The sequence below is a fragment of the Cyprinus carpio genome, chromosome A20 (genome assembly GCF_018340385.1).
Source record: "Cyprinus carpio isolate SPL01 chromosome A20, ASM1834038v1, whole genome shotgun sequence".
NCBI lineage: Eukaryota > Metazoa > Chordata > Actinopteri > Cypriniformes > Cyprinidae > Cyprinus > Cyprinus carpio.
Genome location: NC_056591.1, coordinates 26185895 through 26318487, shown reverse-complemented (window position 1 = coordinate 26318487; position 132593 = coordinate 26185895). Strand labels below are relative to the sequence as shown.

At 35.0% G+C, this 132593-nt stretch overlaps 4 protein-coding genes, 1 long non-coding RNA gene and 2 pseudogenes across 8 annotated transcripts; 3 read left to right on the top strand and 4 right to left on the bottom strand.

Moving 5' to 3' along the window:
• Positions 1-1916: 1916 nt before the first annotated feature.
• LOC109112814 lies at positions 1917-13350 on the top strand (annotated as a pseudogene).
• A 193-nt stretch (positions 13351-13543) lies between these two features.
• On the bottom strand, positions 13544-41018 carry LOC109108382 (annotated as a pseudogene).
• A 4098-nt stretch (positions 41019-45116) lies between these two features.
• LOC122134301 lies at positions 45117-47481 on the bottom strand. The gene is made up of 4 exons (XR_006162823.1): positions 47337-47481; positions 47119-47248; positions 46638-46751; positions 45117-45211 (listed from the first exon to the last, which is right to left on the bottom strand). It is a non-coding gene; the product is annotated as an uncharacterized LOC122134301 (long non-coding RNA).
• Positions 47482-60557: 13076 nt separating this feature from the next.
• LOC109112811 (exostosin-like 3) lies at positions 60558-89567 on the bottom strand. Its single transcript, XM_042778383.1, has 6 exons — positions 89390-89567; positions 67512-70100; positions 66650-66777; positions 64788-64932; positions 64365-64493; positions 60558-62931 (listed from the first exon to the last, which is right to left on the bottom strand). Exons 2-6 carry the CDS (start codon positions 69852-69854, stop codon positions 62722-62724), a joined length of 2955 nt encoding a protein of 984 aa, XP_042634317.1. The 5' UTR covers positions 69855-70100; positions 89390-89567; the 3' UTR covers positions 60558-62721.
• A 247-nt stretch (positions 89568-89814) lies between these two features.
• Positions 89815-96391, top strand: LOC109068503 (ribosomal oxygenase 1). Of its 3 annotated transcripts, none has more exons than XM_042778400.1 (15): positions 89815-89966; positions 90591-90731; positions 90806-90960; positions 91933-92032; positions 92115-92228; positions 92646-92752; positions 92838-92945; positions 93453-93487; positions 93585-93763; positions 93964-94068; positions 94153-94294; positions 95485-95605; positions 95789-95888; positions 95969-96055; positions 96174-96391. In XM_042778400.1, the coding sequence occupies exons 1-15, from the start codon at positions 89901-89903 to the stop codon at positions 96240-96242; spliced, it is 1629 nt and encodes a 542-aa protein (XP_042634334.1). In that variant the 5' UTR covers positions 89815-89900; the 3' UTR covers positions 96243-96391. The 3 variants fall into 3 exon arrangements, with proteins under 3 accessions (XP_042634334.1, XP_042634333.1, XP_042634332.1); XM_042778399.1 differs by having other exon boundaries at positions 89820-89972; positions 90809-90960; XM_042778398.1 differs by having other exon boundaries at positions 89823-89972.
• A 1704-nt stretch (positions 96392-98095) lies between these two features.
• Positions 98096-99113, bottom strand: LOC109068505 (NADH dehydrogenase [ubiquinone] 1 beta subcomplex subunit 1-like). Its single transcript, XM_042778414.1, has 3 exons — positions 99029-99113; positions 98309-98453; positions 98096-98220 (listed from the first exon to the last, which is right to left on the bottom strand). Exons 2-3 carry the CDS (start codon positions 98446-98448, stop codon positions 98184-98186), a joined length of 177 nt encoding a protein of 58 aa, XP_042634348.1. The 5' UTR covers positions 98449-98453; positions 99029-99113; the 3' UTR covers positions 98096-98183.
• A 364-nt stretch (positions 99114-99477) lies between these two features.
• LOC109112819 (cleavage and polyadenylation specificity factor subunit 2-like) lies at positions 99478-115501 on the top strand. Of its 2 annotated transcripts, none has more exons than XM_042778391.1 (15): positions 99478-99648; positions 100082-100238; positions 100320-100479; positions 102896-103001; positions 103123-103252; positions 104222-104337; positions 104465-104652; positions 106326-106616; positions 107269-107369; positions 108071-108274; positions 108483-108635; positions 110608-110833; positions 111855-112166; positions 114581-114715; positions 115164-115501. In XM_042778391.1, the coding sequence occupies exons 2-15, from the start codon at positions 100090-100092 to the stop codon at positions 115254-115256; spliced, it is 2364 nt and encodes a 787-aa protein (XP_042634325.1). In that variant the 5' UTR covers positions 99478-99648; positions 100082-100089; the 3' UTR covers positions 115257-115501. The 2 variants fall into 2 exon arrangements, with proteins under 2 accessions (XP_042634325.1, XP_042634326.1); XM_042778392.1 differs by having other exon boundaries at positions 99478-99649; positions 100078-100238.
• The last annotated feature ends 17092 nt before the right edge of the window (positions 115502-132593 follow it).

Sequence of the window (132593 nt, the reverse complement as noted above, 5' to 3'; positions counted from 1 at the left end):
CTGGACTGTTACTATAATAAAACCATGGTTACTGGACTGTTACTATAATAAAACCATGGTTACTGGACTGTTACTATGATGAAACCATGGTTACTGCACTGTTATTATAATAAAACCATGGTTACTGGACTGTTACTATAATAAAACCATTGTTACTGCACTGTTACTATGATAAAACCATGGTTACTGGACTGGAGTCGTGGCCTAATGGTTATTACTGGACTGTTACTATGATAAAACCATGGTTACTGGACTGTTACTATAATAAAACCATGGTTACTGGACTGTTACTATAATGAAACCATGGTTACTGGACTGTTACTATAATAAAACCATGGTTACTGGACTGTTACTATAATGAAACCATGGTTACTGCACTGTTACTATAATAAAACCATTGTTACTGGACTGTTACTATAATAAAACCATGGTTACTGGACTGTTACTATAATGAAACCATGGTTACTGGACTGTTACTATAATAAAACCATGGTTACTGGACTGTTACTATAATGAAACCATGGTTACTGGACTGTTACTTTGATGAAACCATGGTTACTGCACGGTTACTATGATGAAACCATTGTTACTGCACGGTCACTATGATGAAACCATGGTTACGAAACCATGACTATGATGAAACCATTGTTACTGCACGGTTACTATAATGAAACCATGGTTACTGCACTGTCACTATAATGAAACCATGGTTACTGCACTGTTACTGCACGGTTACTATAATGAAACCATGGTTACTGCATGGTTACTATAATGAAACCATGGTTACTGCACTGTCACTATAATGAAACCATGGTTACTGCACTGTTACTGCACGGTTACTATAATGAAACCATGGTTACAGCGCTGTCACTATAATGAAACCATGGTTACAGCGCTGTCACTATAATGAAACCATGATTACAGCGCTGTCCCTATGATGAAACCATGGTTACAGCGCTGTCACTATAATGAAACCATGGTTACTGCACGGTCACTATGATGAAACCATGGTTACTGCACGGTCACTATAATGAAACCATGGTTACTGCACTGTCACTATAATGAAACCATGGTTACTGCACGGACACTATAATGAAACCATGGTTACTGCACTGTTACTGCACTGTCACTATAATGAAACCATGGTTACTGCACTGTTACTATAATAAAACCATGGTGAATTTTCTTAACCACCATATTTGTATCCGTCTATACTTTCTTTCTTTTTGTCTTTGTTTTGTTTTTATAACTGTACTGCCTTAATGGTTTGATGTTTTTTACTGTTTAATAAAAAAACGAAAGAAAGAATAAGAAAAAAAGATCTGAATCAAATGATTCGCGGTACGCGATCCGATTGGAGCGCTTCTAAACAGTGAATCATTTGATTCGGAGTTTTGGAAAATCTCAGTTTCAATGAGCTACTGTTCTAACGTATTTACTTGAAATTCTCAGCTAATATCAATGGTATGACCTATTTTAGAGTCGGCCGAAATTACAACGGCAGTTGTTACATATGCATATATTTAATTGTTTGATCAAAATTATTGCTATAACTTATAGCAGTATAACTTATTGACATATTCCTAGCGTCCCTACTAAATTCTACGCCCTTAACTTTTTATAACACTCTTTCTTGTTTCTTTTCATGTAATGGAAGAAGAACCTGAAGTGTACCCGAAGATATTATGTCCATGTTATGTTTATCCTCCTGAGATGTCATCACCACCATATGTTTATATAAATAAACGAACTTTTAAGACACCTTTACGTATTATAAAGTATATTTAAGGAAACCTGAGTCTTTCACACTCTCTCACGTCTCCTCCGCTTCTTTTCTGTAGTCTGATTGGAATAAAAGAAGGAACACGTCCATCTGTCGAGGCGCGTTGGAACTACATTTCCCGAGTCGACCCCGGGCGTGCGTCATGACGTCAGCGCGGCTGCTGTCACTCAGACAAAGACAGCCAGTCAGTCAGGGCGAGTCTTCCTCACAACATCACATAAAATATCATCTTCATCGCCTGACAGAGCACATTAAATGATCTGCTGCGCTGAGATTTTGTGTATTTCCCTCATTCCAGGTAAGAAACGTGATTTTGTCCCTGAGAAGAGTCAGTTTTGTGCTGGCTCGCGCTAAGCTAACTAGCCGCTTGGATAATTCAGTTCGTTTTGTTTATCTAGTTAAAACACGCTTTGTGATTTAATTTTTAATCGACATATGCACCTAGTTTAAATCTATACATGTCTAGATAGTTTATACAGTAATACAATTGCCAGTTAATGAGTTATGTAGCCAGTTTTTCTAGTGTGAAAGTGCTGAACCCATGTATTTATTTGCGCATATTCGTCATATTTACTAATAAAAAGTCATGTGAATAACTCGTTCAGATTTATTTTTGCATGCGTGCTGTTAATTTAAAGCCCTTTTGGTGTTTGTTTGCAAAGGTCAGGACACAGATAAGTCATGCAAAACTTAGTTTTGTTTATATAGGTTAAAATACCTAATGTATCTCATTTGAATTGCTATTTAATAAGTGTTTATTTAATATATGTATGTTTATGTTTCGTGTGCACGCAGGCTTTCTTTTTCTAATGCTGGATATGCTGTTAGTTTTCATGCACAAAGATGATGGCCGTATTTCTGTTTTTATCACTATTATATGACATGCATTGGGAAAATATCCATATTTTAATTACAGTCTGGGTTTTGACTGAAGCCCCTTCACATGCAATGCAAATGAAGTTAAATGAAAGTGATTTGCTAAAAAAATCCTCATTGAGCACGAGTTTGCTGCATGGATTTGTTCTGATCTGCTTTCCTAACTTGAGTTTCCAGTGTCTGTCTGAGGATGTGAGGAGCGTTTAAATGCATTGAAAAATTATTTCTTTCCTCTCTGGATACATCTTTTTTGTATGCACGCTTCTATTTATAAAAGCTCCTGGTGAGGTCTGTTGCAAAACCTAAGAAAGTAAGATGTTAAAATGCATCTTGTCCCCCAACTGGTGTGGTGTTTTAGATGTTGCAGGGTTTAAAGGTTAAATGTACACATTCATGTCATAAAACCCGTGCCAGACCATAACTTTATAACCGTTAATGAAATTAATAACTATTTACACAAAGTTTGCTATAGCATGTACTACTATTTGTTGTTAATCTTAGAAACATGGAGAGCATTGTAAAAATGGCCAAGTACTGGAAATAATGCAAGAAACATCAGACATATTTTCCATCCTGCTTAATTCAGTCTAATTTTGTTTTCCACAATGACCACGTCTGCATAAACAGGTTATTAAATGAAAAGAAGCAGGGCGCAGGGATTCTCATGTGGATTATTATTTAAAGCTCGCAGTGAACTCAATAGATGTGTCTGGATGCAGTCAGATGAGCTGATGCACGTGTGCATGCGGTGCAGGACTGCACCCTTGACTTGCAGTCTCTGCAGCTGTGCCCTCTTAAAGAGCCCTGCAGTGAACGCCTGCAGTATTTAATGCCACATGATCACTAATGCAGCAGGGCTTATGGGTGATATCCTTTGTGCATGTGGAGAGATGTCAGAGGAGGATCGCATGCATGAAAAAAGGGCTTCTTCATGACGACGACGACAGCGTTTTATATCTTTCCTCGCACACACAATATCTGCCTCAGTCAAAGCCTCGCAGTGATATATTTTTAGACCCACAGCGGCCGCTATTCTCCTATCACAGACTTTTATAAGGATCATCTGAGATCTAAGTGGAAGCAATTATGCTGTACAAGAGCCCACTGAGCCCTTTTCTAGCAGCGAGTGCTTTGGCTCCAGCGGTGTAAGGTTAATGGTTAACTTGTGTAAATATAGTAGGTCTGGTTTAATAGAAAACTCCAAACCAGTGAGGGATTTCACCAGCTGTGTTACTGGGATGGTTAAGTTAGAAGATTAGTTGCCACAAGGTCGCTGGGTTGCCAGTCTTTCCCATTAATTTTTGCTGCGACATAAAGATGAAATAAAGATTCTGAGTTGTCAAGCATCACTGATATTATTGCTCATATTATCCAGCTGCAGTTCAAGTGAGAAGAACATGGTTAAAATGTAACCTGTAACCTGGTAGGCTAGTCATCTATTACCGCCTGGTATTAATATGACTAGCTTAATATAAAACCATGTGCTCTAGATTAGAAGGTTAAACAAAGCATGCTCCGTATTTGCATTCTGCGCTTTAATCTGGAGTTACATAAACTCCATCCGTCATTGGGTGGTATGGTTTCCTTGACAACAGCGACAGTAATTGCTCATGATTTTTGATGAAAGTCGTCTTGGATAAACAGAATTTTAAGTAGGTCAGATGAATCCTGCTTTTATCATCATAACTCGACTGTCATGAGATAAAGGAGCACTTGAAATTATGATAATTCATTCGTTTTCTTAAAGTCTTGACATGTTGGAGTGAATTCTGGGGATATTTCTTTCCTTCTATTCTATGTGTTAGAAAGCTGTGCACAGTAAGGAAATGTAAACCTGTATCCCACAATGCAATGCACTCAACCTTCGGTTTACAATGTGACACACAGTTCCAGACTAAAAACAAATGACTATTAAACTGAGCTGTTAACTTAGTATAAGCTCTGAACAGTTCAGTGAGCAAGTCACTGGATTGAGTCAAACCATAGAAACATTAACTAATGCATTTGAGAGTCATTTCTGAATCCGTTTTTATGAAAGAGAACAGGTCTTAAAAGTAATGTAAGTGTTTGTTGTTGCATTGTGCAAGGATGCTGATTGCAGTGCACTGACTTAAACTCTAAAGATTTAATTGAAGAATGACTCAATCATGGCTATTACATGTTAAATAATATACTAAAATATGCTTATATTTACCATAAAGTTGCACATTTTATACAACAACAACAAACCCTGAGATGAATAAATCAAAAGCAACATCATCCATTATTATTATTAACATCTTGATTTACTGTTTGTTGGGAATTCTTAGGATTTTGTTATACTAGTGTTTTTTTGGCACTAACAAACTTTATTACATATTTTAGAATATTAATTCATATAATATTATTGTAAAGTTAAAAATCTTATAACAACATTTTATTTTGTTGTATTTTACTTTTTTATATTTTATTTTATGAACAAACTAGAAGCAACGTCTTCCATTATTTATACCTTCCTGACTATGCTTAAAAATTGCACAATACGAGGCATGAGTTATTTCATGGCAATTTAATACATCAAGTGTAAACCCGAGTTAAAATGTTGCATAATGTTTGAAATATTTATTGGTGCATATTGTTGTTGTACTTTCTTTTTTAAATAGTAGAGAGAACACAGTACTGCACAGTATCTTTTTGTTTCTTTCTTTCTTTTACTAGTGATTGACAAATATGACACACATTTTTACATTTATTATTTATTATAAAGTTTCAAATTGTATAATAGTAATTATTATTTTATATGTATTTTTTTTTTTTTTATAAGTTTGTGACCATTTTAGTTACATTCTGGAGCCTAATATCAGCCATTATTTTAAACTTTTTGACTAACTATTTGTTCAGAATGCTTTAAGTTTTTAGGATTTATTTAACTACTGGATGACCAATTTTTGTGTATTTATTTTTTAATTGAATAATTTATCAAGAAGCTAACTGAGATGATAATCATTCAGTGTTTTGAGGTAACGTGTCAAAAATGTTGCATGTTAATGTTCAAAATATTTGTTGCATCATTTTTTTGTTAATAGGCAGGATTCAGGATATGTAGGCCTATGGCACGGTATGCAACCTTTCAGTTCTGAATGAAGCATCTGTTTATTTCTTCTGTCAGCATTCATGAACGCTCTCCTATAACAGCCATTGATGCACATGTGATTGATGTACATTGTGTTTTTGTGTCCCGTCAGAATGTCTCACTACACAGATGAGCCACGCTTCACCATCGAACAGATCGACCTGCTCCAGAGACTGCGGCGTACAGGTATGACCAAACCTGAGATCGTGCACGCGCTGGACACCCTGGAGCGACTCGACCGCGAGCACGGGGACAAATACGGCCGGCGCGGCCTGTCAGACTCCAACGCCACCAACAGCACCACCTCAAGCACTACACCCACCTCAAATAGCACTAGCAACGCCACCATGGCGACCTCCTCCACCACCTCCACAGCAACGCAAACGCAGTTCCACGGTAATTTATCGCCGTCGCCTAACAGTTACGCCACGTCTCCACCCGCGGTCTTACCCTCGCCGGTCTCTCTGGTCGCCATGGCGCAGAACGGGCGGGACGCTTTGGCGGCGACACCCAATGGGAAACTGTCGCCGAACCATTACCCGGTGAACAGTGCGGCAGCAGTGAGGTCGTACGGGCTGGAGGGGTCAGAGGAGGACCTGGATATAGATGACAAGGTGGAGGAGCTCATGAGGTCAGTCAGTCAGGGTTGTTATAGTTAACTAAAACTAAAATAATTAAAACCATAAGAAACTGTTCATTACTTGAAATATAAATACTGAAATAAAAAATATTAAATAAAATACAACATTAAATAAGTGTTTAATAAAATTTAAAATCTACAAAAATATATAAAAAAAAAAAAATATTATACATATACAAAAAAAAATACAAAACACAAATATACAAAATTTCAGCTGGTTGTAAAAGCAGCATTTATCTTTTTCTTTTAGTATAACTTGTCACTTTATTTACAAAAAAAAAAACTAAAAATGAAAAATGATTTAAAAACTGTATAGATATTAAAAGAAAACAATAACTAAGATAATAATTGGATGCCACTCAGTCTTGCAAAAATATGTACTGTGTCAATGTAGTATACTACTAACATTAAAAAAAAAAAAAGTTGAACACTGTTGTACTTCCTTTTTAATAACGATTTTTTTTTGTTTTGTTTTACTAGTGGTTGACCAATATTCATTTTAAATAGCAGTTAGATTTTAAATAATGTTACATATTTTTAGTATTTTTTATTTTTAAAAAGCTTTTAGAATAATATTTTTGTATGTATTTTTTGGTTAAAATACATTTACAATCTGTTCAGTTTAGCAGTCTGGAGCCTTGAGATGAATTAACAGACCCACAAACAAAATAATAATAATAATAATAATAAAAAAAAAAGTCAAAACACTTCTCATCTTTCTGTATTTTAACTTGATGTAATAACTAAAACTACAACCGAAAATAAAAAGGAATAAACAACTATACAGACATAAAAAAAGAAAGAAACACAAAGCCGATTCAAACTCACTCTAAACCTGTCCTGAATTTAGTAAGCAGGGTCATTTTGCTCTGAGACATTCTGCGATGTGTTTGAATCTTCACAGACGTCATGTTGTGGTGTTGAATTGCAGCTGTCATGTTTGCGTGCTGTGATGTGTGCAGGCGAGACAGCACCCTGGTGAAGGAGGAAATCAAAGCCTTTCTGGGCAACAGACGCATCTCACAGGCCGTGGTGGCTCAGGTCACAGGTCAGTCCCTCATCACCCCATTACCCCAGTTCGTAAAACATCTATCATGTTCAATCAATCATCAGCAATCATTTCAGAAATGTACTTCCAATACAAGTCTATGGGGCAAGATGTTGTACTGTAATAAAGTACACATAGTGCGTAAAAGATGCTTGGTACAGATGTGACACCATTACTGCATCATCAAGTTTCACATTTACACGTGTTTTTAAGTCTTGCCAATTAGTGGTTGACAGACTGATCAGTTATGCAGATTAATCGGGACCGATAACCGATTGCTGGAATAATCGGTTATCAACATAAATACATACTTAGAGCTTTTCAGGGTTGTGTCTGTTGGTAGTGCGGCAGAGAAGGTTATTTTCAACATGTACTAATACAAGTTTTATCTGTTAACATGAGTTAATGAACTAACATGAATGATCAAGTTGTAATTAATGTAATCATATTTAGATATTTATTTCATTTAAAAATGTATGGTACATTTTCATGGCTCAGTACTGTATCCATTAATTTGCATACATTTCCAGAACAGAAATCTAAACATTAGATAAAGCCAGGTTCAAAATAGTTTCTTCTTCTTTTTTGTATATATTACAGTAAAAGGTTTTTACAGAGGGGATGTTTTTATCAGTACATAAATCAGATAACACAACAGCCATAAAAAAAAAAAAATAATAATAATAATTTCACGATGTTTTTGGACTAGAATATTTTTTATATATATATATATATATATATTAAATATATATATATATATATATATATATATATATATATATACAAATAAAAAACAAATGATATATTAACAAACCCTCTGTAAAAAAAAAAAACCTTCAGAATATAGTTATGAATAAAATGGTAAAATTTGGTGTAAGTGCTACTGAAGTGAAGATTTCTGACTCAGTGCAGGGGGAAAAAATCATTTTGAGAAAACGTATTGTTGAGAATGTATTGTAATTGAAAATTACAGACTCAAATACGTAATGTGTAATAAAATACATGTGTGTTTTTGTATGTTTTCTTTCCTCTAGTCTGAAAGACGACATGTTATGTAAGCAAAATAAATCAAAATCTAAAAAATTTACCAGTGTCTCAAAAAATATAAAATATTGCATATAGTTTCTTGCCTTAAGTGAACGTAAACAGAAAATTGGATGCATGTCAAATATGTTGGATCTGTGCGTTAGGTCTTAAAGTGACAGCAGCCTGATATACCTGCTGCTATCGGTGTTGTTAATGTCAATCAAACAACAAAAGACAGAGAAAACTGCTCGACTCAATATCTTTTATAGCTTCAGTAAGTATTAATCTACAGTGAAGACTGCAGTGTTATTTGTCCTGTCTTTAATAATGTCCTGTAGTGTGATAGAATCATTTACTGAACTTGTCTTTGCAAACCACAGGTAGTTCATCGGTCAAGAATAGTAGGGTTTAGACTTCACAGCTTAAATAACACTCCTGTACTGAAGCTTTTACACAAGAGTCAAAATGACTCGACAGCATGTCACAGATGCTTTGAAACTGGAATATTCATAACCAGGTGCGATGAGACAAGTGATAAATCTCTTCCAATTTCCATCAGAATTGTTGTTCATAACCGCAACAAGTTTATAGATTATTTTATTGGCTGTTTGGTTTCCAATTTTGCCACTCGCCACTAAAAACAGTTAATTATTCACAATTCACATAGATTTTTATTAAACAATATGTTCCTATTAACTAAGATTTTATCACCTTACAGTATTTCACTCTAAGTGCAATAGATTAAACCGTAATTACTAAACCAAAATAGAATTCTGAATGTAAGATGGGTTTTCATTCCGTTATTGTTCTGTCTGTCAATCTGACTCGGACTTGTGCATTCGTTTGTTGTTGATTTTTCTCTTTCTGTGTGTCAGGCATCAGTCAGAGCAGAATCTCTCACTGGCTCCTCCAGCAGGGCTCAGATCTCAGTGAACAGAAGAAACGAGCTTTCTATCGCTGGTACCAGCTGGAGAAGACGACGCCAGGTTAACGAACTTTGCTTGTTTTACTGTAGGTTGATAAATGTACAAAGATAAAGTTGAACCCAATTACCAATCAAGATGTTTAAATACACTGTCGATCAAAAGTTTTATAATGTCACATTTCTAGTTCTTTCCAACTTTGTATTCATCCTGAAAAACAATGCATCACTTTTCTACACAAAATATGATGCAGCACAACTGTAATAAGAAATCAGAACTATTTCTTGAGCAGCTCAGCATATTGGAATGATTTTTGAAGGATCATGTGACACTGAAGACCGGAGTAATGATGCTGAAAATTCAGCTTTGATCACAGAAATAAATTACAGTTTACAATACAATCCCATAAAAAACAGCTATTTTAAATTGTAATAATATTTCACAATATTACAGTTTTTACTGCATTTTTGATCAAATAAATGCAGCCTCAGTGAGCATAAGAGACTAAAACCATGAAAAAAAAAAAATGTACCGACCCCAAACTTTTGAATGGTAGTATATATATTTTTTATATATATTTTCAGGTGCCACATTAAATATGCGTCCCACCCCTGTATCTCTGGATGAGATGGAGTGGCGTCAGACTCCGCCCCCCATAAGCTCCGCCCCTGGAAGCTTCCGTTTGCGCAGAGGCAGTCGATTCACCTGGAGGAAGGAATGTCTTGCTGTGATGGAGAGGTGAGACAGAGATTACACCCCTTTTGAAAAAACTGAAATGTCTGAAACTCTTTGTCAGTGTTACATCTCAATAACATATTTCAAATCAGGAATAAAACGTTCTCATAAAATGCACTTTAGCTCAAATCATGCCAGAAGCACGCTAGTCCTGCTAATTGGCCAGTGTTTACGCTTTGTTCTCTCCTCAGCTATTTCAGTGATAATCAATATCCAGATGAAGCCAAACGAGAGGAGATCGCAAACGCCTGCAACGCTGTTATTCAGAAACCAGGTAGAAATGCTGGTGTGTCTGAATCTGCACAGTGAGATTTATCTATTGCACTACAATTGACATATTGCATTTGCATTTTTGCAATCGTCTTTGACCTTTTAATCCTGTTTTTTCTGCCTAGGAAAGAAGTTGTCTGATTTGGAAAGAGTCACGTCATTGAAAGTCTACAATTGGTTTGCCAACCGACGCAAAGAGATCAAGAGGAGGGCCAATATTGGTACTGTATTTTAGTTGATTTATACCAGTGTTATTTTAGTATAATTGAGATACTATTGTAGTTTTTGATAATTTTTAAGCTGTTTTTATTTTTGTATTTTCGGTTTTCATTTTTATATTTTTTTAAATATATATGTTAATTATTTTTCATTTTAATTTTATAGTTTTTTTTTTTTTTTTATAGTTTTTTTTATAAATTTTTATTTCAGTATTTTTTTTCATGAAAAAAAAATTTATTATAAAAAATATTAACTAAATATATATTTTGTTTCATTGTTATGGTTTTAGTTTAAGTTAATTTTAATCCCCCTGATTTAAATATAGCAATGACTTTGTCTTGATGAAGAAGCATGTTCAAAGTCAGTCAGGATTTACTGGTTCGGTTTCTAGCAGTAAATCGTTTGCTTTTGTTCGTTTGTTGTGGTAGTGGTTTTTAAAGAGTTTCAGATGTTTCATGACAGGGTCTTTTTTCCAGAGCCACAATCTTGGAGAGTCACGGGATCGATGTGCAGAGTCCTGGAGGACACTCCAACAGTGACGACGTTGACGCTAACGACTACAACGAGCAACCTCCTATGGTGAGAGAGGCGTGAAAACTAAAGGATGTTTGTTTAGTTAGTAGTGTTTGTTTAACACTATTGCTAGAGCTGATCTCAGTGATTTCTTTACAGGGTTGTGATGTTTCCTATTTTGAAAAGAGAGGCGTGAACACTTTTTTCTGAGTATTTTTCGAATTCAAAGTTTTTGGGGAAGATATTAGTCCAAGATCTTGAATTAGCTTTGCTTGGATGACCCTACAGACCTTTTGGTTACTACCGAAAGGGGTCTTTTGGAGGAAGTCCCACCTCCCACCAACACAGGTATCACATGAAAACAAAGATAAATAAATAGCACGCACACTATATACATGCAGATAATCAAAAATCAAGATGAAGTTACATGAAAGGGGTCATGAACTGAGAAATCAAAGTCCTCTTGATCTTTAGACATATAAGAGGTCATTGTACAATAAAACATAAGTTTCAGAACTCAAAACTTTCTCGTTAGTCTAAAAACAGATTATATTGAAGCCGATTTGCCAAAACGACAGCTTGTGGAATGAGCCACTTTATGACGTAATAGTGTGACTAAACCCCGCCTCCGCAGATGATGATCAATGCCTGCTTCTACATCACTGCCTGTTTAGCTCCGCCCACCGATTCTTCATCACTGCCTGTTAAGCTCCGCCCACCGATTCTTCATCACCTCCTTAGCTCCGCCCACCGATTCTTCATCACTGCCTGTTTAGCTCCGCCCACTGATTCTACATCACTGCCTGTTTAGCTCCGCCCACCGATTCTTCATCACTGCCTGTTTAGCTCCGCCCACTGATTCTACATCACTGCCTGTTTAGCTCCGCCCACTGATTCACGCATGTAGCGTAAATAAGGAGAGCAGCGAACTCAGGTCTACGCAGAAATCAAACAATAAAGATGCTCAGAAGTTAACAAGATGCTGTTCAGTGCCAAGTTGTGGAAAAATGTTACAACACACTTTGTGTGTTAACATTAGGAAAGAATGGATGAAATTTATTTTTAATGAAGATCCAGATCGCGTCAGTTAGAACTCGGTTCTGTTCACTTCATTTGACTGTAGATTCGTTTACAAACAAAACACAATTCAACACAGGATTTTCAGAAAGATTGAAACTAAAAGATGATGGTATGCTAAATATATTGGATCTGACTGTAATGTCGCACCACACAAGTGTGAGTTTGATGAGTATTTATGTGTTTTTAACTTAAATCACATCAGCGTCTCAATCCTTCACGTCTATTCAAACAGAGCGTTCTGATGAGGGGGTCAAAACAGGACAGAAAATAGCCTATAACTTCTCAATTATTATGTTTTTTTTAATGTAAAAATCTTGACAATATTAGTGGCCCTCGGAGAACAGTACAAAATAATAAAGAAGGCAGTTCATGACCCCTTTTTGTGACTTGATATCAGATGTTTCACTGACGTCCACGTCTCTTTAAGGATGACGCCGGCAATCACGCAGACCACCAAGACCCCATCTCTCTCGCTGTGGAGATGGCAGCTGTCAATCACAGCATCCTCGCCCTGTCCTGCCCGGGAGGCGTGGCCAGTGAAATCAAGACAGAGTCACTGGATGACGACTGAGGAAGACCGTGGGATGAAGATGATCAATGGGTGTGTGTGTGGATGTCTCCAGACGTGTTCATGGAGCAATGACCAAATCAACGCTCTGTCTCAAGCTTTTAGAATCTAATATCATCTGCTACCGACACTACTAAACAATCCCAGAGTCAACGACACACTCTCGACAGGAACTGACAAGTGTGAGCTCGTTCCACGATGTTCAGCCATCACCTACAGCTCTTATTTAAGCCTCCCGGACCCTGGCTGGCCCAAACCTCGTACCTCATTCCAGTTCCAGTAACTTGTATAATGTAAGGTGTGCTTCCTGTCTGTGTGCTCCAGTGACCCTCATTCTCACAGATAAGCTAAAGGCAGATAGTTGAAGACTGAAGTGAGTCTGATAGCAAATTTCTGCTTTGAATCTATCGTCTCCTCCATTAACACTACAGATGCTCTCAGTCAACAGGTTTAATGTCTCTACTTTTGTACGGTATTTCATCAAACAGCAGTTGGGTGAATCACATGAAAATGGTCAAAAATGTGTCTCAACACAAAATGAAAGTGAAATAAATAAATATATATATATATATATATATATATATATATATATATATATATAATTTTTTTTTTTTTTTTTTTTTTGCATAAAACATTTTCCTCAAAAAATGCTGAAAATAAAACATTTACATTGTAAAGCATTTGACATACCGTATGCCTGACTTGAAAAATAATCATTAAAAAATACATTTTTTTTTTTTTTTTTTTTAGGGAAAAATGTGCATTATTGCCATAATGCCATTAAAAATATCTTCAAAATGCAAATTATAATTTCTTATTATTTTCCTTTTGGTTTGCGGGAGACATTAAACCAGGATATTTATATATATATATATATATATATATATAAATATAAATGTTTTTTTTTTGAGATTCATCCAATTGCATTACACTGTACTTTGATTTGAATTACGTTCAAATGGGGCGGGGGGGGGGGGGGGGGTGAAATATAATTGTAGTGAAACTTGAAAGATGTGATTACATAACCGCCAAAGCGCAAGTTAATCTGCGTTAAAGCTCAAGTCTCCTGGACTCTAAATGAACCTGCAAAGAGAGGCTTCAGTGGGCAGACAGCTAGCTTTCTTTATTTTAAACCATTAAAGGTGGAGTAAGTGATTTCTGGTAGCCAATGTTGACATTTGAAATCACCAAAACAAACACACCCCTACCCCAAAAGAGTCTTGCCCCTATTTTGATAGCTCCGCACCCCACATATGTACGCAACCCAGACAACGATTAGTTCTGTGAAACAAAGCAAAACCAATGTTACACTGTGTCTACACCAGACGCGAGCGGCGCGGTGCTATCCCCGACAGAAAACTGCTGCTGCGTTTTATTTATGACGTTTTGACACAAATTATTAAATGATTTTCAACGGTCGCTTTGTCGCGTCCAGTCAAAGTCCTTTTAAGACAAGTCATGTCACTCGTTGGCCAACTCTCTATGTCCGTCCTGTTCACTGAGCGCTCTCTCCTCCACATCATGAGTAGACACGCCCCTTTCTGCTGATTGGCTACAACTTTGTTTTGCTACTCGGCCCGAATCAGTTTTCTAAAGCATTTTTGAAAAATCGCTTACCCCACCTTTAAGTGTCCAGCATTACCCAAAGTGAATATGCATTAAAGCGCTATTTTTATGTTTGTATTTATTTAGCTTTTACGTTTTTATTCACGTCCAAAGATTTCACACAGAGTCAAGGCCGAAGCATCTGCTCTTATGATGTTTAGAACTAAATACGTCAATGTGAAATATTGGCTCAAGTTGACAGCAGTCAGAATTATAACATGTGCGAACTCCCAAGAAGCGTTATTAATATTATTATTATTATTATTGTTGTGAAATGCCATCAGAATTTCACTGTGTTAATCGTTCACAAGAGACTGACTGACAAATGTTTGTTCTGCTGCCACACAGCTCTGAGAGTCTAACTCTCATCTAACATAAGCTTGGTTCCAAAATGTAGCTTATTTTATTCAAAAAGGTTCTAAAATAACCATTCACTCGCTGGGCTTCATTCATTGAAACGAGCTGAACGATTTATTCGTAGAGCCGTTCTTACATAAATGATCACAAACTCAATGCAACACTTGCATAAAGCGACAAATTACATAAGAATGGTTTTACAAACAGCTAACAGAAATTGGTTTAGGTCTGTGTCATGAATAATGAAGCCCAATTTTTAATGTATCCTTTCTCTATTCTAACGGTGTACAATTGAAATTTATAAAATGACAATTTTTTTTTAATAATAATTCAAGGTTCTTTTTTTATTTGATTGTTTTACACATTTTTTTTAATGTTTTATGTTCAGAGCAGTCTCCTGAAGCGTGTCTGATTCAGATCAAGCACCCCAAGAAACACTACTTTATTTGCCACATTTTTTGTACTGTAGGTTTGTTACAGGTCATTTTCTAATGCTGTAATGTTCAAATGTGCTTTTACAGTCGTGTTCCAAACTAAGGAAACGACTTGTCCACGTCTGTGTGTCATTAGAGCCTCTTTGTACACATGACAGAATGTGCCAAACTGCAGTATGACGTCAAGTATTGACATTTACATAATCTCACAGTGACAGACAGATACTACGAATGACTCGTTCTGTTGCCTTAAGTGTTTTATTCCAGAGCAACGAACGGTAACCCTGCGGGTTTAAATGGGTGCTTTCCATTTAGTTCCCCAGAGTGCATTTTCATATGTCTATAAACAAAAAATCTATAGGTCTATAAAAGCAACTGTATAAATAAACAGAAGATAGTAACTATGAATTTAAAGATTGTTTGAATCAAATAATTATATGATTTCAAAGCATTCTGTTGTGAATCATCTGTATCTCCCATTTAAGAATTTAGTGCCTTTTTTGGACAGTAGACTGTTCTGTAAGTATACTATAGTATATATAACTTTTTGTACAGTTTCTTTGTTTAAAATGAATTTTTTTAAAACTTGTGTTTATTTTAGTACTTTATCTTATGGAAAATAAAGGTATATTGATGATCAGCCTTGTGATTTTATTCTTCAAAGAGTTTGAAGATTGTATATAAGATCTACAATTTCATGCAGACATTTAAAGGCAAGATAATAAAATAAAGTTTATTACTCTCACCATTGCAATATAAAATCTTCAGCATTATTTTTTGTCATTACTTTGATCTGCAAAATAAATAAAATAACAATTTGATCATAAATTACTTGTTCAAGAAGAAAAAAAAAACAATACAAAGGTACCAAACCAAGAGAAAATACAGAATTAACTCACCATAATAAAACCAAAAACAATCATTTATGAATAAAACAGTCTGGAGCTTTTAATCTCCACGAGTAAAACCCATCTTGCCTTCCTACTGTATATAAAATCATGAAATGAATCCATCAGTGTCCTGATTTTTCTAGGTAACAACCACATGCACATACTCCCTGACACTGGGTTCAGATAAACAGGGCACTTTGTGATATTAAAAACATAAAAAGAAAAAGAATAATACCAAAAATACTGCTTACCGAGGCTGAAAATACACCTCTAACATGGGCTTTTCGAACACTAGGCAGGCACTATGTAGTGTACTGTAGATATGCGTAAATCGGGTGGCAGTTACATCCCTGCAAGTATCAGTGTAATGTTTCAGTGCCATACCAATACTGTCCTCCGTGCACGTCCATCAACAATGATGCAATTTCATCAGCTAACCCAAGACTTCCTGTTTTCACCCTTGCGTGCTCCAGCTTCTCCTTTGGCCATCGCTGTAAGGGCTGCCAGGTTGGGGCTAGATCCCGAGAGGTTCTGCTTGCGTTTCTGCCTCGACCGTTTAGCGGTACCCGATGCTTTCATGACCCGATTTGGTCTCACAAGAACACCGTAACCAGGGTTGCAGTGGAAGTAATGGCGACCACCAACCGAACCATCGTTTTTACCTGGACATGAAGAAAAGCATAATTATTTGGTGCATACAAGAGAAGAACATTTGCAAGTTAACGCTCCAATGATCATGCGATTAGAAATCATTTCTAACAATTGGAACAGTTGGTTAGTGGACCACTGTGTAGTTTATGCAAGTGTAAATTTCTTAAAAAGGCACTAGTGAGCACCATTTTGAATCATACACAATTACGAGTCCAAACCATCATTTTCATTTAGAAATGTTTGGTGGTGGATACAAGAAGAGAACCATGCAAATCACTGGTCCATTGATCATACGATTAGAAGTTATTTCTAATAACTGGAATAGTTGGTTAGTTGACCGCTGTCTATAGGGCCTTTCGCACCGCTTTAGTTCCAGAACTAAATGTATAGTACTAAAGTACTGGGACGATTTTGCACGAACTATTTCCCAGTACCATTTAAATGGTTCCATTCGCACCGAAAGTGTGTACTAGGAAGTGCCAGTCGACAGCGACACTATTTGTGTGCAGCGTTCAACAATGGAAACAAAGAAGAACAACTTTAACAACAGCAGGATGGAGGACGCTGTGACTGGAGCTGTGTTTTTGTTGTGTCTCGCGGGTTTCACAATAATGGATGTGGAATATCGATGTATACGTAAAGCGATTGAAAGAACAGAAAGGAGGGCTAAGAATCTCCAACGACAACTGGCAGTGCTACATTTGCTACAAGTGCCTGCACTTCAGCGTCCGTCCATCTATCGCTGTTCATCATACTTGCGAAATAAGTTGACCCAATGTTAGTACAGTATGTTTACACAGTGTTTTAAATCATGGCACGTGAGGGCATTTTCGTCCCCATCCAATCAAATCATAGTAAAGTCACGTCTAGTACCAGTTGTGCTGGTTAGACCCCCCTCCTCAGGAGGTAGGAGCTAATTTGGTTCTCGAAAAAGGCAGTCTGGTACAAAAATCACACCCAGTTCCAGCGGTGCGAAAACGCCAAAAAGTGGGTAGTTCCACAATTAGTTCTGGTACTATGAAAAGGTTCCTGCGGTGCGAAAGGCCCTTATGCAAGTGTAAACTAGGCACTAGTGAGCACCATTTTGGATCCTACAAAACCCCAAGTCCACAACATGTAATACCTGGGACCAGAGCTGCATTTCCTAAAACCATCATAAGCTTAAGCAGATCGTAGATGCCATTAGCTGCAATGGAAACATGTCAATTTTGCAAAAACTTGCATATATCGCAAAAAACCTTTTACGCTCACATGATTTTTCAGGCAATTCGAAAAAGTAATATTTCAAAAAACTGCAATGGAAACCGTTTATTTTTTTATTTACAGGTCACCCAGCGTATGTTAAAATCACATAATCATTCTTTAATGTACTATAACCTCCAAGAAACACTTCATATGTGGCCACTCCCAGATATAAGGGGCTTTCCTTGCCATTAATGCTTGGATAATATTTATAAAATATTGCACATCTGTAATGGAAACGCAGCTATTGGCACCAATGATGCTTTTGGGAAATGCAGCCCTGGCAAGTACTGCAAGGAGGTGGTACTGCACACACTATTCTCTAGATCTACTCAAGTTATGCATGCAAATGCTCCTTACAAACAATATTTGCAAATCCATTATCCAGGAAACACTGGTGAGGGGGTTGCAAGTCCTTTCCAATGACTGGAATCTGATATGCATGCCGGTAGTATTGCAGACTCTACTGATACTGTATATTGATCTACTGAAGTAAAAAAGCATTACGAACCTGCTGGAACATCAAGTTCCACTCCAACCCAAACACCCTTTTCAAAGTCCGTTGGTCCTACGTAACGGACTGTTCCAGTTTTATTGGTGCCCACAGTGACGTATTCCCCCTCCTTCAGCCAGTCGGGAATCTCAAAGCTTTCCTCTGAATCAGAAATGATCTCCAGTCTTTCTTGAGACTCGCTCAGTGCAGATGAAAAGTTAATGTGTTTAGTTTTACCCTCTTCTTCTTCTTCTTCATTCAGGATCCCTTTGAAAGACTTTAGGCCAGAGGTCTTGACTCTGTGGATTTGGAAAGGGTTGGTGGTGGAGCAGAAGTGGGTTTGACGTTTTGCTCAGGTCTTGATTGCTGGGTAGGCGCTAATGGCTTAGCTGTCTTCACTGGTACAGATGGATCAGATGTTTTAGAGGCAACTGATGGTGCTAATGGCGTAGATAGTACTGATGGGGCTGAACAAGATGTTTGGCCAGACGAAGAGACGTTGACTTCAGAGGCTTCTTGAGGTAAGGAATCAGAAACACTGAGGAGTTTTTCAGGAGATGCATCTAGAGGAGACACTTGACCATGTTCTTCTGATGTCTGGGATTCTGTAGCTGTCTGTTCTCCAAGTTCTAGGTCAGCTGGTTCAAGTTTTGACTGATGCTCTGGGGATATGCTGCTTGTTGGCACAAACTCTGTTTTCGGTTCAGTCTTTTTGGAAGTAGAGTCTATTTTGGCCTCTGTGCTGTCGAAGAGAGGAGGATCAACATTCAAGGCCACACACTCTGAAAGAGTCACTATGGAGATACTTGTGGAGATGTATCCACTTGAGACATCGCTGATGGAGCTGTTTGTTGAATCACCAACTGGACTTTGCTTGGGGTCCTGAACCTCTACAGGAGCAGGAGGTAAAACCTCCTTAATCTCCAATGGAACAGTAGGAGATAGAGACTCTTTGAGTTCTGGAGAAACAGAAAGAGGTGGAGCCTCTCTGACCTCTGCAGAAACAGATGGAGATAGAACTTCCTCAGCCTCTGGAGAAACAGATGACGGTAGAACCTCCTTAACCTCTGAAGAAAGTTTAGGAGCTGGAACTTCCTCAACTACTGGAGGAACAGATGGAGGAAGAACCTCCTCAGCCTCTGAAGAATAATTAGGAGGTGAAACCTCAAACTCTGGAGAAAGATTTGGAGCTGGAACTTCCTCATCTACTGGAGGAACAGATAGAGGTAGAACCTCCTCGGCCTCTGAAGAATAATTAGGAGGTGAAACCTTAAATTCTGGAGAAAGATTAGGAGCTGGAACTTCCTCATCTACTGGAGGAACAGATAGAGGTAGAACCTCCTCGGCCTCTGAAGGAGAATTAGGAGGTGGAACCTCAACCTCTGGAGAAAGATTAGAAGGTAGAACTTCCTCAACCACTGGAGGAACAGAAAGAGGTGGAACTTCAACTTCTTGAGGAAGTAGAATCTCCTCAACATTCTCTGAAATTGGAGTTTCCATAGCATGGCTCTGAGGAGATCAATAAGATCAAGCTAATTAACAGTATACGCAGTAATAAAAGCAACTTCCCACTATACCACATCACCACATACTGCTCACCATACTAATAAGGAGCTGCCTTGAATACATGTAGACTTACTATCTGGATGTCAGACGTGGTTTCTGAGGATATGGTGGATGCTTTAGTGGCGTCTACTTTATCAGGAATAACCGGAAATATGGGCACAAAGGAAGCAGATTCTGATTGGCTGTCTTGAGCAGTTTCTTTTGATGGACCCTGTGGAGTTCAAAATGAAATGGGTTTCACTTTATTTTACTGTACGTGTATTTTACAGTACCGTTCTGGGTAGTATAATATAACCACATGGGTTAAACCTTCCTATAGTAAGTACATAGTATGTACACGTGAAACAAGACTGTAAAATAAAGTGCTACCATAAAATGCATCTAAATGTTTTCAACTACACAAGTTCAGACACAAATTATTTTAAATAAATATAAAATACAAAAAATATTAGTACTATTTAAAAAAAAACAAATATCATACCAAACAAATATTATTTTTCAGGTTCTTACTGAACAGACTTACTAGTTCATAGCTGTTGATGTCTTCAAGACTGGCAGACTGCACAATAATATGTGGCACATTCTAGGTGAAATTAAAGGGGGAAAATATTATCAAGTGTTTTACCAGGAATATCTACCAGGAATTTTGCAATACAACTTGATGAATGTTTTTTCTTTCTAATTATTATTATTAAAAAGCTACATAATTTAAATACAAATGAAACATAACCTTGAACTCAAAATTTATAAATTAAAATCTTTTCAGGACATTGTATGGTAATCACAGCTTCTAAATCTAGAGATTTTTCATAAAGTACGAGCCACAGCAGGTGTTGCTACCTGCTTAAAAACAGCAGGAGGAGGCGTCTCTTTCTTCTCCTCTTTCTTGGATAACAGAGTCTTGAACATCTTGGGTACTGGAGACACTAGAGCTTTCACTGGGGAGAAATAAGATGCAGCAAATCCTGAGAGACCTGCAGGAACACGGGTTTGAGGAGTAGCGGAAGAGAGAAAGATGGAAGGACAGAAAAAAAAGCAAAGGAGAAATGAGCAGGGAACCCACGTGAGTAAAAAAAAGTGTGCAAAGCATGAATAAAGCAAAAACATAACTACATAAGCAGATCAGCACCGCACAGTGGCCAAATGAAGCACAAACACTTTTTACTGACCCGTTTTACTTAAGAGCATTTTGATGACATGCACCAAACAACTGTTGCAAACACAAACCTTTAATAAGCGCCATGCAGTGCTAGTTAATGCACAGGCCAGCAGGTCAAATGTACTAGTGTCAGTAACAGAAACTTTCAACAACTTATCTGAAGTTATCTGAAGTAAAGTGCCGCTTGCTGACAAGGTGCTAGAGAGCTTAGGCTGGTTGCTAGGGTGTTGCTAAGGTGTTCTGAGAATTTTAATTATGTTACTTTTCAATTTCAGTGGTATTATGAGTAGTTGCTAGGGTGTTGCAAAGGTATTCTGAGAGACTGTCGTATTTGTATGCAGTTGCTATGGCATGATGAGTGGTTTCTAGGGCATTGCTCTCAATGCTGTTATGTTGCAATGGTATTCTGCATGGTTGCTAAGGTGTTTTGAGTATTTTATAATGAGTTTTCTGTATGGTTGATAAGGTGTTGCTAAGTTGTTCTATGTGCTTTATTATGTTGCTATAATGAGTGTTCTGTATGGTTGCTAGGGTGTTGCTAAGGTGTTTTGAGTATTTTTGTCATGTTGTTAAAATGCGTGTTCTGTATGGTTGCTAAGGTGTTGCTAAGTTGTTCTGAGTGCTTTATTATTTTGCTATAATGAGTGTTCTGTATGGTTGCTAGGGTGTTCCTAAGGTGTTTTGAGTATTTTTGTCATGTTGTTATAATGAGTGTTCTGTATGGTTGCTAAGGTGTTGCTAAGTTGTTCTGAGTGCTTTATTATGTTGCTATAATGAGTATTCTGTATGGTTGCTAGGGTGTTGCTAAGGTGTTTTGAGTATTTTTGTCATGTTGTTAAAATGAGTGTTCTGTATGGTTGCTAAGGTGTTGTGAAGTTGTTCTAAGTGCTTGATCATGTGTTCTGTATGGTTGCAAAGGTGTTCTGTTGTTTTTGCTGGTTTGTTGCTGTTGGCATGTTAGACAGCCAAACTCTGGAGTAAAGTCAAACAGGTAATGCAAGCTCCGTCTCACCTGTGAAGGGAAACGTGGACAGCAGAAGAGGATGAGGACAGTTACCTGGCTCTGATTTTTGATTTTCTACTGACGCTGAGTGAGATGGACTCTTTGTGGCTGATGTTAGTGTAGAAATCTCCTGCCGACTGTCCAAACCACTCTACAGAATGTCAAAGCACGGACACAAACCATCAGTAAATAAATGGATGGACAGTAAATAAGTAATAAAATGAACCTGAAAATGAAACAAAGACGCAAATACTGTACAAATCGGAGTATCCTGGATGTTACTGAGTCAAGGATTGTATCACAGCAATAAATCACTGCTTGCCATTAGTAGTTTCCCAAAACAGTGACATACTAAGTACTGTATGTACTGAACTGTGACACAAACCAAACTATTGGAAATCTGAGCTGTTATGCCACTAATTAATGTTTTTTCTCACTTTACTGTCTTCTGAGTCTTGGCTGCTGGACAGATCTTTCCTACTGCCAGAGAGCTGAAAAATAAACAGCTTATATTTCATTTCTGGTTTAAGTTTAGGCTGATTTAGATTCTTTTTTGCTCAGAGATGTTGTTCATGTCTTACCCGGTGTACATTGGGTGAACTGAGGCAGTGTTTGGGAATCTTTCCTTTATCTGTCAGATGTTCCCTCACCGAAACCTCCTGAATTCACAAGAAAAAATTATCAAAAAACGAAGCATTTATATTCTTATTTGGCACATATGAAGTAGATACAATACTGCATATGTACAGGAGATCATGAAGTGTGTCAGACCTGTCTGAGACGGTCTAGAGTGAGGATGTTGTCCACCGCTAACACACTCCGCAGGTATTTCTGGATGGCGGCTTCACTGTCGGCTCCTGGGTTGTCGGTGCTGGCAGCCAGTTGGGCGAGCATCTCTCTGTCCTCAGAGCTCTGAATGTCCTGTCAACAAATGCACACACCTGTTTCTGTTACCTGCTTCTCATAGACTTATGTACAGTGCTGTTCAAAATGTAGGGTCTTTTTGGAAGAAATTAGTACTTTTATTCAGCAAGGATGCATTAAATTTATCAAAAGTGAAAGTAAAAAAATTTATAATGTTACAAAAGATTTCGATTTCAAACAAATGCTGTTCTTATGAACTTTCTATTCATCAAAGAACCAATACTGATAATAATCACAAATGTTTCTTGCGCAGCAAATCAGCATATTAGAATGATTTCTGAAGGATCATGTGATGCTGAAGACTGGAGTAATGATGCTGAAAATTCAGCTTTGCATCACAGGAATAAATTACATTTTAAGATCTATTCAAATAGAAAACAATTATTTTAAATTGTAATAATATTTCACAATTTTTTTTAATCACATTTTTGATCAAATAAATGCAGTACTGGTGTGCATTAGAGACTTGTTTCAAAAAACATTAAAAAAACCTTGCAAACCCCAAACTTCTGAACACTAGTGTATAGTATCCAACTCATTTGCAACTCAAGAACCGCATGCCTAAACAAGAATAGATCATGTTGCGCTTCACGTACCCCTGGGATATTTGAGACGATCTCAAACGTGACTCCACAGCTGTGAACTGAGCTGCGGTGAGACATTCTCCTCAGCAGACTTTGAGCAAAACCCTGCAGGAAGAGATCCGATCAATAAAAGAGCAGTCAATAAAACACACAGAAGTATCTTCATCAGTCACACCTGTCGTCCGGTGAGGTTCACGCAGATGCGCTTGCGTAGCACCAGCTGCATTTGTGCGGGATGACTGAGCAGAACGATGGCACGGACGGTGAGGTAAATCCTGTGATCCGGCCCCGTCGCTCGATTCAGCTCAGGACTGTCATGAACGGTGCAGTCCCATGATGCCTCTGTCTTCATCTGTGGGAAGAGAGACCACTTCATGTAATGTGGAATATCCTGGTTATTTTTATTTTTTTACCGATAGCAAAATACTGTCTCCTCACCTCATTCTCATAGTGTTTGACTATCTGTAAGTCCATGAAATCATCTTTATCTTCTCTGTCGAGCGCAGCATCCAGACCTCCAGCTAGAGGAGCGGACAGATGATCATGGAAATCATCAGCTGTAGACAGACAGAAGGGAGAAATGTTGATCAGAAATCATTCATACAACAGCTGGATTTTTTGTCAGCTGAACCCAATGTAAGATATTTATTCAAAGTCCCACTAAGATTTTAAGTTAATATTTCAATAATTTAGCAACACAAATATTTCAGATTTTAAAAAAGCTGTTTTATTTGGATTGTTTTTATTTTATGTATGTATTTTATATACTGTATATTAGACTGTTTTATCAATAAATCAGCTTTATCATAAAGCAGAAATAAAATAAAATACAAATAATACATAAAAAAAAAAACTGAACAAAAATGAGAAATGTTTCCTTGGCAAATAACTGAAAAACTAAAATTGGACTAAAAAAAAAAAAAAAAAAAAAAAAAAAAGTTATATTAATAAAACAAAAACTAATAAAAATTCCAAAAGCACATAATAAAATTACAAAAAAAGATAAGTAAAAATACAAAAATAAAAGTCAATTTAAAATATTAATAAAATATTATATAATACTAAAATAACACTGCATATCACGCATTTAAACTAATTAAATATTTTATTTATGTTTTATTTTCATTGTTTTTATTTTAACTTTACATTTATTATTAGCTTTTCAATTGGCAATAAAGACAGTTAAACTGAATTAAAATGGACAATTTTAAATTATATTTCTGTTCATGTTCCAAATTATTCACTCATGAGGTCTATTTCAGTTTTGATGTTCCCTTAGTAGGCAGCTGCCTTTGTAGGAAGAAAACGTCCAGGCAGCGCACCAGGATTTGGAACATGGTAAATATTTACCGTTGAGGTCCAGGAAGATGACTGGGATGTGGGTCTCCATTCCTGGCACAGGGACCCTGCAGAAACAGGAGTCAGACAGTGAAAGTAAGGATCATGTGTAACTGAATGAACCAAAGAGGACTAAAACAAGCAGATTGTGGGATTTCAGGAGTTGGTTATGGTTAGATAAAGCTAGTTCTGTTTGATAGGAATGACATATATGGTCACACACCACTCCGCCGGGGCTCCTGGGATACCACTGCCAGCAGAGGGCACCAGCACAGCGTTTCTCTCCTCTGTCAGCGTCAGACGACACTCCAGCAGCTGCGACTCGCTCTCCACATCCTCTTCTGACTTATCTGTGAATGCCAGAAGGTCAAACACTTTTCTCACTTTCACCAAAGATGTCAATCTATTCCACTTATAAACACATTTGATGTTTTCATCAGCCCATAATGAAGTTCATCTAAATCTCATCTTGCCTTGCTTGGCGACAAGTTTCTGGAGACGCTGGTCCAGATATTCCTGTCGCTCAGTTAGAGCCGTGAGCCACCGGGCCCTCAGTCTCTCCAGATCAACCTCCTACAGGCACAAACATGCAGAAGATCAAAAGAACAGCATTTATTTGAAATAGAACTCTTTCTATTAATTACATTATAAATGTCTTAACTGTCACTTTTGATGAAATTAATGCATTCTTGCTAAACAACAACAACAACAATTTTAACAGTGTCTATAAATAGAATCATTCTGAAATGGGTTCATTAACATATGACCATCCACATTTACATTTTTATATCTCAGTGTCTATTCAATATTCAGCATCTTAGTCCCGCCCTGATGAACGACAGTGACAACTATAGACGTATCATAAACATTTACATATTTAAAAAGGCTGAAAAGTCATTACCTGATAACTGTCCACATCTTTATCTCCCACTTCAGAAATAACAGGAAAACTTTGAGTTAAGACCTGTGCGTCTGAAAACTAATACAAGCCTAAATTAAAAAAATAAATACATTTTCAACTATTAAAAAAAAATAACAATAAACTAATTACAAGCAACAGGACAAAAAAATAACAGTAAAACAAATAAATAAGAAATGCGACCTACATTGTATAAAGTAATCAAATGTATAAAAACACTGCATATTCTTCAGTGTAAATGAAATATAGATTTATTTTTATTAAAGTTACAAAAGTGATTTAATCAAGAGCAGTGAGAGATTTTCTCTTTTGTTGTTTGATGAACACTGCTGTCACTTTAAGAGCTGCCCGGATCCAATATACTTTCTCAGCTGTTTGCTTTCACTTAAGACCAAAATTACTGTGTTTATGAGGATACTTGCAAAGACATTCTCAGTGTCAAAGGCATTCTGACACTTACAACTGTGTGTATTTAACCGTTCAAGGCTACTAAAGCAGCAAAATATCCCTCTGACAGCGCACATATAGTGAATAAATTCTCTTTCGCTGCTGATTGCATTTCAGTCACTTGTAACCGTGACGATTATCCATAATCTCTACCGGTTAATCATGTCTACGAGTATATACTTAACGAATTCAATGTTTTTGAGGTTACCCGTGATTTCAGTGTACATCTGGTTGTACAGAACAGATCATTTTCATCACCATATTAAATATTAAATTATTATATTAAATCATAAAATCAGATTTATAGTAGGGTCACTTAGTGTCACTCCATTTTAAATTCTAAAAAAAAAAAAAAAAATGCATAAAAGTTATTTTAGTTTAATGCATTCAATGTTTTTTGGGGGTTACCTGTGATTTTAGTGTTTGAGAGTTGGTTCAAAATGTTCTTAAAATTAGCAAACATTTTAATCAACATTTCTGCGTGAAATCGTTTAAAATGGTAATAATTTAAGATGAGTTTTTCACCCTCTGGGTCTCTGTGCTTTTGCCAGATCGAGCCTGATGGACCTCCACATTGCCGATGGAGACGTTGAGTGCAGACTCAATGATCAGAGGCATGGTGCCGGAGTCCTGGACCGAACGCACCTCCACCTGAACACGCCTGGACTGACCCTGTCACACAGACACACAATCAAGTCAGGAAAAAATGTGTTTTCCACCTCGTTACTATCATTAATGCCCACACAGACCTGTTTAAGCTGAAAGATTCCTCCTGTGCAGACGTCCTTAGCTGGCTGAACCTCCACCGGCACAAACTCTCCAGCATCATTCAGCTCCAGGATCTGAACCCAGAGCTCCAGCCTGCGGGTCACTTCACTCCATTAGAAAAAAGCTCGAGTTAACCCCGGTAACAACCAATAAGTCCTGGCACCCTAGTTTGAGCAGTCCTAAACCCAAACTTTTTTTTGTCAACCAAACGCTTTCCTTTCTACCATAGAACAGGACTTCTCTCATTAACTCACAGCCAAATGAAAAGACCATGCATATCCTCAGGTCACTGTATTATTACTATTCTTGTGTATTTCATTAGAAAACCACGAGTTAATGTAGCCTCACCATGTTTGGTATCTATGAATTCATATTTTGATGATCTAAATATTATATGCTGATACCTATGCAACATATCAGTGCTGTAAGAATCTTTAATAGTTTTGCATCAACACCCAATCCAGTTACATACGCAAAACACCATGTTCGAAGACAATAATTTAAGTTCCCACTGGCTCACTGATCTCCTGGAGGTGTGGCCTCCACAGAATTATTTTTTTTTAAACTCAATTACTTATTAGTAAAAGTATAGCATATTATATACAAGTATAACTATTAATTATGCATCCAATCATCTGAACACTGACAGTCTGAGAAATGCTGGTGTACCTCTCTCTGAGCGAGCGAGTCTTTGCCTGAATCACCCCCAGGTCCCAGAGAGCCAGATTCCTGCGCGGATTTGCCTGTTTGTGACCATAAACCTCAACAGCCACGGCGCCGTCCATCAGGAACTCCAGAAAGTCTTCAGTCACGGCCACTTCTAGAGTCTGCAGACGTAGAAAGAGACGTGTGATGACCGACAGGGTCTGTAAAAACTAGGAGAGAAACAGCCGGGGCACAAGCTGTTTTCACCTTGCATTTGTCAAACACCACCAGACTCTGCGGCTCTCTGCTGCTGGGGGCGGACAGACCCACTTCCGGGGCGATAAACACGGGCTCCTGCTGCTCCCAGAAATGATACTGACAGAAAACGAAGTTTGAGAGGTGCTGAGGCAATCCAGTCGCCTTCAACACCTTGATCTGGAAATAAAAAACACTCAACTACAGTTCATCAATATTGCATGTTTGTGCAGAGACGTCCTGTTATATCTGACCATGCAGGTGAGTTTGCGTTCCTGCGTCTCTCCGTCTGGACTGCTCTCAGAGCCCCCCGTCTCACGCTCTTCCAGTTCTCCACTCACACGCTCCACTTCTACGTGAAGACGACCCGCCACCTGAAGACACACAGAACCAACGGCAATCAGTCAGTGCCTCGCACTCTTTAATAAACTATTTAATTCTAATCGATCTGTGTGCGCACACCTCCCCCTTCTGGCTGATGATGGGCACGGTGTACTGCAGCTTGACGTCATACAGCAGACAGGACAGGAAGACGTTAGCCACACCGATCAGACTGTGATTCTCCTGCTCGTCGAAGAACGGATCGGCACGCTTGAAGTAGGAGCGCATGGCCTGAGCACAGACAGCCAGGATGAGATCAACACCTTTACGCATACTTCATTTATGAAGGTCGTAGAAAAACTAGTTGTACATTATGTTCCTTTAAAGGGATAGTTCACCCAAAAATGAAAATTCTGTCATCATTTATTCCCCCTCATGTCGGAAGGTGTTTTCACTTCATGCCATTGACATCCATAGTAGAGAAAAAATATACTATGGAAGCACCAACTGTTTGATTACCAGCAATCTTCAAAATATCTTATTTTATGTTCAACATAAGAAAGCATGATGACAGAATCTATCCCTTTAAGGGATTCCCAAACTTTTTTGTCAGCCAAATCTTTGGCCTAAAATATTTACTTGGAGTAAATCCCCCTGAGAATGCAAGTTAATATTTAAATAATTTAACTACACATTTACACTTTGACAGTTCTCTGATGTCACATGACATGCAGGTAAAATATAAATAAATAAAATAAATAAATAAATAAATAAATAAATACATACATGCATACACACACACACACACTGTATACTGTATACATATATATATATATATATATATATATATATATATATATATATATATATATATATATATATATATATATATATATATATATGTAGTTGAATATTAATAAAATATTTGTTTTCAAATTAAAGTTACTTTAAAAACTTACATTTATACATTTAAACGTACAAAATATTTTAGTGTGTTTTATTTTTATTTATTTATCTACAGTTTCTCAGAAAAAACACTAGTCGCAAGCCAGAACATATGAACATGAACCTATATTTCACCACCATACCCATTTTAGTGTTTTATTTTGATTGTTTTAAAATTAAAATCATTTTAAAACTACTTTTATTTACATATTTTATGTTTAGATTGTTATCTCTATTAAAACACAACATAACATTAACCAAAATGGATGGAAATTTATATATAAAGTTAATTTAGCACTGTTATGAATTACACTGGATAGTTGATTTTACGTATTCTTTTATAATACAAAGTATACTTTCAGCTTGTATAACCTCATATTAATTGAGAGACTTAAATCTTTGTATTTAAATATAATTTCTATATAATAAAATGAACACTTACAGCCACATATAAACTGAGAGACTTATATATTTGTACTTAAATATATATTTTTTATAATAACATTTATACTTAAAAGCCTAATATTAATTAAGAGACTTCTATATTTTTTCCTAAATATAAAATCATTTTATAATATAATTGATACTTTCAGTTTTTATAGCCTCAAGTTAATTGAGAGATACATTTCTAATTAAAAATAATGAAAACCATTTGAAATAAAATAATGAAGGTAAAAAATGTATTAAATAATCTAATATTAAAAATAATGTCATTAATAAATAATAAAAACAAATAATATTAAAATGACATAATAACAACAATAATAAATGCTACATTAATAGCTCCAAAATAGCATTGTCACTGCAGTTATTGTTGGTTATGGTAATTGTGATAAATGTGATTTGACGTACAGGATCGTCCTCGTCATAGTCTTTCCACTCCTGGTAGAGCTCTCTCATGTCCACCAGCCGGTTCTCCATCTTCTCCATGGACCAGATCTGCTTCCCCTTGCCCTTCCTCCTCACCTCCACCGCCGGCTCGCTCAGAACCGTGTCCCGCTGCGCTCCAGAAACATCAGTCAAACCCACACTTCAACAAGCTCCTCCTTTAGGATATACCTTAATGTTCAAAATCACTTCCTCTAAGCTACTTTCAATGTCTGAATTTCTCTGACTGCTCGTGTTTACAGACAAAACTCACAAAGAACCATTTCTGTCTGATGAAATACATTTTAGAATTAATGATAATAAAAAATAGACTATTGTTTAATGTTTGGGGTAAGTACGATTTTTTTTTATTTATTTATTTATTTTTGAAGTCTCTTCTGCTTACCAAAGCTGCATTTATTTAATAAAAATACAGTAAAAGCTGTAATATTGTGAAATATTATTACAATTTAAAATAGCTGTTTTCTATGTGAATATATTTTAAAATATAATTTATTCCTGTGATTTAAAGCTGAATTTTCAGCATCATTACTCCAGTCTTCAGTGTCACATGATCTTCAGAAATCATTCTAATATGCTGATTTGCTGCTCAACAAACATTTCTGCTTATTATCAATGTTGAAAACAGTTGTGCCGCTTCATATTTTTGTGAAAACTGAGATTTTTCCAGGATTCTCTGATGAATCTAAAATTCAGAAGAACAGCATTTATTTCACATTCATCACTGTAAAACAATAAAATTCATCACTGATGCTTTTGATCACTTTAATGCATCCTTGCTGAATAAAAGTATTCATTTCTTTAAAAAAAAAAAATGTGAACCCGGATGAACAGTTTGCAGATCAAATGAATATTATATTTAAACATTTAATCAAACATTGCTTTGTTTTTGAGTAAGTTATACAGATTGTGACAAACATGTCATCCAGTTCAGTTTCCTAAGAACGATTTACGAAGCCTTGCTTGTTGACTGAATCATTTAAACGAACCATTCGGTTTGAACAGTTCACTAATATGACGCCATACATCTACAACATTAATGTTAAAAATATAACTGGACAAATACGTCAACAATCAATCACACACACACACACACACACACACACAGAGGGTGTCTCTCCTGACCTTGCGGTTGGCGTTGAGGTTGGCAGCCGGGATCTGCAGTGTGACTTTATATTCTGTTTTCTTGTTGAGCTCTTCAGCGATGAACCCAGCCTCCTGAACCAGCAGATTGGCCTTCACGATCTGCTCTTTCAGCTTACGCAGACTTCGATTCATCAGAACTTCCCTGAAACCACAGAAACATGATGTTTATTACACACACAAAAGCGGAAGCTTGTGCGCTCGGCTCTCACCTCTCGTCACTGGACAGGCGCAGTGGGCTCTGAGAGGAGATCAGGCTGGCGCTGAGCTGCTGCTGCGGGAGAGAGCCCTGCGTCTGCAGCTCTGTGGACAGACGTCTGCGCAGCTGCTGCAGCTCCTGCTCGTACATCAGCCGCTGCCGCTCCAGAGCCGAGCGCTTCTCCTCCTCATGCCTGCGCTCCAGAGAGTGAAGCACCGACTGCAGCGGCTCTGAGACACACAGACACACACATCTCACTCATACAGAGCTAAATGGTCAGAATGAGCATGTGCTTTATGCTTAGCTTAATACTTTGTCTTCCTTTGTGTTTTAAGATCCCATCCAGTGCTGTTATTCTTTATATATTGCTTTTGTTGTTTTGGTTTTTATATTTACGAATTGGTAAAAAAAAAAAATCCTCTTCTTGTGCAGTAAAATAATATTTCCTGAACCATGTAGATGGTTTACATGAAAGAGTTGGATACTTAAAAATAAGTTGGTCAAAATGCAGATGAAGACACATTTAATTAAAATACTTTAAATATGTTTTATTTATTTAATAATAAAGCTTTTAGTGTCAACATGCTGTATCATGGAAAAACTGTCCATATAAAAAGATGGAAGATATTATTTTTTAAATATAATTTGATAACTTTTATTTTAGAGATTAATACAAATTACATAACACACACAAACACATATATCTATAAAGAAGTGTATGTTTAAATGCTGGAAAAAATTCAATTACACATGTAAATATTTTTGTTTACATGGACTCTCTCAAAAAGTCTTTCTAAAATAAATGTTAAAAATACTAGGATAAAGAAGAAAAACAATGCCATAAATAATTTCTCATTTTTGTTAAATCTGTTTAAAAGCCTGAATTCAAATTTTATGTGATGTTATTCATTTTAATGAAAAAATAAATAAAAAATCATGATATCTGAGAAATATTAGCAGATTTTTTTTGTTTACAAAAAAATGTAAATAAAATAAAAAAAAGCTTAAAATCATTGATACACATTTTAAGGTACATTTGATGTTATTTAGTTAAAAAATATATATTAATGGATATTTTTGTTTACACCTACTCTCTAAAAAGTCTTTCTAGACTTAAATCTAAAATAAAAGAAAAAAAAAAAATCTAATTTTTGTTATATCCAGTTAGAAGCCAGAAAACCTATATGTAATGTTATTTCTTACAACAAGACAAAAAGGAATACATTTTTCATTATATATGACAAATATTAATAGTTATTTTTGTTTACACATGGTCTCAAAAAAAGGCATGGTGATTAAAAATGTAATGCAACCATAAGATTACAGAAGAATACTGGCACAGCTGCCATTAAATTTAAATGTAGCACCATTCAATTTCACTTGGATCTCAAAGTGGTTTTTTATTTGTTTGTAATACTTAAAGCAGTCCAGAATCACCCTTTAAAACGGGTTCTATTGACAGTAACAGGTTGTCAGTTGTGTGCCGTGCCTCTTACCGTTGTTTCCCAGCGCTTTCATCATGACTTCCGTCTGTGCAGACTCAAAACTGAAGCTGTTGTCACTGGAGGCGTGACTGAGACGGTCTACATCCACATCCAGAGCCTTCGTCGTACACCCCTCCTCATCCTCAACACGATACGCGTTCGACACGCTGATCCTGAGAAACACAGAGAGAATAGCACAGTCAGTACACACACACACACACACACACACACACACGGCTTTGGGTCACTCTGACACTTCTTCAGGGGTCGTTTAAGAAGAGGACATACTAAATGGTGTCTTTAAGATTTTAATCAAGCACCATTTTAATGGACATCCAATCACTGAAACACAATTAAACCCAGCACTGACCTGAAGAAGTGGTTGTTTCCCCACAGGATTCGATCCCCATGATGCAGCTGGACGGGAGACGAGACCACAGCACCATTCACAAATGTGCTGCACACAGAGACAGACACATACACACAGATTCTTACATACTATCACTAGCTAGAGTAGAGACAGACTAAAACATAGTTATGAGTTATCAACATTTTGGGTTTAAGCTTTATATAACAGGATTTGTGCAGTTAATATAACGGTCTACTGTATATGCAATATATAGTTTATTCTAAATATTATATACTTTAATTGTTGTATTTAATTATTAGATTAGCAATTTACAATTTATTTACAATACAATTACTCTAAAATAATTATAAAATGTGTTTAATATAAATATATTTATATACATATATAAAATATAATATTAAGTTTGATTTATTAATATATAAACAAATATGAATGAATAAATGAATACCATTAAAATCGAATTTTCTTTCAATTGTTAATGTACTGAATATTTATGTGCACTAATGGTTTTGCACATAAATGGTGCACTGTTAGTGCAAATAGTGAATATAAACTGGGCTAAAAGTGCAACAAGTGCAAACAAATTGAATAAATAGTACATTATTAGAGCAAATAGTGCATATAAACTGAGTAGATAATGCAAATGAGGCACTATTAGTGCAACACGGTGCAAATAAATTTGTTACTAGAGCACATACATAGTGCATTATTAGTGCAAATATACTGAGTAAATAGTGCAAATAAATAAATCTTTTAATTTCAGCATAATTTACATGCAGTGTTACTTTGGTATAATTGAGACACTATTATAGTTTTTATTAACATTTAGAATTGTTTTGAATTTAACATTTATTTTTTATTATTATTATTTCATTTAGTAAAAGTTTGTGTAATTTTGTTGTGCGCTTTTGTCATTTTCATTAGTTTATAAATAAATTACCAAAATAATTTACGGTAAAAAATAAAAAAATAATTTTAAAATATCTACAGTTTTTATGCATTTTTTATTTCAGTTTTAGTTTTAGATATTTGAATAGTTATTTCAAGTTAAACTAAATGAAATAATTTCAGAAATAAACTAATTAAATAATTTTTTAGTGATACTTTTAGAAATCATTTATAATTTTAGATTGTTTTGTGTAAATTTCACAGTTTGGCATGTAATCCTCCGCTTGCCTCAGTCTCTCTGTGTGTGTGTGTGTGTGTGTGTGTGTGTGTGTGTGTGTGTGTGTGTGTGTGTGTGTGTGTGTGTGTGTGTGTGAGAGAGAGAGAGATTACCGAGCGTTTCTCTTCGGGGTGAGCGTGACTCCCGTCTCTAGTTTGATGTCTATAACACAATGCTCCGGTTGAATTGCCAAACCACACAACTGAATGTCCTGAGAGTCTGCAGAACCCACACGAGTGTGTTCCTGCACATAAACACACACGTCAATCAAAATACAACACCTCATCCACACCAAACTTCACCAAAACATGGCACTTTCAAATGAACAATATTACAGCTGACAGTCCATCAACCATTTATACATGCACACATATGAATAGATTTATAACATATTCAAGCGGAGACCGTAACACTGATCTTTATTAATCTGTGTCTGTACCTTTAAGTAATAGACGAGCAGCTCGTTGAGGGCGGGGTCTGCGTTCAGGTTGACCAGGAAGCATTTATCATCAATGACTCTGATCCCAGACGACTGCAGAGAAATCCCCAAACTCTCCAGCTGCTTCTGTCGCTCCTGAAGAGCCAAACACACTTCACTTCAGAGCAATGCCAACCACACTTCTGTGTGTTTTGCTGACTGTCCTGAGGGCTTTTAAAATGTCTTTAAATAAAGAAGATCCTGACAAAAACCTGTGTGTGGTGATATGCTGACAATTACAAAAAAAAAACAGATCAACAATTACACACTGAAATGGTATTTTCTTGTAAAACGCTCTCCACTATTTTTTTATTTTTTTTTTACTTATAGTTTCAAATAATAATTGACAGTCTTTCTTCTTAAAAATTTCAGATTTATTTCAATATGTTACTTTGTAATTATTTGTGAAATTTACTAGCAATTTCTGAGCAAAAAGTAAATCCTGCAACATTTTTTATTGTACAATTAAACAACTATACAAAAAATAACAATTAAGTAAAAAGGTGAAAAAATGGGCCTGAAAATGTCAAAATATCTTTTGATGGAAAGCATCATGTATTTTTAGGGTAAAAAATGTGAGACAAGTAGTTATTATGCTACTATTGCTATATATATATATATATTATATATATATATATATATATATATATATATATATGATATATATATATATATAGATATATATATATATATACTTAATTTAAAATAATTTCAATTAATTTTTTTTAATCTACCTAAAACACAATCAATGTAAAAATGGCCAAATATCAGACAATTAATCAAACTAAATAACCTTATATGAAAATATGTAAATATATGTAAATTTGAAGGGGTTAAAAATAATTATAAAAAGTATTAAATAAAAAAAATTAAAAAATAAATGAGAATAATCATGTCATTAAATAGTTAAATTTTTAATGATTTTTAATTAAAATTAATTAAAATGATTTAAATCCTTACATATTTACTCAATTCACAAAAAAAAAAGCAACTAAAAAAAATAAAAAGTAAAAATTCTGGCACATACATATGAGTGTGTGTGTTTAATACCTGTGCGATCTCCTCAGTCTTCCTGAGTTTCTCCTCCCAGCTCACGGTCATCTCCTGGATCAGCTTCTCTGACTCCTCCAGTCTATCTTTGAGCTCAGGAGCTTTCATTGATCACACACACACAGAAAGCACACTGATGAAGGTGCTAGAGGTGAAAGTTGAGCTCACACACAGCAGTCAGGTGTTCTTGTGCAGTACCTCAGCCTCGGTCAGCTGGCTGCGGAGTTTCTCCACCTCTTCTCTCAGCTCTCTGATGATTCTGGCGTTTGGATCTTCGTTAACCACGGCGTGATTAACGATGCTTTTGGCCCGGTCGGCGTACCTGAGTGTGGACAGAGTCTCGTCGTAGTTGTCGGCCGCTGGACTCACCGCTGCAACCATAGCGGTGCGGCTGTTTCCTCCTAAACTGTCCTGATGTGCAAAAAAACAGAGGAAATCACATCAGAGAGTTTTGAGGAAACACAGCCAAATCTGTGGCATCCTTTTCACAGATTTTTGGAATTTCATATGAAAATGTTTTAGAAGTCTTTTATGGTGTTTTTGGAATCTTGACAGCAACATGGACAATATGGAAGGTTTTTATGCATTTAAAAAAAGTTCTTTATGCAGATAAAGTAACAGCATTCAGCCACTGGATAACGTTAGAGTGAGAAATTAATAACAAAATGTTCATTTTGGGCTGAATTTTTTTTTCTTGAAAACAAATGATTAAATTCTTAAAGGTTTGTAGTAGTAAAATAAAGTTTATGGTCACCTTCAGTAACCATGTGAGCACTGAGTCTCTGTAAGGAACAAATTTACTCTTGTTTTTTCCTGCACCCTGCTCCGCCAAGGCCGAGATCACCAGTCCAAGAGTCGTGAGGGACCTGAACACAAAAACTACACCTGAATGTGTGCAAATGATGCTGTGTTTGTGTGAAACCAAATAAATCATTGAATAAAATAATAAATACATTGATTAAATTAAATGATTAAATGACTGATAAAATACATTTATTAGAAAAACAATTATAGACAAACGAATAAGGAAAAAAAAAATATTGAGAAAGCAATTAATTATCCCAATAATTAAAATAAAAAATAATAAAAAAAATAGTTTATTCACAAATAAGCATTATTAAAACAAATATTAAAAATTATAAATAAATAAGAGCAAGTCATGTAATTAAATAGTTAAAATAAATAAAAAATAATTTAAATAAATGCTTACTTTACAATTGACAAAAAAAAAAAAAAAAAAAAAAAAAAAAAACAGCCAGTGAGTGTCAAAATGACCAAATATCAGCCGATTAATCAAATTAAGTAATTTAGGAACAGCATAGTCAAAAATCCCTAACAAACGTGTGCATGTGTGTGTGTGATTTGACCTGTTAATATTGCTGCCTTCTTTGAGTCTTTCTCCTCCAGCTCCAGTTTTATCTGCTCTTTCGCTGCCGGCCAGATCCACCAGACTGAGTTTACTCACCTTCTCTCCACTCGTCTGAAATCAGCCCCGTCCACACAAACAATACATTTCAGTCCATGACAGCTATACAGGCGACAGACCTGCCTTTTCTATCAACTCAGCATGAAACGGAATTTACTTCTGTAGTGTGATGCATTTCCAAATGACAAGAAAAACAAAGGTAAGACAGGACTTTTTAATCATCATTTGTTAATTGGATTGTGCAAACGAGCACTGCATACTGGAATGGAGGCAGATCTGAATGTAACAGACTTACATCCGTCATAGACATCATGTGAACAATCACAGGAAGAGCAAGTAATCAGATTTTGATTCAAGATTACTTAAGGCATTTTTTTATTTTTTTTTCTTAAAAAAAAAAATGCAAGGAAGAATTGTTTACAATAAGACCAGTAACATGCAATAAACAGTAGATTTTGATTTCATGCCAACTTTAAAACAGTGTAATTTTGTTCACTGAGATACTATTACAGTATAGTTATTTTGAATTAGGTTTTTATTTGTATATTTTCTGTTTATTTTAAATTTAGTTAAGGTTTTAGTAATTTCTTCTAGTTTTATTTTAGTACTTTTTATTTATAGTCTCAGTTCAAAAAAATAAAAATATTATATATATATATATGTGTGTGTGTGTGTGTGTGTGTGTGTGTGTGTGTGTGTGTGTAAAGTAATAACGCTGAAGTGTGTAATTTCTACATTACTAGTTAAACCAAAATGAATTGCAAAAATAAATAATAAATATATATTTTTTTACATTTAATTTTTTTAAATATATTTTTCCATTTTCTGAATGAAGTGTAAGTGGTGCAAACATTTACATCATCTTCAGAAAATATAAATATCTAGTTATATGTTCGATTTCATTTAGTTAAAAAATGACACACTTCACCTTTGATTAAAAATGATTATTCAGAGGATAAGAGGTCGATCTGCATCTCACCCCAGTCTTCAGGTCTCGGAGCGTGTGCGTCAGAATGATGTTGAAGACGGCGTGCGAGCGGCTGCTCTCCTCGTTCATGTTCGTGGCCGCCACAGTGCGGGATTTATTCCCCTCCGACATCAGAGACTCGATGTCCTGAAAAACCAAACCAAAGATATTCCCGATCATCCTGCTTCAGCACTGAGAGCATCTGACATGAAGAGCTTCATGAAGGTGCTGGAAGAACCTTGTAGCTGGTCACAGCGAGGCGGGACAGACCGTCTACATACGGCCCCAACACCTTATGCTCCCGGACCCTCAACGCCTGCCGGCTCCTGAGAGGAGACATCAACCATATTTGCAGTGCACAAAGTTAAATCCAAGTAGGGTTTTCAGGATTGATAGAACACTGACAGCAGAAAAAGAACCAGAATATGGGCTTTCATTGGACAACAGGTATTAGTCTCTCTACAGACTCACCCTTTGGGATCTAGAAGGTCTCGCACCTTCTCGTTGTAGATCTCCATGTAGGACACCTCCACGGTGAAGCTCTCGCCCTCCCTCTGCTCCTGTACGGTGCGCTGGAACAGAGAACTGCACAGGCGTGGGATCAGACCCGGCTGCTCCGCCGTTCCCATCATCGTGTACGACTTTCCTGAGCCTGCAGCCCAAGGGTGTAGAATTTAGTACACAAGTGAATCACGTTCAAATGTATGTATCAAATATGATCAGACTTTTAAGAAACGTAAATACATCATCACTGTATTGCATTGCATTACATGTTTGGAAAATACAGAGCTTTGATCATAAAACTAAGCATTCAAAATCTAACCAAGACATATTATTGGGAGATAGAGAGTGACAACTGACATTTTATGTATACGCAAGTAGTCTGATATACTCTGATGAAACCTTCAGTGATTTACATTACAACAAGTAAAGCAGATATCCAAGAGCAGAAGTGAGTTAAGTACTATGAAACAGTAAGTAGTTCTGCTTAAACCTTTTATAGAGATTAAAATATTTTTTTTTGCATAGATAGCTTTCCAGCAAATTTAACTCCACCTGTTTGCCCGTATGCAAATATACAGGCATTGTATCCTTGGAAAGCGCTGTCCAAAAGACTCTCTCCAAGACACTGAAACACCACATCCTGACCTATGAGTCAGACATTACACAATATAAGCATTTATGCTGCAAATGAGAATAACTGGCAAGCATTACTAAATCAACTGAGAATAACACAAATAGTTCACTCAAAAATGAAAGTGAACTCACATTCAGGCCATCCAAGATGTAGATGAGTTTGTTTTTTTCATCAGATTTGGAGAAATGTAGCATTACATCACTTGTTCACCAATGGATGCTCTGCAGTGAATGGGTGCCGTCAGAATGAGACAAGTAATCCACATCACTCCAGTCCATCAGTTAATGTCTTGTGAAGAGAAAAGCTGTGTGTTTGTAAGAGACAAATCCATCTTCAAGATGTTTTTAACTTCAAACCGTTGCTTCTGGCTAAAATATGGTAATCATAATCCATTATAACACTTCCTCCTGTGCAACAGTCATCTCATCAGAATCAGGAGAGAAATCTGCACAGATCAAGCACCGTTTACAAGCCAAAACAACTCTATGAGGGTGGATTTTGATGTTAGAGACAACAGGAGATGGACTTTTAACTGGAAGAAGCGTTATTATGGATTATGGACTTATATTTTGGCCAAAAGGAATGGTTTTAAATTAAAAACATCTTAATGATGTATTTGTTTCTTACAAACACACAGCTTGTCACTTTACAAGACATTAACTGATGGACTGGAGTGCTGTGGATAACTTTAATTTTTTTTGGACTCTCATTCTGACGGCACCCATTCACTGCAGAGCATCCACTGCTGAGCAAGTGATGTGATGCTACATTTCTCTAAATCTGATGAAGAAACAACCTCATCTACATCTTTGATGGCCTGAATGTGAATACATTTTTATTTCTGGGTGAAGTATTCCTTTAAAGGGTTCAATTCAAGTTTATCAAATTCCTTGAAGTTCATTGTGTGTATGTTATTGTAATTGTGAATTTTTATTTTATTTTAATTTTTTAACTAAAAGACAAGTAAATACTAAGGTAATTAACATAAACACAGCAACTGCTAATAGAGCTCAGCTTGTCTTGAAGCTTTACAAATCTTCAGTGCTGATAAACCGCAGATGAACAGTAGATTTGGTAAAGCAGTTTTACAGGTTTGTCTTTTCTTCAGAAGAGTTTACAAGGAAACATAAGCAGAGGATAAAGAGTTTCAATTGCCATCATAAATGTTCCCTGATGATTCAGATCACTGCAGTATAAACACATTACAGAGGCTTAGTGATGGTTTCAACAAATGGGTTAGTCATTATAGCAAAATGAATGATTTTGAATATCAACAGACCTGCAAATTTGTCCGCCTCTGCCTCATCCATAGACCAGAAGCAATAATCATATGCGAAAACCTGAAACGAGACATCGCAAATGTCTAAAGACTGTGTAACAGATGCATGTCATAAGCTTGAAATGAGCTGTCTACATGTTCAACATGACTAATAACTTCATACAAATCCAGTTACGTTAAACACTTTTCTGTCAAGCATCATTATTCATGATAAAGTGATTGAAACACATTTTCACACAAAAATAAAACACAAAAAACACACAAAAAAACACACCCTCTTTTTTCCCCCACACACAAAAAACCACAAGAAGAAAAAAACAAAAAGCAAAAAAACACACATTAATATTACATCATATATATGAAATGAATGCTTTTATTCAACAATTACATTAAATTGATCCAAAGTGACAGTAAAATCATTTATAATCTCACAAATAAATGCTGTTCTTTTGAACTTTCATGCATTTATGCATCATGGTTTCCACAAAAATTCAACAAATGTTTCTTGAGCAGCAAATCATAATATTAGAATGATTTCTGAAGATCATGTGACACTGAAGACTGGAGTAATGATGCTGAAAATACAGCTGTGTATCACAGAAATAAATGACATTTTAAAAACAGTTATTTTAAATTCTAATAATATTTCACAGTATTACTGATTTTACTGTATTTTTGATCAAATAAAAGCAGCTTTGGTGATTGTAAGAGACTTATTTCAAAAACATCAACAAATCTTACAGACCCCAAACTTTTGAATGGTTATGCCCCTTTAATTTTTGTATTTATACATTTATTGTATATATTTTCACCCATTTTATCATCTACTTGAAAATCTGAACATCGTGCATCTGATGACCTTTCCTCAACAACAAGTGATTTAAGCACCAGCATTTAATAATTAGAGGCTTGTTCAAATCACACAATGATATTTCCTTCAGCAATCACTACTAATGTCATCAGTGTGTATTACGGCTGTGGAACTGAAATCTAGGTGAGCTACAGTTGTGTTGTTTTTTTCTAAAAACAATTATCAGGACAAACTTGATTTTCCTAAGCACACGCTGAGCATGACGGGAGGACGACACGCGGTCCTGAAGCATTTCAGGAACATTCCAGAAATGTTTGCCTTATTTCAGTCAATAACCCTGAGCGAGAATTACACAATGTAACCATCTGCTTTGAACCTCTTCATCTCATGTTTTACTTTAATTAAAACCCATCCCGATATCATTTAGATGACAAACAGAATCTGCATGAGTGTGCGGTCTCTACTTGCACTTCATAATGAAAACACAAACTTGCTGTGAGGGATTATTATGGAATTTGAGTAAACTTTCTTGCATAAGCCTGTAAAACCTGTTTGCACGCCAACACCGCAAACCACTGCAAGTTACAGCAGAGACGGCTCAGCGGTCTGAAACTGAGAAAAGCTGGATACGACTGAGCAGATTCCTGCATAAGGTCACCTGGAAAACGGCCAGATATCCGGGAAAGGCTTGTGGGGAAAACAGGCACACCCTTTGTACAGAGACCAGAAGAAGGAACGGAAGAGGAGACAAAGAGAAGGAATGAAGGAAAGAGAGATAAAAATGCTCCAGCACAGGCTGACAAGCGGCTGGTCTTTAATATATGGAACATGCATGTGCAGTTTAGTGCATGCTGACAGACCACCAACGCAAAACCGAGAGCTGATTTCAGACATCTGTGATATGAAACACTGCTGACTGATGAACGCTCTGCTGCAAAACCAACAAACCCTCTTTGTGTTAAAAGAGTAAAGAACTACAGCACGCAACATATGCATGGATCAAAACACCAGCCCATTGTACAGTAAATCAATGTCTCAAATTGACTTTGCTATAATGCTATAAACAAACAAACACTGGGAAAAGCTTTATTACACCCAATGAAAAAGCAGCACCATTATCAAAAATAACACAGTTTTTAATGTGTGACCAGTCTGAAGTATATGAAAGATGTCACATGGCACCTTACATTTATTATATTGGCTGGAATACTGCTTATCAAGCTCCAAGAAACCACAACACAACACCTTAGAAACTGCCCATAACAACCCATTACACCCATGACAACCACATTTCTTAAACCACCCAGAACATTAGCAATTGCTTAGCAACACCTTAGCAACCACCCAGACAACCGCATAATGCCTTAGAAACCAACAGAACATTGGCAATTGCTTAGCAACACCTTAGCAACCACCCAGACAACCGCATAATGCCTTAGAAACCAACAGAACATTGGCAATTGCTTAGCAACACCTTAGCAACCACCCAGACAACCGCATAATGCCTTAGAAAAAACCAACAGAACATTGGCAATTGCTTAGCAACACCCTTAGCAACCACCCAGACAACCGCATAATGCCTTAGAAACCAACAGAACATTGGCAATTGCTTAGCAACTCCTTAGCAACCACCCGGACAACCGCATAATTCCTTAGAAACCAACAGAACATTGGCAATTGCTTAGCAACACCTTAAACCACCCAGACAACCGCATAATTCCTTAGAAACCAACAGAACATTAACAATTGCTTAGCAACACCTTAGCAACCCCCCAGACAACCGCATAATGCCTTAGAAACCAACAGAACATTAACAATTGCTTAGCAACACCTTAGCAACCACCCAGAAAACAACAGAACATTGGCAATTACTTAGCAACACCTTAGCAACCACCCAGAAACCAACAGAACATTAACAATTGCTTAGCAACACCTTAGCAACCACCCAGACAACCGCATAATACCTTAGAAACCAACAGAACATTGGCAATTGCTTAGCAACACCTTAGGAACCACCCAGACCACCTCGACAACCACATGATGCCACAGAAACCACTCAGAAAATATTAAATATTAGCAACTGCTTAGCAACACAATAACAACCACCAGAACACTTGACAACCACATAATGCCTTAGAAACCACCCAGGACATTAGCAACTGCCTAACAGAATACAGTGACAACCACAAAATGCCCTAGAAATAACCCAGAATATGTTAGCAACTGCTTAGGAACACCACAGCAACCACCCAGAACGCTCTGACAACCATATAATGTCACATTAACCACGCAGAACACCTTATCAACTATCTAAAAAAAATATAAAAAATGCTTTAACAACCACACAATGCCCTGCAGGCCACCCAGATCATTAGCAGTTGCTTAGCAACACCCTAGCAACCACCTAGAACACCTTAACAATCAAACAATGCCCTAAAAACCACTCAACTGCATAGCCACATCCTAGCAACTGCCTGGAACATCTTAACAATCACATAATGTCCTAGAAAACATTCTGAAAATCTCAGCAACCGCCTAGCAACACTCTAGCAACCAACCACAACACTTTTACAACCACATAATGCCCTAGAATCCACTCAGAACACCTTAACATTTGCCTGGCAACACCCTAGCAACCAACCACAACACTTTTACAACCACATAAAAAAAAAACATATCAGAAACCACTCATAAAGTTTTAGCAGCTCCTATGGAATATGCAAGGCACATTTAACTTTCAAACTCCAAGATGTCTTTATTGTAAACTGTGAGTGTATCTCTCTTTTTTAAAATCCTACAGTAGTTGTATTCACAGGAAGTTAATCAGATATCTTTTGTAAAGCTATGCGGTGCTTGGCAAGAGGACAGCACCCATTTGTGCAGCTTTGTATTTTAAGTTGCCTGAAAAGACCCAATGAGACACGAGTAATTTAGTTTTTTGGGTTTTTAGCACGAGTATCCAGGGTTACCTTTGACCCACCAATGAACCTTCACTCGTTTCTATGGACACTGAAGGTCAAATGAGAAGAGGAATGTAGAGAAAGAAAGAAAATGTCAACTCGAGAGAGAGTCAAACTAAAACAGGCAGTCAGATGCAGATTCTGTTTCTTTCCTACTTTATTAAGTGATCAGACTCATTATGATTTCACCTAGTGAGCGATAAATATCAACTAGAAACTGCTCAGAACACCCCAGCACTGTGCTGCAAAGACAAACAGCACTAACATTCTTCAGATTATTACTCCAGCAGTTTGAGGCTTGTCAAGACAGCTATACAGATGTATTTTTTGCATTTTATTCGATGACTCTACATATTCAAATATCTCTGTACTGAGTGTTAGTCAAATACAATAACACACCCACATAACCCCCCAGTTTACCTGCTGTCGCCCTTTCCCAGGTTTCCATTGGCCGGGTACAGGATGGTCTGATTTCCTTCCATGTCCACAACACATTTTGTCTTTAAGTCTCGTTCTATAAAAAGCAATCAATCAAAAATTGGTCAAAATGTTGTTGGCATCATTGCTCACAGACAGCATTTTACATGCAATATTTCTGAAACTACTGACATCTTTTTTTATTATTAGATTATATATGTAATTAAACTTACATGTACTGTGTAAATATATATATATATATTAGTACAGACCAAAAGTTTGGAAACATTACTATTTTTAATGTTTTTGAAAGAAGTCTCTTCTGCTCATCAAGCCTGCATTTATTTGATCAAAAATACAGAAAAAAAAGAACAAAACAGTAATATTGTGAAATATTATTACAACTTAAAATAATAGTTTTCTATTTGAATATACTTTTAAAAAATAATTTATTCCTGTGATGCAAAAGCTGAATTTTCAGCATCATTACTCCAGCCTTCAGTGTCACATGTAACAGTAACATCCAGTCTATCACATGATCATTTAGAAATCATTCTAATATTCTGATTTATTATGAGTGTTGGGAAACAGTTCTGCCTGTCTAATATATTTGATGAATAAAAGGTTAAAAAGAACTGCATTTATTCAAAATAAAAAAAATAAAAATCTAATAATATATATTATAATAATTATATATTCTCTTTACTATCACTTTTTATCAATTTAACACATCCTTGCTGAATAAAAGTATTGTTTTTATTTAAAAAGAAAGAAAGAAAAAAAAATACCGACCCCAAATTACTGACCAGTAGTGTATATTGTTATTACAAAATATTTATATTTTAAATAAAAAAACATAGCTTTTTTTTTTTTTTTTTACTTTTTATTCATCAAAGTATCCTAAAAAAGTAGCACATGTTCTGAAAAAATATTAAGCAGCAGAACTGTTTCCAACCTTTGATAAGAATCATCATATTAGAATGATTTCTAAAGGATCATGTGATAATGATCCTAAAAATTCAGCTTTGCATCACAGAAATAAATGATAATTAAAGTATAATAAATTTAAAACAATTATTTTAAATTGTAATAATATATCCACAATATTACATTTATTTCTGTATTTTTTGATCAAATAAATGCAGGCTTGATCAGCAGAAGACACTTCTTTCAAAAACATTAAAAATAGTAAATGTTTCCAAACTTTTTGTCGTGTACTTTTAAAAAAAAACACTGTATGTGTGTGTGTGTGTGTGTGTTATACAGAATAAACATTTTCAAAAATAATGTAAATGCAGCATAAAGATAAAGTTTATGTATTTTAAACTAGATTTTGTCCCCCAGATATTTTTATTTTCATCATCCTGACACTCTCAGCAGTCACTGACCCACAGAAGGGGAAGGTCTGCTTTCATAAATGAGGATCATAAAAGAAATAAGTGCCGCAGATAAAGACCAGAATCGAACACACAGCTTCTAAACATTAAACACGTAATGTGACGGTGGCTGCGGTTCACACTCACCTCTCCTGTTCATGGGTCGCACCCGGACCGCCACTTTCACATTAGACTCATTCACTGCACTTTCCTCCATCATCAAGATCTTCTGCACCTGTCTCGCCAGTTCCTGTGTTACTACTTCATCCCAGTATGAGCAATAACGCCATGAAACAAACATGCAGCTTATTTATTACTAAAAATTACAACCTTCATTTTTTAAACAGCTCCGAATATTTCAAATGAATCTTTTAAATATATACAATTTTAAATAGATTCCATGTTTTTATTGCTCTTTTATGTAAAGTGTTAAACTGTTGCATCTCTTTTAATGCTATTTGCTCTTTCGTTGTATAAACATTTGCAATGAATGACAATAAAGACCTAACTGAATATTGTTAGAATCACTCTTTCAGTTGTTTGATCTGTAACAATGTTTCTCAATTTAAAGTTCCAAAAGACACATTTATGAATGCAACTCGAGAACTTTTAAGTTATAATGCAATACCTGTTCATGAAGAGTGTGGCTGCTCGTGTGTGTCATTCCAGCAGTGATCATGTGCAATTGCTACAGATTAAATGTCCAGAACAGACACACTGACTCATCCAGACGGGAATAAAACACTTGCAGACCGGCCCTACCGAACAAGCGTGAAATAAGAGTTCATTAAAGGGAAAACAGCGATAAATCAACCTATTTCATTTCCTGATCTCTCGCCATCTTACCGTGTTAAACTTCAGCGGATCTTCAGGAGCGTTCGAGCAGGTGAATCACGCACATACGGGACTGACGGAGCGTAAACAGCACGAGCGCTGGAGTGGGCGGGGCCTGTCGGCGCGGAGCTGATTCTGATTGGTCAGGTGCGGTGGGTCTAAATTATAATCCTCGGTTTTATTATATTTTCACTGTTAGAGGACAAGTGGGAATAGGTGACATTTTTAGCTCAATGTTTATTAAAATTTCTGAGTATCATTAAGTAAAATATTGTATTTTTCTGTCTTTATTTAAAAAAAACAACTTTATACCTATATATATATATATATATATTATATATATATATATATACACACACACACACACACACACACACACACACACAAAAAACAACTTAATTTTATATATATATTATATATATATATATATATATATTTATATATATATATATATATATAGATAGATAGATAGATAGATAGATAGATAGATAGATAGATAGATAGATACACACACACAGACACACATATTGTTATTATTATCCTTATTAATTAATTAATTAATTAATTAATTATTTTATTTTATCTTCTTAGTGCTGTTAGGAGTTTTATCCCTAAAAAGCAATCAATCAACAATTGGTCAAAATGTTGTTTGCATCATTGCTCACAGACAGCATTTTATGTGCAAAATTTCTGAAACTACTGACATTTTTTTTTATTAAATTATATATGTAACTGAACAAATAACTGACATGTACTGTGTGTATATATGTGTGTGTGTTATACACAAAAAAAACATTCAAAAAAAAAATAAAAAAATCAAAAATAAAGATAAAGTTTATGTATTTTAAACTAGATTTTGTCCCCCAGATTTATTTATTTTTTTTTGTTTAATTTTCATCATGCTGACACTGTTAGGAGTTTTATCCCTCTATATGATGATTTTCTGTTGGAAGTGCACTGTACATTGACAACAAAATACAAAAAAAAATACACAAAATAAAAATAAAATAAAATAAACTAATAAAACAAAAAATACTAAATTAAAAAATATAATAAAAATATATAATAATTATATAAAATAAAATAATTTAATGTATATGATATAATATAATAAATATAAACAAACTAAACAATAAATATGGCAGGAACAATGGTACTAGCATTGTTTTTTATTATTTTATTTATTTTTTGTTTTTTAAATGTTTTTTTTTTTTTAAATGTCGAGCAGGGGCCCTGCAGAGTTTAGCTTCAACCCTAATTAAACACACCTGTTCCAACTAATCAAGTCCTTCAGGCTTATTTGAAAACTACATGGTATGTGTGGGTTGGAATAAAACTGCAGTGCTGCGGTCCTCCAGGAATTTATTTCGACATCCCTGCTGTACGATTGCTGTAACATTCTTTTTAGATTTTAGAAACAAATGTATCCACTATTTCACACACAGTTGTAGTGCAGTGCCACGCCCGACCGCTGGGGGCAAACGCGCGTCTGTCACGAGCAGAATGACACGCACAGACACACAGCAGAAGAACAGTCATCAGTCCTGAATGTTAGCCGAGTCATGTTTTCCGTTAAATACTGATCAAAACAACTTTGTTCTGCTGATTTACAGTCCAAGATTATTCCAAAGACGGAGCTGTAAACCTGAAAAAGCGAGTGCTTGTTTGAGACCGGGATAAACACAGTGCTCGATTTACAAATATGAATGAATTAAAGTGTATTTCCATAATGACTGAAACAGGTTCCGTGTATGTGTTACGGGAGTTGAAGGAAGGCTCAGGACGTGTGTTTGTGGACTCACAGCACGAGTTTAGCCTCCCTGAAGTAAATATGTGCTCTTCACACACAAATAAAACTCTCCCTGCTCTTTCTGTCTTGTGTGCGCGTCATGGAGAGAGTAGCAAAGGCTCGTGCTGCCACCTGCTGGAACTACAAAGAAATACATCGGTGCCAAAACCTCCAACTTACACGACAACATATTATTTTTATGTGAATGAGACATTTCATGAAGTTGTTTGTGTATTTTAGATTGCTATTTTATTATTATTATTATTATTATTTAAATTTTTTTTGTAGTTCATCACCTCGATATTGTGGGGTTTGTCTTATTAAAGACATTTTTAATATAATAATATATTAATTCAATGTTAAATGAACTAAAAATAATATTGATTTTTTTTCTAGTTCATTTGCTAGATATTGTAGGTTTTGTCTTATTAAAGACGTCTGTAATATAATACACAGTAATATATAAAATTATATGTAATTTCATATGAAATATGAATGTTTAATACATAATAAAATACTATTAAAATTGTATATAAAATTATAATTTTCAAAATTATTGAATTGATTTATTTTTTTCTAGTTCATTGGCTAGATATTTTGGGTTTGTATTAAAGACATCTGTAATATAATAATGTTAACAATAAAATTATTGCTATATAGAAATATAAAATATAAAAAAGCTAAAACTAATAAAAATGATAAAAGCACATTACAACATTACTAAAACTTAAACAAAAAAAAAAATTAAATGAAAACTGGAAAAAATAAATAAATGCTATTTTTAAAAATATCAATAAGCACCATAATAATATATAAATAATACATAATATAAACAACACCGGTTGAGTTTTTTTCTGAAAAAAAAAAAATATATATATTGTAATATGATATAATGTTATATTATAATATAATTAATAATTGATTATAATTTCTGAAGGATCATGTGACACTGAAGACTGGAGTAATGATGCTGGAAATTCAGCTTTGATCACAGGAATAAATTACATTTTAAAATATGTTCAAACTGAAAACAGTTATTTTAAATAGTAATAATATATATATATATATAATATACTTATATATAGTATATATATATATATATATATATATATATATATATATATATATATATTACTGTATTTTTAATCAAATAAATCCAGCTTTGGTGAGCAGAAGAGACGTTTTTAAATCTCCCAAAAGCCCTTCACGAACACCATTCACCCCAAAGTCAAATAAATAAATAAACACTACATTTTTATATGATCTATTTTGACCTATTTTATGACTTATTTTTAGGATCATTAAGATTTTTTGCATCGATGCAAAATCCACTAGAATGTATCTCTAGGTCCTCAGTGTGTTCATTAAGACATGAGATGATGCTTGAGTCGGCCTCGATCGACTCGTTACGTGTTGTCTCATCAGCCTCTTCATGTGGTGTGTCCCTGATGCTGGAGCTGCAGCCTCCACCCATGACCTACAGCCACTGCTCCGTCCTGGAGCTTCCCTTCAGACGCAGCATAAGACTAAAATTAATCACAATAACACAAAGAAACAATAACGACGTCTGAACAGAACTCTGAACATCTGTCTAAGATTCATTTTAATCACACGAAGAGACTGACAGATTAACTGTATTTTTGTTGTTGTTTTGTTTTTTTAACCATGTTTTAATATCCAGTATTCATATAGATTGTATATTTTCTTATATCACTGTGAAATATAATAAAAATGAATTTTGAATTAGCTTTTATTTTCAGATTCTTAGTTTAGTTTATTCAGTTCAATTTTTTTATATTTATAAAGTTTATTCATTTCAGTTTTAGTTTTATTTCAGTTAGTATTTTAACTTGTTACATTTTGATGCCAAGGTATTTCAAAGTTTAACATCTAATATTTAGTTTTTAGTAATGTTCCTTTATTTTTATGATTTGTTTTAATATTATTAAATACTTTCATTTAATTTTAGTTTTAGTTAGTCAGTAATTTTAGCATATTAACTGATGTAACATTTCTAATTATTGTTTAGTTTAAATTTTTCATGTAACAATCTTTTTTATTCATCATTTTTTAAAAAAACAGTGCTGTTTTCATATTATTTATATATAGCTATAAAGTTTATTATCATCATTTTGAATTGGCTTTTATTTTTGTATTTTCAGTTGATTTTAATACAATTTTTAGTAGTGCTTTTGTCATTTTAGTAGTTTTTCTTACACATATTTCTAGATTAATTTATTTTTATTTCCATTTTATTTTTATTTTAGTATTTTAACTTAAACTTATTTAATTTAGATGCCAAAGCAACCTTTATGATTCTTGTTTAGTTGAAGGTTTTCATCTAATATTTCTATTTTATTTCAGTTTTAAAAATATTTAAATAGTTTTAGTTTTTGTTAATTATAACACTGCTCAAAAAGCTTTAAAAAATATTTATTTACCAGTTCTGTATATTGATTATTTGTACGCTTAAAAACAATAACATCAGAAATTTAAAAAACTGTATCAGTCAGTATCCCTGCTGCTGCTAGTTGGTCAGGCATGTGTTGTGTTTGTTCAGTGTCTCAGTGTCTGTTCTGCTGCTACACCTCCAGCTCGCCAGGTCTCTGGTGCTGTCAGAGAATAAAGCGGGTGTCTCTGTCTCTACAGTGTCTGCGCTTCTGCAGTCCAAGGACAACAAGCACGGTCTGCAGGTCAGTGAGTGTGTGAACACACAGCAACAGCCTGAGAAACCGTGAGCCTGCCTCCAAACACACAAACATTAGTTATCTTTCTGAACATTGTCTAAAGCCTACATTATAACCAACAGCATGCTTGTAAACTAGTTTATTCATCCAGCATGAACACTGGACGTTCTGACATTAAATATGCAAAACTCCTTTCCCAGTACACCCAGATTTTTTTTTTTGTTTGTTTTGGAAACTAAAACACATCTTGCTCATCAAGAAATCACAATTGGTTCAGGATAATATGTTACAATATGCACATTTCTAGAAAATTGATTCAAAAACAACACACACACACAAAAGATACTGCTGCTACTACTACTACTAATATAAATGAATAAACTACTAATATAATATAAAAATAAAATAAAAATATGAGTCTATTTCTAATTACTTATAAAAATTAAAATTATTGTAAAATTATAAGTCAGTAGTTGAATTGACTTTAATCACTTGTTTAATTATATTCAAAAATAATTTATGGTGCTATATATATATATATATATTAGAATAATTTACATTAACATAATTAACAATTAGGATACAATAAATAAAATACAATTTTATGGCACATAATCCAAACAAAAAACAAGACTTTTTTTTTCCAACCATGAAAGAAAGAACAAAAATTATAAGATAATAATTGATGATGATGATAATAATGTATTTTAAAAAATTATCAAAAATAATTAAAATACAATTTTATTAGAATAGTTTTATATTCCAAATAATTGATTTTTTTTTTATTAAAAAAAAGGCTTTTTTCACAACCATAATAGAAAATAAACGTTCATGCAAGAATTGTAAATAACAAATAACATTGTATAAAATAATAATTGATAATACTAATGTAAAAAGAATTATATAACTATTTAAAATTTTTAAAGCAACTAACAAAAATACTAATTTATCAATATATATATATATATATATATATTATATATATATATATATATATATATATATATATATATATTACATCCGAACAAAAAGCAAGTTTTTTTTGCTTGATTTCTGCTCACTGCTCTCAAGGCCAATTCAGCAGCTTCACCACTAACACAATAAGATAAAAATGCTTAATGTTGTACAGAATATAGCCCTTGAAGGACACAAACACTTCACACAAGTGTCTTCAGACATCTGTGTAACTAGATTTGCATTTACATCCTTGTGTGGTGTCTCAGGCCTCAGAATATTCCATTAAGCTCTTATTTACGTGTGTTTTGTAGCCGGTGCCCAAATTGCTCCAGTGCCACCCGATAAGAAGAGGAAGAGGGTGATGGAGGTCCTGAAGCCCAATCCTCTGCTGAGCGGGGCGGTTTCTCTGAAGCCTTTCCTTGCCGTGCTTCACAAGGTACGACACACACTCAAACTCGTTCTCTGAGCTCATGTGTGAAGAGTTCAAAGTGCTGGAGGTTAGAGTCAAGCCGGGACAAGAGTTTGACGAATGACTCTCAGAGTGTCTGAGAAAGAGAACCGCACACCTGACGGAGGTAATGCAACCCCAACCACCCACTCACACAGAGATCTGCGTCTGCAGAGCAACGGTTAGAACACATTGTTCATGAACTAAACGAGAGAAACCCAGCGTTCCTGCGAGAACGAGCGCCATTAACATGCAGGGAAACGGCAGATTCAGGCAGCACTCCTGCAGGCGTCCGGAACATGGATTAGAAGCAGAATGAATTTCTCTACTGATTGTACAGGAAGGTGACTTTGTGAGCTTCTCGAAGAAGTGCTGATGATGCAGGTGTGTGGAAGATACTTAGAAAAGAAAGCTGTTAGTTTTTTTTTTTAGTCAGCCATCCAATCACAGTGAAGGAGGGGCGGGACTAAAACCACTCCGACCAACACATTCTGTGACACGTTCTGCTCGTACTACGACTAAACAACAGCGCAGGACACATTAATGCTGCTCGTCTCTGAGTGTTCTTATCCGCACCGATGGGATTCCCAGACTACTACGAATATTGATATGAAAAATAAAGCTTGCAACATTTAATTCACGATGTGTCTGCCTCATTACTTCTATTCAGTATCATAGCAGCCAAAGTGTCTCTCAAATTCTCACAGCTGGCTAAAAATGCTATGCTGGACACACGGCCTAATACATAAAAATAAATACCAATTTAATTAACTGAGCTCATTATATTGTAAGTGTAAAACATAAAAAAAAATGCAAAAACATGAGTGCATAATATACTTTTTTTTATTTTAGTATTACTATTTTAGTATTGCTTATACACAATTATAGTATTTATGCATATTTGTTTTCATTTTCATTTTAGTTTAGGTTATTTATTTTTTGTGATTTGCTTTTTTGCTATTATTTCACTTTGATTTTATCTCAGTTTTAGATCTAATATTTCTGTGTATTATTTTTCTATCTAATATTTTATTTGAATTCAGCTGTAAATATAGATTTAGTTAATAAAAAAACTGATCTATATTTTAAATTATTTATTTATTGTGCAGTTTGTTATTTTGACAGCTTGTAAAATACTAGATTGGTACATTATATATATATATATATATATATATATATTTTTTAATTGTGTATCATTTTGTATTTCTTGTAATTATTATTTCAGTATTACTTGCATAGTATTGCAATATTTATTTATATTTACAATTATCTTTTATTGTCTGTTTTCATATTACATTTAGTTTGGTTTTTATTAATTTTGTTATTTGCTTTTATCATTTTTAATTGTTTTTCTTTATTAAATATCTATATTTTGCTTTTTTATTTCAGTTTTAATTTTAATAGTTCAGTTTAAATAATTTTAGTACTTCAGTTTATTTTATTTCAGCTAGTTGTCAAAACAACAAAACACCCTAGCAACAGGTGAAATGCCATAACAATGCATAGCAACGTAACAGAAACTCAGAACACTTAAGCAATGTCCTGGCAACCATCCTCAACACCCTAGCAACCCCATAACAACAAAACACAAAAGGAATTCTGATTTTACAGTAATAATGATTGGGGATGGAATGGAGAGCTCGTGTGTGATTATGATCTCATCCTCTCACACACATTTGAGCGTTCTGAAGCTCTCAGGAAGCACAGACTGATGATGCTGAATGTCCCGCCGAGAGTCTGTTGGTTTGACCGCAGCTGTTATCCCGCCGTAAAGCGTCCAAGATCTCCACCATTAACACGCCAGCCTGATGCTCTTCAACAAATAAACCGCTCGGATGAACAGGAATGAGCCAATCAAACCCAATCAAGCGTTGAGCGTTGTGCTAGAGTAATAGCATCACTGACAGCTCTCTGTAGTAATTCAACCGGCCAAGACCAAGTAAAGCCGAGTCAAAAACTGCAAAAAACTATTGATACTGAGAAAATTTTAATAATGAGAATTGTCAAAGATAATTGAGTTGCCAAGTTTAAAGCAGTGATATTTTAGTAATATTAATGTAGTAGTATAGTATTTGTTAATATTTTGAATGAGCTTTAATTTATATATATATATATATATATAGATATATATATATATTATATATATATATATATATATATATATATATATATATATATATATTAATGGTCATTTTTATTTGTGTGTGTGTATGTTGACAAACTAAAAAACAAAACCATGTTGTTGTCACTTGAAATAGACTTTAACTTGGGAAAAAAATTCACTCATTCATTTTCAGTTTACTCTGACGTTCTAAAATAACAAAAACTAAAACTGAAATAATTTATGAAAACTATATAGACATAAAATAAAAATCTAATAAAAATAACAAAAACAAAATTACTAAAACTTTAACTACAACTAAAATGAAAACAGAAAATATTAAAATAAAACTAATTCAGGATATGAATGAAACTATAATAGTATCTCAATTAGGTTGTATCATTACTATTATTATTTTATTATTATTGTTTTATTTATACTTATATTATTTAAAAAAAGCAAATAAAAATGACAAAAATGACTATAACTAAAATTAACATGAAAACAGAACACATAAAAATAAAAACTAATTCAAAATATTAATAAAACTATAATAGTATCCCAATAATATTGTATTGTATTATTGTATGTATATATATATAGCTATATGGAGAGAGATAGCTTTTTTTTTTTTTTTCAGTTTTAGTTTTTAGTCATTTTAGTACTTCAACTTATTTCTTTCTATTAGTTGCCAAGGCAACATTTAAAATTTTCAAGTTTATGTTGTTCATTGAATATTTATATAATATTTTATTTCACCTTTACAATGACAAAGATACCTTTGCAATGCTGTAATATTTAACAAATCGCAGAATAAAAGATAATAGCCACACACAGGGTTATTATAGTTTACTAAAACACAAATAAATAAATAAATAAATAAATAACCAAAAATAATGAATAAAAAATTTATATATTAAATGACATGCAATTAAAATGACTGAAAGTAAAAAAAAAGTGAAATAGGTAATCTTTAAAAATAAATAAATATGAACAAAAAATACAACAGTACAGCATATAAAAGATTCACAGGACTATTATAGTTAACCTGACCAAAAACACAATAAAAAAGAAAGAAAAAGAAAATGCAATTAAAAATGACAAAAACGTAAAAATTCAAAGGAAATCGAAAAATATTTAAATATGAGCAAAAATGACAATAGTACTGTATGTCATTTAAACTAAAACAGGCCACACATGAACCTTTTGCATAGTCGAAACATACTTGGATATAAGTTAGATTATCCACTCTCAGTCATGCTTTGATTAATGAGATTTCTCCCTTACTGTTTTAAATCATGTAATGATAAATAAGGATCTTATACTCTAGCGATGAACTTACTGCATTAGATAACAACAACATGAAGCTCCTGCATGTAAGATAATGAAGAGCGAGCCCAACAAATCTTTTAATTCACTAAAGTAAGAGTACAAGCTGCTGCTTACCTCTCTGTGTCAGCGGCCTCCACCTCCACACTTACTCCATATCATCTCTTATGCAACAGCTTGAAGATGATAGGAGAAAATCTCAAATCTCAGAAATAAAATAGAAATATTAGATGAAAAAAAAAAAACAGAAAGGTTGCCATGGCAACTGAAATAAGGTGTAGTAAGACACATACTAAAAATAAACTAAAATAAAATTACTACAAATCATTTTCATTAATCGAAATTAAGCTAAAACAAAATATAATTATTAGATGAAACACTTAAATGAACAAGAGAAATGTTGCCTCGGCAACTAGCTGAAATAAAACAAATTTAAGTTGAAACACTAAAATTAATCAAACTGAAGAAAAAAAATTAAACCAAAATAGAAATACATTTCTTAAAAAATATTCAAAATGACAAAAGCACATAAAAATAAAAGATAATCCATAATGTTATAAACTGCTATAACAGTATATAAATATTTTTAAAATATCACTGCTGAGTGAATTTGAGAACTCACTTCATAAATCCATAAAAAATTTGGGCCAATGGTTAGAGTGTCAGACAGTGTTCACAGTGTGTGTGTGTGTGTGTGTGTGTGTGTGTGTGTGTGCAATTGGATGGGTTAAATGCAGAGCACAAATTCCAAGTATGGGACGCCATACACGTTACACACACTTTCAAAACCAACAAAACATCAGACGAGACTTCAAACATGATGAAGGAAAGCTACTTTAGTGAAGAGAAAAGTAAGCAGACATTCAGTATCTAATGTAAAGAAATTCAGACATTTATAAGTGTCTGAATACATTTTGGGGCCACAGTCAAAAGTTCAAGACAATGAAAATGAACCTCAACCTAGTTTTATACATTCATAATGTAATCCAGCACTCGTGGTCTGGACTGAAACACACTGCAGCTGTAACACAATCTCTCTCTCTCTGTGCACTGATATCATGTGTGTCTCTCATGGGAGCTGTAAACACACACCTAACATATCATCCAGCTGCATGTGTTACTTTTACGAGTGCTGGGAAGCCCAACGTCTGGACACAGATCCTGTCATTACTCCGGTTTAAATCATTAGTGCATGTATTCCCCAGTCAGTGCTTGTGTGAGATGAATTATCAGTGGTTTTATGGTAAGGCAAGTGTCATTATTATTACTAGTGCTTCTATTAGGGTTATTGATTTTAACAAACCCCAAACCTAAATATTATTTCGTCTGGCAGACAACACTCTCATCGTGACACTATTATGGTTATTCAGAAACAACGGCATGTGTTTTTGGACATGTACCATGCTATTGTATTCTTATATGTCATTGTATTCTTTAAAGTATCTTGAAGTGCTATAAAAATACCTTTGCACACGAATATAGTAAACCTTTAGAACGATAGATAATCAATATATAGAACTAAAACACTGCAGCATCTTCACTGTCTCAGATATGAACCGATCCTAATTAAAGATCCAAAAGTGATTCAGTCAAGAGCAGTGAGTGATTTTCTCTGTCTTTGGTTGTTTGTTTAACATTAATGACACAGACAGCAGCAGGTACATTAGACTGCTGTCCCTTTAAGACTGACTGCACGGAACTAATATACTAAAAAGCCTCCGGTTTTCACACAACTGTTTACATTTATTTAACACATAACCGACTGTGTTAATGTGAATAATCCACTCAACGGACATCTTGATATAATTGTGTGCATATTTGACCATTCAAGCGCAATAAGATGCGAAAGAGATTTGAATTCGCTCATGCTTTTTTCACTGCTTATTGCGCTTAATAACTCTATTTAGCATCTAGCACGTCCCACTCTTTATTTTCTCATTCATGCATGTTTCTTTATCACTCTTAGGTCAAGTGTACTTAAGTAGTACTGTGCTATGGCGATATATTTGCATACCACAAAATAAACAATAGGGCAAAATCTAATGATATAGGCACTTTATACCATGTTATCAACATACATAGTGGTATCCTGTCCAGCCCTACATAGAATGAACAATAGAAAATGATAAATTTGAATGAATTTGAACAAAGAATGACAGACAGAATGAAAGACGCTATATAGAACAAGATATAAAAAACGATGGAGCGTTATAAAGAATGATAAATATAATGAACAGATAGAACGAGTTATAGAAAGAATGATCGAATTGATGACGATATATAGAGCAATATATACACTACAGAATGATACAAAGAAGACTAGATAGAGATGGAGTTAAATATGACGAACAGAAGCGCGTCTTACAGCATTCATCTTTAATCATGCTGCTGTGAAGGTTTGTGAGGTTGCAGCTCAAGATGTTTCTTCACAGGGAGGGGTCTAATTTCACGTTGGGCTGGTTTACAGCCGCGTTCAGCCTCTCATCATGTGTCTGAGAGCCGCTCAGCTGATGTCAGACAGAAAGATGCATGTCTGGGGTTTGATTACAGACTGCAGTGTTTCCTGAACTGCAGACCCCGCCAGAGCCCGAGGCCCGTCGAAGCAGCTGCGCTCACGGCCCCGAAGCCCACAGACCGGAGCACGTGATGGACAGTCAAAACACAACCAGTGCTAGCAGAGAACGTTATGAAGACGAGCACACACTAGTGATGTGTGAATCAGGAATGATGAAACATCACTTTGAACCATTTATTTGCACAAATGAATTCACTAAATCACTGTAATGTGTGATTATGGAGAAAATGATTCATTTTACCACTCCAAACAAATGATGAAATCAGCTGGAATTTGTTATTCGTGAGGTCAAGTAAATTAGAGTTGTGCAGATTTAATTTGTAATATCACATTTTTGAACACAGTATATTTCTCACACAAGTCTGGGTTTATATATATATATATATATATATATATATATATATATATATATATATATATATATATATATATATATAGAGAGAGAGAGAGAGAGAGAGAGAGAGAGAGAGAGAGAGAGAGAGAGATAGGTACACAGAGAGAGAGAGAGAGAGAGAGAGAGAGATAGAGATAGAGATAGAGATAGAGATAGAGATAGAGAGAGAGAGAGAGAGAGAGATTTCTATATAGATAGATATTTTCACACCACCTCTCATTTATTTTGTCTGTTGAATACCATAACTACAGATAGATTTCTATTTACGGATTTAGACACTCTTGCCAACTTTCTGGGCAAAATAAATAAAACAAAAGTACTGTCGGACATTACATCTGATCTAAAATATCAAATTTAAATGAATAAAAATAAAAATAATAATACCAAACAAATAATATAAAGAAGAATAATTCATATTTAGAATATTAAAAAAAGAAAAAAATTTAAATATAAATGAAAAGATAACTTATAATTTTAAAAGATAAATATAATAAAAGCACAAATCTAGAGAACCATTGCTATTTTAGTATCGAGATACTATTACAAATTTAATATTTTGTTTTCAATTTTATTTATAGTAATTTTGCTGTTTTTTATGTTTTATTTTTTTTTCTATTTGTACAAATACATTTTTTTTTTCTATTTTTAACATTTTTATAAAGTTTATTTTATTTCAGTTAAATGTTTATTTTAATAATAAAATAATAATAAAATAAACTTTATTTATATAGCGCCTTTAAAAGTAGCATCTCAAAGCACTTTTAAAAGCAAGTTAAAAGATAAACACAACAGTAACAGGCAGTAAAGAACTAACCAAACAATACAAAGCTAATATAATAAAAGACAAAGTAATCACATAAAAGCTACCCGAAAAAAAGTAACGATTTAAAACACTAAGAGATTCTGCATTCCTAATCTCAGAGCGCAGAAGATTCCACAATTTAAGAGCCATGTTTTAAATAATGAAAATGTTTTTTATTGGTTTGAATTGTAGTTCCAGTTTTAGTTACCTGTAATAACCCTGCAGTGCACATGACCTTCCACAACACTAAACAAAAACTACAGAGATCCCAATCCCGTCCCATTTTACTGTCAGAGTTGTTAAATTGAATCCAGTTTGTAATTTCCTGATCCTGTTCCTCAGTGAACACAAACACAATAAAACAAATTGCAAAATTCCATAAACTGTATAATGACAAATCATTCTGTAAATCATTCATTTCATTCAAAATGACCATAATGAAAGATGATGACACTGGCTGGTTTATTAGTGTGGTTGAAGAAGTTGTCAGTTATAACGTTTGCTGGCATTTAACACTTTACTACCAATAGTTTATACGGTCAGTTCCTGTCCAATCCCAAAGGCCATACGGTCTTCACAATAATAATATAAAAAAAAAAACATTAAAGCCTGTTCAATAGATTTAAACACAATACAAAACAAGGGCAAAAAAAAAAAAAAAAAAAATTTTTAATCAGTCATATTCCTATTCTAAGGGGAACAGAGCCACTTTTTTGTTTTTGTTTTTAAAAATAAAACTCATTAAATTTACAATTGCAGAGCCATTTTCCTAAATGTACCTGTCAAACATGTCAGGACAGACATCATGAATTAACCAACAGACAGAAGTAGTCAAGTTCAGCGTTCTCAAAAGCATCTCAGATTTGTCAACTGAAGGGTGAAATCAGCTCGGCAGAAGGAGCCCCAGGTAACATCCTGGCACAGAAGAGAGACACGTACCGTTTACAGAGGAAAGAGCAACTACTGCACGTCCCGTCACTGCTATCCAGTCACACGTGTTTCACAGATAATCAGCCAACACACAAACACATTCACACATGAAGCTGTCAAGAACATCTCCAGGTCACATTTCACCACCAAAAGGAAATAAGAAATAAGATTGTGCTTGAAGGAAAATTAAGACAAATTATTTCAGAACCAGATTTTTTGCATTGTGACATGACAAAAAAAAAAAAAAAAGCACATTTAACAATAAAAATCTCTCTCACAGAAAAAAAAAAAAAATAAATAATAATAATAATGTTTAGAATTTCTATATGTCATAAGTAATATTTGTTGCATTGAATTTAGCATATTATGTAAATAGAAAAATAATATAAAATGATGTGCATTATAGTAATGACTGATTTTTTTTTTTTTTTTTTTTAGATTATAAGAATGAGAACTGATAGTAATGTACTTAATTGTAATGCAATTTTTTTTTGAAAAACTATATTTTGCATTAGGAAACGATGTATTTTTGCATTATGAAATGAGAATTTGGGTGCTGTAATTCATGATATTTGTCACATTTGGAAAAAGAAAAAAAAAACCACAGGCTTTTTCCTCCTATAAAATATATATGATTAAATATGACCTGGATATTTCTTTTTTAAATTTTCACCTATGAAATCATTCAACCTTATTAAAACGACACACGACACACATGAGCCAGTTGCCACAAACAGACATGATTATCCAGCAAAAGGATCTGGTATTCCACAAGTGTACTGAACAGGTTACATACACACATTTTGTTTTCTGGTTTGATTGTGAGGGACATGAGAACGTGTAACAGCTTGATTTGGTGCTATTCCTATGCAGTTATGTTTGATATCTTGTGCTATTTTTACTGATGATCAACCTACAGAACAACACACAGCCATTCACACGTGCATAAAAGCACACACACAAGTAAAAAAACAAAAACATGACCATCAGTGCGTTTCAAACGAGTATATGCAAAGTAAAAATAACACGTTTCATTTAGACACTTCGACTCTCCCAAAATTCTCAGATATGTCATCCAAAACCGCCTCCATCGGTCCATAATTCTGTATATCCAGTCAGTATATTGTTTTGATTTCGCTGTCCCAGGCGTCCCATGAAAAGTGGTGCAAATAAAGCCTGTAGTGGTTGATGATGAATCACGCACAATGTTAAAAACGACTGACGGTAATCGCTCGCTCTCTAATTGTTCTCCCTTGATTTCAAGAAAGACTAGTTCAAAGTAAAATTCTCCGATATTTACAAGAAAGCTTTAGTTTCCTTCATGTTCCCAGAGAGAGACCGGCCCGCGTCCATACTCCGTCTGTGCTTTTCTGTCCCCTGCTCCGCTAAATGAATTTAAAACATTTCGTCTTGTCGTGGGGCAACCGTGTCTTGAAGAGTACCGAGTCCACTCTGAACTGAGTATATAACAGCGGCATGTAACCGTAGACTTTTACGAAGAAGTTGATGCACTTGTGACGCTCGTGGAAGTGTGAATCGTCGTGTGAAAGAGCCTGTGGACAGCCGGGACAGCGGAAGGTCCAACGTGATGTCACCTGAGAGGGGGAACGCCATGAAAAACAGATTTATGACTTCAATTTCAGTCAGTTCCTCACACAATCTATCATTCAACTTAAGAAAACCTGAAAGAATGTAGGGCAAAAGTTTGTATGAATGGTGCTTTTGTCCTTTTTTTAAGCTTCCTTCGGATTGTAATACAGGTTTGAGAATAAATAACTGACTTTCAGTTTTGAGTGAATTATTCCTTTAAATCAGTCCCTCAATATAAAGATGACAGACTTCTTAACTTCACACCACAATATCACCTTTTTCATTTGTGTAGCCTGTTTTCTCAATGCAATCTGGTTGGCTTCTTCGTGACAACAAAACAAATGTAATTGACGTGTTTAATCTGCCGAGACCGCATCAGACGGAGAGAGAAAATACATCAAACTTCATTACACCATTGATTCACGGCCGTCCCGAAGCTTCAGTCAATGGACTTCAAAACATCAAAGGCTTTTTAAAGCTAAAACTGAAATCCTACTGAATAATCAATTTATTCTTAGATACACGAGTAAAACTGGAAGTAGTGTGCCCTGTCTGGACACTTCCTAGGCATTTAATTTCTTTTATAGTGCACAATAGCCACAAAATTGTGGCTGCAAAATGATAACAGGAGAATCTCACCATTTCCAGGTCACATTTCACCCCCAAATAAAACAAAAAACAAAGAAATAAATTTTGGCATAAGAAAAAAAAGATTTTTGAAATACTTATTTTTTTATTATTTCTTTGTTTGTTGAAATTAAATTTTTATTTTAATCATTATTAATTCCATGCCTTTCTCGATGGTTGTTATTAGATTCCAATTCTTGTATTACAGCAATTTAGGAAACACAATATTATTGTGATGTATAAATACAATTTAATATAATTATTTTAGATTTAAATACAAATAAAAGGGGAAATTAAATGAATTAAAAAAAAAAGCCTAATACTGCTGAAAATAAACTTAATTGTCTTCAGTCACATTCTTTATATTACATTATATTATATATTTCCTTTAAATTTCTTTTTTTTTTTTTATATTCAATCTTACTGATATTTCCTTTTGATTTGGGGGTGAAATATGACATGAGTATATTATGATTTATCAATGGCAACATATGTAAATTTGAGCCAGATAATTCAAATGTAACACTGTGTAGTAACCAAGTTAAAAATAAACAGTTTTTTGTCCTGAATGGAAGTGCTGCACGGTGACAAAATAAAAGCCAATGAGGCCATATTCAGTTCAAAACACAGTAAGGTGGAGAAAATATTTGAACCAATTAGATTTCTCTGTGGGTGATGGAAACAGAATGTATTGCCTGATTAACATTATTCATATCCAAAAAATGGCATGTCTGAGCAAGAACCTGAAATCACAAATGACAAAATCCCCAAAAGGCTTGAAATAACGTGTTTCAAGTAACAGCCCACTGACCTTGATGGGGGGTTTGCGAGTGATATGAGACACGAGGAAGTTCATGGCGATATCCTCACAGTTGATGTACTCGTCCACCATGTCACGTATGGCTTGAGGCATGACGTACGAATAGAGGTACGCGTAATACTGAGGAGAGGAAGAAATTACGGATTTTAATAAAAAATGAATGCAAGAGAGCAAAAGCACTTCAAATGTACCAAGATGTTGCACAGCAATGCTCATAAATGAAACATGTTGTGCTGTTCGCTTATCCATCTGAAAAATGAAGCACTGCGTCTTGAAATACAATGTACTTGGTAGAAACATTGTTTTTAACAAACCAACCCATTTCCTGGTGTTCTCTGGGTAAAACTACACAAGCCTGGTGTCTATTTGTGGCATGATCCGGCTCTGGAAGTGTCAAAGCGGTCAAAGCTTCACCTTGTGGAAGAAGGCTGCACCCGTCAGCACCATGGAGAGCTCGCAGGAGTAGTTGGAATTGTAGAGCCAGGATTGGTGATTTACATCCCAGGCATGGAACCTTCCTGGGAATCCCACAATCCGGTCTCTGGCCTCCCGCCACACCCTGGGAGCGAAGGAAGAGAAAGAGATGGGAATGATCCAAACCGGACCAAGCATGGTGATTTTAATAATCACTGAACAGCACTTGGTAAGTTTCTTAGCAATATATGCTCTCAAAAAATTAATAATAATAATAATAATAATAAAGTAATTTAATATTTATATATTTAAAATACATAAAATTTTCATCCATTTGGATTACAGTTTTAACAAAAACAATACACAAACAAGTTTATATACTTGTCATTAATTACTTTTCAATTTATTTTAGCTAATTGAATATTGTTTATTTCTCAGCTAGCCATATTTTAACAAAATTCATGCTTTTTAACGGGACATTTAAATGTTTCTTTTTTTTACAACATTTATGCTGATTCTTAAAAATTTGAATAAATGCATTTCGAATATCGAATGTAATACATCGAATAAAATCTAATAGATTCAAATAGTTAATAATAAACTATGCCATATTCATGCAGAAACCTTTCCTGTTTCATTGACAGTATGACTGACACATATGCATCACATTAAGATTATAAGTTTGTTAAAATTATGTAATCCAAATAAAATGTAGGCCTAAATATTTTCAAAGACCTCACATAAAATAGACCTACAGATCAATCATAATAACGGTTTAGCAATGGTAGCATCTTTGATTATAATGCCAACCTAATAATAATAATAATAATAATAATAAGAACATCTAGTTGACCATCCTGACCAATTCCCTAATGTTAAGACACCAAAATATATCAGGAACATTATTAGTGTTCAGCGTGTAAAGATTCTTGACGTGACCATTTTTACCCCAAAACAAACAGACGAAGAAGAAAAATAAACCAGTGCAAGCAAAATCAAATACAAAGCTCCCGCTATCAGCTCATCTTCCCAATGACTAAACATGTGAATAAACATGGAAGTACACAGGAGGTAAGCACAGAGTTTTCTTCAACTGTCATGGACTTTATCAGATCAGATGCTTTAAATTCCTCAAATCAAGAACTGAATCTGCAGCTGTTGGCTTAAACTCTCAACATCACATGACTGAATGCAAAAACCCTGCAGGAACACACCACAACAGTTCTCTCTTTCTTCACAAATACATTTAAATGGGCATACAGATGTTCATGAGCATTTGAAAACACTTTTCACATCTTTGCATCACACTGTAATTTGATCTAAAATGGTAATTGCGTTCCTTGCTTCATAAAACTGAATTTATTTTTCCTAAACAAACTTAAGCCCAAAGCAGTGACAATGAGGATTTTCACACTCTTTTCTAATACTATAAATGATAAAAATGAACTTCACAAAATAAAATTACTTTAAAAGGTGCTAAATTAATGGAGCCACAGGGCACTGTCCTATACAAATAATCTCAAAATGCCCCTAAATTTATGTTTAAAAAGGGGGAAATCTCTTCAAGATTATCTGCAAAACTTTAGGAACTTCATTTTTAGGATGTTATGTTTTACCAACACAAAAACAAAGGTTTATCTCAATATATCTCAAAGCCTTTTGACAATATTCAGTATATACCTCGATACTGATGTATTTGCTTTGAAATGGTCAAAAGATGGATAAATTTGTGAACAGCCAAAGTAGATAATTAAATTAAGTATTTTGTTTAAATTAAGTGTTTACATTTTCATGCATTCTGTTTAATTGCTCAGCCTTATTAAACATAATATGGTATGAACCTGGCATCATAAAAACCTTACCTGAACCCAAACATAATTTCATCGTGTCGAAGATGGGCATCATCATCAATAGACAAAATTGCTTCAGTCTCAACTGCATCCCAGGGAAGAAAGCGATTGTTTAAGCTGTTCTTTTCTGTGTGTACCACCTGCAGAGAAAAAGCCCATCTGTTGAGTCAACATGCCACATTGTGAACGACTGCTGAGGTAGAACATGGCATTACTATGAGGTTTTACTGAGCCTGCCAGACACACAACCTTATGAAAACATCAAATGCCAATCAAAACAACTTAATACTTCTCTAAACCATTTTTGATTAATAAAGCAAATGCTTTGTGTGCAGGCATGGTTTAAAATTTAAATATTTGCTAGTTCTAATAAAAAATTGCAACCTTACATCCATAATTAAAGATGCTCAATTTCAAAGTTCCAAACTACTTGAAGATAGTAAGAAACTTGGGGTACTTCGGCATTCTGTTTGGGTTTTAATTTCAAAGTATAACCTTACTGTGGGCTTAATACAGCACTGTTTCCTTTAATATCACCAGAACTAATTTGGCTCGATGCCCTAGAAACATGAAAGCTATGTTTTAAAGACAGCAGAAAGAGCAGACCAAATCTACAGCAGAATGCAATGCTTGTGAGGTTCTATCACATTTGAGCCTTGGAGGATTCCAACTAATAACAAGCTTAACAAGATTTTTTTTCCTTTAGTGGTCCCTGCCTGTGCTAAACTTGCCACCATGATGTTAGGGTGTTATGCATTGGTAGGGTGTTCAGGAATCTTACTAGGGTGTTTCGGGAGGTTACTAGGAAGTTGCTTACTGGCCAGTAAAAAGATATGACTATAACAAATATGATCAAGAAATAATGTATTCTTACCACAATTGGTAGACCAATGTCTGGCCAGAGGAGATCATCGGAAGGTGGTTTGGGGGAATTCCACACTACCACCACTTTGTTAAGATAAGGAAGGCCATTTAGTCTCTCTAGTGAGTTCATAAGAACCTCCTCCCTTTCATAAGTAAGCATGACCACAGTAAACTGCTCCCGTGGGACGTTACCTCCTAGAGCGGCCTGAAACTCTTTACCAGATCCCCCAGAACCTCCGCCGATGGGGCGGAACCCAGTCCCTGACCCTAGAAACTTGGCTTCTGAGGGAAGTACGGGGTCCAGGGGAGTATGTGGAAATAAATGGAAAGGGCCAGGTGCACGATTCCAGGTGCGGTAGACATCAGCAGCTGTGTAGGTGAAGTTACGCAAGAAGCGGGGCGAAGCATAAGGGGGCTCTACTTCAACAGGCCCCAGATCTAGATCGCCATTGTCAGCCATGTTAGCATCAGTTCCTGCCAACTTTCCAGCTTTGTGGGGAATCTCCTGGGCAGGCTCCTCACGTATAGGTGCTGCTGGTATCTGGATGCTGGTTCGTACGCTAGCCAGGATGGTGCTGAAGATGCTCTCTGAGGTGGAGAAGTATGTCTCCCAAAGAAACCGACCCTGCCGTCGCATTGCCAGAAGGTCATTGTCTGAGATGCTACGCAACAGAAAGTGCAGCTCCGTTATGCGAGGCTTGGGTACCATAATGACTGCCTCACTCCAGCGTATAAGGTGATGGTAGGGCAACTTTGAGTGGTCGCCTAGCACCACCGGTATTGCCCCAACTTCCAAAGCCTCAAAAAGTCTCATGCTACAGCCAGCAGATGCCACCAACTGCACATCGCCTGGAGATATCACCAAGGCAAACGTAGAGACCTTCAGTACTTCTAATCGATCCTCACGCTCGCCACACAACGCCCACTCTGTTGGTAAACTCGGCTTGGGCTGATTCTTGCAAGTGAACTCCACAAGAACCTGGTCTAGGTGACTGTCCTGTACAGCCTTAAGTGTGCCAATAATGCGGTCATCATAGTCAGCTGGTGGATCCCCCTCCATTTCCTCCTCGAAGGACTGCGGTGGGGCTTCAAGCAAGCTGCTCCTCAAAGACTCCACCTTTTCTCCCTGAAAGGTGAAGAGGTACTTCCTCTTGACCGGGACTTGCGGAGGCACCTCAAGGAAGTTGGGCTCAGACAGAGCATGGACTAGCGGAGACACCACCATGTCGAAACCTTCCCTAAATTGATGTTCAAAAAAGGTAGACTGTGCCACTGCTGCTCGGCCTGTGCTCACATTGTACAGGAAGTTCTGTGTCAGAGACTTTCTTGAAAGGTGTACAAGTAGGTGGTTGTGGCCGTCTAATCTCCAATATGGCAAAGCCTTGAGCTGCTTTTCAAGGTCTAAAGGCGAGGCAGGAGGAGAGGAGGGTGATTCATGTATTTCCCCAACGAGCACTATGTACAGACAAGCAATGTTTGGATTATCTGTCACATATACGCTGCTTTTGATGGATGAGGCAAAGGCTTGTTTGACAAGAGGGTCCAACTTCTCACCCCAAGGATACGACCCTGTGTCATAAACATAGACAGGGAAGCCAGAAGTAAGCGGACATCTAGCATAATCAAAACAAGTATGCAAACGACAGTTCTGGACCGACTTCGGAGGAGGGTATCCAGGATCATCCTTGTCTGGTAAAAGTCTAACTGGCAATGACAATTTTGGCTGGTTTTGTGCCATAAGTTCCTTGTAAGAGTGCTCTGTCTGGCTGATGACATTTTTGAGTTGTAACAAGTCCTGTTTGGCACTATCAATACTACGTTTACAGGCCTCGATGCGTAGGTTAAGTCGAGCTATCTCGCCATTGAGTTCTTGTCGCTTTGCCTCAAGCTGAAGTAGCTCCTCGCTGACAGATTCCCGGATACGACACAGGTCTTGAACATGCTTTGCTTCACACAGCTCCCCTCCAGGTCTTGGCCCAAAAATGCGTTTATCTGGTCCCCCTGCTTCATCGATTGTGGTGAGGTAGTAATGTGCAATGAGGGGGAAAAAGACCAGGATGAAGAAGAGCATGAAACTAAGCCAGGTGAGCCGTACTCGCCGCAGTACCCATGGCTGGCTGCTGTTCCCGACGATGCCTCCACTTCGCTGCATCGTGCAACTATCACTCTCCTCCGAACCAGATACGTGAATGCAGCCGTTGAGGAGATTCAGCTGCCATAATGCAACCTCATCTGTACTGTACACACTTTCAGTTTTACCCCTTTTCTGGAGTTCGTAAATTGTGTGTCCTTGTTTTAATTGGGACTCCTGATAAAAGGAAATTTCATCTTTCTCGTGACAGAATGATATCATCCATAAACAATATGGTCTTGCGTGCTGTATGATGCATGTTGAAATTTAAACTATCCAAGAGAAGAGAGAGAGTCCCAGACAGCAGTAAAAATTGAGTGCCCTTGATGGGGATCAGCAATGGAGGCATGGCTAAACTGCATTTTTATTTGTGGCATCTGGTCACTCTTCCATTGTTGAGACTCCTGAACTGGCCACAGTTTGTCATGATCTCTTGGAGATACTGCATGCCATCCAACTGCACTCAATCTGCAAAACAGACAGCAAGTGTCAGTTATTTGCATAACAGATCAGGAAAACAAGAAGTCTTAAATACACCTGTGGGTTATTTTATATGATCAATGCTAAAGACAGGAAATATGAATCACTTTGCTTTAATCTGAAATGCATAGGACAGCCTCCATATATCATTATTGCAAGGACACATCAATCTTAATCAAGTCTAAGGCCCGAAACAGTACACAAGTACATTAGCACAGACACTTCTAACTACGCATTCCAAAATGAACTCTCAGAGATCTTTTTTTTTCGCCCCTTGAATACTGATATTGACACAATATAGCAAGTATGCATGTGAAATATCTAGTAGGGCCTTTATGACAGTACAATTGTAATGGGTTGGCCAAGCATTTATGCCTGTATTTGTTTCTGGCCTAAAAGACTCTCTGGCCAAATCACAGTTCTTATTAATGATTACAGTATGCAATTGGCAAAAAACAGTTAACACCCATTTGTTAGATTCGAAACCAACTGGCAGCGCTCAGAATGACCTCACAGACTTGTCCTATTCACTGAACACATTATCTGGTATGCTGGCAGCTAGCTCCAAGCATTAGCAGCTGTTCTTAAACAAACCCACAGAGCAAACACTCCATAAGGCATGCGTACAGGAAAAAAACATGTGAATCGCCTCAAGTGACTGTCTCTGCTAGAATTGCCCGTGCAGCCATCAGTAAAAGCCATGCAAGATTTCAGAGAGCTTCATTATCTCTGGATGAGAGGACATGAGGGATGATTTTCCTTTTAATGGAACTTCGGATTTTGGATTTTGACATGGCCATGATCCTGCAGCAGGGAAGATGTACTATCACACGCTTCTGTCAGACCACTGTCTGACTCATATACTAAGGGACAAATTTGGGCTTATAAAACACTCCCCCTCTTAACACCTGAAGTGGATAATAATTCTTTTTTACCTTTCCCTGATTAAGGTCCATTATTTAGCCTCCTTTCACTGCTGTAAGGGTTGTGTTGTGGCTGGTTCAATAATAAATCATGTTGATCTACTAAAAAATGAGCACCAGCATGAAAAACTCTGTGTTTATGTTATGCAATAGGCAGGACAGAGTTGATGTTTTGCTTTTTTACCTATTTTGAGAGTTCAGAATGAGTCTGCTTGATCACATAGATTCATTTACATTTTTTGCACTTTTACATTTACATTTAGCAGACGCTTTTATCCAAAGCGACTTACAGTGCATTCAGGTAATACATTTTTTTTATCAGTATGTGTGTTCCCTGGGAATTGAACCCACAACCTTTTGCGCTGCTAACACAATGCTCTACCACTGAGCCACAGGAACACTAATTTATTAATGCAATTCATAGCAATCAATATTTGTAAATATATAAACGTAACTTCTGACTAGAGGTCGACCAATGTATCGGTTTGCCGATTAAACGGCGCCGATAGTTGATTGCCGGAACTACTGGCAAAAATCCATGCCGATAGTTTTTCCGGGTTGCGTCTGTTGCTGGAGCGGCTGAAAGCTCTGCTCAGGGCTGGCCAAAGCCTTTATGGGGCCCTAAGCAGAATTTTATTTGGGGGCCCCTCTGTGTCGCCAATATGACTGATTATTGTCATTGGTTGATTATTCGCACGCTATAAATCTAACTAACCCATCATCAGTTTTATTTATTGTAGCTGTGTTGCTTAAATCACACCAATGTTTTTACCTTTCTATGATTTATTTTTAATTGTAACAGTAGCAAACCCACAAGAGTGGTCAGGTGTTAATTTGCACTTTAACATTCAGTCTTACAGTGTGTACTGTGTACTGAAAAGTAGCTAAATAAACCAGCAGACAATGTATTTACCGGTGTCATTATACAGTACGAGAGCGAGAGCAGCCTCTAGAGGCTAAATCACTGACAGCACGTGCTGTTTGTTTTGACACTCCAGATGCACGGATTTAAAACAGACAACTAAACGGTGTGTACACAGTACACTATTGTGCATGTTTTCATATCGTTACTAAATAATTAATTTGTTAACTGTATGCTGCTTTTGTGGAGAAAGGACAGCAGTATGTTTGCTCTCATGGCTGAGAGGACGCGAGCATTAGCAGCACCTCAAGCGGTTAAAACAATGTGACCAAAATGCACTGATGACCATTAAAAACTGGTGGTAATGAGAAAGTCACATGATGAACCAAAGCTCATCACAAACAGCTTTTCTACAAGCTGAGGAGGGCAATAATTATACATAGAAGGTGCACAGTGTCATTCACACAAACACTAAACACCATCATGGTAACACACGATACTGAAATAATGCATTAAACATTCATTTAACAATGTTAGATGTAAGATAAAACCCTAATGTACACAACTGATAAAAAAATAAATAAATAAAAAAAATAAGAAGAAACAGTTATTTCAACAAAAAAACATCAAATATGAAGTGTCATGCAGGGAATTCTTGGAGTGTCAATTTATGGTTTTCCACTGTAAATTAAACGATGACTTTTTCTATTTCACTTCCAAAAACCGTATTTTTAACAGTATTTTACTGTAAAATTACACTAAATGTAATTGTATTTATTCACCGAATATAGTATGGAAACAGAGTTAACCAATTAACAGGTTTTTAATGTAGCATTTTTAGTCTATTACTGTTAAAATCACAATAATTTTTTACAATGTAGGCTGTAAAACTGTGTATTGTGCATTTTTTCAGTGAAACGTTTGTCTTTCTGTGCCTCTAATAAAGTCTGTATGCTTCATATAGAGAGCTATAATACAGATCACGCTTTTTCTTTGTTTTGCTCAGCCTTTTTTTTTTTTTTTTACTCATCTATGCCGCTTTTTGATCATTCTTGAAGTAAAATTTTGCCCGGCTGGTGATTAAATTAACTGTTTTAGGCCGCTGGTTGAACTGAACGTGATGTGTCCTGTATGTGTGTGTGACTCCTGATACCTGTGAGTTCTCCTAGACGCGGCGCTGTGCTCAGTGTGTGACTGCCATATTTTATTATTTTGATCAGATAATCATCACGTGTTCTAGAACAGAAGCAATTAAAGTGTCAGATATACTTAAAATATCCATATGTTTGTAATTTCAATGCTATGGCCTTTGTGTAGATATTTAAAGATGGTTAGTTAGTGTTTGTTAATTTCAACATCTACTAATAAGGGATGGGTCACGATTTTCGAATATTCTATTAGTTGATTTAATTACAGAATATCGAATAGAGTCTTGACTGAAAAAACTTTAGAAGCTCTAAAGCTTAATCTAAATTTATTTATAGAAATAAATATGTCTGCTTGAAAGAATGAAGAATATGGTAAACAAGTTGCTATGAAGAATGCATAATTAGCCTATATAACCAATGGTATTTCATTAAAAAGAAGACCATGTTCTTGTTCTTTATGAGAAGTGGTTTTATTTGATTTTAACATAAAGGCATGTTTTGTGTCACCACAATTACATCGGTGTCAATCATGATAAAACCTTAATATCAAACCTATATAATGAGTTTGGAAATCTTGGAGAAATGCTTAATAAATGCATTACACTAACTAAACCCATTAGATTTTAGCAGACTAAATTTAAAACTAGACTAAAACTAAAAACAATGGATGATGGATGATGTCAAATTAGAGTTCTGTGCGGACAACAAACAGCCCCGACTGGGTTAGAGGTGTGGCTGAATCTGTGTTCAGAAAGGCGCGGAAAACACATAATGCGTTCTACGGAGCCACTAAACGGACACGGTTAGCCGCTTGCGAGTGGTAGCCTGTTGCATTACAGTACATAACATTTCACTTACCACATAAACAGAGTAAGTTGAGATGACTGATGGGATGTTGGCTAAAGATTTGCAGATCCTGAGCAGCACTGACAAACATCTAATCTTGTAAAATGTGTGGGAACTACTGTAATCGCGAATCTCGAAAGTGAAAGTAAAAAACAAGCACACGTTCAAAAGCGATTTCAATGCCCTGCATATTAATAACGGCTCCTTGATGCCCACAGTTTATATACAGTAGAATTGCCCAACGATATAATTGCGACAGAAGATACTGAAGTAACAGATCTATTCCCTTCAGGGGTTCCATTTTTTTAAATGGAAATATCTTAGCCTTATGAGCAGTTGATTTATGCTAATCAACGGATTAGATCTGTGCTTGGAATGCTCATCCTTACTACGAATACATTTTTAAATTTTGAAGTTTAATGATCAATACATAATGAATAATATTAATATTTTTATTCACTTACAAAGTATGGTTCAGCACTTTTTTAAATATAAATGCATAACTGTAATTTTTGTTGAGTACCCATTTTAAAAACTATCGGATGATTAATTGTTAACAACCAGCTGTCGATTTTGGTAAAATTCACTATCAGTCAACCTCTACTTCTGACCTTAATATGTACATTACTGTTCAAGGGTTTTGGGTCTTTTTTTTTTTTTTTGATCAAAAGTGACATTAAAAGACATTTATAATGTTATAAAAGATTTCTATTTCAAATAAATGCTGCATTTTCCATTCAACAAAGAATCCTCAAAAAAATGCATTATGGTCTCCACAAAAGATGTTAAGTAGCAAGACTGTTTTCAACATTGATAATAATCAGAAATGTTTCTTGAGCTGCAAATCAGCATATTAGAATGATTTCTGAAGGATCATGTGACACTGAAAACTGGAGTAATGATACATAAAAATAACATTTTAACAAAATAAAAAATTGAAAGGGCAAAATGAATATGGTCCCTTAAAGCAGAATAGTTCTTCTCATGTGAACAGGCAAGATTCAGCATGTCTGAGCTCCGTCTCCACTGTGAACCATCTGGCCATTAATAAGAAACTGAATGTGTTCTGAAGACTAAATTCACACTGACCTGTGAACTGGTCCGGAAAGTTTCCCTGGAATAACAACTCTCCGTCTAATCCTCACACTGCCTCTGGGTTGTGAAGGCAAAGCAAATTTACCACAAGCCAATATTTAACCAGTTTTGTAAATGGAAGGATTTTTCCCAGTCTGGCCGTGGCCGAGTAGCAGCAAATACGGATGAAAGCAGGAAATTATGGATCCCTTATTATCAGTGCAAGCATATTTTATGCAGCAATGACATTTCCCGACGACAGGGTAACCAATTTTCTCCTACTGAAATTCGCTTTGAAGGCAAGAGTCCAAAATGAACCAGTGTAAATAGAAAAAAAAGAAACATGTTCTGTATTTTTATCAAGTATAGTTCCCAATGGTTTCTGCATTGGAGAAAACTTTTTCCCCACTTCCTTTTCAACTGAACTGAAAGTTGCATTGGCAGAAATGGATATCAAAAGTGAAGTTAAAGAAGTCAAGCATAAATAATATTTTTTCTAAGTTAAGGGTTAGAGATTTCAACAAAACCTCAACATGATTAAATTTTAAAATATACTCATATCAACCACACACCAGCATGCTAAAAACACCTTAGCAACAAGACAGTAGCAGTAATTTTACATAATATCTATTATAAAATCAGTGTCTCCTATACATTAACTAAGATACATAAGAGAGAGGGGTCATTCAATGCACCAATCTGGATCAAATGTAGTACTATGTGTATTTTCCTTTTACGTGAACTTGAAACAGCTCTTAAAAAATCTAATAAAGCTAATGTTAATGTTTTCCTACATCTCAATGAATCTTTATCGAATGTTTCTGTCAGAGTTGTTGCTCTCCTTGACTTCTAAGTAACACCATTACTCCAATTCATCTTCATTTTTTACCATAATAAAGGCCAAATGAAATTCCAGGCCATATAAAATAACTCAGCTCAGCACAGACGCATTCGGCGCTCACAAGTTAACTAGGACAAGCTTTTAGCTGGATCGATGTTCTACATAAGGCAGTTTAAACATCAGACAGATGTCGAGCTGCACTTTGGGACATCTTCTCCGGGCAGGACTGATTTGGCAGTACTTTCTCTCAGATGATCTCCAGAACTCCATCAATGAGTCACTCTGTTCCTAATGCACTGCTGAAACAATATAGACCACTGGGGTAATACAGCCTGATTGAATTATCTTAGATGTATTTTGACGCATGATGTTAATATGATAGTGTCAAATGAAAAACATAAAAAAAAAAAAGTAAAAGTGAAGCTTTAAAGTGTTTTTTAAGCATTCCCTTACCTTTTTGATCTAAAAAGTTAAAAAGTAGGCTAACAACTTCTAAGTGTTTTATTACTGGTGAAAAACTTCTCTTATAGTCAATAGGTCTGCTTTCCTAGTCATCAATAAAAAGGAAAGCTGTGGCACTAACATACTGTATTGGCAGGGAGGGAAAAATAAACCAGTTGTATGCTATTGACCTCGTTCACACATTTTATCTGCTCTTCTACGGAGAACTTTTCCAGTGGAAATAAAACAGAGACAGCTGTGTTTAATTAACTTATGCATGATCTATCAGAACGTTCTGCACTGAATTTAACATTAAAAAATGCTAGACAAAGGTTTTGGAACAAGGGCCACATATTGGGCTTTAAATAGTGCACACATTCCCTCTGAGATGTTATGTGTCGACTGGTTCCACAAGAATACGCTCTCATCTTTAAATCTAGTTTTGCTCAGGCTGGATGCCTCAGGAAATTCATTTCGCCAGATGACCATGCATGCATAGTTTATTTTGACTAGCAAGAGCTAACAGGTCCCACCGCGAGACCTCCTACAGTGGCCTTGGTGCGCATTTGCATCCTGTTTGGCATGTCAAGAGTTAGCAAGAATTTCAACCTTAATTTCTATCCATTTCACCCTGATTTGGTGCACATGGCCAAGGTCTTCCTCCGGGCAACACGCAGTCCCAAAAGGCCGACCTGTATTTCAGCCTGAAAAAATAACATTGCTGAAATGAAATTGAGTCATCAGAGCGATTCATGGAAAATAAAACCCAGTCTGATGCTTTTTTAGTCTAAGAATGACGTTACAGCCCAGTTCACATTTGCAGTCTCTGAACAGAAAATATTCATTTAGAAATCTGTTTTATAAACAACTGTAAGAATATCTATTCGTAAGTACACTGAAAAAAAATGGTGTAGAACCAATTTCACATAGAAATTCATTGTAAATTTCACAAGCAATTACAGAGATGGCAAGTAACACATTTAATTAAAAGTGAAATTGTGAAGTAGTAAAACTGAAATAGTATTTTTTTGGTAAAATCATTTTTTACAATGTATATCAATATTAGATTACCTAAAAGTCAAAAACGCTTTTGAAAGTTAATCATCTGGGCAAATTTTGCAAATGAGAATTTGGAGGAAAGCGTACTGATATTCTAATGAATATAACGTTACAATGTAAAAAGGTTTAATGGCCCTAAAAATAGGTTGATTATCAAAATAGGCCACAGCTCTGAAGCTATTTACCAAAATCAAAGCAGCAAACGCCTCTTGAAATGATAACGCTTCTATACACAATTATCTATGCACAGCAACACATATACTTTTGTTTTTATTCAGATGAGATCCTCTGGGCAGTAGATTTACCTCTGAATGACACTACAAATGCAAGGACTGTATTTCTTTGTGGACATTCTATCAGTTTTAATGAAGCAAGGTGAGGCATATTCTACAATGAAGACTGCCTGCATACTTTGCATACTTCTGCTCTGCACTAAAGGTCTGTACTTTGCTGGGAATGTGAAGTACATACTTTTGAGTTCATAACATGACAGTACCAAGACATACTTCCACATCATAAAAATCTTGATACCAATTGGAATTTCATGCATAATAAGACTGGAATATGTATTGAGAAATTAGATAAGATGCCTACATTTTAGGTGCATAAATTTAAAATGTGCCAGTCATCAACTGAAAGGTGGAAAAAGAGCCAAATCACAATCACATTCTCTACCGTAGCTCAAGGGATTGTGGGTAATATTAGCCCAAAAGGCAAGCACACTTCAGAAATCTACCAGAAATAGTATATCTTCCAGTCAACCTTTGGCATTATATTTTCAAAATATTTTGATTTGAAATACACTAGTTTAATTCTTAATCAGTCTTGATATTATGCAAACTGGTTTGCAACTATTCCAGTTACCTAACGTAACCTTGGAAAGAAGTGAGATACGAACCAGGTGTTTATGCCCATTCCAGCTCATATTTCAGACTCAATCACTGAGGAAAACGGAGCTGTAGTCTAATTTTATTCAGGACGGAGAGGCTCTGAAAGCTAACAGCCAATTCTCATTGCCTACAGGCAGCTTCAAGAGAAGTCACAAGGAGAAGTCATCTCAATCCATTTCTTAGGAGACAAACATTAGAAATAAATATAATATAAAACAAAAAAATTAAGTATGCGCCGAATGTTCGGCCACCAAAATTATTCGGCCGAAAATAGCAACAAAAGTTATTTCGATGTTCGGCCGAATAAGCAAAAAGACTGTATAAATTGTACCGAACAATGACGTGACGTGATCAAATAGAGGCGCGCACTAATGCAACAAACATGACGGCAGTGTGGAAGCATTTAAAAGTGTCAGAGAAAGACGCAAAAATCATTACAAGCACCAACAGCGACAGATTTTAGTACTGCATCGCATGTCTTCGATGAGAAGTGGAAGGGGTGCTTGTTGCTGGTTACTGTATGATGACTGAAATCGTGAAATGCCCTTAAACAATTATATAAACTGCAGAATGTTAAGTTGTCTAATACAAGCACGAATTGCATGTATTCAAACAGTGCTGCATGAGCTGACGGCGCCAGGGTTCAATGTCCAAAGCGCGAGGAAAATCTGCGCTGAATTAGTGTTATTCGTCAGTTGCTTAGTAACGTTTATACAAGGCATGTGACAATGCGATACGTGCAACAAACATTTCCCAAAATTCATAATGAGAATCATTTATAAATCTACTGTTGTCAACAAAAAGAAGCACTGAGCCTGAGGTCTTCATGCTGGTTTCTGCCAAAATAAAAGCGGAGAAAAAGCAAGAACTCCATCAACATTAATAAATTATATTATTGTAATTTTACTGTTGTTCTGTAAAATAAAATAAAAAACACAACAATAAGGATAATAATAATTACAACAGCTATATTAATACATTTATTATAGCATTCACACATAGTGTTCAAACTTGGATCTGTAATATTTTCTAAAGTTTTAAAAGAAGTCTCTTCTGCTCAGGAAGGCTGCATTTATTTGTACAGTAACAAAATGCATGTCTGATTCAAGAAGGGGGTCTCAAAAAGGCAAAAAAAATATTATTTTACTAACTAAGTTAAATTGTGTTTTATTTGTATAATATCTGCTAGAATGTTAAAAACTTTCAGTGTATTCAGTATTCAGCCTTCGGCCCAGTGTATCATTTTGTTTGCCTTCAGCCAAGAATGTTTTTCAGTGCATCCCTAAAATAAATAATCTGATATAGATATGGAGCAAAGGTATGTGGGGAAAATATATCCACAGTAAGGTGCACCAACAAGAAGTACTGAAGCATCTTGTGCCTGATGATTGCTCAATCATATTCAGGCTGTTTATAGGAATTTGTCATTTGTTATCTAGTCTTGCATAACAACCCACATCTGGGGAAAAATGCATAGATAACTACTTCAATGCACATGCCAAAATGTGTTTTTCAAGATACTAGCCTACTACTTCATAGCAAATTCATCAAGATTGCAAATGTAAACCTTCATTAAAAGAAGACATTTCCTGAATAAATGTGAGCTGTGAGTGGCCAATGCATTGCTAAAGTGTTTGTTTTTATCAAGATACTATGTGAGTCTCTTCAATATTCTGTTAGACAGATATTGAATTGTGCTTATTTCAGTAAATACCTGATCAAAATCATAAGTTTGATCTATTAGAAAAGTAAAAGCACAACTCTTCTCAACAAACCACACAATTTGAGGTAACAGTCGTGTTCATGTTCAATCATGTCATCCATCATGATGTTAATTACATAAAGAATCTCAAAGGTCTTCACAACAAATGGTCAAAATAAAAAGTTTTGTTTAACTTGAAGAAAGGGTGTCAGAAATATATAAATTTATTACTGGCTGTTTAAGGGGATGAATAAAGTCCTCCTGTAGTGAATCGATGCTCATTTTGTTCTTCTAATTCATGACCAGTGTTTTGTTTTGCTCTCTCCTCTGCACTTTTGCATTCGTTACTTCTCACCGGAGCTTACGTCCTACGTCATCTATTGTGAACATGTGTATGACAGGTATGACAGGTAGCAGAAGCTAGAGATTACGGTTTATAAAGATTTAAAGAGCACCTATCATGGAATCTTGAAATTTACCTTTCATGTAGTGTGTAACATAGATCTAAGTGAACAAAAACATCCTGCAAAGTTTGAAATATGACAGTGCACCGTATATAAAGTTATTGTCTTTCAAAAGTAAGAGTCGACTCTGAGTCATTTTTATGAATCGTTAGAAGACCGAAGCTTTTTCTCTGACTAGATGACGTCAACTTGTCAAGTTATTTGAATACGATACGCCCACTTATTGCGCTCCAAGACGCCAGTGAAAACTAGAAAACATCATGGCGACGAGACGCTGTGTTCTGAAGTGCGACTCAAAAGCAAACTTTTTATCATCTGCACAAGGATGAGCATTTGAAGACTAAGTGGCTACAATTCATATATACAACTGTACCACAGAAGTATAGTCCGAGCCTTGTGCTTTGTTCACGCCATTTTGAAGACGATTGCTTTACCAACTTAAATGCAATCAAACTTGGATTCGCGAGCCGGCTGATATTGAAGGAAGGTTCAGTTCCAAGTGTATTTGCATCAGCTTCCTCCTCCGTATCACAACCTGTAAGTGTTATTAATAATTGTTGCTTTTACGTTTTATGTAGCATTCTTAATAATTTTTTGGTTTGGTGTGTAAGCACCGTTTAGCTTCTAGGTCTTCAATGACAACTGTATTGAGATATGTGAATTGTTTGTCGTTGTGTTGTCTGATCAGTATTTTAAAGTTGCAAATTGTTTCTGTGTAGTTGTAGCCCCAGTTAAATAACTATTACTATGTTAATTTTTTTTTATATATGCTTTCTATCTTTTCAAAGTACATATAATGTGTTTCCAGGTAAAGCACAATATTACTGTCTTACTGAAGTAGTTCTAAAAATTCGCAGTGAACCTAAGAATATGTCGATTATTGTAGACTGACGTCGTACTAATTACTTTGTTTAATAATAAAGAATGTAGTGTAGCACACAGACTTTATAATAATTGTGAAACTGCTGTTTATTGTGCTGCACTGGCAGTAACAGGGTTAATGCGGGAGAGATGAGTGATTTCGGCTGGTGCTCCTGTGAGCGTCTTTTGTCTGTCGTTCTTCAAACATTACAGTAGACATATTTTGGTTTACAAACTGTATTGTTTAATCAGTTAGTCACGTTAGCACTCGGCTAACGTAACCACCTAGTGTTCACAGTTTAGCAGCTAAACTTTAGCTGTGGGCACGATTCGCTTGCATAAGTGTTTTTGTATTTTATGTCATTATAAGAACGGATTGATTATATTATTGTTTTATGTAAAGGTGCTTTGTCAATGGTAGCGCTGGCTAACTGGCTCAAGGACTCATCTCTGTGCCAATCACAACAGGTTTGGCCAGCTGACCAATCAGAGCAGAGTAGGCTTGAGGAAGGGAGGGGCTTTCTCCGAACTTGCTTGAAAACGAATCATTTCCTAATCATTGGCAAATGACTCTAATATTAAATGTATATTCTGAGAAAATTACAATGTTTTCTGATCTTAGATGCATTTAAACCTGTTGTAGGGCACTCCAACACAATATTAGGACACTTTAAAATACCATATGACCTGCTCTTTAAACATGGATATTTTTCTTACAAATGCACTGATTCACTTCAGGAGGTCTTTATTCACCCACTGGAGCCGTGTGTGACACTTTTTATGATGGACGGATGCACTTTATTGGACTTCTTTTGGACTATTGAAAAATAACACCCATTCACTGCCATTATAAAGCTTGGAAGAGCCAGAAAGTTTTTTAATATAACTCGGATTGTTTTCTTCTGAAAGAAGAAAGTCATATACACCTAGGATGACTCAAGGGTGAGTAAATCACAGAGTAAAATTTATACTCCACCCCAAAATTAAAATTTTGTCAATAATGTCGTTCCAAACCCGTTATTTCCAAAACAATCACTTACCCCCATGTCGTTCCAAACCCATAAAAGCTTTGTTCATCTTCGGAACACAATTTAAGATATTTTGGATGAAAACCGGGAGGCTTGAGACTGTCCCATACACTGCCAAGTAAATTACACCAAGTGATTAGTGACAAAAATTTTATTTTGGGTTGGAGTATCCCTTTAAGCCTTCTCCAAGCTGTGAGAATTCAATGTACTTTATTTCTTCTGACACACTTTTAGAAAAAAGGAAGGGACGGGGTGAAAGCACAATGTGTGTGTGGCTGGACAGGAAAAACGCAACCTTTTCCCGGCCGTATCCCTCTGACATTTATGGGGTAGAAAAACAGTGATCACCTGATGTTGTGGTACTGATACCCACCCTGAATGATTCCATTATGGCCGAGCTGAGCTGCTAGTGAGATGTTATGCTTTTCATTTACACTTCCATTAGTTTTGAGCCAGACTGCAGCCGCAGATACAGAGCTGCGCGTTCTATAATTAGCCCTTTAATTCAACATGACTGCACACTCTGTGGTTTTTCTCTTTTCCATTTCCAAGAGAGTTGATGTATGGAAGAAAAAGTGAAAAAAAAAACCAGAAGCTACATGATTCAGCACCATCTGACACCTTTAATGCCAAACTTTATGAAGACCTGCCACTGGAATCAGACCCGCGGTGATCATACTGTAGCGTTTTTCTGCTTATTGCTGTCTGTGTGGGCAACCTGGGAGGCTTCTAACTTTAGCTCATAGACAATGAAATACAAATTAATCTATACAAGTATACAGAGAAAATTTGAATTTTTAGGCCAGTGAAACCCAATTTAAAGCAATCCTTTTAAGTCTCAGAATTAAGAGAAAAACAAATTGTGAGAAAAAAATATTGCAATTTCCCTTTTATTTTTTTATTCTGTGGCCCAAAACAAGCTTCCTTAAGTATTATACTCATGAACACTGTATTAATGATTTGAACAACCTAATCTTTTGGGAAGAAGTGGAATTTGTCATAATTGGGTAAACTTCAATAGTGGTGAACAGAACTACAACAAATAATTTTTGCATTAATATTTGCTCCAATAGGAAAATAAATAAATCCATGACAGCGTTTCCATTCCAATACTGAGAGATTGATTATGGTGGTCAGAAGAGAGAAAAAATTTGCGATCACTACCTGAGCTGTTGTGTTTTAAAGACTTATGAAGCAGCATTAACCAGTTTTCTGTAATTGAATGCCAAGGTAATATAAGAAAATATAGTGTTATAAATGTCTTTTCTTTTAAAATGGAAAATGTCAAGTCTTTTTAAAATTGAAATGTAAGTAGCACTGCTGGTATTGCAACACTAATAATGTGTCATCACAGTCTGTGAAAATGTCCATCAGACAGTTTGCCTGGCTGACAATAAAATGGGTGAAAAAAAAAACCTAGAGATTTACACCAAAGAACTCAAGCAAGAATATCATAGAGACTGCGTTGGCTCTTTTGACTTATTGGGCCAATAAGAAACTAGTGCTGAAAAATAAATAAATAAATCAAAAAAAAAAAAGAGCTCAGAACACCACCAGTGCAACCAACCCACAACAAGTATAGTAAGTGCTTTCTATTATACAAATCAGGCATGACATGCCTCCAGGACAAAAACATTCTGAAACCTTAAAAAGTTCTTTAATCATCTGCATAATGCATCAGGTCCACTTTCGGAGCTGTGTAAGGTGTACGCTCATCTTATGGCACTTTACCACTGCATGGTACAGTACGGCTCACTTTGGGGTGATTTTCCACTGGGTACAGTACCTGGTACTTTTTTTTTAGTATCACCTCGGTTGAGGTTCCAAGTGAACCGTACCATTACCAAAACGTGACGTGTAAACTCTTCTATAATAGGAATAATAGGAGTAGGCCATATGAGCTAAAATTCATATTACGATATTTTACACTGTCCAGGCGATATAGATATTACATTGCAATATGAGGAAAAAAAATTGACCAAATGAGGGATTGGACATAGACCAGAAAAGTATTTTTTTTTATTGTGCCATTGTTTTTCTCAAAAAGTGCAAACGTGCAACACGAGGTAGGCTTGTATGAATTAAATTAAATACTGTGTGCTTGAGTAGGCCAGTGGTTCCCAAACTTTTTCTACTGGGCCCCCCTTTTGTAGTGAAAAATATTTTCAAGACCCCCCCACCCCCTCTTTTTTTTTGGAGTCTCTTATGCTCACCAAGGCTACATTTATTTATGAAAAATACAGTAATCACTGTGATATTGCAAAATATTGTCAATTTAAATTATCTATTTGAATGTTTTAACATATAGGCTCCTGTATTGATGTGATAAAAGCTGAATACTAAACTGCTGTGGAAACGCAAACCGAGCAGAGTTGTGCCGTACTGAGCCGTGCCGAACCGAGTCGTACCATGCAGTGGAAAAGCGCCATTAATTAGGACAGAACCTGCCATCGATAGTTCACAACAATGACACGGCCAAATAAGAGAGCAGGAGAAACAGATGGGAAATTCTGCTCTACCTTCCTGGCATATGGCAAAAATAACTGTTAATAAAGCATTTCAAACACCCTGGAGCTGACATACTTTGGGATGTCAGAAAGAATATGGCTAAAAAACATCTCGTCCAGAAGTCTGTGCTGAGGAAATATGGCGTGATACATTAGCTTCTGCCAAACACCAAAACAGAGCAAAAAAGACTCACACTAAAGTAGAGAAGTATAGCACATCAGGTTCAAACAGAGAACGTCAGATTCAGGCAAATACCGAACAGATCAAACTAGAATAAATGAATTCAGATCAGACTGAATTAGTGAAGTGGCTGCTTTGTTCACAATTAGGGCAGTTTTCTAAGATGCAGTTTTTCAACACAGAAACAGCTTTGTCAAGCAGAACTCAGAATAGATCTGTGAAATTAGTCATGAGACTCATTCCCCCATTTATTAGTGATATATGCCAACATCAGGGTGTTTATTATGAGGGAAACGTGACTCTATTAAGTTAACAATTCAACTTCATTGCAGCAAAACAAACCAACAAATTCCCACATGGCATTTGCCACATTCAGCACCTGATCCAAATAAGTCAAATCCCAGCAGCGTTATCCATCCTGAGCAGCAGGCCCTTTCCCAGCCTTATGCCGGATCACAGATTTAACACTGGTAAAATCTTAAGACCCTAGTAACAGCTGCCAGACCTCTGCATACCCACACCGCTGGACAGTGACGGATAGCGAGAGAAGAGCCAGCGTGATTGTTCCTTTGCCTGCAGGGAGTTACTGCATTATGCTCAAACTACAGTAACAACAATGACCCAGGACAACAGAAAAGCAATGTCTATTTCCATAAAGTTTAGACTAGAATCCTACATAGACCGTAAGGGGCACACGTCCAAAATCCCTCCGAGCTTCATTGTGGCATGCAAAAGAGTTTCTGCAAGTTTTATGGAGGAAAAATTAAGACATTTTTAAAGAAATAGTTCATCCCAAAAGATTTTATAAAGAAACAAATCCATCCTCAAGGTGTTTAACTATAAGCCAATACTTCTGAACAAAACAAGAGTCAATAATGCATAATAACACTTCCTTCAGGAAAAAGTCAATCCATATTAAAATCCACCAAAAGTTTTGTTTAGAACTGTTTTAGCTTGTAAACAGTGCTTGATTTGTGCATATTTCGCTCCTGATTCAGACAAGACAACTTTTCCACTTTCAACTTTTTTACTTGGTAGTTGAACTGGTAATCCCAACTTCAAGAAGTTAGGAGCACCAATAAAATTTAGAGAGACAATAAAAATGAAAATGAACAAGACGTTTATTTGGTCTATTACAGTCTGTATCTGTATCCATTTATAATAAGAGACAACCACAGCATTTTAATCATGATCCAAACAAAGATTCTGCACACATGAGCAGTTTCAGATGCAAATTAGAATGTATTATTTGAAAATCTTAATCAAAAACAGGCCTGACTTTAATTTTGTGAAATTATGCAACATAAAACATCTGCACAAAACAAACAGCAGACCATCTGAATGAGATGCAGATTCACTCTCTAACAGCAGGTGGCGCTGATGGAACAGCAGATACAGTGTTTCCTTGGGTACAGCTTTGTTCTTTATATGCAATATACAGAGGCAAGATGAGAAGAAAATGTCATTTAAACTTTTCTCAAGACAATCGGTTACCCTCAGAAATACATTCATTTAACCCCCCACTACCAATTCAGTATTTAGGATTTTCTTTCTATATTTTGCACATAGTGATCAGTATTTTCTTTTCTTTGCGTCCGTCTTCAGCGTGTCTGGCCTCTGTTAACGGCTGTTTACAGACTTCGCAATTTCAGAAAAGAGTTCGTTGGGACAAAAAAAAAAAAAATCCAGTTTGTCCAAGTCCAGAACAAAGATTGGTTGAAATAAAACAAAAAACGGTCGGTTTCCGAGTTAGCCCCCTGTCACGTGACAACTGAGTGCAGCGAAAGGGAGTAAATGATGGCTAATATAACAAATCTAAAATACGCATTAAAAGTTAAGAATGTAATGATGAAGCTTATTTGATTAGCCTATGTAACATTGGATAAACTGGTGGAGCGGTCACTGTATCGTCTTACAGCAGGTCGCACCACAACAATTATGTGCACTTGCCCAAATGCTCCCAAACATATTTTGGGGTCGCACAGATTACATTTTTGGAGCATATGCAATCAAAATGGTCGTAATTTCGAGCCCTGCTATGGACAGAGGACTTGTATTTCATGTGGATTACTTGTGGATTATTGTGATGTTTTTATCAGCTGTTTGGACTCTCATTCTGACGGCACCCATTCACTGCAGAGCATCCATTGCTGAGCAAGTGATCTGATGCTACATTTCTCCAAATCTGTTCAGATGAAGAAACAAACTCATCTACATCTTGGATGGCCTGAGGGTGAAGAAATTTTCAGTAAATTTTCATTTTTGGGTGAACTATTCCTTTAAGACCAAGTAAAGAAGATATAGGGAATAAATTGAAGGGAAACAATACATCTATAAGTTCTCTAAATGTAAATGTCTAGAAGCTCACAAGTTATAATAGCAACACTTCAGAATTAGAACAACAGATCTCCATACTTTTTAATTCATTTCCAAAGAATATGCTCCCAAACACTAGATTATGTAAATAACTTTTACTGTAGCTTTTGATAGCACTGCAAAAAAAAGTACTTTTTCAACTGAAAATGTCTAAAGATTCTTAAATCAAGATGCATTTACATGAAAAGCAAAATTACCTAAGATAAGATGTCTTTCTGAGAAAATGATTCAAATTAAGTTGTTGTTTTTTCTGTGAATGGGCTCTGAAAAATCAACTTAATTCAAATTGAAAACATATTTTCATATCTCACTGACAGCTATTGCTCTTGTTTTAAGCATAAACTCATTTAATTTTGTGACGTAATATCTTCATTTTGCAACTCAAGTAAATGTATCTTGATTTAAGGAAATTTAGATAATTGTATTGGAAAACAAGACATAAATACTGAGAAAGATATTCCACAATGACGTGCTACTCTTACCTTTTTAAGGCCTTAATTTCTGGAAGGGCAAATTAAGATTTTAAGATCGGCAGAAACCCTTCTTTAGTATACAAATAAATGCAAAATTAAAGACTCCACACATCTAAAGCACATTACGCCTATAATGAGAGCTGTAAGACTAAAAACGGTTTGGTGATTTAGTATTTGTTTTAGTCACGCCTGAACTGGCAGTGCATCGCACAGATGGTCTCCCATTATCAGGGCAGAGAGACAAAATATCTTTATTTTCCTTCACAAATAAAACATGCAATGGGTTATAACCTTCACAGATGGGTTAGGAGGAAAACAGCTCATTTACACAAACACAGAACTGGTCAGCACGCTAAACAATCACTGACCACCTCAACACAACTCATCAGAGACGAACACATCTGTTCCTCCAAATTCGTCACACAGATGACCGGCTGGACAGGCTCTGAATACCAGATGTAGATCTCCTGATTGGATCTAATCAATATCACCATGGTGATCTGACAAAACGATCATTCACAGATATTTATAATGTCTTCTATTCAGAATATGTGAAAAGAATATAACACTCGGACACTCGTTACCAGATACAATATGTTCTAATCAACAATATCAGGTATGATTTAATATCTGAAGATATCTTATGTTAAAATTCAGAATCTGATCTTCATAATGTGCAGAGCTTATTGTAAGGGTTTGATCTCTGAGTCAAACTTTGATTAAGAACAAATCTGATATTGGGAGTCTGTCAAGTGAGATCAGATCATAGCAGCAGCATGCATGCATGTAATATTCAATATCAATGAAATCAATATCAATTCTAAATATGAAAAAAAAAACAAATCAGGTTATTAAGAGAGTCATTACATCCTCAGTGTGTCTGTATTACAATATATCTGTTCACTGTCTGTTATTATTGATCATCATTATTTCAAAATTAGACTGTATCTGATATTGCTGATCGATTAGGTGTTATAAATTAATTACTAGATTAAAGAGTGCCTGCTATTGCTAATCAGATGATGAAATGTTACATATGAATAATAGCTCATATCAGTGTCTGTCTAATATTATTGAACATATCAAACGTTATGAGCAGATAAGAGTGTGAACAATATTATTAATCGGAGCAGAAGTTAGAAATAACAACAGTGTCTGATATTGATAGATATTAGATAGCATGCTATATATTAATAAATCAGATCAGTGTGATTCTGATATTATTGATCAGGGAAGATGTTAGGAATTAATGTCAGGATCAGAAAGTGTCTGATATTGGTGATCAGATTAAATGTTCTTAATATTTATGAGATGAGTGTGTGTGATATTTGTTGTTTAGGGGAGTCTGATTTGTTCAACGCGGCGTTTAAATGACCAACTTAACGTTACACTGATTCCCTGCAGTACTTTACACACACAGAGATCTAAAAATCAAACACATCCCTGCTAAACACCGATGTTATTCATCTTAGAGCAATATCACAACTATAATACTACCAATTTGAGATCAGTAATGTTTTTCTGCAGCTGTATGTTTGATGTTAGCCGCTGCTAACCGACCCGCTTTCGAACGACACAACCGTTATTTTACAGTAAGTTACCTCAGGATAAATCCATCAGAAATGACGTCGGTCCTCAAGCACTTCAGCTCCTCGGCGTGTCCATGGCGTCGGTAACGGACAGAAACGGCCCGGTAAACGGCTGCCGAAGACGTTCCGTCTCTGATGTGCAGCAAAACGCGTACGCGCTCCAACAGCAGACAGACAGCGAGCGGCGTTATGCGCGTGCGCGACGGCGAACCAGGAGCGCGCGAGCGCGTGCGCGTGCTGCCATCTAGCGCTCAGAGCGGAGGGCGCGAGAGTATGTTCACAAATATGTTTTTGGTATTATATCGGCATAAAATGAATTTATAATAATTAACTTACTGATAATCGTGTGTTTGCGTGTTTGATGTATTATAAACGGGCGGATCTAGTGAGAGGAGATTGTTTGAAACATGTATTTGCAGCTCCAGACCTGTAGGTGGCAATGTGAGCGCTGGTAGTCAGTATTGACTCCAGCAGAAGAAATGCGCTCATGTGTCTGATGTCTGCTGCTCCTCACATCTGAGCCATGGAAAGAAAACACATGTCTGCATTATCTATTTATCAGTCATTATCAGGAGGAACAAAACCACAGGTGCGGGTAAAACGGATGCTTATGAGGAATTGCATTTAAAAAAAAAAAAAAAAACTTTTTTACGAGGGAACATAACCATCATTTCAAAGTTGTTCATTAAGCTAATCAGTACTGCATTCTAATATAATGAATACACGCTGACTATAGAATATACTGTACATACTTTGAAAAAAAAAACAAAAAAAAAACTTCTCTGTTCTCTCGCTAACAAAACAGCAGTCTTTAGCTACCATTTAAATGAAACTATATAAAAAATATAATAATCATTAAAAAAAAAAACTGGTATACACTCATTCAAATATTCTTACTCAGATATTATCAGGGTTTTCAAACTGGGTGTGTGTGAAAAAGGTTAGACAAACAGTGTAAAAATATAGAAAATTAAATTGATTGTAATAAATCTAACAGTACAATACAATACAGTAATTAACATAATAGAAAATAATGTGTATTTGTAATATTAGTTTTCCACTGTATAAATGTGGTCTTTATTCATGAAAATATATAGCTGCCCTTTAGCTTCCAGGGTGATGACATTTGGGGGTCTAAATAAAAGAGTACAATGGTATTACCACCATTTTTTGTGAGGGCTGTAAATGTAATTGCATGACTTCTGCCTTTCAGGCAAACGCTCCGCCAGCGAAGAAAATCAAAAAGAAGGAGAATGGCATCCAACCAAACAAGAAATCCAATAAAAAGAAAAGAACGAGACTTCTGAAGTCCAGTATGAAGCTCAGCAGCAGTGATGAGGAGAAATCTAAAGCTGTAAGTGTCTAACCGTACGATGACAGATACAGGAGCATCTGAGTTTTGAAGCTCATGATCTTGTGTTTTTCCAGCAGAATGACTGTGAGACACGTAACGGTGAAGGATTTGACAGTCCAGCTCTTGATGTGCTCCTGACGGATCTGGCGAAGGTCAACAACAGCAGAGAAAGAGCTAACAGACTGTTCCAGTGGATTATTCACCCCGTCCAAGACAAGAGCTTCTTCAGGTGTGAGAGAATGCATTTTGTAACATTGTCACCGTTATTGAACTAAATTGTATAGAAGCTTGTTTTCACCACTGGATAAAATAAAAATAAAAAGATAATTGTAACTTTTTAACTCACAGTCGCTTGTTTATATCTGACCTAATTCTGACTTCTGACTTTTCTTCTCAGATATAAACTGGAAAGTCTGAATTGTGAGTTATAAACTTGCAATTGGGAGAAAAAAAGTCAGAACTGTGAGGTAAAAAGTAGCAATTACTGTGGTAGAAACACAAAAACAGAACGGCGAGTTTTAAAATCAGAATTCTGAGAAAAAAGTCAGAATTCTGAGTTCATATCTCACAATTCAGACTCTTTTTCTCTGAATTTCAAGTTAATATCTTGCAGTTTCTGTGTTTATATCTTGCAGTTCTGAGGAAAAAAAGTCAAAAAGTCTAAATTGTGAGATAAAAAGTAAAAACTTTTTTAATTTTGTCATTCTGTGATGGAAAAAGAGCTTGCATAGAACTGAGTCAGCATTGAGCTGAGTATTGGTTATATGGTCTTCTGTAGAGCTGCTTTACAGCCAGAATTAAAGTTGATTAAAGGGTTAGTTCACCCAAATATTAAAATGATGTCATTAATGACTCACCCTCATGTCGTTCCAAACCCGTGAGACCTCCGTTCATCTTCGGAACACAGTTTAAGATATTTTAGATTTAGTGCGAGAGTTTTCTGACCCTCCATTGAGAATGTATGTACGGTATACTGTCCACGTCCAGAAAGGTAATAAAAACATCTTCAAAGTAGTCCATGTGACATCAGAGGGGCCGTTAGAATTTTTTGAAGTGTTGAAAATACATTTTGGTCCAAAAAGAACAAAAATTAAGACTTTATTCAGCATTGTCTTCTCTTCCGGGTCTTGTGAACGCGACTGCTGTGACTGTCGCTTTGGATCAAAGGTGATACACAGGTCTTGTTCTTTCCACATTACAGAGAGAATTGGGAAAAGAAACCGATTCTTATCCAACGACAGAATCCAGACTATTACAAAGGACTCTTTTCGACGGCTGAGTTTGACCGCATCTTGAGAAATGTAAGCAGTTTTATTCTATGATTTAGAAAGAATCAGTGTCTCTAATGTCACTGTCAGATGTAATGATCAGCGGTTTGTTCAGAATGATGTTCAGTATGGAGTGAACCTGGACGTGACGAGCTACACAAACGGAAAAAGAGAGACACACAATCCTCCAGGAAGAGCTCTGCCGTACACGGTGTGGGATTTTTATGAGGTACAGTTCCCTAACACAGAATGATTTCTGAAGATCATGTGACACTGAAGACTGGAGTAATGATGCTGAAAATTCAGCTGCGCATCACAGGAATAAATTACATTTTACAATATATTCACATAGAAAACAGTTATTTTAAATTTTAATAATATTTCACAATATTACTGTTTTTACTGCATTTATGATCAAACAAACGCAGCCTTGTTGAGCAGAAGAGACGTCATTCTAAAACATTTGAAAATCCTTTCAACATCAAACTACACAATACAGCAGCATAAAGCTCAAGATATGCTGTCATGCAAACATTTCAAATTAAAATGAGGAGAACTTTCATTGCAGTATAAATAACACTTCTGTAAAGCCTCAATGTTTAAGTGTGAAGTGTATTCACAGATGTGTTTTTTCTTCTGTTGTCAGAGCGGCTGTTCTCTCCGAATGCTCAATCCTCAAGCGTTTTCCTCCACTGTGTGGCAAGTGCTCTCTATTCTTCAGGAGAAGTTTGGCAGTATGGCGGGCGCAAATGTGTATGTGACGATTCAGAAACACTATTTTATTACATTCTTGTTAAAATCTCTGGCGGTTAGCTTTTAACTGTAACATGATTTCCAGATATCTGACACCAGCGAGGACGCAGGGTTTTGCTCCTCACTATGACGATATAGAGGCATTCATTTTGCAGTTGGAGGGCAAAAAGCACTGGAGAGTGTACAACCCTCGGTGAGTGATCAGTTATGCTTTAAAGTAATAGTTCAACCAATAATGAACATTTCCTGAAAATGTTTTCACCCTCAGGCTATTCAAGATTTAGATGAGTTTGTTTCTTCATCAGATTTGGAGAAATGTAGTATTGCATCACTTGCTCACTGCAAGTGAATGGGTGCCGTCAGAATGAGAGTCCAAACATCTGATAAAAACATCACAATAATCCACACCACTCCAGTCCATCAGTTAATGTCTTGTGAAGTGGAGTGGTGTGGATTATTGTGATGTTTTTATCAGATGTTTGGACTCTCATTCTGACGGCACCCATTCACTTGCAGTGAGCAAGTGATGCAATACTACATTTCTCCAAATCTGTTCCCATGAAGAAACAAACTCATCTACATCTTGGATGGCATGATGGTGAGTAAATTGCAAAATTAAATTTTTGGGTGAAGTAGTCCTCTAAACTTCAGCTGTCATGTCCATAAAAAAAAATATTTTTGTACATCTGTCGTCCCTCAGATCTGAAGATGAAGTGTTGCCACTGGTGTCCAGTCGTAAGTACAGTCTTTATATACATGGCTGGTCATATCAAGAAGTGTTGTATAAATTATAAAGGGGATAAACTCTCTCTCTGATGCATTTCTCCTCAAGCTAATTTCAGTCAGGACGAGATCGGGCAGCCCATCATGGACGTGGTTCTGGAAGCTGGCGATCTGCTGTATTTTCCTCGTGGCTTCATTCATCAGGGTGACTGTCTGCCTGACGCTCACTCGATGCACATCACCGTCTCCTCCTACCAGAGGAACAGCTGGGGAGACCTGCTCCTCAAAGTACGACCCTTCACTTCTGAGTCTGTGCTGTAAATGAATCCGAAAGAATCAGTGATGGATGTCGCGTGATAAGCGAATCTCACAAAATGAATCAAGCACACTTAACATCCCCCTTTCCTGTGAAATGTGAACTAGATATTTCTATGTAAGAGTCAGCCTGATTAGATATCATCACTCCAGTGGATGTATTTGATTTGCAGTTGAAGCCAGCGGCTCTGGAGATCGCGATGGAGGAAGACGTTGAGTTCAGGAAGGGACTGCCGCTCGATTACCTTCAGTTCATGGGAGTGCAGAACTCTGAGAAGGTACGCGTGTTTCTGCTTCATTAATACACAGGCAGTTCGTTCCTGAGCTGTAGCGACACACAGATCACTTGTGCGTGTGAGCAGGAAGACCCACGGAGAGACAAATTCATTGCACATATCGAGGGCCTGCTGAAGAAACTGGTCAAGTATGCGCCAGTCGATGCTGCTGTGGATCAGAAAGCCAGAGACTTCCTGCACGACTGCCTTCCGCCGGTGCTGAGCGCTGGTGAGTCTCACACTAACACCTCTACTCAAGGACAGCTGCGGTGCTTTTCTTTAAAATATCCCTTTTGAAAGGTCAGACATATAAACTTAAACCAGTTCTGTAAGTTTCAGTAAAGGTTTGTCTGATAAATGTCTAAATATATACCAGTTTTACAGAAATAAGAGTTCATCAGGTATTTGTGTTGTGTCAGATATTGCAGTGATACAATCTGTTTTATACTGTATGTTACTGTAAATCTCTCATCTCAGTATTTATCTCAGAATTGTGAGTTTATATCTCCAAATTGCATGTTTAAAATTTTGAGTTTACATCTCACTGTTCTGAAATTTTTCTTGGAATTTTGAGTTTACAATTCACAATTAAGACTTTTTTTATCAGAATTTTCACTTTACATCTCACAATTTTTCTCTAAATTTTGAGTTTATATCTTGCGATTCTGACTTTTTTCTTTTAATTTTCACTTTACATTTAGCAATTATGACTTCTTTTGCTCAGAATTTTGAGTTTAAATCCTACAATGCAAAATTTTTATTCAGAATTTTGAGTTTACATTCCCCAATTCTGACTTTTTTCTCTGAATTTTGAGCTTATATCTTGCGATTCTGACTTTTTTTCTTTACATTTTCAGTTTACATCTCACAGTTGACTTTTTTCTCATAATTTTCTATTTAAATCTCACAATTATGAATTTTTGTTGTCTAAATTTTGAGTTTATATCTTGCAATTCTGACTTTTTTCTTTTAATTTTCACTTTACATTTACAAATAATAACTCCTTTTCCCAAAAATTTTAATTTAAAATCCTACAATGCAAAATTTTTATTCAGAATTTTGAGTTTGCGTTCCCCAATTCTGGCTTTTTTTTCTCAGAATTTTAAATTTACATCTCACAATTCTTTTATATTTCATAATTGTTTTTTTTTTTTTTTTTTTTTTTTTTGTAAATGACTTTTCTTCTCGCTTCTTTGCTAACTCACAATTGTGACTTTTTTCCTCAGAATCTCACAATTCTGAGTTTGTATCTCATAATTCATATCAGAATTGTAAGAAAAGTATGAATTTGTGAAATATACACTCAAGAACTGTAAGGAAAAAGTAAGAATTTTGAGGGAAATAAAACTCGCTATTACATTCCATAGGATTAAAATTCAAATATTCATTCAGTAAAATGCATTTGTGTGTGTTTTGTAGAGGAGAAGGCCAGCAGTGTGTACGGGGCTCCTGCTCGATGGGGAGACGGTGAGGCCCTTGATGTGACTGTTCAACTGAAGGGCCAAACCCAAATCAGACTCTTAGGGGCCGGAGCTGCAAGGTACCAATACACAGTATTTTATATAAACCTGATCAGTCTTCTCAGTCTGGTATTGTAAGTTGCATAAAGTGAATTTGTATCCTGAACTGAATGTGATGAGAGAACATATACATTCATAAGATATACATTCAGTTTGTTGTAATAAATAGTATTTTAATGTATTAAAATAACATGTTTTGATAGGTTGTGCAGTGATGGAGACACTGTGTCTCTTTTTTACACTTCTGAGAACTCTAGAGTCTATCATAAAGAAGAACCCAAGAGCACTGAGATGAAAGCAGAGGTAAACACGTGCTCTTGTCTGAAATGACTGCAGCTTTGACCGTCTTTCAGTATTTGACTGACCGTGTTTCTCTTTAACAGCACATAGATGCCATGGAGTTTCTGATTCATTCATATCCCAAGTTTGTTTCTGTGGCCAGTTTGCCTTGTGAGACAATGGAGGCAAAGGTACTGCATGCATTTGTTTTATACTTAAGGACTTTAGCCATTCATGACCTGTTCAAACTGTTTTTATATATTAATGCGTGTATATTATAGTGAGTTTGAAATTAATGTCATTTTGCAGATGTCTCTGGCTGAGCTGCTCTTTGAGAAGGGACTGATCCACACAGCCGAACCTTTGACAGCTGAATAAAACCAGTGTTTTGTGTCATATGCTTATCATCTGTTGTAACTACACTATGTATAAAACATCTTTAGAAAGCAAACCAAGTGTATTTTTGAAGTTTCTTTATCCTGTTGACCAGTTATGGTAAGTCTGAAAATAAATAAATGAAACAAATTTGTATGTGTGTATACAGAATTGCTCAAATTGAGCTTAAAATGTTGCTATACATTGAAAAGGCCATCCATACATTTTGGGAAAAACAAACACTTATAAATTCGTTCCGTCTGTTATAGTTACACCAGTGCAAAAACAGTTTAGCATTGGTGGCTTCTAACTACATGTGTGACCCTGGACCACAAAACCAGTCCTAAGAGTCAATTTTTTGAAATTGAAATTTATACATCATCTGAAAGCTGAATAAATAAGCTTTCCATTGATGTATGGTTTATGATGGGACATGCAAAAATCAAAATACTGAGAAAATCTCCTTTAAAGTTGTCCAAATGAAGTTCTTAGCCATGCATATTACTAATCAATAATTAAGTTTTGATATATTTACGGTAGGAAATTTACTAAATATCTTCATGGAACATGATCTTTACTTAATATCCTAATGATTTTTGGCATAAAAGAAAAATCTATAATTTTAACCCATACAATGTATTTTTTTGCTATTGCTACAAATATCCCCCAGAGACTTAAGACTGCTTTTGTGCTCCAGGGTCACATATGCTATTGCATTCCAATATATATATATAAAGGTTATTACAGCAGGTATTATTTTGGCCAAATTTTCTTAACAGGCCAAGTAAAGCCAGATAGGAAATCAAAATTATGTGAAATTATCAAAACATACGTTTCAGCAAAAACACATCAAATCAGGACATATTTGACATTTAATAACCTGATGACTCTGATGTGGAGCGGGAGTTTGGACTGAATAGAAACCAGCCAACTTATAAAATCTCCCATCACTCGTCCTTAATCCGTTTAATCCCAAATTGTTCCCAGACATGAAAATATCCAAATGATGTGTCATTAGTAACCCTTTGAAATAATCAATAATTTTTTTTAAAAAATTTTTTGGAAAAGTGTGTGAAAAATTGTTTTATGTTCGGTCACAGGGATAAGGTGAGTACTAAATGAACATATTTCTGCAGTCATAAAAATGGTTGTATGTCTTAGCCCAGCTATTTTAAACAGTTTGATCACATTCTAGGGTTACTATTATGCATACAAAAAACCTTATGCAACATTGATAGGAACATTGAGACAAAAAAAAAAAAAAAAAGTTACTTTTTTGTGAAATATAACATCAAATTTTTATATTAATGCTTTGAGTATAAAAACAACATTATTGTAATTTTTTGTAACATTTGAATTTTTAGTTTAGTGCAATATTTTGTCAATGCAACATTTTATTGTCATTTTCACCAGCAACTGCAACTGGATTTATATTGTATACCTAAGTTCACTGTTATCCCACCGGTCACTATTGTGACCATCAACATTTTACTCCTTCTATGATCAAACTCAACAAACTAAATATATGTGAATGCATATATTAATACTAGACACCCTAAAGAACATGTTTACCAAAAATCTTTGTCATATCTTTATGATGACATACTTTACTAGCCTTTAGTTTTGGAACTTTGATGCAGCCATCATCTTCTCAAGGTGCAAACAGGAAATAAACTGCTCTGGTCATGTGACAATTTGCACTAATCATGTGAAACTGCACATATTTAATTGAGACCCTTTATTTTTTCCATATTTGCCGGAAGTGCACTAAAACATCAGTCAGTAAGGTTTCTAGATCTATAAAAAAAAAAACCTTTTAAAAAACTAAATAAGCATTCAATAAAAAAAAAAACTACTTATGGAACTAAATGCAAAATTTATTGCGCCAACACGCTTGCAATCAGAAACACGGTGGACAGAGGGTCCAATAAATATGCAGGAGTCTCACTTCCAGGTGTATTCCTCACCGGGCTTCAGTTCCCTGAAATCAGAAAGTTACAGATTCAGAAATACTTTATTTATAAAGACACGCTCTGGTTTTAAGACGCCTTTATAAGAAGTGGTGTGACCTGCTGTATAAAGCACTCTTGTTCCTGAACGCCGTGAGTTTCTGGTCATTCCATCGGTCCAGATAAACCCCGATCACGAAACCCAGGGGGACCAGGATATTGACCCAGTGCTCACGGACTGCTGCTGCGAAGTTCACCATGATGCCTGTGATTAAAGAAAACACGGTAGCACTTTACAATAAGCTTCCAACAGTTAATGTATTAACAAACAATGCATTTATTACAGTATTTTTTTTTATGTTAAGTCAAAAAAAATCACTTGTTCACTGTTCGTTCATGTTAATTCACAGTGCATTAGAGAATGTTAACAAGCACAATTTTTGTTTTTAATAATGCATTAGTTAATGTTGAAATTAACTAAGATTAATAAATACTGTAGAAGTATTATTCATGCTTAGTTCATGCTTAGTTAACTAATAAACCTTACTGTAAAGTGTTACCGCAAACAGACATACATTGAGTTCAATGATTAAATGGAACATCGAAATATAAACGTCATAATGAAAGCAATCGTCACTTATATAAATGTTTGTGTTGATGTAAAGGTGACTGCTCCGGGCCTGAGTCCACACTATCTGTTACTGTCCTCACATAAACACGGGATTTTAATACCATTACGTCTGCAGAAAACTCTTATAAACGTTTACTTAACTTTAATACTCACAATTAAGTATAAAACACGTTTATTAATTGAATATATATTTATTTAAAGTAATTTACCTTCCGTTAGTTTCCTCTGTGTGTTATTAGCACAGCAGCATTAGCAGGACTGTACCAACTATCAAGGGGAGGTGCTAATTTTCCCTTCCACAACATTAAAACGTTTCTATTTTTATTTTTATTTTTTTTAAATATGCTACATTGATATAGGTGAGATATAATAAAAATAAAAAAAAAAAAAAAAAAAAAAAAATAATAATAATAATAAATGTTCAAAAAATTCTAATATGTTTTGTTTTGTTTCAGTTTGATAGTAGAAAGTCTGAAGAATTATTACTATTACATCCAGACATTTTTCTTTTAAACTGTACTTTTCTCATCAAAACCTACGGTTTAGAGATAGATTTAATAGATTGGATTTTATTATGGTATAATCAAAAGTGAGTCATGTGTCTTTCACTATACGCATTATGAGACTTTTATTAAGTGTTTGTAAGCGCCCCCTTTTTGTCGTCAGTGGTAGAGTCCAGTGACGTTTGCAGCGGCAGTAATGGCTGCTTCTCTCACGCCGTCGATCTGAAACATCACGTTACCATGAATTTAAGATGATTTTTCAGCGATTTCCGCCACTTAATATTGACCAAACCTGCTGAGATCAAAAGTAACATAACGAGACACGGGTATGCACGTTTTAATGTACATAAAGCAAGTCAGTTTTTAAAGTAAATCTCTTCAATGGTTTGGCTGCTTTGTGTTTTCATCGAGTTCAGATTATTCTGAAAGTTACTGTAGAGTTACTGTATCATGGATGAAGGTTTATGAATATTCAGTTCATTCATTCTTTGCCCTTCTGCCTCAATCTGTGTCCTGAACTTATAGTTCTGTAGTTTTTTTTTTTTTTTTTTTTGCATATTCGTTACTATTGTATCATAATTGGCTGGTTTTAGATAATATTACCATAGTATTTGGATAAGTATAATGAGATATCATGATTATGGTAATGTATTCTTGCCATTTAAATGGTTTTCCATTGTGGTGCCATTACAATACCGTGGTTTTACCAATATTTATAAAACTACGGTAGTACTGAATGATTGATTTAAAATATTTCAGACGGCAGAATGACGTCCATTATCAAGCTGACGGCTCTCTCCGGAGTCCAGGAGGAGTCGGCTCTGTGTTACCTGTTACAGGTGGACGAGTTCCGCTTCCTGCTGGATTGTGGCTGGGATGAAAGTTTCTCCATGGACATCATAGATTCCCTGAAGAGGTACGATCTTTGGACAGTGAGGTGGTGTTATTGAGATCACTTCCTGTATGTGATGTGTATTTCCTGTGCTGTGTCTGTCAGGTATGTGCATCAGGTGGATGCAGTGCTGCTCTCTCACCCCGATCATCTGCATCTGGGCGCTTTACCGTACGCTGTGGGCAAGCTGGGGCTCAACTGCACCATCTACGCCACCATCCCCGTCTACAAGATGGGCCAGATGTTCATGTACGATCTCTATCAGGTGAGGTGGACCGGTTTCAAAAGAAGCACTGATTATCATTAGCTCATAACTTTGAAATACGGTTCTTCTTAACTGTGTCAAATTAGTCACTTACAAGGAAAGGCCATGACCGTTCGTGGCAGCATTTATATGATGAAAATCACATAAAACTCAAACAAAAATGAACACATTCACATATACATTAAAAGGGTTACTCCACCCCAAAATGAAAATTTTGTCATTAATCACTTACCCCCATGTTGTTTCAAAGCTGTAAAAGCTTTGTTCATCTTCGGAACACAATTTAAGATATTTTGGATGAAAACCGGGAGGCTTGTGACTGTCCGAATAATTAGGGCTGTGCAAAAAATCGAATGCAATTTTCATGCGCATCTCATCAGTAGAGACGCTCCTGTTATTAGTAGTATATCTCCAGCACGTGCGTTAAGATCAGGGTTGCCAGGTTTTCACAACAAATCCTGCCCAGTTGCTTCTCAAAACTAGTCCAAAACTAGCTCAATCGCGTTTCCAGGAGGTTCCCCGATAAAAATTGCATCCCGGGGTTCGGGGTTGCCTTGGTAAAATTCACATTTTAGGGGCTAAATATCACGTTATTGGTATTGGGGTCGCTTTAACCCGCAAACATGAAAAACAATACACAAAAAAAAATTGCCTCGAACATGAAAAACAACCGCAGACTTGGCAACACTGGTTCAGATGGAGCGGCATTTACTACACAGAGCCGTGGTCTACCGACAAGCTACACAGAATCGCTTTCAAAATCAACAAAGAATTGCCTGCGATTTTAAAATTGATTTTGTGTAGATTGTCAGTGAATTACGGCTCTGTGTAGTAAATGCCGCTCCACCTGAACCAGTGTTGCCAAGTCTGCGGTTGTTTTTCATGTTCGCGGGTTAAAGCGACCCCAATACCAATAGCGTGATATTTAGCCCCTAAAATGTGAATATTACCAAGGGAACCCTGCCAAAAATGTGTATTTTTATCGCCCGGTACGAAACGCGATTGGACTAGTTTTGAGAAGCAGTTGGGCAGGTTTTGTTTTGAAAACCTTGCAATCCTGATCTGAACGCACATGCTGGAGATATACTACTAATCACAGGAGCATCTTTACTGAGGAGATGCGCATGAAAATCGCATTCGATTTTTTGCACAGCCCTACGAATAATCCATCTGCCATCAGGGATTCAACCGGAACATTATGAAGCGATGAGGATACTTTTTGTATGTGAAGAAAACAAAAATGACGACTTAATTCAATTGTTGAATAAAGTTGTTATTTTTGTTTTCTTCATGTACAAAAAGTATCCTCATCGCTTCATAATGTTACGGTTGAATTACTGATGGCAGATGGATTATTCTGATGATGATTTTCATACTTTCCTGGACCTTGACACTATTATTTACTTGGCAGTCTATGGGACAGACACAAGCCTCCCGGTTTTCATCCAAAATATCTTAAATTGTGTTCCGAAGATGAACGAAGCTTTTACGGGTTTGGAACGATGTGGGGGTAAGTTATTAATGACAAAATTTTCATTTTGGGATTGAGTATCCCTTTAATAATCGACACAAACATACAATAATTAGAATTTTCATATTCAAACCCTTTTCATGTCAAAATTTTAAGAAAATTAATTATTTAACAATAATAAAAAATAGCTGTTTCTTTTAAATAAATTAAATTAAATTTATTTATTTTTTATTTTTCAATATAAAAGTTATGAGATAAAATTTGAGATTGTTGATAATAAAAAAAAAAAAAAAAAAAAACTTTTAGTGATTGTTTCTGAGAGATTGTCTAAAAAAAAAAATAATAATAATAATACAAAAAAAAACATGTCCAGGTCGCATTACCCTAAAATGTGTATATATATATATATATATATATAAATTATTATTATTATTATTATTATTATTATTGTTGATTTTTTTTATTTTTTTGCGTAAGGAAAATAAATCCAATTAAAGGACCAATAAAAAATGCACATTTCCCCCAAAACTACCTATTACTGTAATGCATCCAGATGTTTACCTTTTGAGCTGAATTCCCATTATTCCCAGTGGTGATTTGCTATAGTAAAAATTTTAATCAGCATAAAGGAAGTACAGTTAAAATGATTTATTATTGAAATTATTTTCACATTACAGTAATGATAAAGCATTTTTTCAGGATGGGAATTTAGGGGCTAAAATGTACTTGATTATCATGAAAATAAAGTCAGATTTAATAGATTTAGATGTGACATATTAGACGAAATGTGATAACATGAAGTAACTGCACTTTATTAAAATGATTTTACTTTGACAGAGATTTATGATGCATCATAGACTTGTTGTTAGATTTTGTAGTGTTCGATACTTCTCACTTTGAAGCGTTGATGAAATATTAATTGTTCCATCTTATTTGATCTCATAGTCTCGACACAACACAGAAGATTTCAGTCTGTTCACACTGGATGACGTCGATTCAGCTTTTGACAAAATCCAGCAACTGAAATACTCTCAGATCGTCAACCTGAAAGGTGAGAAACGTCCTCATTCACATGTGCAAAAAGAGACATTACGAAGCTTTAATAATCCAAAAGCATGATGATGTGTTCTTTTGGACATCTTGAAAGTTACTCATAATTTATTAACGAATAGGAAAAGGTCACGGTCTGTCCATCACCCCACTTCCTGCGGGTCACATGATCGGTGGCACTATCTGGAAAATAGTGAAGGACGGAGAGGAAGAGATCATCTATGGTGTGGATTTCAACCACAAGAGGGAGATGTAAGTGTGAAAGAAATCACCTGGAGATAAAATTAATATGTATCAGAAAGTTTCATGTATTAACAGCCAATATTTGCACCCTGGATTCGATATTCAGAGGTATTTTTTCTCCTAACCCAATAAAAACACACAATGCACTGTTTTGCCAAATACATTTTTTAATGCTATTTTCTCAAATAATAATTTGTGATCGAATAAATAATATTTATTATTTACTAATTAATAAACTAATTAATCAATGCTGAATTCACAACACTTATGGCTGTTAATTAAAAATCAAACCAAACTTTTGATACAAAAGTAGCTTTAATAAAGTGAAATAAACACTCAATTATAAAATTCAAATACTAATTAATATGTAACTCAAAATATAATAACAAATAACTCAAATATATAATTATAAATGTTTTTATTAGATATCAATTTATTTGAGAAAATATGAAAAAAAAAACACATTCACCTATACATTAATAATCAACACAAACAAAATTATTTAAATTTTCATATTCAGACAATCTCAAATTGTATGTCATAATGTTAATAAATAATATGAATAAATAAAAAAATGTAAGCAATTTGACATTATTTGAATATGAAAAAATTAATGATATTATTTTTGTGTTGATTATGCATTTATATTATTTCCTCAGATATTTAATAAACATTTTGAGTGATTACATTTTAAATGATTTGAATGATAAATTTATTAGAAATATTAAGTTATCTTTAACAAAGCTTTAAATAATAAAAATAATTAATAAATGCTCAAGTCAAAACTATTATGACTGTTAATTCAAAATCAAACCAACATCAGATAGATATATAGCTTTAATAAATGAAATTAACTACATTTTAAATATCTGGGGCATTTTGCCACTTTCTCTGCCGTTTTTGTCCAAATTCTGGTTAATTTCTGATGCTGGTGTGGAGTAAAGCAGTTTTTACATGATGTTTGGTGTGTCCGATCAGTCATCTGAACGGCTGCTCCCTGGAGAACATCAGCAGACCGTCTCTCCTCATCACGGACTCCTTCAACGCCTCGTATGTTCAGCCTCGCAGGAAACAGCGTGACGAGCAACTGCTCAGTAAGTTCAGACTAAACCAACAGTAAAATGAGTTTGGTGATTAGTCATCAGACTTATTTGCTGCAATGAAGCCGACTTCCTAATGCTGTTATTTTGGATGAATGTGATATTTGACCTTCTATTCCAGCCAATGTCATGGAGACCCTCCGCGGCGACGGGAACGTGCTGATCGCCGTGGATACGGCGGGGCGAGTGCTGGAACTGGCTCAGCTCCTGGATCAGATCTGGAGGACCAAAGACGCAGGACTGGGTGTTTACTCGCTCGCCCTGCTCAACAACGTCAGCTACAACGTGGTGGAGTTCTCAAAGTCCCAGGTCTGTCCGTCACAGTCGAATCCTTCATAAATGTTGTCTGTGTGGTCTACAATAATATCGTAATTGTTTAATGCTGTGCAAGCTGCCATTATAGAGTATGTCACTCGCTTTGCAAAAACCAAACAGCTTTCACTGCATCATATTTAATGACGTTGGTATACCCCCAAAATTCAAGACAGACAGTGCCATTTTTCCCACATGAAATTTGTCTTACTTTTATATCATATGAACGAGTGCTGTTTTCCTGAATATCAGCATGATTGCAAATGTTATATTGATCTTATGAAACAGCTCATTTAACAAAAAGTTAATATTTTGTTACATTTCATCCTTTTTCTTACAAATGTTATAAAGTTATAAAGTTGCAGTTCTGATTTTTTTTTTCTCTGAAATGGACGTTTAATCTCAGAATTGTTGAGAATTTGCATTTTTCTCAGAATTGGGAAGAATTTTCTCAGAATTGTAAAGAATTCAGACTTTTTTCTTTGAATTGTAAAGAATTCAGACTTTTTTCTTTGAATTGTAAAGAATTCAGACTTTTTTCTTTGAATTGTAAAGAATTCAGACTTTTTTCTTTGAATTATAAAGAATTCAGACTTTTTTTCTCTGAATTGTGAAGAATTTTCTCAGAATTGAGAAGAATTCAGACTTTTTTTTCTCTGAATTGAGAAGAATTCAGACTTTTTTTTCTCTGAATTGTAAAGAATTCAGACTTTTTTTTCTCTGAATTTAAAGAATTCAGACTTTTCTTCTCAGAATTGTAAAAAAAAATTCTGACTTTTTTTTTTCTCTGAATTGTAAAGAATTCAGATTTTTTTTCTCTGAATTGTAAAGAATCCAGACTTTTTTTCTCTGAATTGTAAAGAATCCAGACTTTTTTTCTCTGAATTGTAAAGAATCCAGACTTTTTTTCTCTGAATTGTAAAGAATCCAGACTTTTTTTCTCAGAATTGTAAAGAATTCACTTTTTTTTCTCAGAATTGTGAAGAATTTTCTCAGAATTGTAAAAAATTCAGACTTTTCTCTGTATTGTAGAGAATTCCGTTTTTTTTTCTCAGAATTGTTAAGAATTCTGAGTTTTTTTTTTCTCTGAATTGTGAATTCTGACTCTTTTCCTCAGTTATGAACAAATTAATCTTTTTTCTCAGAATTTAGATTTTTTTTTTCTCATAATTGTGAAAAATTCTGACATTTCTCAGAATTTCTCACAGTTGCAAATTTACGTGTTATTGATTACAAAATGTAAACAAGAAAGTTTCTTGTTTTTTTTTTTGTTTTTTTTTGTGTGTCCCCAAACAATACAGAACGGTGCTTTGTTACTGAATGAATCTGTGTTTTGAACGAATCAGTTTAGTTAATGATTCAGTGACCTACTGAATCAGTTGTTTCAATTAAACATTTCTTATTATTCTAATTGAATTTATTTATTAAAATTAAGAATTTGACATAAAAGTGATGAATCTATCTAATAAAATTATTTTTAAAAATCCTATTATAAAGGTAAAAATCCTCTGGAAATCAGTTTGAGAATGCAAATATTGCTTATATTGAATTTGAAAGATTAAAAACCAGCACAATATCCCATGAAATATCTAGATTTTTTTTGTGTGTGGAAATTTTGCACGTGTTGCGCGACGTGTCAGTAATTCGAAAGCTCTGGTGTTTTCTCACAGGTCGAGTGGATGAGCGATAAACTGATGCGATGCTTCGAGGACAAGCGCAACAACCCTTTCCAGTTCCGCCACCTGTCGCTCTGTCACAGCCTGTCCGATCTGTCCCGCGTGCCCAGCCCGAAGGTGGTTCTGTGCAGCCAGCCCGATCTGGAGTCCGGCTTCTCACGGGAGCTCTTCATACAGTGGTGTCAGGACGCCAAGAACTCAGTCATCCTCACCTACAGGACCACACCGGGAACGCTGGCCCGCTACCTCATAGACACCCCGGGGGAGAAGAGGATTGAGCTGGAGGTGAGGCCATGAACTGTATCACTGTGCTGTCAGTGCATTAAAAACCATTAACTGATTACATTAAAGGGATAGTTCACCCAAAAATTACATTTCTGTCATTAATTACTCAACCTCATGTCGTTTCAAACGACCTTTATTCATCTTCGGAACACAAATTAAGATACTTTTGATGAAATCCGAGAGCTCTCTGACCCTGCATAGACAGCAACGCAACTGAAATGTTCACGGACCTAGAAAATTTTGGTGAGTACCTTGACGCATGTGCATGCTTTCCCTGAACGTAAACAAGGCACAGCACATGCGTGTTCTCCATCAGCAGCGTTGTTTACGTTCAGGGAAAGCACACGCATGCGTGGTGGTACTCACCAAAATGACAGAAGATGGTTACTCTGGGGAGAAGAATTGTTGAATAAAGTCGTTATTTTTGTTTTCTTTGCGCACAAAAAGTATTCTCTTAGCTTGGCAAAATTGAAGTTGAGCCACTGATGTCACATGGTCAGAAAGCTCTCGGATTTCATCAAAAATATCTTAATTTGTGTTCCGAAGATGAATGAACAATCACTTAACTTCACATTCACCTAGGAAAACCATCCTGATATGTGTGATTTGTTTTTCTTAGAGATTTTTTTTTTTTTTTTTTTAACTAATCCAGATAAGAAAACGTTGTCGACTGGAAGGACGAGAACTAGAGGAATACGTGGAGAAAGAGAAAATGAAGAAAGAGGCTGCCAAAAAACAGGAGCAAGCAAAAGAGTGAGTGAACAGCGTTTATTTGAAATATAAAACAGTTGTAACATTATAAATACCTTTACTGTCACTTTTGATGGATTTAATGCATCCTTGCTGAATAAAGGTAACTCAACTAAACTTTCCGACCACGTTTATTTTATTTTATTTACGTTATTATTCTTGGAACCCAGTCAACCTATTTTAAACTATACTACTTAATTGTTACATATTATGTGAATATAAAGATATTATATATTATGGCGCACAATATATTTTGTTATTGAAACAATTTATTTAAATTTAGATCTAAAACCATAAAACTGTTATTGTTGTTGTTTTTATCGCATTATTATTAATAATATTTTTGAATAATTGATATATCCTAACAATGTCCTGTGATGTGTAACTACAATATGAATATATATAGTAATTAAACATTTTTGCACACCACATTAATTGAGGATATATGAGACAATTTGAAAGGAACTACTGAAGTCAAAAACCTAAAATATGAACTTTATGCAGTAATATTCATGTTAACCTAAAGATATTGAGAACAGCACAGTTCATGAGCATGTTATATAATAACCAGCGTCTTCTGTTATCATTTTTTCACTTTTATGCAGCACTGTAAGGAAGTCTCAGCTGTTTATGGTTTAATAATCCCATTACTATTATTAGTTCAGCTCTGAGTTTTAATAAGAGCACTCTGTGTTGATGGTCAGGGTGGACATGGACTCGAGCGATGAGAGCGATATGGAGGATGATCTGGAGCAGCCGGCGGTGGTGAAGACCAAACATCACGACCTGATGATGAAGGGCGAGGGCGGGAGGAAGGGCAGCTTCTTCAAACAGGCCAAAAAGTCCTACCCCATGTTCCCTACACACGAGGAGCGGCTCAAATGGGACGAGTATGGAGAAATCATCAGGTGAACGAGAAGAATTAGAGTTATTCCCCTTTAAAAAAAATCATGCAATTTATGGGTTTGTGCTACTATTTACTCCATAAACTAATAAGAAGTGTTTTATAAATCCTTTATAATATGTATTGTTGTTTACCTTCTGTTTCATCTCATGTTGGTGTAATATTCATGTTCTGTGTTTACTCTGGAATGACCTCTGACCTCTAACCCTCAGGCCCGAGGAGTTTCTGGTGCCTGAGCTCCAGGCCACAGAAGAAGAGAAGAGCAAGCTGGAGTCTGGACTGACTAACGGAGAGGAGCCGATGGAGCAGGACCTGTCCGACGTGCCCACCAAGTGCACCAGTATCACACAAACTCTAGAGATCAGGTGAGGATTCATTTCATCAGCAGTCTGACTCTTATTACTGATAATGATAAATAAGTTAAAAAAATCTGGATGAAAGGTCATAGAAAAGAATACCTACATTGTGTGTGTGTGTATATATATATATATATATATATATATATATATATATATATATATATAATATATCTATAAAATAATGGTTTTTTATGTAAAATATGCATTAAAGTTTAAAATAAAAAAAAATTTGTTAATGGGTTTTTTATGTAAAATATGCTAAAATACAAAGGTTACTAAATTCAAAAAAATTTGAAGCACAAGAAATGGGAAGAAGCACATTGAATTAAACATCACATTTTGAAGTAGAAAGGCTGAAATAGTATTTTCTTGTAAAATATACTCTAATAATCTTCAAAAAAAAATCAAAAAATATTTTTTTTAGAAATTATATGATTAGTATTTTTTTATATTTTTTTTATTTTGCACAAAATGCTAAAGTTAAAATTAAAGATTTTCAATATAAAACAGGCATCAAACCTACATTTAATTTGTCCAATGTATTAAAACTTTTAATATTTTTGACTAAATATTAGCAGATTTGTGTGCTACAGCAGTGTTCAAGATTTTTTTTACATTGCAAAAAAAAAGTATTTTAAAGTAAAAAAAAATAATTATTGTTTAAATGTTTTTAAGAGGATAAACTGTAGTAGAAAGCAGTGTTTAGGATGTGGCCTGCAGGTGGCGCTCACCCTGTCGTCTGTGAGATTGTCACAAATCAGCACTTGGTAAATGTGTCAGGCCTTTACTAAGATGTACACAAACAACATATACTAAACCCACATAAAAATAAAAATACTTCTCCCAAACACACTCGGATGACTGTTTGCCAATATGCTGCTGTCAGTTTTAACAGAATAATCAGCACTTACGCCTAATAACCCTCCATCCGTCTCTGATGAATTGCTCTTCTGTGGTTTGTGTTTGTTTGCTGAACTGAGAGATAATGTGAGTTCAGACTCCGCGAGTGATTCTAGTCTCCAGTGGTGAGAAAATGTTTAAAAACATTGGAGATTTGAGCTAAATTTAATGCTGATGCATTTGCCAGCATTTTACAATTATCATTTTATCAATTTTAAAGATATATATATATATATACATACAATCATAGAAATACAATCATAGAAATATATATATATATATATATATATATATATATATATACTCTATATATATACTTTTTTATATATATAAAATTACCTCAAACATCAGAATGAAAATTATAATATTTCAGAATAAAGATAGACATTTGAGCAAAATATCTGCTAACATTTACTATTTTTCATGATTTATAGTGTAAATGAAATGTATGGAAGGTATATGGAAATTAGTAAAATTATTATATAAATTATGCATAATTATTATATTATAAAATGTAATAATTAAAATAAGGTGTCAGAGTTTTTCAGGTTCCTACCATTTTTAAAAACCTCATCAAATAAGAGGTAGAAAAACTTTTTATGTTTTTATTTTGTAAAGTTAAACGATATATTGTGTCATTCTACTGGTACTGAATCTTCAGAAAAAGAATAATAAAGACATTTTAAATTAATTGTAAAAATTAAAATATTATATTGTAATATAAGTAAATATTGTAATTATAAAATTGTATATGTTTTTATTATCATAATAATATACAACTAATTTTAAATAAATGAATGTGGAAAAAAATCTCTTATTAATATTTTGGTAAAAAAAAAAAAAAACAAAAAAAAAATGAAATTTAAAGTCTGTCTACTCTAGGTTTGAATCTAAAAATGTGAAATACTTTTATTTTATTATAGAGTAATCATACTGTGATAAGTCATTCATCTCTGTCAGTGTTGTGATGTATGTATACTTTTTTCTTTTCCGAATGATATTGTTGTATTGTTTGGTCATACTTTTATGGCAGACTGACCCAGATACGGCGTATTGATTCATCTGTTGTGTCCCTCAGAGCTCGAGTCACGTACATCGATTATGAAGGCCGTTCTGACGGCGACTCCATTAAGAAGATCATAAACCAGATGAAACCCAGACAGCTAATCATCGTTCACGGGCCGCCGGAGGCCAGTCAGGACCTGGCCGAGTCCTGCAAGGCCTTCAGCGGCAAAGACATCAAAGTTTACGTGCCAAAACTGCAGGAGACGGTGGACGCCACCAGCGAGACCCACATTTACCAGGTAATAATTCTGTCTGTCACACACAACCTCAAATTAAACAATTATGTGTGTTTCAACCACTTTATATATATATATATTAAAATTATATAAATTCCAACTAAAATGATATATAGAGGACTTATATATATCAGTATAGTTAGCATTTCGCAAAGTAAACATATAATTAGGACCATACATTTTATCATTTTAAATCACTTTTTATTGTATTATATCACCTTTTTGCTTTGCAATTTTATATTTTCCACTTTTTTTATTTTATTGGTTGTAACAATTTTTATATTATATATATATATATATATAGATATATATATATATATATATATATATATATATATATATATATATATATATTGCATTCAGTCTCAATTAATATTCGGTAAAAAAAAAGAAATAAAATAATTCTAAAAATATATTTAAAAAATTCGCAAAATTAATTTCCCTTTGGGATGAATTAAGTATCTATCATCATCATCATGTTGTTAAAAATATACACATTTTTAATAAAAAAATAATTAAAATGACCAAAATGCACAACAAAATTCCTAAAACTTTAACTGAAGTTGAAAACATAAAATATAACAATAAAATCTAATTCAAAATATCAACAAAAACTATACTTAAACTCATTTTATTTCAGCTAGTCACAAAGGCAACATTTCTCCTTTTTTTAAGCTTGCTAAAGTATGACTAAAATGAAATAAGATAAAACTAATAAATAAGAAATACTACATAGACATATTAAAAAGAATAAACAAAAAAAAAAAAAAACATTACTAAAACTTTAACTGAAAATAAAGTGAAAACAAGTGTGACGTGCTAAACTCCATCTTACTGGTCAATATATAAATATTAAGATATCAAATATTTCACTAAAGTTTCTGGGAGCGTTGAGTTGTGAATGTTTCAAAACAGCATCATTTATCATGATGTGATTCTCTTTAGATATAATCTCTAACGTTCCACAAAGTGTCCAGTCTTCTGAAATGTTCACAGACTAATGGAGCTGTAAATGTGTCTGTAGGTCAGACTGAAGGACTCTTTGGTCAGTTCGCTGCAGTTCTGTAAAGCCAAAGACATGGAGCTGGCCTGGATCGATGGTGTTCTGGACATGCGGGTGGAGAAGGTGGACACAGGTGTCATCCCGGAGATGGGAGACGCCAAAGAGGAGACGGAGGACGGAGAGCCAGCTGTGGACGTGACGCCGGACCTGACGACTGAGCCCAGCGCCGCGGCTAACCAGCAGGCCATGAAGACTCTGTTTGGAGAGGACGAGCGGGAGATTTCAGAGGAGAGCGACGTCATTCCCACACTGGAGCCGCTGCCTGCTCAGGAGGTGAGAGAGACCAGACGTCTAACCTGAATATTATCCTTAACTAGAACTTAAACCATTTTTGTTACTTGGAATTTTTTTTTAAAAGTTAACTTACATAAAATATAAAAATATATACTACTTTTTTTTAATAACTTTATTTTAACTAGTTTCCAAATGACATTTCTCATTTTCATTAAGTTGATGTACTAAAACTACTGAAACTAAAAAATAATCTTAAAAAAAAAAATGTAAAAAATTAAAAAAATTAAAAAACAAGATTACTAAACTAAATACTAACTAAAATTAAAGTGAAAACATAAAAATAAAATTCATAATATTTACAAAAACTATAAACGTAATCATAATGTAATTATAATTATAATATATTACAATATAATATAATATATTTCCCAAAGCAAAATTTCTCATTTTCAACTTAATTTAAGTTGAAGTAACAAAATAACTATAAATAAACTAAAATTAATAAATAAAAATTAATAACTGCTATAAAATATAAAAAAAAAATAACAGACAAAACCACAACAAAATTTACGGAAGAGCATTAGGGCCAAGCAATAATAAAAAAATAAAACCATCTCGAGATTAAAGTCATTATATTGCGAGATTAAACTCGTTAAATATTGAGGAAAAAAAAGTCGAAATACAATCTTGAGAATAAACTCATTAAATTTCGAGAATAAAGTCGTTGTGTTTCGAGAAAAAACTCGTTAAATTTCGAGAAAAAAGTCGAAATACAATCTTGAGAATAAACTCATTAAATTTCGAGAATAAAGTTGTTGTGTTTTTCGAGAAAAAAAGTCGAAATGAAATGTAGAGAATAACGCATTAGATCAGTGTTCATTGCATAGCCTATAGAGGACATGGCAGAGGGTTGGATCACTTAGTCAAGCTATATTTTAGACTTTCTTTCAGTTACAAAGAAATACTATCAACTTTAGCTAATTATGACACAATAATAATTAGCACCCGAGAACTTTTAAAGAGAGAATTTGGCAAGCAGTTAGGTCTTTTTAGAAGAAAAAATCGTCCCAATTTGCGCGATGTAGGCTACTCGCTTTTGTCCAACATGAAATGGACAACCAGAGGACAAATGCAAGGTTATCGCTGGCTTCACCCAAAATGCACTCTGGCACTTGGACAGCTATGATAAATTAAAAAACCGTACGGCATTGCCATTAATGGTGTGTAATGTAATGACTTTATTCTCAAGTTTGTATTTCGACTTTTTTTCTCGAAATTTAACGAGTTTTTTTCTCGAAACACAACGACTTTATTCTCGATATTTAATGAGTTTATTCTTAAGATTGTATTTCGACTTTTTTTCTCAAAATTTAACGAGTTTAATCTCGAAACACAACGACTTTATTCTCGATATTTCATGAGTTTATTCTCAAGATTGAGTTTTTTTCTCGAAATTTAATGAGTTTAATGTCGCAATATAATGACTTTAATCTCGAGATGGTTTTATTTTTTTTTATTATTGCTTGGCCCTAATCCTCTTCCGTAAAAATTACTAAAACTTTAAAATTGAAAACAGAAAATATTAAAATAAAATCTAATTCAAAATATTTACAAAAGTCCTGAACTTAAACTAATTGTTTTTCAGCTAGTTGCCAAGGCAACATTTTTCATTTTCATGTAGTTTAAGTTGAAAAAAATAATAAAATAATTACTAAAATAATTAAAACTAAATAAAGTAAGAGTAATTAATAAAAATTAATTACTACTATATAGATATATTTAGTATAAATAGATATATACTATATATTTATAAAAAAAAAAACATTAGTAGTAATGACAAAAAAAAAAAAAACATTTATAAAACATTAACGAAAATTAAAATGAAAACAGAAAATATGTGAATAAAATGTAATTCAGAATATCTGCAAAAACTGTAAACTTAAACTTTTTCTATTTCAGCTAGATGCCAAGGCAGCATATCTCATTTTTGTTAAGTTTAAGTTGAATTACGAAAATAACTAAAACTAGTAAATAAAAATTGATTATACTATATAGACACATATTTTACATTTATATAATACTTAATTACACACACACACACACATATATAAACGAATAAAAATCGCAAAACAACTAAATAAAATTACAATTAAATTGAAAACCGAAAATAATCTAATTTTAAATATTGAACAAAAATATCAATGATATTGAAGTAACACTCGATTTATGGCTTGTTGGTTAGAGAATGCAATTCTGCTGCAATGCTAAAATGATAAAATTGAGATAAAATGAGCTCATGATGAAGGTTGAAACAAAGCTTTATATTATACAGCTGATCACCAGAGAAAAGACATTCGGATAGATCTGCTGACTTAAGAAACACAGAAAAGAAGAACAAAAAACATGGTTTTTTTTAGAACACACGATAAAAAACAACTTCTCCTCATCCCCAGGTCCCGGGTCATCAGTCTGTGTTCATCAACGAGCCTCGCCTGTCGGACTTTAAGCAGGTTCTGCTGCGTGAAGGGATCCAGGCGGAGTTTGTGGGCGGAGTTCTGGTGTGTAATAATCTAGTGGCTGTCAGGAGGGTGAGTGGAATCAGATTACGCCCCACAGTATGGAAATCATCTCTCATGAATATTTGATCAGTGGCCGGCACATTATAAGCCGTACAATCAGGATATGTTCTCAGTTTGTGTTGCAAAAAACACACCTGGATCCAGCACCTCTGGGACATCGCCTTTAAAGACGTGCAGTGCATTGATCTGTACATATTGGAAATGGAAAATTCAAGTGTAAATAATACAGTTATGTATATATAACCTGCAGCTTGTCATGCTGCACACATGCACACAAAGTAAATCCGTTCAGTGAGTTCTTACTAAGCTGTCAATGCAAGCAGCATTGGCATCGTCTCTTATTTATGAAAAATACTACACTTGCCTACTGTATCCCACAATGCAGTGCTTCTGAACACCTCACTGCGCTGCTGTACAACACTGACCTCACTGACCCCTCTCTCTCTCTCTCTCTCAGACGGAAGCAGGCCGCATCTGTCTGGAAGGCTGCCATTGTGATGACTACTACAGGATTCGTGAGCTGTTATATCAGCAGTACGCTGTAGTCTAACGGATCTCAATCAGCTCCAGGCCCTCCTTTCATTTCCTTTCCTGTTCTAGGTTTTGAGTTGTGTATATTTTATTATTGTTTCCCCCCGCGTTTACAAGGCAGACGTTCTCTCTGAAAGTGATCCAAAATCAGAGAGCGTCTGTCTGGACTGAAGAAGAATTGATGCTTCAATGTTTTTGTTCTGGATGCAAAGAAATGTTTGAGCCTTTTTTTTTTTACCCCTCAGATAAATTTTCATAATGAAACGTTGTGTTTGTGTGGGTTTGTGCATTTACATTTATTCATTTCAGTGCTCTTATATAAAATATCTAGGGCTTGTTCAGAGTAGCATACTACCATCTGCAGTGTTTAGTATGTTATTTTCTGCGGAGTATGCTTATTTTCTGTATGGCTGTGCATGTAAATATGTACTACATTTGCCGAAATTTGGAGTTTATTTCATGCAGTTCTGAATTTATATCGAGTTAAAAAAATTTCCTCATACACTTTTTCTCAATACTGCGTGAAAGTCAGAATTGTGAGATATAAACGCAAAATTGCATGAAAAAGGTTCTGAATTGATTCTGAAGTCTTTTTTTTTTTTTAATCTCTTGGCGGAAACTAGCCTGCATAATGGGTACAATATCCCACAATGCAATGTTCTTGAGTTGACCTTACCGTTAGAATTTGGTGAATGAACTAATAACAGCTATTATATTTTTAACTTTTTTGATTCATAATCTGACAGCCGAAGTTAAGAAATGTTTGCTTTAGTCAAAAGGGCAAAACAACAATTTATTAAGTTAACTAGATGCCACATGAGGTCATGTGACAACAATTTTAAAACATTCATCTTTACATGATGCATGCCATTTTACATGTTTTTTGTTTTTTATAAATATGAATGAATACTGCACATTATGCAACATGTTAGTATTTCATTCAAAACATATTCTTCTAGCTCTGCATTTTATACATGTGTGTTCCCTAGAAATCTAACTAGTGACCTTTAACACTCAACCCTATGAGGACGCTGGGATCATAATAGTTCTTTCTAACACGCTACACAAAAAAGACACCATAAATTATTTGTATTCTAACTGCCCTGTTGTACTGCGTGTCGTCTTTGAGCTCGTGACAAATCCACGTCATGCCCTCTTTCCTCGACCTGAATAACTGATCCAGGGTCAAAGCTTCCTGCGATATTCATAAATATTTCCAGCACGGCTGATCCTGAGTCAGCTCTCTGAACGCACGATCTGCCAGCACAGCAAACATTATGGCCCAGATACGTTTATTCTCATCTCTATACAAAACATTCAGCAATAATATGGGATTAGTCGCTTCTTTTGTCAGTTTTCACTTTCTTTGCTACTTCACAATTGATTGGTATCTGTATTTTTGTGTCTCCTGAAACATAAAAAACTGCCCTAGATTGTATTTCCTCTTCCACCAAGCTCCAGCTCGTCACAGTTGACCGGGCATCTGTTGAACCTAGATTCATCTGTCAGGCTCCCAGATGATGGAGTGTGACCCATCAGGCCAGAGAAGATGCTTCCACTGACCCACGGTCCTCCCGGTCGAGCTGTACACCTTCCTGACTGACACTTGGCACTGTGATCTCAGTCTTTACAGGACCCTTCTCGTGCTCAAATTGAGCATAAAGGTCATATGGAAATGTGTGTGTTGAAAATAAGAATGTTGATTATGTGCAATGCACTTCAGTTTTTGTATAACCTACTGCTCTGCGCTTTTTATTGACAGCAGCAGCACTTCAGCCTCTTTAAAATGTTACAATTGCAAAAATCTGTGTAATTTTCACATTATAACCCAGCTAACGGAATGTTCTCAGAACGTTCTGTCAAAGTCTTAATAATGTTTGAAAATCATTTGCATAAAATGTTATCTATACATTTCTTGGAACTTGAAATAATATAACTGGACTTTTATCTTAAGATTTTCTTAAGTACATTAAAACATGTTTCAGAATGTTCAGATGGCATTTATAAGTAACTTTGCCATAATGTTTGCAAAACAGCACAAAAACGTTATTTATACAGTTCATGAAACATTTTTTTTTTTTTTGAAAAGTTTTAGTGGGACATTTGTCAAACCTTTTTAAACTGAATTTTAAATGTTATCACGTTTTTCACAGTGTACAGAGAACATTTAAAGTAACGTTCCCATAATGTTTGCAAAATGTTAGCACAAAAACATTATCTGTACATCATTCATGGAAAGTTTTTTTTTTAATTAAACATTCAAGTCAAGTCAAGTCACTTTTATTGTCACATCACCACAGCACATGTGCCTTGGTGAGTGAAATTCTTGGGAGCGTGCACCAGAAATTGCAGAAACAGTTAACATATAACCATACAGACTTCAACAGGTGAAAATATGCACATACATATAGTCAGTACACACAGTGTACTATTGGACATACTTACAGTTAGCACTACACATTATACACTATACACAGAATGTACACATTCTACATTATGTAGACATATATACGCATGAAAATATGCTAAGGTCAACAGAGTGTACGTGGGCTGGATACAGAAATGTTATGGATGTGCATGGATGGAAATCCAGTGGTAGCAGGTAGATTATTGTATTAATATTTCGGTGTTGAACTGTTAAAGTTAAAGTGCAGTGTGTGGCATACCATATTGTGGAGTATGCTGTAGGGTGTATTAGTTCAGACTGTTCATAAGCTTGAGGGAAAAAGCTATCCCTCAGTCGGGTAGTGCGGGATCGGAGGCTGCTCCCCATAATGTTTCCCATAAAATCATTCGCACAAAATCAACATTTATACATCGTTCATGGAACGTTTTTCTGAAACCATTTAGTTGGGCATTCATCAAACATTTTTCTTTTTTTTTTTTTTTTTTTTTTTTTTTTATTATCTACTTGTTTTACAATATTCAGAAAACATTTAAAAGTCATGTTCCCATAATGTTTGCAAAATGTTATAACAAAAATGTTATCAATGCATCATTCATGGAAAGTTTTTTCTGAAACGTTTTAGTTGGACATTTGTCAACTGCTTTTTAAACATTATTACTTACTACTTGTTTCAGAACGTTCATATGACAGTTAAAAGTAACATTCCCATAATGTTTGCAAAGCATTTATGCAAAAATGTTATTTATACATTTTTTATGGAACACTTTTTTTCTGAAACGTTTTAGTTGGACATTAGTCAGATGTTTTCTAAACAGATGTTTTCTATTGCTTACTACTTTCAGAACGCTCCCATAATGTTTGCAAAATGATGAAATGGAACGTTCCCTTAATGTTTTCTCTAACATTAACATAACAGAGAAAAAAAAATGTTTTCAAAACATTTAAAACACTGGACTTTTTGAACATTCACAAATAACTCAGTTGGAACTTTGTTTAGCTGGGAAGAGATTTACAGACGGTCAGGAGCGCAGTTGAGCCGGACTGAGTGACCGTCTGCACCTTCTCCTCTGTTGCATAATAGTTATATACTCTAGACATGTTTAAATGTAAAGAGTTCATGTGAACACCGTCCTCGTGTTTTATGTCCCCCAGAGTAAGTCAACTCCAGTAATCCTCTCTGTGAAAGAGTTGAAGAGATTTAGAAAAGGCTTGTGCGATTCCTTGCTAAAGTGGAGCATGATTCCAGCTCCACCACTCTGCTTTTCATTTTGATAAGTGACGGGGACCGGCAGAAATGTCCCTCAGCTAATCCTCTTAGCGTTCATAATGCTGACTCTGCCTTAATGGACCTGACAGCTGAGCTGTAGACCAGACTGGCCAGAAATGGACCGTTGTGTTCCTGAAGCACAGGGTTCAGCCGCTCATCCTCAGCGGAGGCGAGATGGCAACATAAGCGCTGTACTAAAGCTAAAACCTACCTAGACAGCATTTTAAGACATCATCTCCCAGTATGACAGCTGTTTAGGAAGGTATATTCCTCCTTTTACACCAGATCTGAGACTGTCCTGCTGAAAATAACAATAGAAACCATCACAGAATAATGGAAATTGTATTGGTTTTAATGGAAACTGTAATGGTCTCTAATGGTAATTGGTCACCTTCTACTGGTGGCTTGTTAAAACCACCAAATGGAATATATCTCAAAACACACTACAGGAAACCATTTTTAATGGGTTTAATACTTGTAATGTTTGTAATGGTTTTTGTAGTGGAAACCACTAGAATTTCTGTGATGGTTTCACTGTATTAAAAAAATAAATACAAGATGGCATTTTGATTATAAAATTTTACCAGTATTTATGTGTGCTATATTGTATATGTTTATCAATGTAAGTATCGTGTTATTAGCTTAGCCACATGCTAATCACACCACAGTGGGATTGACTTCTAATTGAATCTGAATTCAATTAAAAGTTTGTTTTGAGTTTTATTCAAATTTAACAGTTTAGAGAATGTGAACATAGAAAAAATAAATAACAAATGTAATTTTTTTGGTAGTTACATGAAGTTTCTTGTTTTGTGTTCTCATATTCGAAAGTGTTTCCAAGTACAGCTTAAGATCTGTTTTACATAAAATAATATTTTTTTAGTGGACACAGGTCAAATGCCTTCTGTTTGCTGATGATCTGAGGGGGTCTACAGCAGCACCTTTGATTGACAGCATTTAAACCCACTGTTTTTACTTTATAGAATGTGGATTTGTTTATAGAAACAGATCATCCATAGCATTATTCATTTTTTACAAACTGTGAAAACGGTTCCGTATTAACTTATCTTTTCCATCTTCAGTCGTGGTGCTCCTCTCAGCAGGTGGGTGAGATTGTTAATCACCCACGAAACAGTAAATGAAACAGTAGTTTGGAGCCAACGAATGGCATCACTGTGTGTGGGATCTTTTAAATGTTTACAGAACAAGCGGGAACCCAGTGTGCCTGTAGCTTTCTCTATTTCTGTTTTATCACGTGATAGAAAGTCAAGCCGTATGGCTGACTCGTCTAATCTGCGGCCTGTTATGCATCAAACAAATATGCCATGCCATCAAGTTAGCATTTTTAAACATTTGCTCACTAAAATATAAATAATTTCTGATCAATGACTTAACCACAAACAACCTGGATTTTATGTTTCTAAATGAAACATGGGTAGAAGACAGCTGCAGAGCAACGGTCCTCAATGAAATAACCCCTCCTAACTTTACTTTCATGCGTGTATGCAGGACTGTTAGGAGAGGTGGAGGTGTAGCTGCTCTATTTAAAGATGTCTATCAATCCAAGCAAGTGTCATTTGGTCAGTACTTCTCTTTTGAATATCTAGGGATTGTGCTGAAAGGTGCTCCACGCATTCTGTTTATCATTATTTACAGGCCTCCAAAATACTCTTCAGCCTTTGTTGAAGAGGTCACAGAAATGCTATCAATGGTTTCCTCAGAGTTTGACTGTTTTGCTATTGCAGGGGATTTTAATATTTACATAGATAATGCTGAAAACAAAACTACAAAAGAAATTGTAACTGTTTTAAACACTTTTGACCTGATTCAGCATGTGCATGGACCCACACACAAACGTGGACATACTCTAGATTTAATCATCAGAAGGGCTCTAAACATTTTATCCATTGTTATTAAGGATCTGATCACTTCTGTATTTTCTTTGATATATTGATCTCTGCTAGCACTGAATCTAGATCTGTCTCTGTCAGAAAGCGAAGCATTAATGAGAACACTAGTGCGCTATTTATGAAGGCTTTATCTTTAACACCAGGCATTTCTGCAGACTCTGTTGATCTTCTCCTTGATTCCTTTAACTCAAAAGTTAAAAATGCTATTGATGACATGGCTCCTGTGAAAGTCAGAAAGAAGACTGGCAGACAGAAATCAGCTTGGGGAAAATCCACAGCAGTTCAGAGTATGAAAAGACAATGCAGAAAAGCTGAGTGAATGTGGCGGAAGATGAAACTTGAAATTCACTATAGCATCTATAAAGACTTCATGCTTTTAATGTGAAACTAGCCACAGCTAGACAGACTTTCTTCTCAAACCTTATAAACAGTAACTTAAACAACACTCACACTCTTTTTGCTACTGTCGAGAGACTGACAAACCCCCCCAAGTCAGATTCCCACTGAAATGCTCTCCGACAGCAAATGCAATGAGTTTGCTTCCTTCTTTTCTGAGAAGATCAATAATATCAGGAAGGCGATTAGCACATCCCCAAGTTATGCAGAGGTAAGACATATTTGACCGCAATATCAAAAAGAAGATACTATGTCTGCTTTTGAAGAAATTGATAGCAAAATTTTGGAAGAGATAGTACAGCACCTTAAATCATCAACCTTCTATCTTGACAAACTTCCCACATATTTTTTTAAAAAGGGTGCTTAACTGTTTAGAAGCAGATCACTTAGAAGTGGTGAATACCTCACTTCTTTCTGGGACTTTTCCAAACTACCTAAAACTGCAGTTGTTAAACCCCTTCTGAAAAAGAGCAATCTTGATAACACCATATTGCGTGACTATATTCCAGTAACAAATCTTCCTTTTATAGGCAAGATTACTGAAAAGGTAGTCTTTAATGAGCTGAACAATCTGGTTTCCGACCACATCACAGCACAGAGACAGCGCTCATTAAGATAATAAATGATATTCGCTTAAATTCTGACTCTGGCAAAATATCAGTGCTGGTATTGCTAGATCTCAGTGCTGCGTTTGACACTGCCGATCATAACATACTACTAGAGAGACTGGAAAACTGGGTCGGGCTTTCTGGGATGGTACTCAAATGGTTCAGGTCATACTTAGAAGGGAGAGGTTATTATGTGAGTATAGGAGAGCATAAGTCTAAGTGGACGTCCATGAAATGCTGAGTCCCACAAGGCTCAATTCTTGCACCGCTCTTGTTTAGCCTGTATATGCTCCCACTAAGTCATGAGAGTCATGAGAATAATGAGAAGAACCAAATTGCCTGTCACAGCTATGCTGATGATACCCAGATTTACCTAGCCTTATCGCCAAATGACTACAGCCCAGTTGACTCCCTCTGCTAATGCATTGATTAATAGTTGGATGAATTTTTTTTTTTTTTTTTTGGTGTTTTTTTTTTTTTTTTTTTTTTTTTTTTTTTTTTTTTTTCTTTTTTTTTTTTTTTTTCTTTTTTTTTTTTTTTTTTTCTTTTTTTTTTTTTTAATAGTTGGATGTGCCAAAACTTTCTTCAGTTAAACAATGAGAAAACTGAAGTCATTGCATTTGGAAACAAAGATGAAGTTTTCAAGGTGAATGCATACTTTCACTCTAGGGGTCTAACAACTAAAAATCAAGTCAAGAATCTTGGTGTGATTCTGGAGACAGACCCTAGTTTCAGTAGTCATGTCAAAGCAGTAACTAAATCAGCATACTGTCATCTAAAAAACATTGCAATAATTAGATGTTTTGTTTCCAGTCTAAACTTGGAGAAACTTGTTCAGCCTTTATCACAGCAGGGGTGGACTATTGTAATGGTCTCCTCACCGGCCTTCCCAAGATGTCCATTAGACAGCAGCAGCTAATCCAGAACACTGCTGCCAGGATTCTAACTAGAACCAGAAAATCTGAGTCACACCAGTCCTCAGGTCCTTACACTGGCTTACAGTTATATTTAGGATCGATTTTAAAGTACTTTTACTCGTTTATAAATCACTCAATGGCCTAGGACCTAAATACAAAGCAGATATGTTCACTGAATATAAACCTAACAGACCACTCAGATCATTAGGATCTAGTCAGTCAGAAATACCAAGGGTTCACACAAAACAAGAGGAGTCTGCTTTTAGTTATGTCATCTGCAGTTGGAATCAGCTTCCAGAAGAGATCAGATATGCTAAAACAATAGTCATTTAAAGGCAGACTCAAAACTCATCTGTTTATCTGTGCATTTATTGAATGAGCACTGTGCAATGTCCGAACTGGTTGCACTATATTTTATGTATAATAATTTTCTATTCTTTCTATTCTAAAGCACTTTGAATTACCATTGTGTATGAATTGTGCTATATAAATAAACTTGCCTTGCACTTTCTGTTTGCAAAAGTCACAGTCTTCTGGATGGTTGCTATGCAGTTGCTAAGGTCTTCTGAGTGCATGCTTGCCTTTGCAAACAGTTGTAACATTTGGATGGTTTGCGTTGGTTTGTGACGATTATAAACTAATGATGAAAAAAGTGGGTTATGCTGATGTTAATGTGTGAAAGTGGGCAGCATTAGCTGCTAGTAAAAGACGCTAATCAAAAACCCTCCGGTCAAGATTTCAAACCACAGTCAGCAGAATCAAATCATGCTTGATTACATTTTCCCTCCTCTTTACAGCTAATCAGTGGAATATGGGACATGGTACCATGGTAATACTATTTCTATTTAATAATTTTAGAGTGTTTTTTTTTTTTTTATCATCCAAAGTGCATGGCTTACAAATATCGGAACAAAATTTGCACCGACTGCAAAAAACGAATTTACATGATTGTTCTAATTTTTTTATTAATTAATTAAATTTTATTTTTATTTTTTTTAGCATTACATTTAATAATAAAATGCATTATGGTCCTATTTTGGGAAATGGTAATTTTTGCAGCAAAATTTTGGAACATAGACTTACCATGGTTATGACAAATTGGCATTATTTTGTTCCCATTTAAAAAAAAAAAAAACAACAACTGGGTATGTTTGCAATACATTACCATGTATTAACAATAAAATTCCCCCAGATGATCTCGACTGAATTGTTATATTTCTGAGGTGATAGAGTTCCAATAACCTGGTTAAAAATGTTTCCTAATGAGAACAAGATACAAGAACTACACTCAGGCTTTAGCTTCTAAAATAAATAAATAAATAAATTAGGGCTACTGTAACAAGTTATCCACTCGTCATTATATTTTGTCAGATAACCATTTTGGGTCAGTGAACTGGAGTGATCAAACTGAAATTAATTTATGTAAAGAGTATGCCACCCCACTTTTACTTATTATTATTATTTCTTTTGTCACGGTCCTGCAGAGTCAGTGTATCAAAGGAGAAGCTCAGCAGTTCCAACCTTCTTTCTGCATCCATGTTTTAATAAATCCCCCTAAAATGTGCCAGTTTATTGCCCCAAGCATTGCGTCCGCGTAGCCCCTCTTTTTGCTTCCAGCTAAGCTCCGCCTCACCCGGGATTTTCCCTTTCCTTTTTTTAAAATTTTAATTTTCTGTTTTTAAGTAAAATTTATACTTTTTTTAAAATTGGGTTTCCCCCAAACCACGGGAAAGATTAAATTTGGGGGTTCTTTTATTGCCAAATTTCCCCAAACTAAAATTTTGGGATTTATTCCCAACAATTGAAAGTAATTTGGGTTTCATTTTTTTAAGGTGAAATTTTTTTAACTTCTTCCAATGGGAGGAGAAAAAAATTTTGGGTTTTTAAATGGGGTTTTATGCCAAAATTAAAATGGGTTTTGCTTGTAAAAACCGGTTTTTTTTTTTGGAAAAAGGAAATTTTTTGGTGTTTTCCTTGGCCTAAAGGGCCTTTTTGAATTAAACGCTCGCTTTGGGGAAACAAATAGAACCCCCACCACAAAAAGCGGCCCCTTTTTTTCTTTTTTCCCAATTTTTAAAAAAAAAGGGGTTTTTATTTCCGGGCCCTATTTAAGATAAACCCAAATTTTTGTTTTGTCAATTGGGGTTATTGGAAAATTTTAACCCCTCTTTAAAAAAATCCTTCTGATTTTTCAATTTAAACATGGAATAATTGAAAAGGTTTTTTTGTACTTTAGAAAACTTTTTAAGTTTTTTTTTAATTAAATTTTTTTCGATTTTTTGGTTTCTTTTTTTAATGTAGTTTAAAAAATCTTTAGTGGGCATTTTAAAATTTTTTAATTAAATTTTATTTTAAATTTTTTTTGGAAAGCCTTTTTTAAATTTTTAATGTTTGGGTTTTTAGTGGTTTTTGTTAATTGGGGTTTGGGGGTTTTTAGTATTATTAGTATTTGTTTGGTTTTTTTATTTTAATTCCGTTTTTTTTGTTTTTTTTAATTTCGTTTTTGTTTTCTATTTTAATTTTAAAAAAATTTAAAAAAAAAATTTTTCCGCTTTTTGGGGTTTTGTTTTAAGTTGTTTGTTGGGGGGTAATGTGGTTGGAATGGGTGTTTTTTTGTTTCTTGTCCGAACTGGTTGCACTATATTTTATGTATAATAATTTTCTATTCTTTCTATTCTAAAGCACTTTGAATTACCATTGTGTATGAATTGTGCTATATAAATAAACTTGCCTTGCACTTTCTGTTTGCAAAAGTCACAGTCTTCTGGATGGTTGCTATGCAGTTGCTAAGGTCTTCTGAGTGCATGCTTGCCTTTGCAAACAGTTGTAACATTTGGATGGTTTGCGTTGGTTGGTGAGATTATAACTAATGATGAAAAGTGGGTTATGCTGATGTTAATGTGTGAAAGTGGGCAGCATTAGCTGCTAGTAAAGACGCTAATCAAACCCTCCGGTCAAGATTTCAAGCATAGTCAGCAGAATCAAATCATGCTTGATTACATTTTCCTCCTCTTTACAGCTAATCAGTGGGAATATGGGACATGGTACCATGGTAATACCATTTCTATTTAATAATTTAGAGTGTTTTTTTTTTTTTATCATCCAAAGTGCATGGCTTACAAATATCGGCAACAAAATTTGCACCGCTGCAAAAACGAATTTACATGATTGTTCCTAATTTTTTTATTAATTAATTACATTTTTATTTTAATTTTTTTTAGCATTAACATTTAATAATAAAATTGCATTATTGTTCCTATTTTTGGGAAATGGTAATTTTTGCAGCAAAATTTTGGAACATAGAATTACCATGTTATGACAAATTTGCATTATTGTTCCCATTTAAAAAAAAAAAAAAAAACAACTGGGTATTTTTGCAATACATTACCATGTATTAACAAATAAACGTTTGTGCATTATTGTTTCCAGTTCAGTGTTCTGATACTAACCTGTTAAAATCATAGTTAGTTAAATATGCATTGTGATAATTTTCACCAAGTGCTTGAATTGCAGATGATCGACTGAACGTTTGTTTCAGAGGTGATAGAGTTTGCAATATGCAGGAAAGTACAGAAATAGCTGTCACTTTCTGCAGGAAGAAGAACGAATTATGCCTTTTCCTATCAGTATTATACAATATGAGAACAGAGTGCATTGTAGGTAAGGTGACACTGTCATTTTTCTGCAAGAGAGAGATGTGGCAGTGCAGATATTAGATAATATTCTATTAAAAAGAGGAGCAATAATGTAAAGTGCAAAAGAATAAAAACCGCTCCCTGTGAATGTTGACTCTTGTTAAAACCATAGTATTTCCATCAATAATTGTGCATGCACTAGACTATGTAGAAACAATTTTCACTCTGTAATTGTTTGTGAAATCTAAGAAATGGCAAGTTTTAGAAGTTACAACATTATTTTAAAATGTGATATATAATTATACATATAAAACAATTGAAGTCACAATGGTCATTCAGTTTCTTGAAGATGATGTACAACAAATTATTCCACTGGCTAGAGAGTATTAAATTGGTTTTGAAATGGCTATGTATTGCCATTCCCATAACATAAGATTTGCATTGTATTCCAAGGTACTTTAAAGAATACTGTGGGTTTTGCAATTGTCCTCAAGGTGAATTTCTTTAGAGGTCTTCTGCTCTGAACTGCAGTAGAGACACAAACAAGCCGTTTGTTACATCTTTATCATGATGATGGCGTCGCTGCAGATTAAATGGGCTCTTTCTCTGAGTAATAACCTTTGTGGTTTGTCTTTGTCTGAGTAAAGGTTACCCTCTTAAACCTCTGCATTTCCTCTACACACATCAAAGAAGGCAAGTAGTTGAATTGAAACGCTCTACTTTGGGCAAGCAATACATAGCATAAAATACATAACACCATCAAATGTGCAGCTTAGTCTTTTTTTTCAATGTTAGTTAATAAAAATACAAGTAATCATGTTAGCTCAGGTCCATTAGATAACATTACCATCTACAATTTTTTATTTTAATGGTGTATTAGGAAATGAACCATGATAAATAAATGCTTTCGAAGATATTTTCATTGTTAGTTCATGTTAACTAATGTGGTCAACGGTGATATTTTAGTATCATTGAGAAACTATTATAGTTTTGTTTTTTAGGATTTTGAATTCGTTTTTATTTTTGTATGTTCTGTTTTGTAATTGTATGTTTAGTCATTTAGTGTCATTTTAATTTTAGTTAAAGTTTTAGTAATTTTGTTGTGGAGAGCTTTTGTTGTAAGTTTATATATGTGTGTGTGTGTGTGTGAGTGTGTGTGTGTATGTGCGTGTGTGTGTGTGTGTGTGTGTGCGTGTGTGTATGTATATATGTATGTATTCTGTTTATTGGCTAGTGTTTATTTTAATTCAAGTAAGTTTTTTGTGTTTTACTTTCTGTTTTAGTTAACTATATTAATAATAAAAAAAAATAAAAAAAATTAATATTACACTGCATTGTGTGGTGTTTTAGAGTTAACAGAAATGTCTGTAAAATGAATAGATAATGTCCTGGTAATGAGCTGCCAGTGTTTTTTTTCTGTTATCTTTCTTGTTTAATTCTTAAAGTGAACCCTATAGTTAACAAATAGAATCTCAGTACAACTTGTTACCAATGATTACAGGATTTTCATTCAAATGAATAGCCAGCTGCAGTAAACCGAGTCTAGAAATACATATTCAGAGTTTCTGCAGTACATAAACAGTCTAATTTTCATCCCGGTTCTCTTCTTCCTCAGCTGAATGTGATGGTGAGCAGATGCGACTGAGAGGCCAGCGCTAAAGGTCAGTGTTTACCGGCCGCAGGTTTGTAATCATTAGTGTTGGAGGGGAGATGTTTAACGTGTAATGAATCTGGCACAGGCCGCCGTCTTTCTCTGACATGCTTTATTTTGTGAACGTGTGCTTGTGTTCCATCCAAACAAACAACGCTGTGCGGCTCGTGATAATGATGAATATTTTATCTTCCTGCCAGTGATGCAAGAGCTTGTGGATGGATTAAATTTGGAGTGTACCAGTGGGAAAGGAAGCCCTGTGTGTGTTTGCACTTGCACATCTGTGACATCAAAAGCATGCCTGCATCTCATTGCAACTGAGAAATATGACCTATTTTCCAAGCTAATTTTTTTTTTTTTAAATATATTGTTTTACAGTATAATTACAGACGTAAAACATTCAGGTGCATTACAGGTGTGTAAAGCCTGTGTCATATTTGATATACAAATTTCTAAGACCTGAAGATATTCAATGCTGCTGAAACTGTTGCACACAATCTACTCCATGCCTTCTGTCCTCTGATTGATACTTTGGACTTTTTTTTAGCAAGTAAAAGGTATTTTAGTGTAATTGTACAAACATCCACCTTCATATTGTGGTTCACGTGTCTTTCTGCTGATTTTTTTTTTCTCTCTCTCTCTGATTTTTATGAAAGAAACGTAAGAATAACTTCAATATTGTTACCAGTATTTCTAGATGAACACTTACTGGACTGAAGCAACATAGGTTTACTTGACTGTCCAGACATCTTTTTTTTTTCTTTTTTTTTTTAGAAAATCAGTGAGTATCAAATATGATCATCAGGCTTTTGAGGAACGTTTATTTGTTAATCTCTCATCATTTTATTGCATTGCACTGCATTATATTTTTTGAAACAACAGAGCTTTGATCATGAAACTAGAAATTTAATCTTACTATAAGACTATAAAATCTACTATAAAATCTTACTAAGACTACATACATTCAAATGCATGTAAATATCAGTGTCACGCTATATCTCCAATAATATGTTATTTATACTCCTATAAAGATCCCATTGATTTACATTTTTGTTTTTACGTTTTGTCCATATTTTTGCATTTTGGGCCTCTGACTAAATTGAGCAGTTTTTTCCTCCTCCATATTCTCACTATTTCATACTATTATGAAACATAAATCCTGATGGATCAAAAATTATGCTCACCAAAAAACATATGCAATCTTCTTCTCAGATTTTTTGTTTAATGTTATTTATTCTTATCTTTTTTTGTCTAAAGTTTTAATAAACTGTTAAATAAAAAATAAATTAAAAAAATCTGACTAATATTTCATATATGTCAGGCTTTACATGGTTAATTGTCATGAAAATAATGGCACAGTGCAATCACGATGCATCATAATTGTGATGTAATTTTTATAATAATCATATTTTTTTCTAAAATAGGCTTTTGCATGTAAAATATTATTTTTTACTTTTTTTCATGCCAGATGGCCCCTTGACTCTGGTGTGAAACTCACTGTTACTGTCCAGCGACAGTGGTCGACTGCTCCGTGTCAGCCGCTCCACCAAACGGATTTATCTGCTGCTGGACGCTCGTGGCACCAGATCAGAGAAGTGTAAAGTTGCAGTGCCAGAGCCGTGGACATCTCATGATCTCCCGAAGACATAGAGTAAGACACAGAAGAGCAAATCAAATATGATCTCAATATTGATGCTATTTATTAAGCCATAGTAAAATATCTGCTGTATATTGTAACTGTTTTATACTAATGTTGTACACTCTTAACAATAAAGGTTATTAAAGGTGGGTTTTCACAGTGAAGCCATATAAGAACCATTTTCGGTTCCTCAAAGATCCTTTCAGTGAACATTTCCTAAAGGTGCAGTATGTAATATTGACAGCTAATGGTTGAAATGGGTACTGCAGTCCAAATTCTAAATATTGGAGAGTGTTGTTTCTCCCACCTGTCCTTCTCAGACTCGGGGGTTGCCAGATTGATGGCACATAGCAGGAATGAGTGCAACTGGCAATGGAAGGCCTTACACTGTAAGTTGCTGAGTTGTTTTATCTGCGTTTTAATATTTTTCTGGTCATAGAGATGTTTAGTTGTATGCTGAGGCTTTTTTTGTTGGATAGGATCTGCGATCTCTGACCTGGTTTGTTCGCTGGCTTCCATGACTACAGTGCGCTGTGTTTTCCGCCAACTGGCAACCTGGAGTGTTGAAATACTGTTGGTTAAATTGACAGTGGGCGGAGTCACACAGACCAAAATGACACGGAATGCACATTTGATAAGAAGAACTGGCTGTAAACTTAGCACATTTCCTAAACATCTGCAAACATATTATGGTATTTTTATGATTTAGTACATTCAAGAAATTACATACACCTTTAAAAGAACCATTGTTTTCTTAATGTGAAATACATTTTAATAACCTAAAAGAACATATTTTCACAATAAAGAACCTTTTGATCAATGGAAAGTTTCCGTGGATGTTAAACGATCTTCATGGAACCATCGATGCCAGATAAAGAGCCTTTATTTTTAAGAGTGAAGGTGGTGCAGCCTTTCTAAAGTCACGCTAATTCTGATGTTAACGTTTTCAATGTTTCTGCAATAATAGCAAATAGCAATAGTTTTTTTTTTTTTGTTGTTGTTGTTGTTGTTTTTTGTTCTGTATTTCAGAGCTTATTTTACTCTGGTTTACTCTGCTTTAAAAGGCTTCACTTTTCACCTCATCATTTGCAAAATATTTCCATTTGGCGAGGACACACAAATTTCGTTGCCTGCAGACAAAATCATGAAATACATGAGCTTGTGAACCCAGAGCACATTGTACCTGTTTTTAACATCTTAAAATGTTTTTACTTTGCAGATGTATTTAGATGCCCCAAAAAGTTCAAACACACTATATGTTCAAAAGTTGGGGTTAGGGTATGATTTTTTAGAGAAGTTTTTGAAAGAAAACCAAAGATTTATTTGATCAAAAACAGTGATATAGTGAAATATTGTTACAATTTAAAACAACTTTTCTATTTTAATTCACTACCATATAAAAGTTTGAGGTCAGTAAGATATTTTGAGCAAGGATGCATTAAATTGATCAAAAGTTACATTAAAGTCATTTATGTTACAAAAGATTTCTATTTCAAATAAATGCTGTTCTTTTGAACTTTCTATTCATTAGAAGCGGCACAACTGTTTTTTTTAACATTGATAATATTAATAAATGTTTCTTGAACAGCAAATCAGTATATTAGAATGATTTCTGAAGATCATGTGACACTGAAGACTGGAGTAATGATGCTGAAAATTCAGCTTTTATCGCAGGACTAAATTACAATTTACAATATATTCAAATTGAAAACAGTTTTTAATTTTTAATAATATTTCACAATTTTACTTTTTATTACTGTATTTTTAATTAAATAAATGCAGCTTTGGTGAGCAAAAGAGACTTTTAAAAAATATTTTAAAAATCTTACCGATCCTCAAATATTTTAATAGAAAATTAATTTATTCTGAAGAAAACTAGCATAAGCAAACTGTTCAAGCAAATCATTTCACAAAAACTAAATGTATTGGGTATAATATACCAAAACTACAGATGTAATGTTGAACATATAGAGTTTTGGACGATGCTGATGTTAATGTGATTCTCTGCTACAGGACACCTGTGTGATCTTGAGCAGAATGATGCTGGTGTGTCCAGGGTTTTTTTTTTACTCTAGTATATCATCATGACAGTGAGACGGTGAGGCTGTGAACATCCTCATTCTCTGGAGGTCACATCTCATGTTCCTCTGTGTCTGTATACTTTATAATTGTATTGCATGGGAGAATTAAAAGTTTCCATTATCACAATTGACCAGCATTTAATTGAACACAGTGAGCAATTATAATTCAACAATGAATCGGGCTAATTTAGGCAAATGCTTGGATTATTAAAGCTGGTTGATAGTGGATCCTGTCTGCTGAACAGGTCTGACAGCAAAGGACAGCAGACCTGGGACAAGGACACTGATATACCGTATATATATATATATATATATATATGTGTGTGTGTGTGTGTGTGTGTGTGTGGTTATTATATTTTTCTCTAATATTTTAAAAATACAAATATTTTCTTCTATTAGGATTTAGATTCATTAGCAATTCGGCATATAGCGCTTTTTATTTTATTTTATTTGTAGGCTCATAAATAGCATATAGAAGAGATATGAGGTGACAGTATGAAGCGTGACGCTTAATGAAGCAGTGCAGATTGTATATGTCTAGATGAAGCACCATGCTTGTCTGAAACCAGCATTTGACCTTCAAGGTCATTATGTAACTGAAATAAAGGTAGATGTTAACACAGCATGTCACACACATGCTACACACACACACTTTCATATCCGACCATCTCGTGACATTTTCACAATGTTAATGTGATGGTTTGTGTGTATTTGGCCAATGATATTCCTTTTAGGTAGCTTCTCTTCCATCTAGAAGTTTTTCACTTCCATCTATGTTTTTAAAAGTCTCTTCTGCTCACCAAGGCTGCATTTATTGCATCAAAAATACAGTAAAATACAGTAAA

What these genes read in the sequence shown, in the direction of transcription:
- LOC109068505 (XM_042778414.1), bottom strand. Translation starts at nt 98,448, where the DNA reads ATGGTGAACTTCGCAGCAGCAGTCCGTGAGCACTGGGTCAATATCCTG. An exon ending in AAGAGTGCTTTATACAGCAG is followed by an intron (nt 98,221 to 98,308) that starts GTCACACCACTT and finishes TTCTGATTTCAG; the next exon opens with GGAACTGAAGCCCGGTGAGG.
- LOC109112819 (XM_042778391.1), top strand. Translation starts at nt 100,090, where the DNA reads ATGACGTCCATTATCAAGCTGACGGCTCTCTCCGGAGTCCAGGAGGAG. An exon ending in GAGTATGGAGAAATCATCAG is followed by an intron (nt 108,275 to 108,482) that starts GTGAACGAGAAG and finishes TCTAACCCTCAG; the next exon opens with GCCCGAGGAGTTTCTGGTGC. An exon ending in AGCCGCTGCCTGCTCAGGAG is followed by an intron (nt 112,167 to 114,580) that starts GTGAGAGAGACC and finishes CCTCATCCCCAG; the next exon opens with GTCCCGGGTCATCAGTCTGT.
- LOC109112811 (XM_042778383.1), bottom strand. Translation starts at nt 69,854, where the DNA reads ATGATATCATTCTGTCACGAGAAAGATGAAATTTCCTTTTATCAGGAG. An exon ending in ACATTGGTCTACCAATTGTG is followed by an intron (nt 66,778 to 67,511) that starts GTAAGAATACAT and finishes TTTTCTCTGCAG; the next exon opens with GTGGTACACACAGAAAAGAA. An exon ending in CTCGCAAACCCCCCATCAAG is followed by an intron (nt 62,932 to 64,364) that starts GTCAGTGGGCTG and finishes TCCCCCTCTCAG; the next exon opens with GTGACATCACGTTGGACCTT.
- LOC109068503 (XM_042778398.1), top strand. Translation starts at nt 89,901, where the DNA reads ATGGAAAGAAAACACATGTCTGCATTATCTATTTATCAGTCATTATCA. An exon ending in ATGAGGAGAAATCTAAAGCT is followed by an intron (nt 90,732 to 90,805) that starts GTAAGTGTCTAA and finishes GTGTTTTTCCAG; the next exon opens with CAGAATGACTGTGAGACACG. An exon ending in CGGTGTGGGATTTTTATGAG is followed by an intron (nt 92,229 to 92,645) that starts GTACAGTTCCCT and finishes TTCTGTTGTCAG; the next exon opens with AGCGGCTGTTCTCTCCGAAT.